We start from the raw sequence: 121,896 nt of genomic DNA, 5'->3' as shown, positions 1-121,896 counted from the left end.
GCGAGTTTCGCCAACTCATTTTTATTTGGCAGATCTGGGGCTTTCGCTTCCTACGGGGGCACTGCGAAACTATGTAATATTATATTCCGAGGGATTGGGCCATTTGCTTGACATTTGACTTCAGCTCTGGATAATCGATGCGAATGTGTTTAACGTAATTGATCCGAATACTTGACTATAAATAGTCGTAATTTGTGCAAACTCTTAAAGATGCAGAGAGATTAAAGAATATTAAATTTGGGGTAGATTAAGCGACCAGATATCCCGCGGAGTATAAAATACTTGGAATGTTTGCATATTGAGAATATGTAATGCATATTTCTTTAAATATAAATTATTCTCCATTCAATATTAGCCATTGGTCCTTGCCATTTGCTTAACTCATAACTAATAATTATCAATAATTTAAAAATTTGATATATTAATTTTTTTACTTGGAATTTGATAAAGCAAAAAAATTGTTCATCAAAGACTTTTTTAGCTTTAGTGCCTGAGTTTTATATTAAAAAGTGAATATGTATTGTAAATTTATAATTATTAACATATTCTCAGTTCTATTTTAAGTGAACTTTATTCAATTCCTAAAATATTAATCGTTAAGGAAAATTCTCTCTTAATTTACTCAAGCTAATAAATGTCTCAATCTTAATTCTTACACTATTAACAATTAAGAATAATTTGCACTAAATTTACTCAAGCTCATAAATTCTTAATTATTTCGTAATTTAAGTTCTACACTGTTACGCTACCATAAGACTCTAAGCAACGTAATATTCAATTCTTAGTTACTGCACTTTTTACATTTTTAATTTATATAAATTGGGTTGATCATCGACAGTAGTCGGCATAAGTATTTTGATCAAGCAAAATGTGTGTATTTTTCTTCTTTATAATTAGTTCTTCCTATATTTTTAATTTTGTATTATATGTATAAAAAGTAGTAAGTACTTTATTTTGTATATATTTTTAATATATATAATATATAATATCATATAATGCAAATTTATAAATATATAAACAATATATTTTGTAAAAACTCAAATAGATATAAATTAATAAATGTTGTTAATAATGTGTCCCAGTATTCCAACTGTCGTTTAGTCAGCCGCTGATAACGACTTTGACTGTGCAAATAGTGGGCGCAGAGCTGTGCCCAGTATTTGTCTCTATTGCACAGACTTGGCAATACGCTTGCGCAGTACTAAATGTGCTGTTATGCCACTTGCCATTTGATAATAATATACTGGCATTGGTCTTATCAGCAGAAGGCAGCGGGCTGACTGCCTCCTGCTAACTGTAACTGTGCTACGCGCCGCTCTCTTTGGGGCACCGTTCGATTTGCAAGTTTTCGAAGTACGCTCTTCTGCTCTTAGTAGGACACGAATCGCATGGCTCGTATCGCAGATTCGTTGTTCAGCTGCGGACGAGCGTGTGGCAGACGAGCCGAATGCGACTTCGGGTGCGGCGAAGCACGAGGCCATCTGAATGCGTGCAGCCTCCTCGCCTATCTGACGCGTAGCACGCAAATCAGTTGGTAGATGCGTGGCGAACGTTGAATTTAACGGTCGGTTTGGCAGTGAAAGTGGCAGAAACGCTGAAGTCTATTGTCTCGATGCCGAGCAGCCTCCAGTACGTTGTCGCAGACTCCATAATAAAATCAAGCATAATGTGTACTCATATATAGCAAGTGAATAACATTCGATTGTTAAAGTGCTACCAACTGAGCAAGTGAATGAGCAAATGCATTAAGTGAAAACTTACAAATAAAAGTAAATAAATAAAAAGAAAAGAAAATCAAAAAAAAAACTTCAGATTATTATCTACCGAATACAACTTATGTGCTGGAAAGACAGTTGCCACGGAGTTCTTGAGTCTGCAAGCAGCTGGTAAATATATTCGCTTTAAGTTTTGTGCACTATAAAGTGGCATAAATTATGGCCTTTTGCGGCAATTTAAACATTTCGCACACACAGCTCACGCATTAAATTATGTATTTTGTGTTGTGGGCCATGCTACAGCCGGTCTACGCGTCGTATACGCAATTCCAGTTTGTTTGTGACTAACTGACTGTGCGCCAGCTGGCGAGTTGATTTTATTGGTTTGTTGTTTGTTTGTGTGTTTGTTTGTTCGCCTGTTGGCTGGCTGGTGAGTTGCTTAGCCATCGCCTTGTTAGTTTATTTGTTTGTTTACTCGGCGTAAATGCTAAAAGCTAAAGCGCTACAAGTATACGGCTGAAAGCACAACAATTTTTATTAATTTTTATTATGCCCGAAATAGTTTGAGCAGTCCAAGTTGAAACTTGGCCGTTGGCCGTTGGCCGTTGTCCGTTGGCCGTTTCGTGTCCATTTGGCATCATCAATTTGCCAACTTTTTCAGAATGATTGCTGAGTTTGTTTGATCTGTCTTGCGATGTTGTTGTTTACAGCTGTTGCTGTTGCCGTTGCCGTTGCCATGACTTTGCTATTGGTTTGCTATTCCCGTTGCTCTGGCTGTTGGTGTTGTTTTTATTTGATTTTAGTGCTTTGGGAAAGTCAACATTCGTTAGCTAAAATTTTGCTCACGTTCCATTCGACCGACTTCTCAATTTCATGAGTTTTGGCGCTGTTCGCTTTTATTTGTTTAGCTGCTAAGTCCTCGATGTCTACGTCACTCGCTCTCTCACACACCCACTCTCACTGTCTCCTTCACTCTAATAGCAACAACAGTTCTAATAGCTATCTTAGTTCCAATTCCATTTTCATTTCCATTCCAGCTTCAACTCATTGTCCCTGTATTTGTTTTTCTCAACTGCATGGTGTTATTTACTCACTGCACATACATACAAACTACTTCATGTATGAGCACACTTAGTCCATATGTATACGTATATATGTTCTCATTCACTTGTGCATTGATATTTGTAGCTTCTGCTGTGTGGTGGCTCTGTCCTTAAGATTATTTATGTGGTGATTAGCTCTGCTGAATTATTGCGTAAATTATCAAGTGTGCTATAAAATTTCACTGCTATTTATTTGCACAACTTTTAGCGTGGATCACGTACCACGCCAACCAGCTAACATTAGCCTCGCACCACTCACCAGTCACCACCCAAACCCTACCCAATCCCCACCCCACGCCAACTCTTGCTTTTGGCCTCCACGCTCGTGCCTCATGTGTCTCATTCGGCTTTGGGCTTAGTTCGTGTGAGCGTAATAAATTGCTTAAGTTTCATTTAAAGTTGCGCAGAATTGAGAAATGAAGTGAACAGTATTAATTATGCGCGATATTGCCTGGCTTATAGCTGGCGTAAAGCGGTTATACGAACATATTGAACATTCAGCTTTGGATGAGTACTTTCTAAGAATTTTTTGCTATCGTTTATTGACTGACTGATGGACTAGAAAACTAAAATATTAACGAGCTTCTCTTGCTTGCCTTCACAATTGACGCTAGTTCAAGAAATTTTCAGCCAAAATCAAATGGTAAATTACTTAAAGATTATAAACATAAAATATTAATTTTAAAAATAATATTGTAGATTGAAAATCAATAAAATATTAATTCGTTAAAAATCTCAATAATAAATAATATTTGTAGGATTTTTTTTCTTTAATAATTCATTCAAAACTGAAAATAATAAAAAATATTATATGCATATTATAAAATAAATAAATAAATAAAAAATAAAAAAATTATATACTAATAATAATAATTAAAAAAAAATGATAATAATAATATATTATATATCAGAATTATTTGTATATTGAAAAGAATAATAACCTTAAACATTAATTTATATATTATAAATTCCTTTTTTTTAATATTCCTCTTTAAATATTTCTCATTTAATATCGAACTGGCTCGCATTGAAATTAATTTCATTGTAATTTCCCATCAATTATATAATCACAGCAAAGAGAAATATGTAGTTTTCAAATTTCCAATAATTTCCAGGCATCAAAATATCTCTAATATCCATGCATAAATCTTATTCAATGATAAATTATGATAGCTGGCTGTTCACATTATCCTGCAAATGTATAGAATTCCTGATTAATTTAATACGTTTCACTTGCAGAATTTGAGTTGTGCAGACATTCAATATAGCTGTTATTGAGGCTGGCTTGCTCTGCTTAATTAGCATACATTCTTGGCTCTCTTCCGCCTAATTTTGCTATCATTTGCCCATTTTTGGTTCGTCTGGTGGAATTGTGTACCACAAGTTTTGGTTAAGCTCGACTTGGCTTGACAACTAATTGCCTGAGCTCCGAACAAATTAATTACATTGAAATAAACACGAATGGAAGGCAGGAAACAAACCTGACCATGCCGCAACCAGCACTAGCAGCAGCAGCAGGAGCATGAGCAGGAGTAGCGGGAGCTGCCATTGACAACAGACAATGCCAGAAACAAAGCAACTTAATTCAATATTACTTACGAGTTGATGGCTACTTTAAGCTGCTTACGATAATGCTCAGGCACACGCACGCAAGCCCAATGCTGAACATGGGTTATAAATTTCAATGAATTTGCCACCAAAACAAAATCATTAACTTTGCAGCAAAACCAATGAATGTACATGAACAGCAAATTTCACTCAGCTGTGGTAGCAAGCAAGCGGCGTCCCCCCTCAAGTGGACAGCGGGGAAATGCGCCAGTGGGGCAGTGTAACAGTGGAGCTGTAGAGCTGTGGGTCTGTGGGTCTGTGAAGCTGTGGGTCTGTGGGCCAGTGTGTGGCATAGTGGGCGATTACAGCTCAATTTCGGTAGCACATTTAGGCTTGGCCACAAATTGGTATGATATCACAGTGTAATGAAAGTTAAAGCCAAATTTAATGCTGGGATTAGCGATAACAGCGATGGCCACGAAGTTGATGTCTGGCGGCTCGTCCAGCCGTTTGCATATGCCAAATGCCTAATGATTTATGGTTGCGACCAAGCAGTAAGTTACTGCCCCACCGCGCACCACTCACACAGCCGTCTGCCGACTGCTGACTGCTGACTGCCAAAATGCGCTAAAAAAAAGCAGAAGTGCCACAAGAGTCGGGTCAGTTGTTGTTGTGGGAGGGGTTGAGTGAAAAGGGTGAGCGTCGCTCAACAAAGTAAATTCAATTTTACGTTTCACAACTCAGCATGATTCCTATCAAAGTTGAGGTTGGCTTCGTAGCCGGCTGGAGCCACCCGTTGGCTGCCCACATCATGCACCGCAGCCTGATTACCTCGGTTCTGACAGTGTCCCTCATGACACACTGTGTGTGTGTGTGTGTGTGTGTTTGTTGTATCTACTTAGGTCTAAGCGTTATTGTGGGCTGCCCAAAAGCAAGCAAAAATGCAGAAATAACAAAATTGAAAAAATAATAAAAACAATCACTGAAAAACTTGTTAAGCATCAAAGAGCACTTTCCCAGTGCTCCACGAAAGTTCAACTGACTTTTTGTGTGTATGTTATTTGAATACCCTGTAATTGCATACAATTCGGGGTAGTTAACGAGAACGAGTTCATAAGAAAAGATTTGTCTGTATAGTTATAAATAATTATTATTTTTTTTTTTTTTGTAATTGAAAAGAAAATTCAATGAAATATAAAAGCGATTAAAAATAATTATTTTGATGTTGAAGCCAAGTGAACAGAAAAAATGCATAGCATACTTTTAAGAGCACATGGACTCCAAATATGAGCAGCTGCTCAAATTTCATTCGCTTTGTTATCTGTGCTCAAAGAACATTTTGAATGTCCGAATCTATATACAATTTTATTTGCTAGCAAATGTTAGCTGCTTCAATATACTTATATATATATATATATAAATGTTTGTTTCTTTTCTTTATTTTTTGTAATTTTGTAAACTTTCACGAGGGCATTGTGGCGCTCTCGTTTTGAAGGGAGTTTTGGACTTTCAGCAAATTACTTGCTAATAGCTTTCACTCAGAAAAGTTGATGCAACTTTAATGAGCGGCGCTTGTAAATTGTTGTTAATACGGGAAATTAATAAGTCAAGCAGCCATCAGTTGGCAAAGTGAAAAGTTGAATCAATTGAAAAAGTTGCCAAGTTTTAGAGCGTATTATTATTAAGTATGTAATAGCCAAAGAGCCTTTTAGCGTTAGAGAGATGAGCTGTGAGGGCGAACTACCCGATTCAGCTGGATGCTGAGATGGGTGAGAGGCGGCTGCGATTGCAGTCGCGCCAAGAGCAGTCAACTGTAAAAATATTGGCAGATGTCAGAAAACTCAAACACTGCTAGCATTTGACATAAATCCTTATCATCCTTTGTGCACAAATTGACATTGCACTTGTAAGGCGATTGGCGAGACTTGCTCAAGCAATCGAGAGTGCGCTCCACCAGCACCCACATTCAGCATTTCAACTGAAAATCTGAGGCATTGTTTTTTCGAACAATATTCGAGCACGCTGCTGCTCCATGCTGACTTATTGGTAGCTCAATGTGTGCAGCAGCTGCTGGCTGCTGGGGCTTTGCCCTCCATTCGACAGTTTGGCACGTCTTATGTCGCAGGCAGAGAATTAAAATTCATAATGTTGATTTTAGCAGAGTTAATGTTGAAATATTCAAGCTGGCGGCTTAGTTGTCGCACATCGCATAGATTAGCTGTCTCGAACGTAATGCTAGTCAAAATCTGAGCCATGGCAATTGCCGGGCTGACATTTTATTATGCGACACGCAAACACTTCGGATACCTATAGAGAGATGCCATTCGTGGGCCTCCCACGCTCAACATGGCGTTATTAAATTATGCGGAGATTTGTGCGCTTTTTTTGGTCTCTTGACGTTTTAATGATGAGCCAGCATAGCATCCTAAGAGCGCTGTCTGCTGACTGCTGCTTGACTAGGCCAAAATTAAATTATTTTATTGCCGGAAATTCATTAAATCATGCTTTCACGCAACTTTCGGCACACATTTTCAGCATGCCCAAGTAGGAATGAAAATTGAAGCTCTTTCCGTACATCCGTCAATTTGGCGCCCTGTTGGGCTTGTTTACGGCTGACAGACGGGCTGTGGCATTGATTGAACCAGAGATTCGCCGGCTTTTATTAGTACGTGCCGCTGTGGCCAACTCGATGCTAAATGGCTTGTTGCTTTAAATACGCCCAGAGATGGATATATTTTTCGGCGGCGCTTTAAGGCGATAATCCCGGACAGACACAATACGTAAAAGCTGAAGCCGGCGGTCACAGACAGAGCGGTTTTATTTATGCTTTTGACATGGTGCGCCTTTAAAGTGGGTGACCAGCCAGAAGCTAAGCCTTCAAACCAAAACAATCATCAAATAGAATCATAAAAACAGTTAGCAACGATAATAAATTTGAAACAGAAACATAAAAGCGCTTCCACGTGGCAGCCGAGCGCGACATAAAATACCATCGATTCGCTTACCTCTATATACAAATATACAAACATACACACATACACAAATAGATGTATGTTTGTATGTGTGTGTGTACAGCAAATTTATGCGACATAAGAACCGTCGCAGCTATTTGCTAGGTGGTAGCCTCTCTGCACCGAAATAATCCCTGCAAATCAGCAGTTTTGCTTTTGGGACACACCAAAAATGTCGAATAATAAATCTTGAAACAATAAAAAAGAAAAAGACAAATTTACATTTTTATTAAGGCAAAAACGAAAGTGGAATGCAATCAATGCTGCCGTCCAATAATTTAATGCTCGCCCTCTAAGCGTATACCTTGCGTATACGTAATCTGGCTCACTGTCCATCCAATTGAAATTGCAACGCATAAAGTCCGCGTGGCGAACAGCCATAAGTGCCATAAGTGCATGTTAATAAATCATCTGAATGCTAATAGATTTTATTTATCCATTTTATGTGCGTTATTTATAACTAATACGCTCGACACTGGACGCCAGAAATGCGGAGATAAGCACTGTGTATTTGGCAGACTCTGAAAAAATATGAAGACAAATCGATGGGCGACAGAGCACATGTTTTATGATGCTCTCACTACTCGATAGACTCAAGGAAATAACATATTAAAGACTTTTGATTGCTATTTCAATGTTGAGCTGGCATTAGCCCAAATGTATTATATAATATAATCATACATATACATATACATATGTATATCAGCTTATGAACTGTGTTTTATCTCTCAGAAAATACTTATCAAATCAGACTTTATTAGTATTCCCGCACTAATTGCGTTTGCATAATCAAAACACTTGTTTACTTCAATCTTTTTAATTAAATATCCCACATTAACTTACCGCCCTGCCACAACAATATAATTTATATAATTTTCATTAGGTTACGAAGGCCAATTTTGCCGCCCGCTCAGAGAGCCCAGCCCAAACATTCTGAGACATACAAATTGCGTTAATTTTTTACCATGAAGCATGGAAAAAATTGCTCAACATTTAATATATATACAAACATATATATTTATATGTATACAGTCTCTTTTACATTGCGCTGTGGCTCCCTTATGATTTCGACAACAACTACAACAACAACGCCAGTTTTAAGTACTTGACATCAAAATTTCAGCAACACGCTCAATGAAATCCTACTCCAGCTCGAGCGGCAACAAAATAAAATACGACAAGGCAATGCCCAACTGAAAAATTAAACTTATGGCGCAACGCACGCGAAAATTTGTGCTCCAGTGACCAAGAAGGCCGCATTGTTGTTGTCGTCCTTGTTGTTGTTGCTGTTATTTTCGTTAGTATTTGCTGGTGCAGCAGTGCCGTCCACTGATGTTTATCATAACCGCCTACAAGAAGAACAACAACATCAATGGCGGCCATAGCAGAGGCTTCATGGCGAAAGCCACAGCAACAATATGGTTACTGCTGCTGCTGTTGGTGGTGCTGGTGCTGGTGGTGCTGCTGCCGCGCCCTGCCAAATAATTTGCTGCCAGGCGCAGCTAATGACCAGCTTGTGTAAGTGCGACGAAAACCATAATAGCAACGACAACGACAACGACAACGGGAACGACAACGGGAACGGGAACGACGATGACGACGCCAGTGAAAAATCAGGACAGCAACTGGCAACTGGCAACTGGCAAGCAGAAGTCCCCCACTCTAGCCACGTCCACAGCCAGCAACAACCACAACAACAATCACAAGTTTTGTTACAAGCAAAATGATGGGCATGAATTCATCATGGGAGGGCGCTCTAGCTGGCTGCGTGTCCTGCTGCCCATCCTGCTGCCCATCCTGCTGCCGTGTAGCCTTTGTGGAGCAAATTTAAAATAAAGTAACGACACAAAGTCGACTGTGAGAGAGAGAGAGTGGGAGAGAGAGGGGGAACAGTGAGTGGTCAGATAGCTAGAGGAGCTGAGACGGCATCGTTCGCTAATTTTATGCTCTTTTGTGATTTTTGTGCTCGCCTGCCAGCTGCTGGACACACCCCGTGGTGATGTTTAGTGCCAGCCTTTGGAGCCAGGGCTCGTCCGAATGCAAACTTTGCGCGCTTTTGTCATTAGCGTTGATGGCTCTGACGTGGGCTGAGGCATCCGGAGCGTTGCCTTTTTGTCCGCTTTTCATGTGTTGCGGTCGCCGTTTTGTTGTTGTGTTTTGGTTTGTGGTCCCGCCAGCTTGGTTACTTTTAATGAGCGAGGCGTGGGTGGGTGGGTCGTAGGGTGGTTGGCTGGGTCGGGGTGTGAATTGTGAGCCGTGAGGGCGTGGCATGGCCACGTTTTGGGCGCTCATTAAGTCGCGGTTATGCAGCATTATTTTTGTTCACTTTCAACTTACTTTTAATGTAATGAAAGTGAATTATTTGCAAGAGAACCACATTTTATGTTGTTATATTTTTTGTTTTATTCTTTATTTTTATTTTATTTTATTTTTTGCTTTCATTCTCTGTTTTGACCCTCGCTCTTAATGTGGCATTAAAACATTGTGCAAGTAATACAACCAGCGAATAATCATGCTCATTGAATATAATCGGAATTTGGTTGCAGCTCATAAAAATGCATTTAAGCTGCTTTGCTGCACTCCAACTTTGTTTGAACATTTTCCAAAGAATTAATTAACATTTTTCGCTTAAAGTGAAACTTTTGAATATACATTTCATATATAATTATGAGCGTGCGCTTTAGGAAATTTGCTAGACAGAAAAAAAATGCACAAAAAAAGGACAAAAATGAAATTTACGTTTGATCTTTAATGCGCAATGAGAAAAATGGAAATGCAAATGCAAATGGAAATGCGAATGCGAATGCGAATGCAAATGAAGTGAAGTGTGCATAGATAATTAGTTGCACATGACGTAGAGGACTTAAATATCATTTTCTTTTAAATTGCACTCAATTTAAATCATCTGCGCAAATATTTTTGCTGGCTCAGGGCGTTGCACTGCCTGGCAAAGCATTTGAAGTCTTTTCTTAAATTGTTTGCAATGCAATTTATGCAAATTTTCGTGCAAGGTAAATGTAAATAAACAAATTGCAAAGTTGCTTCTGCTATTGCTATCTCTCTCACTCTGTTTCGTTTACGTTCTCGTGCTGGTGCTGTTGCTGTTGCCTGTTTGTTTGTTAAGCAAATTTTCTTTAATTAGTGCGCCAAAGTGTATGCAACAAGCTCGCAAAGCGCCAAAGCACAGATGCTCTTCAGAGCGGCTGCGGTAAAGCGACTGTGTGGTAAGGGGGGAGGGGTGGGGCTTGTGCAGAGCGTATGGCAGAAGAGTTGGGGCTAACACTGCACTGTTACAAGTTACAACTAAGTGTAGTTCTAACTGAACAACACGCTCGCCCCCTCTCTCTCTCTCTCTCTCACTCTCTGTGTGCACTGATGTGTGTGTATGTAGCTGGATATGTTGTTTTCAGCATAATTTCAATGGCAGGCGGCCTAGTTGAAACTTTTAGTTGGAGCCCAGAGCAACGCTAATGCCGCAGCAATTACTAAGTACACACACACATGCGCTCACACACACACACACACACACATAGCCAGATGACTATAAAACATTGTTGGCACTCGCGCTGAATTGAGCTAATATTATAGTTGCGGCAGACAAAGTCATGATACAGTTATTGCCGCAGCATGCGGTCGCCAGATGCTCCGCTAATTAGCATTCTCTGCTGTGGCTACAAATATTATTACCTCCGAGCAGTTGAATGTTACGCTGATTTTAAGACACACTACTTAAATGGCCGTCAAATTTGCATCAATTGGTGGGCTCGTAAAACTCAACTCGAACAGTGCATAAAAATTCCTCCGCCAGAAATTTGTCGCCCCAAACTTCGGACAGTTGGCCAACTGGTCTTGGCCAAGTATTTTGCAAAACAATACGCTCTCCTAACAGCTTCTATTTTAGACTGGTTGTAAAAGTTTCGCTCCAACTCAATGTTTTGTTTTGCGCACTCTTTTTGCTTCCTAACTTTATTGGCAACCTTCGTCGCACTTGTGAAATAAAAAAATAGATAATAAAAAATAAAAAAATAAATAAAAATGTTAAACAGAAGCAAGTGATAGTTGGGAATGCTTAACGGGCAGATACTCTGCATATGCTGGGTTAGATATAAAATATATTAATACAAATTTTGATTTTATGTCAGAATATTTAACTTAAGTTAATAATGAGTTGCATTCAGACTAGATCTTTAGCTATTGCATTACAAATACAAATAGATAGACTGAAACACTTGACTTACTTCTAAACTGAGAAACTTCTATGAATATACTTTGATATAGTCTAGACTTCTCGCTCTCTTCTCGAGTTGCTGAAAACACTTTTCACTATAAGCAACTATCAGTAGTAGAGGCAAGGCTTTCGAATGTCCACCAACTCACTCGCCTTTTATACAATTGCAGGGTATTAAAAAAAAGATAAAATAGTTGGCAAGTTTATTAAAAGTTGCGGCGAGCTGTGGTCTGAGCGTCCTCTAGAATGGCTCCTATATATGTATATGTATATATATGTATGCGATTATATATCGTATAAAAATATCTTTCATATACATTCAGTAAGTGGAGGAAGTACACGCTGACAGGCAGCAACTGACAAATGCCAACGCTAACTCACTCAACTCCACGCAACATGAAATAAAATTGACAAAAAACGAAAAATACAAAAATACAAAAATAAAAAATAAATAAAAATAAGGAAAAAAGCTGAGGAAAAAGACTTTAAATTTTGTTTTGCAACTTCTTTTGTTTTTCTTTTCGTTTTATTTTTTTCCCTTTGCTGTCGGCAGCATCTTTGAGCGGTTTTTTATTATTATTGTCTTTGACCTGGGGCAAGGAGATGCTGCTGCCGCCGTCGCCGTCTCTTTTATTTATGCGTAAAGTTTTTGCCCTTTTGTTGTGCATTTCGGTATTTTGTTTTCTTATTTTGCATTTTAAGGTCACTGGGTTATACACAAACACGTTTGCAAATATGTGTGTGCGTGTGTGTGAGGCGCCTATGCTAGTTGGGCCAGCAATTACAATGGAACCTCAACTAAAAGTTTGCTTGAGCATCCAAGAAACTTTTCTACTTAAGTGAGTCGCTCGATTAACTGATTTCCATGTGCGATTCAATCATAGAGTAGACATAGCTCTCATTTCCTTAAAGACTCTGCACAAGGACATATGTCCTGTAGAGTTCTGAAAAGGTCAACGGGATATACAGACGTCGTTGTGCGTCGCTTAACATAAACATAGCCGGCGATTATTTATACTTCCTCTCCCACTCAAGCACACACCTTGGCAAACAGAAGGAGAAGTTGAATTCAAGCACTTGAAGACGATAAACACGATGACGATGATGATGATGATGATTTGATTTTGCTGTTGGTGTCCCTGATGCTCTGGCCATGTTTGCCTGGGCGTTCGCAGAACGATTCTGATTGAACACAACAATTTTCAAATTGCCAAACACACACACACACACACAGAGAGACTCACACATTCGCATTTATCAATACATACTTACATGCAGCAAGAGTCACACGTACATATTACGTGCCATGCGACATTGCTGCTGACAGCGAGCAAGTAAAAATTTAAACAGTTCTGGGTCCCGGCGCCGACTCAATCAATTGACTGAATTTCGCATGTGCTGCTCTCTCTTTCGCTCTTTCTGTCTCACACTCACTCACTCAGTCTGTCTCTCTTGTTGTTTGTGTGTATTGGAGAGTGTCTCACATTTCTAGCACATTGCCGTTAAATGATTTTAGCAAAAATCGAGCGGACATGACACACTGAAGTGGCTCCATTGCCTTCCTCATGGCCCCTGGTTGACGTTGCCTCGGCCCTGGGCTTGAACAGCCTCCCTCCAGCTGGGTACGTGATTGCTCAGCTCCTGGTCGTGCCTATCCGTTGGCCGTGTACGAGTGGCTTGTCGAGTACGACTCTCAAGTAATTTCCATTAAGTAAGTGTTTTGGCCCTTTAACTTAACTTCAGATGCATTGGCAGTGCCATTGACAGTGATTGCATTAGGCCTCTCTTAAAGCCGCTTACGCATCAGTGTAACAATTTCCGCTTGGCTTAAAGACTTCTCTGATTCTGTTTTGCTACTTGTTCATTGCTCTTGTAGATCTAGTTGTTGTTGCTGTGTTCTCTGCGTACTCCTGTTATTGTCGCCACCTGCTACCTGAGCTCAAAATTACACAAACAACAGCTGGGCCTGAGCTGAGCTGAGTCTGGACTGGGCCTGGGAAGGCATTGGCATCTGCCTGCCATCAACATAATAACATAAATGTAGGCATTGTCAACACTACGCGAGCTCGCAGCGTAGCCAGCAAAATTTTTCATCTTCAAAACGCCATTTCCGACAATTTCCAGGAAGCACAACATCCGCCCAAAGGAAGCTTTTGGCTTTCTGCTCTGCCTTGGGTTTTTGGATTTGACAACGCCGACGATGCTAATGGAGTCATTGTTGTGTGGGCATTTTCATAAAGCTTCGGCGGCATGTGATTTGCGGCTTTCTGGTCATTAAGCAAGACTCGACGATATGGTCCATAAGTATTTAAGTCGACAACTCAAAAAGTTTTATTTAAATCACAAATATTGCAATGGTTTATAATTCCAGACAAAACTTCTCAGTTAGTTAACTATGAAATACAATTATAATAAGCACTTTGCTATTGGGGAGGGAGAGAAAGAGAGAGAGAGAGAGGGAGAGAAAGAGAAATAGAGAGATAGAGAGAGATGGAGAGAGAGAGATATATATATATATATAGAGAAAGAGTTAGAGGGAGAGAGCAAAAGAAAGAGTGAGAGAGAGGGAGAGAGATAGTGTGTATGATGGAGTGGGTGAATGAGAGTATAAGAGAGCGAGAGAGAGATACAGAGAGATAATGATATACATAGACGCTATACGCGGTGTCGTTATAATCAGGTTCTACTGTATATATGTACATATGTCAATATATACGAGTCAATGCTCATGTAGTCGATAAGATTTCTATATATATTTTAAAACAGTTACCTTTTTTTCTTTTTTATTTATTTATTTATTTATTTTTTTTTGTATTTATAAGTAGGTATTTATAAATATATGTATGAAACGCTTTACCAGAAGTCTTTGAAAATAGCATAAGTATAAGCAGAATCGATTAAAATCAATTTCACAGTCATTTATTTTTTTTTTTTTAACTATACAATTTATTTACAATTTTAAATTTATAACTTAACTTAATCTAATATTTTTTTAGGCATACAGTCAGGTATGCGTATGTGCGCTCTCCTAAATGTAATAATAGTTAGTTTAGTTTCTAAGGAAACATTTCTCTCTCTCTCTCTATATATATAAATAGGTGTACCTTGATGCACCTGTAGACTATTAATACTGGAATCTTGTTAAAAGTGCTTAGAGTCGACTCTCATTTTGGTGCACTTCAATAAGAGTTGCCTTCAATAACTTTTATCAAAGTGCACAACATCTCGGGCTACTTATGAAAACATGGCTGCCAATTCACAACTGTGAACAAAGTTGTAGCCAAAGAAAAAAGGTGTGAAATTATTTGCATAAGTTTTACAGTTATATTACGTTTAAATAATTTATAAGCTGCATAAATTTGCAGAGTTTCATTTCGACAGTGCTCGGAAAATAAAATTTTGAAGGGGCAGCCTTCTTTCGGTTTTGCGCATATTTATTTTATTTTGTTTTATATTTATTTGTGACCCTAGGCAAAAAGCAAATAGTTGAGTGAAGTAAATAAGTTTGGTAACAGTGTTTGCAACAGGAAAAGGTTCAATTTGATTTTTTTTAAGTGAAGAGATTCTTAAGCTGAGTAGATTGTTAAATTACATTTATAAGTTTTTGTAAAGTTTTGATATGTTAGAAAAAAGTACCTTCAATTTTAATTCTATATTTTCATATTTTTCTTGCTTTAAAAATATGAATAAATATTTTTGATTTTAAAATAAATAGAATGGAACCTAAACCAACATGCATATGATTCAAAATAAGTTAGTTGAGTTTCGGGGAGTGTGTAGCTAATTAGACTGCCAAATATTGACCTGGAACTTTTATCATATTTAGTATAAGCTCTACTATAACTTCAATTTTTTATTTCAATTTCAAAGCCGAGGAACGGCACAAAAAAATTCAAATTATCAATCAAAGTAACAAAGCAAAGGACATCTGCTAGTCGGCTATGAGATTCACATTCCTTGTATGATTTGGTTTTTCTTTGGCTCACCGATTGTTTGGCTTCTTCTTTGCGTGGTGCCGCCTGATTGCTGTTTTGTTGTTGTGCATGAAGTGGCTTGTTTTACGCTCTTTCTCCACCTGTTCTGCTCTTCCGCCTTCTGGTCGACCGCATGCTGCAATTTGCAGACGGCCGTAGTTCATTGCTTATTGGGTCAAGCCTCAGTGCAGAGAAGTGTAACAAACGACAACAATTGCTTTAGGCGGCTGCCACGCCCCCTGCTCGCTGTAAGCTACACAAAGAGCGATACATTTTCAGCATTCACTCTGCCACTCTGGCTCTATGGCGATTCCAATTTCGGCTCCTGCAACTGCAAACCTGTGGCCAAAAATCAAGTTCAGTTTTGTGCAGTCTGCCGTGAGACTCTCATAGTCCAAACCAACTGATAGGCTGACTGACTGACAGACTGACAGACTGACTGGCTGGTTGGCTGGCTGGCTGCATTGTTTGCCAGAAGTGAATGAGAACTAGAACGTGTTGAGAAGCAGTTGATATGCCTGGCCACCAGGGGCAGTGGGTCAGCGAAGCCGGCCAGGCGGGATCACGACACTTATTTGTAGTTACTGAATTTTTGGTCAACAAGCAACGACCTTGTCCCGCTTTCAGCCTTGTCACGCTTGCTTGCTGTAGCTGTTGTTGTTTTTTTTTTCTTTCCAGTTTTTCTGTTTGCCCCAACTGGGTAAATTTGCTCTTATATTACTTGAAGCCCTGCACGTTGCGTTGCTTATTGTTATGATGTGGCATACACATTGTTGCAGCAGCGCCTGCTGTGTCTTACACTTCCGCTAACGCAGCTGCTGACACGCCTGCGTCGCCCAACCGCCCAACCCCCCTCCCACCCGTACTCGGCCCGCAGCCAGCCGTTCGGCCCTGCCTTTTGATGAATCACTTTTTGGGGTCAGCTTCATGTTGTATTTTGTACGCAGCAGAGCCGCTGCTGTTGTTTTCTTACGCAGCGAGGCTCACTTTGGTTCTTGTCTTGTCATTGTTTGTTTAATTTTGTGTGCGCCGGATACCCCAGCGTGCTCTGCCATTGTCCTGCTGTCAACAAAATGCCAGCAGCAATCGTAGCTGTAAAGCACTTGGCCAAACGGTGGGGCCGCCCGCCTGGGCCAACAGTATGGGGGGCGTGCCAGCACTTTCTTTATGATTATGCCGCTGACAACAAAAGAAATTAAATTGCCAACACTGAAATTGAATTGTATCTCTCCTTTGGACTCTCCACTCAAAAATTGTCAAACGACAAGCCAGACGTTGCCAAAAAAAAAAAAAGAGAGGAGGAAGAAGAGGAGCAAGAGGATGAAGGAAACAGCATAAAAACTGGCCAAATTGTGACGATATTTTCAATGGTTATTGCAGCAATTTATTGGGGCATTGATTTTGCCATCGGTGCGGCCTGTCGGTCCACGAGGCTAGGAAGTAAACAATTTATTAAAAAGCGCGTACCGGAGCCATAAAAAGGTCAATGATTATTATGCTACGAACGCAAATTTTAGACAGCCGACACCGCCCATCACACCCCCTGCCACCCGCCCCCTGCCAATGGCCAGAGTAAATATAGAACACAGTCGAGCTGCAGATCTCCAGCGCAGACATTCAAAAAATTTGTTTGGATTTCTCTAAGACTCTTTTTATTTCCTCATTTTTTTTTTTTTTCATCTGGTTCTTGTTCTTGTTTTGAAGTGGTTGCCTTCGCGCTTGTTTTCGCCGCGAACGGGTCCCGTGTTATTTGACGGCGTTTTTGTGGTGCTTCTTGGGAATTTTGGTGCCAATGCGAGACAAAGAAGAAATCAGAATAGCAAGAAAAGTCTAAGCCTCGGCATGCCTAGATGGGAAAATATTTGGCAATTTCCTTTCATTTTATTTCTAATTTATTTGTATTTTTGTAGTCTTCATTTAATACAATCTACTCTTAATTTATGTAGAGTGTAAATGTGGATAGAAAATTAAATTCGCTCTCAATTCAAATAGAGTTTTTATTTAATTTTTCTGACAGATGTCAAATGTATTTTTCGCCACTTCTTGTTCAGTTATTTTTTTTTACATCAATTGTAGTCCTCTCATAATTAAAAGTTGAGCATATTGAAATATATGCATGTGTACTTGTGTACATATTTATACAATTATTAGCCCATGCTCTGCATTTACCTATATAAGCGAAAATAAATAGTTTCATGCACTGCAAACACAACAAACCGACTTTTTTTTTCTTTTTTCTTTTTTTGATGTGTTGTTTACACTGGCTATACGATCTGCGTGCGACTACACAAACAAGGCAAACATTTGTGCATTTCACCACTTGCTGCAGGCAATCGCTGCCTGGCGTCGCCTTCATGCATCCCCCCGCTCGCCGCTTCGTGGCATTTGAGTGTGTGCGTGGCTGTGTCTGTGTGAATGGCTGTGCGCGGTGCACAAAGCTGTATTATGGTTGCCGCATGATTTATCATTTGCGATACATATCCATGGTGCAGCAGTGAACATTAATTAGTGCATATAATGTTCGCCGCTAATCAAAAGAGCCGTTTGAGTTTACACTTGACTTCATGTCAGAGCATTTCGAGCAAATCGCAAGAATCGTTTTGGTATTTTGTGGAGAACAATGGCTTAGTTGCTTGAGGGGGCAAGAGGTGGGCATTATTGCAACGGCTTTGTTTCATTATCTGCTATCGAGGATACAATGCGTTTTGCGTCGCAGCCTCGAGCCAACAAATCAAATTAGAAAATTCGGAGACAAATTCCAATGAATAAACAACAAGATGCTAGCCTCATTAATATGTGCATTTCAAAAAAGGACTCTGAGCAGACAGAGCGAACAGAAAGAACCGAAAAACACATTTCAATTTTGGCAAAGCAACAATGTAAATTTGTTGATATGCAGCCGAGCGTACGACAACTGAAGTCCAAGTGCGACAGCTCTCAGGCGGGCTAAGCAATACCCTATGAATACATTTACCTGTAGACGTAATTAGAAAAGAAATTTTATTATTACTGCCAAAATAAATTTGCAGTTCTCAGAATCTTTCAATAAATATTAAATATACATATTTATATTTTCATGGGAACTAAAATGAATTTAAATTAGCAATTGGCACGAATATTTTCCCACAGTTCCAAAAAGCTTCTAGCTCGATTAGTTTTACTATTTATTAAATCAAAAAAGTGATATGCATAAAACAATATTTGTCGCCTTGCATAAAGGTCTCAGAGAATGTATACAATTAGGTGATGGCAATAAATATTTACAATATGTATACAGAGTAGAGTAAAAACCCGATTGAACATCTTGGTTGAATAAAAACAAGGTGTAATTGCCTTCGGTATAGGCAAAATAAAGCATCATACAATGTCACAAAGAGCTGAAGTTTTGATACAGCTAGAGAAAGACACAATTGACAGGCAACTAGACAAACACGCCGACCGATAGACCGACAGACAGGCAGATAGACGGACGGACTTGTAACCGGAAATTGTCAGCAGCAGCCTTGAAGGGTGGCGATGCGTATGTGTGTGTGTGAGTGTGTTTGTGTGCATGCAGGAGAGAAATATTATCTTGTACTTGCCCATGTCAAAGACAATTTGCATCTCTTGGCATGACAATGGGCGCTGTATGCTCGATAGCAGCCGACGTGGCTCTCTGTGGGGCGTTGTCATTGCATGTGTGTGTGGGTGTGTGTGTGGGTGTGTGTGGCAGAATAAAGTATCAAGGTGCTGGCATATGTGTCTCCGATTCACTATTTTAATGAAGCAACAATGTGCAGAGCTGACATTCCTCATGTGCGCTTGTAATTGTAAAGGTTCGGGCCATATACATATACATATACATATGCATATGTATACTTCTGCTTGCTCAAATAAATGCAACCAAAGGAAATTCTAAATTGTACTGCTAAAAGGCTTCAATGTGGTCAGCCAGGCATTTAGCATTGTGAAATCAAGCTGTATTTGCAGGCCAGTGAGTAGATGTTGTTTTTTAGCTCAAGCCAATATCTGTCGATGTTGTTCAAAAATCATTATCATGAATATTTAATAACAATTAGAATAGCTAACACGTCTTTATGAGTTTTATTGTTGAATTAGCTTAGCTATATTTTGTATTGCTATTTATAGCTCAGCAAATTCAGATTTTACGCTCCTGCTAGCAATAATTACGCTTCATAATACTTAAATAATGGAAAGCCATTGTCTAGGAATTAATAATGAGGGATTAGAATATGGTTTTCTGAGAATTTTTTATAAGTCTGCGCTAAAAGCAAATACAAATCCTCATCTCATCTTATTTTTGTAATATTTATTGATTTTTATTTCATATTGACTTTGAATTCAGTAAAATCTATTTTTGACATAAAAACTCAGCAAATTAATTACTCTGTACTCTCAAAAGTAATCAATAAACCAATTTATTTTAAGTCAGCAGCAGCTATTAAAAAAAAAATAAATAAAATAAAATAAATAAATAAATGCATAAAAAAATAGAATAAAAAATTTTTTTCTAAATGTTCTAATTAATCTTGATTAATTTTCTTATTATTTTATTAATTTTATAATATTTATTTATTTATAACAATTAATAATATTATTATAATTATAATTTTTATTTTTATTATCACTATTACTATTTATTTATTAATATCATTATTATTATTATTAATGTTAAATTACATCAAAATTTCTGAAATTTGAGGCTTTAATTTATTTCTAGTCACATTTCAATAATGGAAGCATTTAAGATTACAATGATACGAATTCACAGGAACCATATAGAGAGGGCTTGGACAATTTGGCCTTGAAAGCGGAAACATATAACAAAGTTGTAATTAAAGATCCCAACAGGCGACACATTATTATACATACATATAGTCGAGGAGGGGCTGCCTGTGGCATATGCCACACCCTACACGCACTTAATTGTGTGTGTGTGTTTTTCACGCATTTTTATGTGTTTCAATTTTCATTGAAGCACTAAAATTTGTCGTTCACAGCGTCGCAGGCGTCGTCAATGTCAGCGCCATGACGTGCACACAGAGAGCACGGCAGAGCTGGGGTAAAACTGGGGTAAAACTGGGGTAGAGCTGGAGTAGAGCTGAGGTAGGGTGGAGGTGCCCCTGGCTGTCGTTTTCGTATGTCTGTCTTCTGGCTAAATAATAACATAATAACAACAACGGCGAGCACAACGACAGTTGAGCGGGCCAATAAACACTTTTATAAAATTCTCAAATCGCACGTGTTGCGCTTGTCAAGGGGTTCCGCGTAGCCCAATAAAATAGCTAAGTGCATGGGCATGTTCTGCCATATATGGTACATATTGGTGTGTGTTCCTGTATGTGTGTGTGTGTGTGTTAGGTGTATATAAATATGTATAATGCTATTTATGTTTTCGTTTTTATCTGTTTATGCCGTGTATTAAGGTGTGCAGGCAGCCATAAAAGCTGAATGAAGCAACTGCTGCAGTCGATAAGCTGCTATAGCTAGTGCCAGTGCCAGTGCCAGTGCCAGTGGCATTGCCATTGGCCACATTCATTGCCACAATAAGTGGAGAGTGTGTGTGTGTGCGCTTCATAAAGAAGGCTATTTGACGTAGCCAGCAAGACGCTGGAGTGTTGGCTGTTGGGTGTGGTAGCAGCTGAGCTCTGGTTCCTAATGAGCGTTATGAATGCTCGGCAAAATGTTTTTTGCCAATTGAAGTCAGTGCACTTGAGCGCCAAGCAGCACTGGCACGGGCCGACGTGCACCAAAGTGGCATTTTATTAATGATGTGCGACCGCCAGTGCAGCGAGCACCCCAGCCAGAGAGCACATTAAAGGCACTTGTGCGGCGGCGATTATGCTTTCTGATGTGTGTGTGTGTGTGTGGGGGGCAAGCACAAAAGCGTGCATTCAGCGAAGGGCAACAAAGGCTGCAAATTTCTGGCTTGAATGCATGTCAATCTGAGGGCAGCTGAGTAATTGAAACTTAAATAAACAAACTGCCGCAGAGACTTCAGCAGCAGCAGCAGCAGCATCTACATTGAGTGGCAGCTAAAATAGCGCTTGATGTACATGTGTGTGCGTGTGTGTGCGAGCCTGAAAGGCGTCGCACACTTATCCTTGCAGCAGCTGGGGTTCAAGTGCCATGCAGAGCCACTTGTGCACAGTCTCATTATTATAAACAAAAACAACGAATTCGCTGATGCTTAAAGCGACGCATGCTGCGCCTGTTGTTGCCACTGCGCAAATTCAAGCGAATCCCGTTTATGCTTTCTATTATTATTTTTTGAGCCGCTTATTCCGCTTTGTTTTGCTCTCTGTTTTATTTATTTATTTTTATTTTTTTTTTTTTTTTTTGATGTTGCAACATAATATTTATGATCGCTTGTCATGTTTGCTTAGCGCTGTTTCCTGTCTGCCGCTGCTGCCGCTGCTCGACGGACAGCTAGAGGCGCTCTCTGCTCGGGTTGCTTGGCAACATGCTTAGCAACACTGCTCAGCAGCATTGTTGCCATGCCTGGCAACATTTTCCAACAGTTCTTATTTTGGGATTGCGCGGCCCGCCTACGTCACGCAATTATTTTTGGGGTGTGTTTCGGAGCCGGGTGAGCTACGAGCTACGAGCTGCGAGCAGAGGCGACAACAAACAGTTTTCAGTCGCTTGTCAACTTGTCCTAGGCACGCTTCAGACCGGCAAATTGCGTGTGTGCGGCCAGTCATTGGGCTGTTCGGTTCTGTCTGTTCTCTCGCTCGCTGGCCATCGAATTGGTTTTATGTCTATCACAATATCAACAACAACAACAACAACAATAGCTAAACAACAGTGTTTATTCTTGCACTTGCAGCGCACTTCCGGCAACAACAGCTGGATGCACACCGACAATTAGTGGAGAGCCACCGCAAGAGCGAATATTATTGTTGCCACATTAAAGTCAATTCAATTCCGTGGATTATAATCAGTGTACAGTGAGGAACTGCGGCCAAATGGACGGCGCGCCGTCCAAACAAACGAAAAACAATTAAAAGCCGGAAATTGAGTTGTAAACTGAAAGCGAACGAAAGCAAACGGAGCAAAAAATGTGAAAATCCGAAAAGTGCAAATCAAAAGCAAATTTTCAGTGCAGCCCAACGCTCGACGCTCGAGTCAGAGTCGCGAGAGGCAAATAACAATTTTGAAATTATCTGGCCGCTTATTGGGGGCCAACAACTCGAGTGGCGGCTGCCGCTGTGGCTGACGGACGGACGAGCTAACCCGCCGAACATTCAAAGCGATTTGCTCCCTCAACGCGCATTAATAATTCGCATATTCCCCAATCGCTAACTGTAAACAGTCTCTGTGCGCAGCGTGTGAAGTTGAAGTGTTTATTGAATGCGCGGCAAATGTTGCCTGTCTGCGAGTGAAAGATACGGCCCGACCCCGATCATGTTGCTGCGCCAAATGCCCAACGGCCTGTCAGCCACTGCAAGCCAAATGACAGAGCAGCCCATGGATGCAATCATGGGACACGGACTTAGACAGTCGCGACAGCGACGCCACAGCGTGTGGACCGCCCAGGCTAGAAGCGGCTTGATCTGGCATGCCGTTGTTTTGATCCTCGCCCTCTCCACAATGGGTAAGTTGGCAATTTGTTTAATCTACTTATACTATTTGATAAAGAGAATAGAAAGAATTCCATGGCAGAGCTAAAAATAAATGTTGAAAAAAGAAAATTCAACTAGGAATATTTTTTCGGTTTACTCTTCAGATTTATGAGATCTATTTATATAAGACATAAATATTTATTTTGTATATTTCTGTATATTAATATTTAATACAGCAATAGTCAAGAGCGTTTGCCATAATCTAAGGTTATCTCTATATAAGCTAAAAATATATATAAATATGATTATCAGAGAAAAGCAGACACAAAAACACATTCACTTAAAAAAACCAATCTGAGTTATAAGCAAAACACAAAAATTGCGAGAAGAACCCTTAGATTATATAGAATTGGCTGATAATTCGGATTCATTAAAAATAAATAAACTATAAATAAATAATAAATATTTGGTAAGCTCAGCCACGCATTCATCTGTTGCATGTATTTTAATTTATTATCCAGAATATCCATTTTGATTACTTATTCAATACTTTATTAGGACTCACAAATATATACAAACATATATATATATATATATATATATATATATATATATATATATATATATATATATATATATATATATATATATATATATATATATATAATAGCAATGGATCACATAATATTAACATTTTCCATACAAGTCAATTATAATTCTTTTACAAACGAAACTATTTCAAATCTGATTTATTAAATGCATCATTAAATGCTCATTTCGTATACTATACTGTATGCATACAGTCTGCCAAGAGAGAGAGGGAAAGAGAGAGAGAGCGCTGCATCATAAATTATTGTTTGTCTACAGCTGATAGGGCTAAGATAATTGCATCCATTTTCCAGCTATAAGCAGCCATAGCAATCTAGGAAACTTCTAAAGCTTCACAGTTAAATGGCTGTCGGGCAATACAATTGGACAATAGCTAGCGGACAGAATGACAGACAGACAGAGAGTCATGGTGATGGGATAAAATTAAAGAGTGTCACACTCTTCAAATGCAGATATAAGAGCCACTCTAATAGCAGTGAAGTGGCTGAGATGCAGCAAATGACATTTGAAACAAATACTTTGCTTTAATAAAATACAAATAAAGCAACGACAACAACGAAGAAGAAGAAGCGTGGCCACTTGATAACGGCAAATGGGCCACACGATTGACGAAGTATTCGAAATCCACTTGAGAGCGGGTGACATTAAAAGCGGCAAACCATTAAAAGGATTGACAGCCAAGCAGCCAAGCCAGTCAGGCAGTCAAGCAGTCAGGCAGCCAGTCAAAGGGGGCGGCATTGCTGCTGATTCTGCTGCTGCTGCTGCTGCTGCTGCTGCCTAGTGGAGGAGGTGACAATGCCATAGTGACAGGCGGCGATGTGCTTGGCATGGCCTGGCAGGCAATCAGACAAACCGACCAAGCGCCTGATCGACTGATAGACAGCTAGATGTATATAGACGGGCTATAGACTGCAGCCAACTGACTGTCGATGACATTCCGTAAACGCAACGCAATCGAAATGGAAGTCGAAATCAGAGCCCCATCCAGAGTGCTGCTCAATGGCAATCGTTGTCGTCGCTCTTGTTGATGCTTAATGCTTGTAAAAAGTTTTTAATGGTATCGCCAACCTAGGAGCTGCTCATTTGCCACTCAAAGCATCGCCAATGCCACTGCCTCTGCCGCCGCCGCTGCCACAGTCACAGTCACTGGGCAGAGCATCATCACCAACCTCAATTCGTCACGTGGTCGCTAATGAAGAGTGAATCGCTTAAGGACTCAGCAGGGCGGCAACTGTGCAGTTGATTTCAATAGGATTATTGTTTTCGGTTGTTCATGGGGAGAGAGAAGGAGAGACAGAGAGAGAGAGGGAGTGAGATAGAGAGAGTAGAGGTTTGTAGCTCTACATTCCAGAGAGTGTTTAGCAGCAGGAATTCGGTGGGATAGTTTATAAATTAAATCACTTAATGCAGGCAGCTAATGGGGCATCTAGTTAAATGGAATTTGATGGCTAAGAATAAAGTGAAGCACAAAGTTGAATTTAATGTGTTCAGCTCTTCCGCAACGGCGGATTTCCGACATCAATTCAATATCGATGACATATTGCACTAGCAAAAACAAGCGATAATAATAAAACTGATTTGATTTGCCACTAGAAATTCGAGCAATGGAAATTGTATGCGAAATTTTGCATGCACAAGCCGCATGCTAAGCGATTTATACATACATATACATATATATATATTATTTTTAATCCACACGGACCATCAGCCATAATTTGGTCAGTGGAACTCTGACTGACACTGTCGGCCGTATTGTGTGAAATAAATTTGCTGCAATAGGCAGGTGGTAGGTGGCAGGTGGCTGGTGGGTGGGAGGGTTAGATGGGCTGGGGGAAAGCAATCAGCAAAATGCAAATAATAAAATGACGCATTTGGGGAAAATATAATTAAATTTTAATTGCAAAATAATATTGACAAGCTAACAAATTACAAATAAAATATGCAAATTTCACGGTTTGTGCACATGAATATTTTTGCTGCATAAATTTCGAATTGTGCGTCGCGTGCGTTGATAAACATGATGAATATGTTTTAGCGATTTTTGGCCAAAATCGATTCGCAGCTCGTAAAAATGGTCTAAGCCGTGAGTTGCGATAGCCGAAAAGGTGGACAGGTGGACAGGTAGACAGGTGGTCAGGTGGTCAGGTGGGCTTTATTTGGTCTGCCATCGTTGTGTCTGCGTCTATATTTGTTTATTATTAATGCAATTTGTAATCTGTAATGTTTGTTGTTGTGGCTGTTGGCCGTGTGCCGAGCTGACCTCAACAATGAATTGGGTTTTGCCATGCTAGCAATGCTAGCTGGATCTATTTTTGTTTGTTTGTCCGTCTGTTGCTCGGCGGTTGTTTGCTGCCATAAAATACAATTATCGTGCACAAACAAGCAAAGCGCATCACAAGCACATTAATGCCAGTGCCACTGCAATAACAACTGAGCATATGCACATTAATACACACACACACACACACTCTCTCGCTCTCTCGCACTCACGCATATGTATGTAGCCAAAATGGCAGCTTGAATTTCAAAAGCTGCAAAAGTTGTCACCATCAGCGCATTTCGCTTTTCCATAATTAAGTTATTTTGTACATTAGCAACAGATTTTGTTTATTAACGCAAGTGCGTTTGCTTTCAGTAATGCCCCGCTCATGCCCTACTCCTCCCCGTCCTCCTCCTCCTACCATTACCCAGGAGCTGATCCAAGTGCCTTAATGTGTGCAGGGGCCACGGGGCGCATACTTATCTTTTGGCATTGCCAACGAGTTTATTTATTTTCTGTTTGCGGTTTCTAGCTGCTATGGAGCGATACAGCGAGGGCATGGCTAAGGGCGTGAATGGGATGGGTGGTGGGGTGTGGTGGGAAGTGGGGATGATTCGTTTGTGTGTTGCTGGCATCGCATAATTTATTTATCATTAGCGTAATTCGGCAAAGCCGGAATGCTGTGTCTATGTGTGAGTGTGCCACACAAGATGCTGGCTGAAATAGCTGCGAGTTCTCCCACTCCCAAATAGCTGAAATAATTTGCCCAATTAGTGCAATTGTGGGCTGCCAAAAAACAGTAGACGACTATGCACAACTGCTGCAGACGGAGTGAATTGAAATGCGAATACATTCGTACTTTCTAATTTAATTTAACAAATAAGAGTTGATTAATCACACTGATTACAGCCAAATACCTGCTTCAGAATGCTTAAGCTGATTATGTAATAGCTTGTGCTGACCGCGTGATTCAATGAAGATGCTGAGCATAGTCCTCGAGAGATAAGAGCTGGATATATATGGTTGGCATATGTGTAAGACATTGTTGTGACCTGAAAGGGTTCTAGAGAGTAGAGTATGGAAAGCTGTATGTAAAGTGTTTTAACTAAGATATGATGTGACCCATTCTTATATAGGTCGAGTGAGCAATCTGAGAGGAGGTAATGAGCCTTCGACTAGCAATGAGCGGCTATTCTGCTGGACAAGGATTTATCCCCTTAATCTTCTTATGGTGCCGTCGCTTGAGATACAGAGAGAGAGAGAGAGAGAAACAGTCAAGGCTCTGTGCCCAGAATACACTGATTAACCAAGATTGTATCCAAATACAAAACAAATATGTTTTTTCACAAATTATTTGCCATGCCAAACAAATAACAGATGTTTGTTGCCACAGCTGTATGAAGTTGGAGTCAATTTTAATTGCAAATACTTCTTAGCCATATTTGATATGCTCACATTTCGACTTGTCATTCATATGCATACATGCATATACATATATACACTTGTATATATCAGGCTGAATGTCTTCTAATATTTACGATGATTTACTGTATCTCATCCGATATTTATTCGTAGTCGCAATTCCATACACGCAACCATCTGGAAATTCAATATTTCACGTTTAATTAAGCTGCAACTGTAATAAAACGAAAAAAATAAAAAAAAAATATATATATATACAGAAAACAGCAAAAAAAAAAAGGAACAAGAGCAAAAGAGTAAAATCACAACGACAAAATCGCAAACTGCCACACAAAAATGTTTTGGCTGCCACTCGCAACGCGCCAACCAAATAAATATGCAACAAAAATACTTGCGGGACGGCGTTCGTGGTGCAAACAGTGTGCGAAATGGTGCAGCCGCAGCAAAAACGCCGTAAACTCTTAACAATTGCAAAAACACACTGCAAAATAAAGCGAAACAAAGGCAAAGCACTAAAAACTACTGCGGGCAATAAATCTGCTGCAAGGGGCAAGGGGCAAGGGCGAGGTAGCAGCAGCAGCAGCAGTAGGAGCAGCAGCAACAGCAACAACAGTCGCAGCTGCACAAATGTTGCCAGGGCGTTTGCATAAACACATTTACACACACACACACACACACACGCAAACACACACACACACACACACACACACGCACACACACACACACTCACTCACACACAGATGGGTGTATGCCTGCTGCGTAAATAACTAATAAGGCTCTAGGATACATTTCCAGTGTAATTTAGGCAATGCTGCAACAGCAACAACAACAAAAAAGAGAGAAAATACAATTAAGAATGAGCTTCGAATTGAAAGCAATATAAAACCGAGTCCAGCAAATACAATCATTGATCATGGCTCGCAAGGGTCTCAGAGTGCCTGTGTGCTTCTATAACTTAATTAAAATTATGAATGTTTTTTGTTGCCAGCGCAAGGATTACGAGCGTTACAGGACGTTAGCAAAAAGTGTGCCACAGCAAATGTGCTTTTTGCAATATTGTTGAATCAACATGCAAACAAAGAGCAACATCAATTTATACATAAATCAACATGCACAAAAACGCAGCCAAATTTCATGCTAGCAGGAAATGGATGCCTCCACACGCACACACAGACAGCGCGCACACACACACAGCGATTCACCCAAACACCCTACGGCCAACTGTCTAATGCATTTTGTGTCATGCTCATGTAAATTTCCGAAATTTCCAAAGGCCGTGGTCGCTTATCTAAATGCAGTATTTTAGTTTCGCCCAGCGCAGAGATGCTGCTCCGCTGCTGGCTATGTTTTAAATTAAAACACACTCCACATTAATTTGTCCAAGCTGGCTAAATTTGTTGCTTCGTCGAATTTTGTCAACTTTGTTTGGTCAGCGTTCCATTTGATAATTTACTTTGTTTCTGTTTGTTGCTAAACAAATTTCATGATTAGCAATTATTCAGAGTGAAATTTTGTTTTCGCATTGTTTATATAACAGAAGCTCCAGTGCCGTAAAACAACGGAGTTGTAATGGATCATTTTATCTTAGCTTAATATAAATGGAAATTGCATTTAAAGACTTGTTGAGTTTTTCTGGTTTGGCCCGTTCGCCATCAAAATCAAGTGCAAAAATTAACTGGCGTTAGTAACTGCACTCGAACTGCCCGAACAAAGGCAGATGCGAAAAAAATAGATGCTGCCAGACCCCAACATGAATGTGATGATGTGGCAGCGACCTGGTTCGATTCAGCTCACACTGGCTGCCCAATTGATGTTGCAGCGATGGGGCAGCAGCAACGAGTTAACGGACATCGAGCAACATGCCAGCCAGCGTCACAAATGGTCAAAAGTTCCATTAGGGTCAGGCCATGAATGCTATTTACAAGCAGCTCGCGATGGAGCATACGAGATAAGAGACACGCCGGGGCCAAATGCTAAAATAAATGGCAAAAAGTCGACTAACTGTAAACACTACTGGGCGCTGCCAGTGTGCAGAACAAGAAGTGAAAACTGAATATCGCTATCGATGCTAACGTCGAGATAACAAAATGTTTTGCTCTCCAGCTTCAATTGAGTCGTCGTCGTCGTCGTAGTCGTCGTCATGCATTCGTTTCTAACGTTGCGTATACGCCGTGTCGACACGCGGCAGCAGTTAAAGAGAAAAACAAGCTAAACAAATACGCAGCGTGTATACAGGCTTTTACACACACAAGTAGATGATACACACACCCTCACACACACGCACACTTACAAATAAATAGAAAGCTTAAGCACATAAGTATAAAGGTTTAAATGAGAAAACACACAGCGCACCAAATGAAAACTCGCAAATAGAAAAAGAATTACACACACACACACCCACATATATGTCTGCATATGTATATATATATAAATACAGATTTGTACATATACATAAAAATAAGCCCGAGAGTTGTATGCTATGCAGTGCAATGTCACCCGCAGACTACAAATACACTTGCACAGACACACATGCACACACACACATGTATAGCAGTCATGCATACATGTTTTTATGTATTCACTTGGGTGTGTGTGTATCTGTGTGCAGATTCTTGCCTGCTTCACAATATTTACGCTGTTATCCTTTTTGTTTTATTTGCTTAGCGCTTCTGTGCAAAGAAGGACTATCGTGAGACAAACGACAAACGAGCAACACGAGCATTGCAGGCAGAGTCCCTTTCTCTCTGCCTGCAATGCTCTCTCTCTCTCGAGAGAGAGAGAGGGAGAGAAAGAGAGAGAGAGTGTGTGTGTGTTGTGTATGGGAGCGGCGTTATGGCACATCATCATCATCATCATCATCTTCATCGTTATGATTATCATCATCCACTTGCCAGCCACTCCTTGAGCGAAAAACACTCAGATTAAATTTAGTTACATATTATTTTTTCATTTAGCGCATTTATTTTCGTTGTTGTGTTTACTTTGTGCGGGTGTCGCTTTGGAGAGTTCGGCGTGAAGTTTATTTGCGGAGACTCGAGTCTGCCAGGCTTTGATTTACCCCCGCCCTCCCGATTGCGTGGTCAACGTGTTTGGCTATGCAAACAGTGAGCATATAGGAAAACTAATTGAAGTCCTAAGAACATATTTGTTTTTTATTAAACATATATCAGCACATATTTTATTTTTATTCTACTATTTCCCGTTTTATGTAATTTAATTAAATCATTTTTTTCCTCAATAATGTTGCAATAGAAGGGGCAACTCGACCAATCCTAGCCCTTACCTTTTACAATTTATTTGACATTCACACACACACACACACACATACATACATACACAGACTCAGCATAACTAATTATTAATTGCCATTTCATAACTGACAGTTTGGGGTGTGTGTGGTTGAGTCGCCCAAGCCAAGCCCATAAAAAACTACAACTGAAAGTCAGATAGAACAACAGAATTATGTTGGCGTGAGCTGCGGCTGTGTCTATGCTGATGTTATTTAGACATGGAATACGAGGTGTGGGCTTGGCCAGCCCAGGCAATGGATTAAATTGCGCTCGCCGCCAGTTGAGCCACGCAAAAGACACGCTCAGCAAACCACTATAAAACCTCCACTGGAGTAAGGTTTTTCATTATGAATTCCTTTCCATTCCTCTTTTTTATGCTCCAGCCCTGTTGCTTAAAGTGTTCTATTTTGCTTAGCATTTCATTTGAATGCTATTAGAACAATTTATATTATTTATGTTTATTAATAATTTGCATAGCTTGTAAAGAGAGCTTCAATATTCAATATTTACTTTAAAAGGGATGTCTCCTTAGTCTGGAAAAGAATTTAAAAAATCGTTTTTTTCTTCTTTCTATAAGTTGGAGCACAGTTTATATTAAAGTAAAATATAATTTAATAAATAATACAATAAAATACAAATAAATGCTCGTTTTTCGAGGAAAATTACAGCTGAAAACTCAAATGTTGTTGGACTAATATTTATATTTCTCTGAGCCTATTTGTGATATAATTGTAATTAATTACTAATGTTGTCTGTCATCATAATTAAGTTTGCATATGTATTGTCTAAGACCAGGGCTGCAAAATCCTATGTATGACAAGGACTGAGCAGTGTTTCAGCATCTGATGTGTGACATAGTACTTTATGGAATTATTTGTATCATTCACTAAAAATCAATGCTTGCAAATTATAATCGATCCTCTCTTTTGTGAAATCAATAAGTCATAATCTCTCTCTCTCTCGCTCTCAAGAGGGCTCGATTCAGTTCGTTTTTTGTTTGCTGCTGAGCGCCTTGAGCTGAACTGTTCGTGTGACGCTCTCTTAACGAACTTCGTTTATGATTGACGATCGCCCAATGAGATTCAGTAGGTGAGCGAAAGCTCAAAAAGACTTCACATTTACATTGACATGCGTACTGTGTATGCACGAACTGATATGCTTAGCGAGCACAGTAATCTCAGACATACTAATACATACACACGACTAGAGCGAATCAAGAAAACAATTTCTGGCCGATCGCAAACGATCTCTGGTGAATAACCGATGTAATCATTTGTTCTCTGAGGCTCTTTTCAGAATTTGAATAGAATACATCGAACGTATAACGAGCAAGGCCCCACAGATATTTGCGAGAAATGCTAGAAAGCTATAAAAAGACTCCATGCCTAAGAAAGGCGCCTTTACTCGACGAGATATTCTTTAAAAGTAAACTTTTCACATATAAGTGATACTGACTTAACTCAATAACTTTTATCACATCAGCTTATATCAAAACCTACAATGCCACACATATTATTCCCATTTGTCAAATTATCTATTTTATTATTTATTTGCTGGATTTAATATACGTTTATCCCAATTTTTTATTCATTCAGATTAGATTATATTCGGTATATCACATGCATGTTTAATGAATGTAAAATTGATTTCTATAAACTTGGCACGCACAAAGCTGGATAATAAGTCAGTCCTCATATTTTTTGTTTTCATTCGACTTTCCAACTCGACCACAGTTTCGCGTTTTTCTACCCTTTTTTTTTTTGTCTCCATGTCATGGATTTCTACACGCACACAAACGAAACCACAGTGGCAATTTTTTCATTTTTTTTTTTTTTTTGCTTGCTTGCAGCCAAGTTTAGTGCTGGGCGTGTGCAGGGCTTTTGATTTATGGTTTCGTATGTTGTGCGCTGGGTTTTTTATGTTAATTAAATTGCGTTGGCTGGCCAAATGGAGTGCCGGTTACCGTACACTGCACTCGAGTCTCCAAATGGGTGTACATACACATCTGTAGGTAGGAGAATCAACCGGATGGGTATGTAGGGACGGAGGGATGGAGGACGTATATGGTATGCTTCGGCCACGTAGTGCAAACAAATGAACTGCACCGGCATTTACAGTGATTACTGCTGCCTGGTCTGGACCTACTCCTTAAATGCTGTTGACCCAGCCGAGCAGCAGCAGGCAGCAGGAGTAGGCAGTACGTAGTAGGCAGCAGGAGAAGGCAGTAGGCAGCAGGAGCAGGCAGTAGGCAGCTTGCAATGCTTATTAGAAATTCCATTATGTGTAGCATACTTATATGCGTCCATGTGCTCCTTCTGTCAACATAAGCCCGCAACGAGTCAGGTGTTGTCTTTGTGCACGCCTCAATGGCTGGTGGGACGACACATACGCTCTCCCCCTGGTTCATTTAGAACGGCATATGCACGCCTCCCGTTTCGGTGTTGCGGCTGCCGTTTTGCACTGTTGTGCATGATAAATCTTTCAATATGCTGCCTAGGCAGCAGCAGCAGCAGCAGCAGGAGTAGCAGCAGTGTCGACGATGCCGGGTAAACATGTCAAGTAGCAGCAGCAACAATATTCATTTGAATTTGCAACAAAAGCCTATTAAATACCAAAACAATACTCCATCCAACACACCCCCACACACACCCACACACACGCACACACCCTCCCACACACGCCTGTACATATATAGATACGTTCCGTGTCATGCTTGGGCCTTGTCGTCTGTTTGCTTTTGACTCTCGCACGCGAGTGAGTCCACAAATTATTATGCAGTGATAAATATGCCCACATTTCATTTGTTTCAGCCGATCACCCGCCCAGCCCTCGCCTTTGCCTGTGCACCATCTGTTTCAATTTATTTATGGCAGGACCCGGTACAGTGAACACTGCCTGTTGCTCTAACGCACAGCAATCTGTATGGTTTTTAAAAAGAAATGCCAGCTTTTTCTGCTATCATGCATGCTATTTATTGCCCAAAGCTCTTCTCGTCAGAGCTTCGGTAAAACCCTTGATAGAGTGTTGTGTAACACCAAACCTATGCAAACTCAGCTGACAGCCCCATTCGTTGCTGTTTGCTATATTTAAGTTTGTAAACAAAGCAATCTTACGAACAACAATTGATAGGTTTTGTGTTTATTGTGGTTAATCTTGCGATGTTCGCCTGAAACTTTAAGTGAATTGAGCAGGAGTATGTATGCTGTGTTTAGGTCAATCGATCATTTGAGACTGCATTCACTTCAATCTTTTACTTTTTATGTACTCCGCACAACAAGCAAAGCAAAGTCCACAAAAGGCAGTCACAGTTTTTTTGTTTTTGCTTGCCAGCAATGCAAACAAATTCGAAAACTTTTCCACGAGCAACTACTAGCAACAGTAAAGCTAGCAGTCGAATCCCAAAAAAGTAGAATGAAAGCACAAAATATTGGCATCTAACTTTTCAATTCAGTATCACTTGCGGTTTTAACGAACCTGACGTTTTGCACCGTTGCGGCCAGACGAATCCCGCAAAGACGCACTCTAGCATGATTGAAAAACAATAAAGGGAGCAAAAAGCGGTCAGCACTCCCTCCCATTCTCCTGCCGAAATAGTAGATGCTAGATGCCAAGAAACTGTGCTGAAAACGGCGTGAAAACTGTTTACCTTTGGACAAACGCTGACTGAGTCCAGGGAATATTGTTGGGCCAGCGGGCAATGCAAGTATAACAAAAACAAGCAGCGCGCTGCATTGATACTGGCAACAGTAGCTGAATGGACGAGTAGACGAAGAGGCATGGCTGGCGGCGGCAAGGGGCCCAGGGAGTTGTATGTTGTTCGGCTTGTAAACAAATCGCAAAAGGATAAGGCCAATGCACTTGTAAGCAAGCACTTAGTCGAATCGAGTAAATATGTAAGTTTTGCACAAACTTTCTACCTGATGTGCACACACCAGCACACACACACACACACACATAAATGCGTGCTTGTGTGTGTGCAGATTTAGAGAAATTGTTTGAGTTTTTGTAGAGCGCGCCCTGCTGTGTCCTATGATTTCTAGCTGCTCGAGCAAACCACATACTAACAAGCAAAACTTTTGCGAGCAATAAGCAAGAATTTGCGGTTGCTTTCACAGCTCCCAGTTGAAGTTGCTGCACTCCACTTTGCAGTTTCAATTATGGGGAGAACAAGGTTTTCATTTTCGATTTCAATTTCCGTGTGCAAATGCTGATGGGAACTGCTTTAAAGCAGCGCTGCAGGAGACACGCATAAGGCTCTGCTTGGTCAGCGGCTCATTAAGGCCAAAGTGTAATAATATATTTTGCAGGTTGCCAGCGCAGAAATTGCTAAAAGAAGAGCTGAGCAAAGAAATAATGAAACTCATACATCGGCCGCATACCATACATAATAAGCAGATGCAGACCCTGTTGCCCTTGCCCCAAATATGCAAACAACTCCCAAAGGTAATTTATAACTTGCAGCTGCTATATCAAACAGCAACAACAAGAGCAGCAGCAGCAGCGGCAGCAGAAACAACGCAAACAACTGCTGAAAAAGAAAAAAATGAAAACAATTTTATTTTATTTACCTCGCGAGAGATTCACACACCGTCCCAGATGAAAGGCGAGTTCCTGGTTCTCAGCTTTCGGCACTGGGCGCTCGGCGCTCGGCTCTCGGAGGGACTACGGCAAAGCCGCAAATGATGTGCCATTATTCTTAAGGGTACAGCCGCACGAAGTGTGACCCAAATAAGATATAAAAATTTTGAGTGGCTTGTTAGGCAATGTCCCGCTGCTTGTAAACAGCCAAATGGCTTGCCTTGGCGCCCTGAATTATGCTACGCATTTGTTGACAAACGACTTTCGAATGGCGGCCATAAAGTTGCCGGAAATTGGCGCTGATTGCTCCGCAATTAATAAAAGTTTCAGTTCAAGCAAACAGGCAAAGCCTTGCTCTAAGTTTTACAATTGTATTAATTAGGATCGCGTCGTGTACTAGGCCCACCTAGAAAATAATGCAAACAAAGCGGAATAAACTTAGTCATGCATTAAATGTCTTTTAATATTCTTGATTCATTATGTTGTATTATTATTCAAATTAATGAATTATCTATTTTAATTATTTTTTGGTCTGCTAAGTTGTCTCATGTAAGCGACACGTGAGATGTGAGAAACTTAGACTTGGAGCAGGCGCTGAAAGTATTACAAACATTTTATATATTTGAAATATTTACTTAAGTCGTAAATATACTTTTCTGAAGTGTGGTACATACGCACCATAAAAACACCATATAAGGTATCTTGGGTCTTAGACCTAATAAACAATCAGCCCCATAGCTTAACATATCTGCCAGGAGACTTTGCCACAAGCAAAGGGCTCAAAAGACTCAAGAGGATATACCGCACAAACTAACCGTATTTCTTCATTTCTATTCAGTATAGTATATGTAATCCCACAGATAAAAGCCTTAACTACGAAAAAAAAAAAAAAAAAAAAAAAAAAAAAAAAATTAATTAAATGATGAAAAAAAAAAAAAAATAAATAAAATAAAAATAAAAAAATAAACAATCATGCTTTGACATATTTTAGATCAGATTGTAGTATAGCGGCAGTAAGTTAGAAAATGATTTACAAAAGTAAATTAAAAATAAAGTCTAGTTTTAAATATAAATCAAATAAAAATATTTAATTTGAAATATTAAAAATGAAGTCTAGTTTAAAATATAAATTTAATAATGTTTAATTTATAGTATAAAGTATATGAAAAATATTTTCATACCAATTATATAACATAGATAAATACATAAAACAAAATCACTTGAGCTCTATTTTATAAATTCAACCTTTTAACTTTTTCAATTTACTTTAAATATTTCGCTCCTTGTGTAGCTATTCAAACAAAAAGACTTTTCATTGTACTGATGTGGATTTTTCGCTTGTTTCGTTTCAGAGCTGGTCGAGTGTGCGCTGCGAAATGTCAATTTAATCATTGAACCACCGGCGGTGCGGCAGGGCCAGCATGTGGTGCTGCGCTGCATGTACGATCTGGAGGGGGCGCCGCTCTACTCGGCCAAGTTTTATCGCGGTCAATTGGAGTTCTATCGCTATACGCCCGGCGAGTTTCCCAATACAAAAGTGTTTCCATTTCCGGGCATACACGTCGATGTAAGTAAAACAAATATCGGAGCGTAAAAGGCTTTACAACGTCAAATTGTTCCACTTCCACTTTTTAAGCGCCCTCAACTCAACTCTGGCAGCTTGTTAACGTTGCATGCAAATGCAGCTGCCGATCTGTCCAGCTGTCTAGGCTGGCCGTCACCTGGCCACCTGGCCACCTGGCCACGCCCACAGCTGCCACGACTCCTGCGGCACTGGAGCTGACGCCCTTAATTGCGCTCACACTGCATTTATTTATATTGTATATTTTATAACTTTTGGCTCATGCATATTCAGTGTGGCAGTTTTATTGTTATTGGCAGGTATTCAAAAAAGCCAGTTCCTGCCAAGACACCTGCGACTGCTGCAGCTGCTGGCCTGAATGCCACCAAGCTATCGGCAGCGACTATCTACGAAATATTTTCATTTAAATTTTTGTGTGGCAGCGTCTGAAATTTTGGTCGTTTCACGTGAAAGTGGCAATGGCGTCCCTTATCCCGCAGCCCGCAACCCTCACCCCCGCCTCGCTGCCATCGACCGATAATATTGCTTTGGCCATATTATTGAAAAAGTTTCAGCCAGCCAGAGGCTGGTCAGGGGCCCGTCGCTGAAATTTCGTTCGCCCGATAAAGTTGCGCTGAATCTGTCCAAATATTTCATCAGGCTATTGAGTTTGTGCCAACGGGTTTATCTTTAGTTTTCGTCCAGCACAACTTTTGCTCACTGTGTACATATACAAGTATATACATACATATATTTAAGTATATATGCTTGTTATGTTATTCTTTTTATTTATTTTTAATGAAGCAATATTGCCAGAGTATATACCCTGGCTCGGCGCTGTCCTAATATATTTAAGTGCACTTGATGCTCGAGCTTATGTCAGATAACATAAGGGAGAAAGTGCCTCGTCGCTGCTTGTACGGTTCAATCGAAGCACATAAACCTGATTTATTATAACAAAAATCCGCTATTTATACATTTCGCTTATGTTCTCTCCACTTCTGTCTCTTTTAGGTAACAAGCTCAAATGCCACTCAAGTACTCATACGCAACGTGGGCTTCGGTCTTTCCGGCAACTTCTCCTGCGAGGTGACCGCCGATGCGCCGCTCTTCTCCACAGCCACTGCACTGGCCGTCCTGCAGGTTGTAGGTAAGTTAAAAACAAAATCTCAACTACGAGAAGCGATTGGAAATCATCAGCTAGTCAGCCGCTAAAAGCGATAGCTTAATCGAGCTCAGCGGCATTTCGTTTGACATTTGCGCCATCTAGGATTACTTGCCCCAAGTTTGAATTAAGTACCTGTAGCGACGACGCCTTCAACGAAGAGGAAGAAAAATAAAAATAAATAGGTTTTTGTTTGTGGCAAAGGTAATTTGGGGTTGCCCGGGCCACGCCAGCTGCCGACGCTTTAAAAGTTTTGCGAGCCGAGCAACTTGTGCTGGCAATTGCGTCATTAACAGGCTATTCCGCTTGGCAGATAAATGCCGTGCGGAGGTGGCGCTGGCTGCCAGCTCACCTGGCGAGGTCATTTGGTAGTCCTGACGGTGCGTCAAGCATTTGACGGCCTCATGCGTTTTAAATGAGCGTGCGATGGCGCGCTCGGAATTAGGAATTTAATCAGTACAGCAGTGTCAGGCCAAAGACAATGGGAGCAAGTCAAACAATTATTTAGTTTTTCATTGGAACTCGCTCGAGGGCAGCAGCTGTGCTAGCAACAGCAATCATGTCGGATAGAGGGAGAGAGAGAGAGAGAGAGAGAGAGAGAGAGAGAGAGAGAGAGAGAGAGAGAGAGAGAGAGAGAGAGAGGGAGAGAGTGGGAGGGAGAGAGCTATTGGCAATAAATGCCAGCAACAATTGCCAATCCATTCGTTAACTAGGCAACTGGGTCAATAGCTCATAAATGGCATGCCGTGCGTATGCGTAATCTCGGCTGTGTTCTGGGCGTGGCCCATGCCAGCAGCTAGCAAACATCGCTCAGCAGTTAATCTCTATATTCGTTTCGCATTAAATATTCGAGAAATTCGCACTGACAGCTCAATGCTGCTGCAAACGCTGATTTTTATACCACTTGCCGCGCAATTTTCTTTCTGCTCCACTTGCCCTTCCCCTCCCCCCATTCCCTTACCACTCCCAGCCACGTCGCATCGCTCTTGAGCTGATGTGTTTGTATGATTGAGCACTTGCCACTGCGCGAGCTGGGTATCTGGGTGGCTCTGTGGCTCTGAGGCTGTGTGGCTCTGTGGCTGCTTGCTTATTGCCCGCCATTAAACATTTAGATGTGCGCGTCTGGCGCTTAACTGGCTGCCTTTATTAGATTGCCATTACCTCAACATCTAACCAGTCCGTCTGCCCGGTCGCTTGGCCGCCCTGGTCTTCAGATCGCCTGACTGGTTGCTTGGTTGCCTTCGCCGGCTTCGCTGCCTTGGCTGCTGCTGGGTTAGCTCAATATATTTAACGCCGCATTTAGCTCGCTTAATTGGCCGCTTTTGCTTAACTGGCATCAAGGGATTAAAGCTTTGATCAAGCATTTGCTTTAAATTCATGAGGTTACCACTCGCAGCAGCTACGCCCGAGGCGGTTCAAGGACGCCCGGCGCGGTCTATTGCTTTAGTTATTCAAGTTTCATTTAATGTTGAGGCTTTTAATTGCCTGCACGTGTTTGTTGTTGTTGTTTCTGTTGCTGTTGCTATTATTCCTGCACATACATCAATATGAGATAAGCCAGCGCGCCTGACACTCTGACAGCCTGATATCGCAGTCTGAAAAGTCAGACGCGTGCTAGCTCCTCTTTGTGTACTTATGAGTGTCCCTCGCTCTGCGTATGTGTGTGTGTGTGTGTGTGTGCGTGTATTTGCCGCTGTATCTTTGTCTTATACCAACTAAGCATTTAAGGCTTAATGTCGTCGACACTAAGACCCCAATAACTTGCGGGCTAGACAATAAATTACTGCAAAACCCAACCGGAGCAGGCACGAAGCATATTGAGTATACGCCCATCATAACAAAGCCAACCGAACGCCAAGGTGCGAGCATGACTGTTGCTTTAAGCAAACACATTACAGCCAATTACGTGTTTTATGAAGCTTATGAAATCATTTTAAGCATAACCAATTAATTCATAATTAAGGCCAATTAAGTATACATAATATGAAATACATAATTAAATACATAACTATTATTAAATACATAACTATTAAAATTAAAATAAATATTGCTAACATTCTTTGAGTAAATATTTTAAAGAGCTTTGCATGCAATGCAAATTGAAAACAGCTTAATTAACATGGAATTTAGTTTTACATTTTTTTTTTTTTTTTTTTTTTTTTTTTTTTTTTTTTTTTTTGTAGGTAATAATTTGTATTGGACTTTCAGTGGCTCACAGCTTATTTAACTCAACGTGAAATAAAAATTTCATCTGCTCATTACTTTTTTACCCAATACAAATTTTTGAAAAATTCAAACGTAGAATTGTTATTTCAATATTAAATTAATTAAATTAATTAAATTAAATTTTTTTATTGATATTTAACAAAAATACAGTAAGAAAATAACAAAAAACAAAAAAAAAAAAGTCATAAATTCAATGAAAATTTGACCCTTTAGTTAATTTTAACAGTAATTTCAAAATGATGGCTAGTTTTTTTACACTTACTATTTATAGTTGATGTGGAGAGAATAATTCTATGATAGTACGGTCTTTCAGAAGGTAATGATATGTTCGAGTCTCAGTTAGTTTTATATACTATATAAAATCGATTTTGCATGTAAAATAATCTTGTAACAATATTTAATGTGAATATTTGAAATCTCTATATAAAATTTGTATGCCCAGGGCATGTAGCTTCCTCTTGAGGCAGCCGGCAATGTTCCATATGCACTATATTCCATACAATGACAGCTTTAAGTTTATTGATAAGTAGACTAGAGTTCATTTATGAGAGACTAAAAAGATTTTAAAGATATTTGATATGAATATTTGAAATATGCGTCTCTGGGGCCCAACTCGGTTTGCAATTTATCTCCTTAGAGGATATAAATAGCATGCTCTTGAGGCAGCCAACAACATGCGATATGAATATTTGGAATGTGTGGCTTTAACTTTATTGATTTGGTTGCTGTGAGTGTTATCTTTCCTGTTTTTCGGCGCTGCGTCCTTCGCTCGCTGTGGCTCGCTTATGTTTTATGCATTTCCGTTGGCTCATTGCGGCATCCGTTTAGTGCCACTCACTCACTCACTCACTCACTCATTCGTTCACTTATGCAGCAGCTCGTTTATTCATGCGCCGCTGTCCTTGAAGGAAATGGTCCTGAGGTTTAATCGTGTGTTAATGAGCTCAAGTGGCAATCAGATTGCGGCCCAAGATGCCGAAACAAAGGCGAGGCCAGAAGCGAATGCGACTGCGTCGCGCTGCCTTACACATAAAATAAACACTTTGTCCTTGCGCTTTGTGGAGAGCGGCGGCATCGAGTGGGCGTGGGAGTGGGAGTGGTAAGGGGAGTGGAATTGGCAGCGGCAGCGGCTGGTGAGGCCTAAACAAAATGACGCTGACGCTGGCGTCGCCAGAAGCCCCAACATAGTCGCTGGCATTTGAATGCCAAGGCGAGTCGAGCGAAGTTATGCTAATTCACGCTTTCATTAAGTCACAATGGCACACGGCTTCACGGCGCAGCAGGCGACCCAGATGCCATGGCACATGGCTGTGCAAGTTTGTAGATAGTTGGCAAACATTTGAAGGGCTTAAACTTTAATAACTTAATGACATAAGTCAAGCGGGGATCCGCTCAGCGAGGTGCCGACCAAAAGTAAAGTAGGCTGGTCAGCTGCTAAATTGAACTCGAGGCAGCTCCTCTCAACTGACCCTCATTAGGAGCCCTTTGACGCTCTCCACAGCCACAGCACAACGGCAAAGCCAACGGAAAAGGTCGGTCAGAAAGAGGAGCAAGAACCGCAACAGAACAAGAGAATAGTTGGGCTGAGTTGGTCAGAGACCCGGTCGCTGTGTGTCTATATGTGGGTGAACGGATTAGAAAGCGAGTCGCCTTAAGCCATGTCGAGAGCCGGGACACAGACGAGCAGCATGAACTCAAAGTTCCCGTTGCCTCTGCCGTGGCTGTTGTCCGTTTTGCCATGGAAATTACTTTCTTCATTAGTTACTTTTGTTGCTGTTGCTTTTGGCTGTCTGTGACTTTGACTTTGCTTTCGGCTGACTTAATTAAAAAGTTGAGTGCGGCTCCGTCTGATGTTGCGGTTGCTGCTGAAGGTTTCGACTTATGGCCAGCGCTGCGGCGCCGCTTATAGGCCTAATAATATTTTTTGTAAAACGAGCCCGTGGCAATAGCCTGGCTGGGTCCTCTACCATTTAAACAGATATCTATATATTATATATCACATCTTTATCCCATTGCAGAACTGCCCGACAAACGTCCTCAACTGTATACGGAACACACACGATATGAGCCCGGCGACGTGCTACGCGCCAACTGCAGCACGCCGCCATCTCGTCCACGTGCGGAGCTAAAGTTCACAATTAACAATATGGTGGTAAGTATAGCTACGCAGAAGTGCTGAGAAGCAGAGTTTTTCAATCTAGTTTTCTAGCTAAAAAGATATGCAAAGAGTTTGCTTTAAAAGTTCTCTTGCGCTGGGAGAGAAATACAAAAAAATGAATGAGAAAAATCTGACAGCGGGTCAGAGATTATTAATGTTCAAAGCTGTTGAATCCTTTGAAGTTGTGGTCTATTCCGATGAGAAATGAAAATGAAAACGAAAACGAAAATGAAAATGAAAATATGCCAGCACTGACGGGCTGAGGCACTCCAGCTGCCCACCACTCCAGCTGGCTTTTGTCCGCCTGCAAACATGGCGTATGCGCAATTTTACACTTTGCCAGCTAACGTACACATTGTCATGTGTATTAACAATGCATGCAGCACAGCTGTGGCCTCCTTCTTGTCGTTTGGTTACTGTAAAAACGGATTTCTATGCGGTCCTAGCAAACATTACAAACACCACATCCTTTGTGAGGCGACCAGCCTCCAGTTCTCGGCACCCAGCTGCTAGTCCTTCATTGCATTTCGGTCGGCATGTGCCGCACGTCACAGCTGTGCGCCTGTGGAAGGCTGTCACTTTGGGTGAATTCTCACTTTTGGCTGCTGGTATCCCTTGTCGGCGCTGCCTAGCTGTCGGAGCGAAGAATTTTGCTTCACAATTTTATGAATATGCATGCCTTGGCGTCATGGCAGGAGCGACTCCTGCTCCTGCTCCTGCTGCAGCCGCAGCGGCTCACCTTCAATTTCTATATAAATTGGTGGCTGACGGGCTACAGCTCTCGTAAAATGTCAAGAGCAGCTAAATGGTCAAGTTTAAGATTCTCTCATCCGGTCGGACAGCCAGCAGTCCCTTCTCTGGCAAGGGCAGGGTGAAAGGCGAGGCTGCAACGAGAGTGCTTACCCGACGGCACACAGACACATATATTCAGGAATCAACTGATTGCTGATGGATCGAGGGTGCATAATTTTACATCTCTTATCGAGTGCTTATGGCATTCTCTTATGGCTCGCACAAAGAGCTGCGAATGGAGCTGCAGTCGATAAACTTGAGTTCAAGCTGAGCAGAGCTTAGAGATGATTGATTGGTTGAAGTCACAAGCAGCCGGCATATCCAAGCAGCTGTCATGCGTTGTCCAAGTGACCCAGATATGGGATCCTTGTTGATGTCCCTGCTGTTGGATAAGAATTGTATATGTCAAGGAAATATTTATCCATAATTAAATATTTCATTGACATTGGTTATAGATGCTTTAGTATTTTTTTTATGAAATGCAATTAAAATGTTGAATTAGCTTGCAGTTCTTATTGAAGTATTGAGGTTTTATTACCAACCCGCTTTCTGCATGACTTCATATTATCTATCTAGCTGCTTGGCTTCGGACAGTCTCGAAGTGTTGTCATGCCATTGAAAAATGGTTGCCACATTCGTGCAGTTTGGTAGCTAGCATGCGCATATTAAACATGATAAATGAATTCAAATCATTTGCACCGCAATAACTCGAACGCAGCGTGAGGCAAGTGGCAAGCGGCAAGCGGCAAGTGGCAAACGGCAAGCGGCTTCGCTTCTTGCTACCAACAACAACAACAGCAGCAACTCGGAACCAAAACTACAACAACAATGTGCAAGCAGCTTCGCTGTTGCTAGAAAATGAAATGATAGCTTATCGGGAATGGCAAGCCGGGGAGCGAGAGTTGGCAGTTTTGGCAAGTGCCACTGCCATTGCCATTACCATTGCCATTGCCAGTGCCAGTGCCGGTGCGAAGGAAGGCAACAAACCGTAAGCAAACGTGGCAGACGTTGACTAAAATTGAGTAGAAAACGATACCGCAGGAGAAGGAAGATATATTGCAATTGCCGATCACAGGAAACAAATGAATATTTCATGCTGTGCAAATCAACATGAGGCCGGGGGAACACAAGCGGTGCACAGACACGCACACACACACACACATACACAGCATACACATTGTAGCATATTTGGCATGCCATTCAGCAGCAGGAGCAGCAGCAGCAGCAACTTTAGCAGGCGGCAACAAAGTTTACGTTCGAAGGTAACCTGCCCAGGAGCTACGCAAGCGGCATCTGGAGCCGGAGCTGAACTTTATGTTGACAAAGTTTTTTGTGGTAAAAAGCCACATCAGTAATTTGCAGAGCATACACAAATACCAACACACATACACACATACACTAACACACGTAGCTGTGACATATGTGGCCTGGTTTAGGGATGCTGTGGCTTCGTTTTCGGCTGGCTGCTTCCGCCGGGCGAGGCATTAATCATTTGGCATGTAAATTGCCAATTAATAACTGCTGCATGTCATTTGGCATTCGGCTTCAAAATGTTACGCAAATTTCCAGGCAGGCAGGCAGGCGGGCAGGCAGTCAGGCAGGCGAAACGGATTGGAGTTAGAGACGCCACGACTGGGGCCAACGAACCTATATATAAACAGTGCCAACTCTTAGGCGCATTCGCATGGAGCCCTTAATGAAGACAAATAGCACTTGGGCCCTGCCAAATTTAGCGGAAAATTGAAAAAAGCTTCTCCCATGGCAGGTCGTGTAGTATTCTCATCCAGCCAGCCAGAGAGTCAGCCCACAAACCCCTTGCGCCAAAGTTCTTGGCAACAGCCCCAAGATATTGCAGTGCCATTCACAATTTATACGTTATCGATACGTTTGCAGTGCATTGCATACAAACAAAGGACAAATGGTACACAGCTCGGGCAGGACATGTTATAAAATATAGTAATTGTATTTATATATTTATTGTATGACAGCAGTTGGGTGTCCTTTTAAGAGTCCCCCTTGCGAGCTTAGATATTGGCAATAATTGCTGTCCATATTGCCTTTTAAATATTGCAACAGGAGATAGAAAGCCAGAAGACTAGGATAGTTATCTAAAAATAGTCGTTATACATGGGTAGACAGCCTCAAGAATACAGTAAAGCGAAGAGGTGTAATAGGAATTATTTCTTATATTCCTGATATAGAATTTCCAAGTACTTTTAAAGAATTTTCTCTTAGGTGGAGCCTTTGGCTTCTTTCTACTACTATTGTACTCTGACCCTTGCAAGTTTGATTTCGTAGTAATTACTTGGAGAGCCTTTATTCTCAGTTCACATATGTATATAGGCTTTTGACTGAGGAGACATTTGTATTTTTTTTTCTAGAATTATCGAAGCTTTACGAAATGCAAACAAAAATAAAACACTTGGCTACAAAATAATTCAAACACTTTCAGAGCATTGCCATTCCGAGTGGCACGTCTTTTTATCAACATTTGTAAGAGACGCAAAGGAGCAGAGGCTTCTGGCAAATGCACAAAACTATTAAGAATATATAATTTCTCTTGTTTGCAAAACATAAGTAGAATGCGAAAGCTTTGTGTGTGTGTGAGTGTGTGTGTGTGTGTGTTGCTAAAATGCATGCGCATAAATAAAAATTATTTATATAAGCGAAAATCCTTTTCCACACACGAATGCGCCCACACTGACACACACGCACACACACATATAGAGACCGACTCACATATGCAGAGCAAAGAGCAGATCAGAACAGGAACCAGCCAGACCAGAGCGGAGCGAGCCAACAGCAAAATTTAGCCCTGGCTACAATTTTACAGTGAATTGCACTAAATAACTGCCATTAAGCATAAAAGCTGTTCTCGCATGAAGGAGCTGCTGGCAGCATTTAAGCTAAATGCAAGTTTAAGCATCTTGAAGCTGGCGCAAATAAAGTGGACTTACGCAGTGAGGATTCACACATACACACACACACACACTCACACTCACAGAGAGATAGAGTGCATGTGGACATGATGTTGGACATGCACAGAAAACGGACATGTCCCAATACAAACGCAATTCGTATAAATGGCAAAGTGGCGCTTATATGTAAAGAGGAAGGAGAAGGAAAGAGCGAGCGAGCCAAAAGAAGTGAGAGAGGGAGCTAAAAAACTGGCTAAAACTTTCATCAATGCGTCGTCTGGCGCATTTGAGCTGCATGTCCTGCCAGCATATGCCTCGGCCCTCTCCACATCCGCCTCCATATGCGCAGCCACAGCCAGTGCCACTAATGTGCGCAATTGTAAGACGCTTCCTTCTTGGGATTTTGTTTGTGCTGTACTCCAGACGCCGCCTCCCGTCGGCTGCCGTCTCCTGCCGCTGCCTGCCGCTGCTTTTTGCTGCATTACATTAACACAGATAAAGTTCCTTGATACATAATTTCCATGCATACGCAAAGAGCCGCCAGCCCGAGCTGTCTGGATTGCCGACACATGTGGCCAACATCCCATGGCCAGCCAGCCAGCCTCCCCAGGCTCTTTGGGAGCGCGCTGTGCCAACTTGCAAATGGCGACAAGATGCTAGCTGGCAAAACTTTTTGCTTGTCCGAAAACAAACAAAAGTATAACGAGTACCGGGGCTAAACGTTGCCAAATGTTGTCGTTGTCGTTGTCGTAGTCGTTGTTTTTCCCGCTGCCTTCATAGTTCTTCTGGCTCTCGTTGATGTTGTTGTTGTTGCCTTAAAAATATGCAAATGCATTTGGAAGCGCTGAATAAACAGGCAGAGTGTTCAAATTATATGTCTCCGCCTCTAGCCTATGCACTCCATTTCATTTACCATTGCTTTATCTGTCTGTCTCTCTCTCACACACACACACTCTATCCCTCTCTTTCGTTCTGTCTCTTCCGCACAGATAACAAATGCCGAGACCCAGTTTATTCGCACAATTGATAATCTGATTGCATCACGCATCTCGCTCAAGCTGCAGCTGCAGGGCGTGCACTTCTCGAGCGTTAATCCGGCGATTTATAGCAGCTCATACGGCGTGAACTCTGTGTACGGCCATGGCGGATCCATGTATATGCCCAATCCGGGCGGCTTGGTGCTGCGCTGCACCGCACAGATTGGCGACCTGTATCAGGAGTATAAGGAAATTGAATTGGGCACCCCACAGAAGGATCCGGTCCCGGCACGTGGTAAGTTTACATATTCGAGCACAATTCGAACGTGTGTTTGTGCTCTGGCATTCGGAGCATTCTAAGCTAATTACGCCATAATATATGTGCCTTCCGTTTCCGTTTTTGTCAACTCTTCGTGAATGCCCTCTGCTCGCTGGCTTCCGGCTGCAGTTACGCTCTCATCCGGCTCGAGCGTGAAAAACTTCTTCTCCACGTATTTCTCGACATCGGCGGCATCCCGACGCGTCGGCGGCATCCAGTTGGCGCCCATTACAATGACGATGATAGCGCTGCTTGTCAGTGGCGGCGCCCTGGTCGGCCACATGATCCGCGAGCTGGTGGCCCAGCTCATGCCAGTGGACGCCCGGCCCGCCATCATGCATTCCAGCTCCAGTGAGGGTCGTCTGTCCACGCTGCCCCGCCTCCAAGGCGCCACTGCAGCGGCTGGCCTGGCCAGCTCGGGGCTAATTAACCTGGGGGCTAGCCGCGGGCAGCAGCTGGAGCTATTTGTGTGTGTTACAAATTAGTTGAATTGTTAAGTAATTAAATTATAAATTATATTTTATATGCGGTTGAATTAAATAAGTATGTGCAGTCGACGTTCAGTTGGTTTAATTAGGGCTTCGTTTGATTTTAACCATTTATTTTCAATTATCAATTTTCAATTTTCCATTTTCCATTTTCCATTTTCCATTTTCAATTTGATATTTATCGATTTGATAGCTTTTAATGAACTCTACATTTTTGAATGTGGTGTCTACACTAGCGAGCTAAAAACCAAACTACTTTTAAGCAAAACCATTCAAAGTTAGCCTAGTTAAGCAGAAGAAACATCAGATAATTCCATGCATCCATTAAATCAATGTTCACAACTGAATTCAAAGTAAAAGTCAAACTATTTATTAAATGTGCTAACTAACAAAACAGAAAATCGAATATATGTGTTGAAACCAAGCGAAACGAAGAAAACCTAAAATTAAAATGGAAATGCAAATGCAGAAGCAAATCAAAGCCGAGAGAACATAATGTGTGTAAAATATATTTAAATGATTATAAATGAAATCTACATGTAAAACGATCGCCTTGTGAGGGCATATTGTAAATGGTGGTGAAATTGCATAAAAATAAACAAAAACAGTGTTAATTTTAAAAACAAGCCATGAATCTGTGTATCTATTTGCTCTTCTTCTTCTTCTTCTTCATCTGGGCAGTTTGAGTTTTGATGCATTCATGCGAATAGCATGCACTTTTCATTCGATTCAATAAATTTTGTGCAAGTATTTGTATGATTTTTGGCGTTGGGAAATCTTGCACAACATTCCTGCAACAAAGGCAAAGGCAACTTCACAGTGACTGCCTCTGCTCATTGTCTGTGCTCGGTTTGCCTGGAAAGTGTAGAAAAATCACGAAAAAAAAAAAAAAAATAGAACTAGAAGTTGCCTTTACGCAGCGGAAGTGCCAAAAGGAGTACAATATAAGGAATCTAGTCCATTGCATTGTGTGTGGCATGCTTTTTAGTTGCCGTTTCCGTTCCATTCTGCATGCGCATTTTGTACTTATTATGTTCTCTTCTATTATTTTTTATTTTTATTTCTATTTTTTCTGCTGCAGTTCGCCTGGAAAATTATTGAAGCGCGCTCTGCTGCTGTGCTTTCTTTTCAAAGAATTCCTGGAGTTCCCTTAGTTCAAACTTTTGGCCTGACACAGAATATTTCAAAGGGGCCGCTCGCTCACTCGATCCATTTGGCAAGTAAAATAATTACACTGCTCTACACAACAATACTTTCCCCTCAGTATGTATGTGTGTTTTGTATACAACATTGTAGCATTTCCCGTTGCGCACGGAAATAGTGCAAAAGAAAACAAAAATAACAGACTCGTTGCTGAAATGATTTCTGTCTGTTTTGAATTTACATTATTTGAATAAAAAATAGTGCACAGCTCGAACAATAAACAAATGCGAAAGGTCTAACAAAAATATTACTTCAATTTAATTGCATGCTCCAGAACTGCTATTGATTTTGCTACAGCATATTGTCGTCTCTCAACAATTCAAGAGTTGTTTTCTATTATGAAACGCACTTCAGGTATATATTTGTATATTTTTTATTTGAATAATTTGATGAGGTTGTAGAAGAGACCTACGAACACGAAAATCAATCAACTTTGAACGTTATACTTGAGCTGAGTAGTATGACTGTTGTATTTATTTAAAATTATATACTATCAATTTTAAGTAAATATTAAATATATATATAATCATAATTAAAATTATATAAAATAAATTTAAAATAAATACAAATTTATTTCATATGTTTAAAAATTTTATTTTCTATATTTTAGATAAACACCAAAAAAACAAAAAAACAAAAAATTAAATAAATATTTAGAATAAATTTAAAGAATAAAAAAAAAAAAAAAAAAAAATTGGAAAGGCATTTATACATTTTTCCATTTATTTCAATTTTTTTTTAAATTTGTGTTGTGTTTTTTCTTGGTTTTATATACACTCTATTTCGTAGCCAACAATCGATAGGGATTAAAAGAGAGAAACAATAAAGTTTACAGTAAGTCGAGGCCAATAGGGCAAACACACAAACTCGACGAGTTCAGAGTGATTCACGTGCAAATTATATTCTCAGGTATGTATAAAAAATAATTCACTTGAAACTGGGTATTCACAAAACTTACGGAACTCAGCAAGTTCTTCGTTCAGCTGGCAAGTCGACGAGTCGAATGCCAATTAAATGAAATAGTTTGAAATGTTGCACCAAATATTGAGGTAAACACAGAACGAAGGAGGGTAAGATTGAGACCTCTGATTGACTAAAACATATGCTGTACTCAAATGGAAGCTTTGGTTTCTAATTAATTTGATGTTTCAATATATGCAAAATATGCAAACAGGATAGAGTATTTCAGTTATTAGTCAGATATATGCATACAAAATGACTGGCAAACTAATAAAGCCATTAATTTTTTGCAGTGTCTGACTGTTATTTATGTTGTGAATGCGTATAATTGGAGTCTTCAAATATTTACTGTCAGTTCGAGTTCGCTCGCACAGTCGAATCAATCATTTGGGTACATGTTGCCGCTGAAAATGTTAGCTGCTAATACTTGCATTCCAAACACCAATCAAATCTTTCACTAATTCTTTCGCACATTTGGTTGTTCGAACTCTGCAATACCTAAACAACATGTAGCCCATGACAGCTATCCATGACGAGGCTGTGTGTGCTACGTACATTGAAATTTCATTATCCCTAATTAGTTTCCAACTTCGTGTGCATGTGTCCAGTGTGTTGTCACTCCGTTGTCCACAGTCCGTTGTCCGCAACCGGCTTACGTGCAGCAGGGCCGGCAGCCAGCATTAAAATGGCGCTGACAGAGGTGCACTCTCCCTTCAGCGTTGGCACTGGCATTGGGACTGGACAGCAGAATGATGCAGTGCTTCTAATTGGAGTCAGCTTATTTGCATTTACATTTCGTTTGGCATTCGTCTGTTGACAGTTATCCGCTGGCAGCGCACGGGACATGCAAAAGCCATGTCGCCCATGTCGGACATGTGGAATGGTCCTGTGGGGCCCGAGCTTATTTATGTACGACGAATTAGCACGGCGAACGTGTTGTTTACGCTTCAACTGAATAATAATTTCGTTAGCTGATATTGCAATTATTTTTTACTGACTGCAGCTCAAATCAATTAGCTACGCGCATCGAATGACAAAATATTTGCCCCATCATGTTTTCACATCCCACACGCTGTGGTCTACTCCATTCAGCGCGTTGCACGGATTGTTGGAAAACCCTCTCTCCCTTACCCTCCCTCATCAACACCCTCACACACTCACGCACACTTAGAAGCACTAAAGCTCTGTTGTTACTGCCAGCAGGGCTTGTAGGGGAGTCAATTGATTCTATTGATTCATATCGGTTTTATGGCGCGCCCTGACAGCCCTCGAGGCGTCATCCTCGACCAGAGCTAAACTCTGCTGACTTAACCGCGGCTCGCCTGCTGCAGCCGGCGTTATTGTTGGATTATTGCTTGCATCTGCACTCACTCTTCACTGCCTGTCACTCTTCCCACTCTCCGCATAAATAAAGCTAGTTAATTTTTGCAGTTTTTATGTTTGGCGTAGAGACAGCGTTGCGTTAGAAGTCCTTAAAGAGGATACTAGTTTTTGCTCGTGTAATTACTTTGCTCAATAGTGTGAATACAATGTTGTGTCCTGAGGTGACTAATTGATTCCTGAGATTGCCAAGATTACCTTGCCTTACCTTGCTTCAAATAGCGTGGAAAGAAAGCTAAAAATGAAAGCTTAAACTTGGTGAGTGATAAATGGACAGTTAAGATTAAAAGCCAATGCTGAGAGCTGTATAGGTATAACGGAGCTCAAGGACCGTTGGTATAACCGGAAGACGATTATTCGCAATAGTTTGTCTGTGGACCAGAATTTACATTGCAATAACCATACTGACGCTATAAGCGGAGTCGTTGTAGCTGGACGCTACTGTATATATTTTCGCATAAGCGGATGTATGGGCAACGACTATTCATTGATCATTAAAATTCACTTTAATCTGATCAGATTGTTATTTGTGCGTTATATCAACAGCTTCTAGAATGCATCGATAATTACTGCTTGCACTGCACAAGTATCGCGATTATCATATACATGTATAACTATATACATATGTGTATGTAAACGTCTGACAAACAGCTGAAGCGTTATTAACGGAAATGTGCATTAATTGTGCATGAGTGGATCGATTAATGATGCAAGAGATGACGGACCAATAGAGGCGCTGCATTAAGAGTTTTGCAAAATCCATTTTCAGTGGCTTAAAGCGAGGCCAAAGCCAATGGCAGCTGCGCCCAGTGCCTTATAAATAATCACAATGAAATGCTACTTTCAGTTGTCAGTCGAGCAATGCAGCTGGAGCTGGACTCAGTGCAGCTGTCCAGCAAGGAACGCATCCCAATTGACACCATGTGGCTACTTGGGCGCTCATATCGCTCATATTTTCATTTAAGTAAAGTGCACAATGCGAATAAATAAAAGTATATTGCGAGCGGAAATAAAGTGGGTGACTGTGGATGACTGTGGGTTGGCTTGGCCGAAACTTTGGCCAAGCTGTTGCCCCGCCAAATTGCTGGACATCTGTGACTTACGACATGAGACAAGATGTGTCATAACTGGTCATGCTTGTGGGTGTGGTCGTGGGCTGGCCAGTCCCCAATGGAGCCGCACACAAATGGACCGCTGGGTTGGCCGCGGATATACGCACTTATTAAAAGGTAAAAAAAAGAGAGCAATTGATAAAAAAAAAAAGGATAAAATAAAAAGCAAGCATATCTGGCCATGCACCAAATGTGCACTGAGAGGAAGATGTTGTTATTGTGCACCGTTTGGGAATCGAATCGAATCGAATCGCATCGCATCGAATCGAATCGACGTAAAGCACTGAAATCTCAGTTGTCAGCTGCCACTAGTGAAACGCAGCGTCAGTCATTTGTTTAATATGCGTGCACTTTGTAAATAGCATGAAGATATGAGCTCCACATTTGTGCGGGATCATTTCATATTTATTTGCAATGCATCCCTGGCTGCAGTAGGCAAACATGAGTCAAATATCCTTTGATGAATGCGCACCTTAATTGAAGATTTCGCAATCAGGGCGGCAATAAAATGAAGGGTTAATTAAATAAAAGCCTGAATTCTCAATTATGCAACTCTTTGGACCGTGTTACTCAATTCAATTGAATCTTAAGAATGTCTCTCATGTCCTCACATGTCCGAGTGCAGGACAAACACCTTAAATGGTACGATGACGTAATTTGAAGCTGCAGCAAAGTTAGGCGAGCTTTGAGCCTGGTCAGTGATCCGTGTGTGTTGGCTTGGCGTCCGAGAGGTCCTTAACATATCCTGGCCCATGCGCCCATACGCACGCCCCTCTCTAATAAACTTCAAAAATAATTTCACCCTCGCCAACAACAACAAAAAACTTGACACTTTGCAAAGAAACTTTCTGTGGCCTGGGTCTGATGTACTTTTGAGTTGTGCTCCGAATGGGACTGTGGCCAGGGCGATGCGTCGTGAGGGAGCATTGAGGACGGACTGAGGTCCAGTGACAGCTTAATTTAATTTCAGCTCAAATTTTGCAACTTGTGAGCTATCGAAATGCTGTTGTTGTTGTTGCTGTTGTTGCTGTTGTTGCTCTGCTCGAAAGACATAATGAATTATGCAGCAAAAAGCAGAGAATCTAAAACTCAAACTGTAGTAAAGTTTTCGCATAATTTAATTTGACTGCAAATGAACATGTGTAGGCGACGAGTGAAAATATTCATAAGATTTCGCCAAGTGAATTCAAGCTGAGCTCCGGCTTATCGACTTGTTTGGCAACTTTGAATTTGCCTATTTTAAATTCTAATTGCTTCACCACGCCCTGCCAATCAATGTAAGATCCTCTGGAGCGCATTCCAATTTGCTCACATGCAGGGCAAGGCATCAATTTAAATCGAATTAAGCCATGCTCTCTCTCTCTCTCTCTCTCTCGCTCTCTCGGGAGAGAGATAGACAGCGCTGCACGACTCGCCAGCATAAAACTTTTAATCCATATTAAATGAACTTTTCCACACAATTTTTGTCAAAATTTATTTTGCACTTATTTACACTTGAGTTTGGTTTTTCATTTGCCTTCTGCAGCAACAACAATAATACAAACAACAAGCAACACCACCAGCAATGACAACAACAACAACAACTACAACAACAACAATAGAAAAGTTTTGTCATAAAATTTGTTTTTATGTGCCAGCATCCCTCCCCATTGGCAGTCCCATTCCCCACTCCCACATCCCAATTCGCATGCCCATCCGCAGTCATCAGAGGCATTTTTCTTATATACAAAGTATGCGAACTATGCAAACAACAGACCCCAGAAATGTCTCACGTTCTTCATTATTTTCATTAAATGGCTACAACATTGTTTAGTCATTTTATGAGCCAAAGTTTCGTGTTGCTCTTCTATATTTAATAAGTAAATGTTTGCGTGCTGTTTATTTGAATGTGGGCATGGCTGCCTCGACGGGCTGACATGCAACAACTAAACAAGAAATATTGAATATTTCTAGAAAATAAATTCACTTCTAACTGTTGACAAACAGCAATCAATAAAATCGCTTAAAGAAATTCAATGGACGTGTATTAAAATCCAAATAGACATTCAAAGAGCTATAAAACAGACCTTTTACTGTTTGCCATGTCCAATAAATATATTAATGGAACATCTAGTTTCCAAAAAGTGCTAACTCAATCCATTGAATTTTGACATAAGGACGAATAACTGAAAGATGAGTCAATCCCTCATTAGTGTCAAAAGCCTAGATCATTCGATCTATTATTATCGATCGATTAGGTGTAGATTGATATGAAACTTCAATTTAAATTGGGAAATAAATGACAATAGCATAAAAGCAAGTAAATTTCCATCAAGCAACGCTTTTTAATTTAGTAGTTATTATTTTAATCATGGATAGAGTCAGAGCAGCCTAAACAAGAATTTTATTTCGGCCTCTTTTAATTTGATCAAGTTTCACTTCTACATCAGAGCACAAGATAATACTTTCTCTCTCTCTCTCTCTCTCTCTCTCGCTCTCTTTATTCGTTCTAGTCATATTAGCATCTTTTTAAAAGGAATCTTTTTCATACTTCATCTACATATTTTTCACAATTTATTACTTGATACTCTTTTATTTTTATTTATTTATTTATCAAAAATATTTTATTTATTCATTTTCATCTTACAAACTTTAACCCAAACATGCCTTTTATTTGCAATGTGAGATCAAACTATTGAGTCGTGAAAGCAAACACTTTTTTGATCCACTTAATAATGTTGCCGTTGTTACTATAGCTACAGTAACTAAAGTTAAAGTTAAAGTTAATTGAATGAAAGCTAAGTGGACATTTAAGGCAATTTCCGGGCAAAATGAAATCGCTGTAAAAACTTGAAACTTTAATTTTGTTGCAAACTTTGTCGTCAGCAGCCTTGAAGCATGCTGAAGTGTTCGTTGTTTGCTAAAATATACACAAAAATGAAATGTATGCATATAGTTGAAGATTGTATATATGTATATAAATATAAATATATATATATATATTATTTTTGTGTACACGAATATATTGACTGTGTGCAGTCAAAGCAACAGCAGCAGTGTTATATTATTTTTGGACACCATGAAGTATATGCCCTGAGTGTGAAAAGTAAGAATAACACATGGCTATGAATGAATGTGCGAGAGAAAGAGAGAGAGGGAGAGAGGGAGATAACAACACATTGCTGCAATCAGAGCGAGAGCCATGCTTAGCTTCGGTTCGCTTTGTTTTATGGCATTTGCCGGCCGGACATAAATTGATAGAATATTTAATAAGCATGTTTGGAGATACATGATTTATGTTTTCGTACTTAGCTGCGTGCGCTTTAATGGGTTATTGTGTAGACATATGCTTATTTGCCCATAATATTGTTGCTGTTTTTGTTGCTGCTGCTGTGTGGCCTTTGGGCCGCATTGCTCCGTTTCTGTATTTCTCTCGGCTGCAATTTGGCTCGCACAATTCACAGTGTGTTTACACAATGAAGCTGCTTTGTGTATACTCAGCCATAATTTATGGCGCCCGTCACCAATCGTAGCGACACCTGCAACAATAACAAAAGCAGCAAACGACAGCCATCGTCATGTGGCTGGAGCAATCCTTAAGTAGCTGATTCGTCACACTCCAGAGTGTGAGCAGAGCTACGACAGCAGAGGACTTGGCCAAGCTGCGAGCTCCAATCACCCGGACGAGCAGCAGCAAGTTGTAAAAAGTTTACTCAAAGTAATTTGTATGCACTGCAATTGAAATTCTTTTGTGCTACGAAATGAATTCCATTGTTTGCATTTTGGCCTTGAACCGGCCAACCCTTGCTCCCTCTCTCTCTCTCTCTCTCCCTCTCTCACTCTTTCTGGAACATTGGCCAAGTTAAGCAAAGATAGTAAAAACTGTTGGAAAAATTTGCCTTTGAACAAAACTTTAAGCTAATGAAGTGGATGCTGAGTGCGAGTAAATTTAACTTGAATTAAGTCATTGAAAATTACAAATTAATATCAAATTTCGTTTTTTTTTTTTTTTTTTTTTTTTTTTTGTGTTAATTGAACTCATCTCAGCTACTGCAATTAAATCATATATTAGAATTTTTGTCAAGTTACCTTCGACTATTTGAATTTTCTCAGCAAATTAATTTTTCTTTTCGACCACGCAATGAAATTCTTTAAATCTCCTTCCATTTCCTATATTGAGCGCATTAGCTTCACTTTGTATAATTAAAACGCAAATTGCTGTAAAGGAAATGGACACTGCTCGGCAGATTTGAAGAGGGCGACTCAAATTAAATTTATGAATATCATCAAGGAGATTCTGCCAAGCCCTCGCCCGCTCCTCTCCCACATATTTTTCACCCTCCGCCATCGACTTTCCATTGTCCGACGGACAAGACGCGCCGCATTAAAGCGCGACACATTGCCCAGACCCACAGTGGCAGTTGATGACGAGTCTGTCAGTGTCCTGGGTGATGGTTTTTGGCTTTGGATTTGACAGTTGGCGTCGCCCTTTGGTGGTTCCGCCTCTGGTTCCACCGGCCAGTTGCCCTACTGCTCGCCAGCTCGCCTGTGGTCTGGCTGCGTTTAGCAGCTGCTGCGTGTTTTCGTTTAATTTAGCATACATATTATGCTTGGCTTGGTGTATTGTTCGACGCTTACAAGGTCCTGTGGCGGCATCCAGCTCACAGTCCGCTCACTTATTTGTGACGTGGCTTGACGGAAAGCTTTTAACATAATTAGTTTGAACTTTCTGACCACGTTTCGTTTTTGTTCGTTGGGCTGGTTAGTGTTGCGTTAAAGCGCATTATTTTAACAAATTCGTACTCTTCCATGCGGCTTGCTGCTCGATGCGTCTCTGATCTTCAGCTGCTCAACATGGAAATATTTAATTTGAACATGGATTCTGGCTTATGAAAAATTCACAGAGTTCTCAAACATTTTAGCATTGCGGAGCCAATTTAGTTATGTATGAGCAAAAGGCAACAAACGGAAGCGGAAGTTCAAATTGCGTTCATTAATCGCATTTTATGGCAAGCGATGCGAGCACGGAATTCAAAAGCAGCTGGGCAACTGCGCCGTGCAGCTGTGGAGCCATGAAGCCATGGAGCTGTGGAGTCGCGGAGTCGCGGAGCAGCAATCAAAGCCACCGAACAATCAGCTCTATTATCAAGAAATATCACATTAGTTTGCCGAGTTTGGCAAATGTTGAACCCAAACTTCTGTGATTGCTAAACTTTGTATGTTTTTTAAATTGCACCAAATGAGGCATGCCGGCAGATTCATGATGCCTTGGGTCTGTGTGTGTATGTGTGTGTTGATTTTAATTCGGCAAATATCGTAAATTCGACACATAAATTAAATTTCAAGCAAATATCAAAAGGGTTAATATCTCTGGGTCAGTCTCGGACTTAAGACCTCGGTGCGTGCTGCTGAAATTTTATTGGTTTGCAATCCTTTTTCTCTTTGGGACGGGCACATAAACATTTTATTAGTTGGCACGTGTTAACGTGCCCGAGTCCGTAAATCCTCGGCCATGTGCGGAACTCTACTATACATTGATTTGGGTAAATATACGAGCCAACAAGTTGATGACTCTGAATGGCATCATAAGTATTAATAAACCCAAAGACATTTGTTATCAGAGCTCATTCAATGTACATTTCTTTGCTGTTATCGTATGTTGTATGTCGTATGTCGTATGTCGTATGTCGTATGTCGTATGTCGTATGTCGTATGTCGTATGTCGTATGTCGTATGTCGTATGTCGTATGTCGTATGTCGTATGTCGTATGTCGTATGTCGTATGTCGTATGTCGTATGTCGTATGTCGTATGTCGTATGTCGTATGTCGTATGTCGTATGTCGTATGTCTATGTTATGTCGTATGTCGTATGTCGTATGTCGGATGTCGTATGTCGTATGTCGTATGTCGTTATGTCGTATGTCGTATGTCGTAGTCGTAGTCGTATGTCGTATGTCGTATGTCGTATGTCGTATGTCGTAGTCGTATGTCGTAGTCGTATGTCGTATGTCGTATGTCGTATGTCTGTGTATTGTCGTTAGGTCGTCTGTGTCGTATGTCGTATGTCGATGTGTATTGTCGTATGTCGTATGTTATGTCGTATGTCGTATGTCGCATGTCGTATGTCGTATGTAGAAGCTGCAATTATCGTATGTTTTATATATCGTAGATCGTGTATCATTTCGTGGTATTACATATGTATATGGTATATCCTGTACCGTATCTTATATATCGTATGCTGTATGTCGTATATATTGCAAATATATACAATATATAGTCATTTATATGTATGTTATGTATCGTAATTCGTATATATTACGTCGAATATCGCTTTTCTTATAATTTTTATATGTATGTTGTATATCGAATGTTGCACATTGTATATCGGATATATACTTATACGAGGTGATAGGCATTTCATAAGTAGATCGTAGTCTGTTGCTTTTACATGCAAGTGTGCGAGTATGCAATAAAACGAAAATTCTCTACGTGAAGTTTCTGTTGACAGTTGAAGCTGGCAACGCACCTTTTCAGTGTTTACCTGTCGACTGTTTGCTCAACTGCAGTCAACCAAAACCATGACAGGCATAAGGCTGAACAAGCTATCAAAGCCTTGGTAAATATTAATAACAGTCGCCTGATAAACAACAACAACAACAGCAGCAACAACAACAAGCTCTTTGGCTTGGCTTGGCTTCGCACGTGGCCACCCACTGCTTGTGGTTTAATTACAAATGGCTTCAGCAGCATCAAATGAGCAAACAAATGCAAATCTGCTGTCAGCATTGCATTCCACTAACGGTTGCAGCGCGACTAAATTAACTGGCAGGCTTTAAGAATAAGCTAAAACCGAGACAGACTTTTCATCCAACAGCTGCAACAGCTGCCACAAGCACTTGGCCTTTTAAACATCGGAATCTCTTGGCTGACGCTGACGCTGACTGACGAACAGGCAGGACAGTGTAGTACACACACACACAGAAGACGGGCTTGACGAGCTGCAAGGATGCAAGCATCAGGCAGCGATGCAGCCTAGCTGGCCGTCGCGTCGGCCGTCGGCCGCCCACTCGCCTTGACAGTTGCCCGTTGACTAAATGACCTTTGTGAGCTCTAGACTGCAGCACCTGACCCAGCTGCGCCTTCGGACTGCGGCTACGTGGAGAGTGGATCTCGTGTCGCCTGTCACCTTTAAATAATGTCCCAGGGCGCCTTTCAACACAAATCGCATGTGAAAAGTGCTTCACACATGAGCTGTTTTTGGAATTTTTACAACGTTTTTCGGATTATGATCGCACACACACAAGCCACACTCACTCACACACACACACATCACATATTCTCACTGTCAGTGGCACGTCAGTCGCTGCATGCCACTTTGAGCCGTATTCTCGACTGCCTGCCGGCAAGCCCCGCCCTACACCTGCACCTGCCCCCACATTGTATTGTTGGAGCACGTTATAAACATTTTTAGTCATAAATGTGGATTTCGTATTTCGCAGGCGGCCTTGAGTGCTGCTCTCTCACCGAGCAGCTACCTGTCTGGGAGCCGTTGCTGCATCTGTGGGCATAGAGTGTATATTTTAAATGAAGACGCCCTCTTAAAGTAACGTGCCTTGGCTTGCTGTCCACTAAAATATGAGACTCTCCTTCATTCACACTGAATTCGCCTCGAATATAGTACAAAATTGCAATTCAGACAGTTCAATGGCAAAGTTTGATTACTTTCTTTGCGCGGCTCTGATTAAGCTCTTCCTAGGGAGGAGGCGGGGTTTATTTATTTTGCATATTCAAACCATCAAGAGTTATCAACAAGTTCGTTTATTTCTAGTCGCGGCTGCAGGAAATTCGATTTTCATCGTCAATCTGTTGGCCATAATTCGTTTTCGCTTCCCTCCCTTGGCCGCGCTGCCGCTGGTGGCTTAGACTTTCCTTTGAGATTAGATTAATCTACTTTTCAGCAGTTTTTTTTACGCTTTTGCTTTGCTCGCTGCTCACTCAGCACTGTCAACACGCTCATCATCAGCTGCAGCAGTTCAAGTATAATTCATGCATAACACTTCGCCCTCAAAGGGTGACACGTCTCTGCTGATTTGACAGCAGCTGGTCGCAGTCCAGGTGATGTTTGGTATTCCATTTGATATTTGCATAAATAATTTGCGATTTTCATTTCCAATAGTTGGGTTAGTTATTAGTGCTGATGCAGTTATGTAGCTGCCAGTGGCCAGCTGACAAATGAGTTCTTATACAGCAGAATATGTATGGGACTCTCGCTGTAAATTCTAGCAGTGCATGGCGAGGATGGCATGCGGCGTGGCAAAAAGTGCAGCACTTAGCGTGAGCAGTCAAAGGTGGGGAGTGAAATCAATTTGAGTGCACGCAGCGAGTCCATTTAGCCTAAATGGTCACACTATGCGTATGCGTAATCGCATTGAACGCAGCTCAAAGCGAGACATTGTTGAGTGCGGAAGTTTCAGATGACCCGTGGACATCGCCCCGGGTCCACTGTGAGCGTGCTCTTGTGGACTGCGTGAAAATCCCGTGAATATGCGAGTCGTCAACGCAGGCCATAAGTCAAGTGTAGCGCTGCAGTTGTGACTTTGTAAGCGCTCTGGGCACCCTTGAGACTCCACATGCCACGACTCCACTGTCGCACACTTTTTTCTGGCCCAGTGTAGAGCACACAGGTCGTGTTCATCTTTTTGGTTTCCTTAGAAACTTGGTTTCTTTTTTTTTTTTGGTCCCCATCTGCTTGTTTGCTCAGTGTCTACTGCACGTATTCTTCGTTTTCTTTGGCATCGTCTTTGCATCTCTCACCCTGCCAGGTGGTGGCTGAATGTTAAATTATAAATGTAAATTTGTATGCTCGAGCTGAAAATAGCTTCGGGCCGTATTTAAGGTGTTTGAGTGCAGTTGGCAGTGCAGCAATGTAGCTAGGATAAACATACAGAGAAAACATGTGCTGAGCCACGTTTGGGCCTGTGACGAAAGTCTCTTAACTTAGGGCTCATTAACCCTAAATAAGGTGGAATCTGTGCAATATGTAGGAGAAGCCCGCTCGAACTATGGAGGAAGTCTGTTAGCTGAGCTTAGCGACAAAGTGGTTGACGATTTAGACGTCTCGTGGCTCGTGGCTCGTGGCCCGTGGACTAGTTCGAGCAGCAGCATAGAGCAGATGCTGTCGCTGTTGTACCGATAGCGCACGACGCCACTCGGTGGAGATTGACGCTATTGACACTTTCACTTCCGCCTGGGACGAGGTTGGCATTCCACAAAAGGCGGATGCTAGAAATGTTGCGCAAATATTGTAGCAATCACTCGCAAATTGTATTTGCCACAATAAAATATTATAATATTATGATAAATGCACGGAGTTGACCAACTCCACGGATACGGCACCCACCACAGCCTCTCCACTCGAATACCCCCCAATGGCAGTGCTGAGCATTCTGAATACCACTTATTGAGTAAGTGCATGAATTGAATTTTCAGTACTCGTGCCGTGCATGGAAATCAGGCGACGGGAAAGGAAACTGGAGACCGTGCGTTTTCCGCCAGAATCTGCCTCATTTTTCCATTCATCTGTTTTGCTTATGAAATGCTTTGATTTGCATAAAAAAGTAGCGCTCGTTATACGCATATTTCCCGCTACTTGCAGCAATGATTTTCATTACTGCAAACATTTTATTTATAAGATACTCGTAAACTATTCATTATTTGCATATTTCAATGAGAGCTTACCCTGCGAATGCGAGGCAAACCGAATTGAATTGGCTTCCCCATATAAGCTACACATGCATCATGCTAATGTCGAAAGGATCTGTTTGTCTAATGAGTCTAAGATATTCGGCATAAGCAACTGAATAACATTTATGTAAGTTGATTTTTAATTAAATAAAATTGACTTGTCAAGAGTTAAACTGCGGCCATTAAATAACGTCTTTATATATAGAGCTGAGCAGAAATATTTAAGCAAATTAAATGTCATGTAATAAATGTTTAGATTTAATGAAGATAGCTCTAATTAATATTTGTATCTCGATTTGCATACCGAGTCACCAATTAAATAAATGCATAAATAAATTTAAATAAATTTACAGTTTTAGCCTAATTAGAAACGTAGAGATTAGAGCATTAGAGAACATTAAAAACAAGAGTTTATCAACTAACGAGCTAATGTCTAGATATTCAGGTAAATAAGTTGCTTTGTGATCTCTTTGACAGGATTTCTTTAGATACCAATGCATACACCCACACACACACACACATGAATGACATCAATATGTGTCGACAGTTTGTTTACTTTGTCATGCGATATGTTTATTTATGATATGGCCTGGCTAGACAAGCATAACGACATTGATGCCCACAAAGTAAATCGCAAAAATCGATAGATTATAGCTAAAAGTGTAGTTAAATGAATGTGCACATGTGTATGTTATTCCACCAAAGCTGACATCACTTTAGCTGTACATTGTCTCAAAAACTCACTAAATTTACATTTAAATGAACCGAACTTTACCCTAGAACGCAGCTCGAGTGGGGGTCGAACGGAGTCCAAATGTGTTAAGACCACAAGTGGGCACTTGGCGGCAATGGAACTATTCATTCATAACTGCTCGGAAAGTGAACCACAAAAGAAAGATATAAGCACCTTCAATTGTTTTCCAGGCTTGGCTACTCGTCCGGGTAGGTGGCAATTGGCAGGCTGTTCGCTGCTTACAGGAATCGAGCTGACTGAGCACGGAATGGAGTAAATTGCTCTTGTTGCGTTTAACCGAGCGAACAGAAGAAGAAGAAGTGACGGCCTTTCCTTGGCATCTATCAATACGGTGCCGGGGGCAAAAGGATGCGTTAATTGAATGCAATTGCAGCTGCAGTTGAAGCTACAGCTGCAGCTGTTGTCAATTTGACTGTGGCGCCGGCACCACCCACTGCAATACATATTTGAGTGGCTTTTAAAAGCACCGCAGCCGATGGAGAATCGCTGCCCCGACTAACCCTGTAATTGATTGTCACACGCCGCACCAATTAAAATGTCAGCTCAGCCGACAGGCGTTTCAATTTCCTTTAGTCTTCTCCTTTTTTAGGCGATCGCTCGATGCCGCTTTTTCTGCTATAAATTGAAAATTAACTGTGCATATTTCATGTCCCAGCCCTATTGGCCTTTATTTGCTGCCATAAGATACAAAAAAAAAAAAGAAGGAGCAAATAAAAATAAAATGAGAAAAAAATATACAAAAGAAAAAAAAAGAAAAACATGCAAATGTCAACTTGAAGCAGCGGGTCCGGAGCCCTTGCCGTTGGTCACTTGTCACTGCACAGGCAGAGCCCTCGAACCGAGCCACAATGAGAGCAGGAGCCGGAGAGCCAACGCAGCAATGGCTAAGTAAACGCTATTACCATTTAAATTTCTGTGTCTAACCAGGCGCACAAAAAGGACACTTGAGCGTTCGTTGGTGTTGCGCGCAGCTTAGCAGCTGCCGGCAGGACACCATCGCATCCTTCACCACTTTGCCAGCCTCTGAGGTTAACAGGTATAACAGGTTGTCAAGGTAAAGCGAACACACAATTACGTACCGTATTATATATGTATGTATGTATGTATATAAATAAAATAATTGCCAAGATATTATACTTTTTCTTTCATATTATATTTTTATTTTCATTTTCATATTTAAGTTAGATTGTAATATCCTCTGAGCTGACTTTAATAAGCTGAGCTGGTCTCAGGGTAAATACACAGGGCTTAACATCATGCAAGAGTCTTCCACACGGGGCCTGAAAAGTTCATTGAAATAATCAGCTCTAGCTGAAATTCAATGTGAATGATATTCCAGCGCCTTTGGCCAGATTCACTGTTCACTGTTGGCCAACATTGTCAGGTGCTGGCGCCCCCGCTTATTTTTGTTGCAATTGTTGAAAAGCTAGTTTTAAGTAGCATCAGCAAAGAGCGAAACTGTGCCAAACTCTGCCCTGGACCGGGTCCATGGTTTTGTTTTTGTTTTTGCAACTGCAACTACAACTACAACTACAACTACAACTACAACTACAACTACAGCTGGCTGCTCATTTGCTTTGTGCTTTTTGTGGCGTTTGGCATGTAAATTGAATTGAAAGTGGATATTGTAGCGTTTGTGTTTGGATTTTATTTGGTTTTGTTTTATTTAGTTTGAGCTCTGTTTCACTTTGCCCGCTTTGTTTTGTTCTTTTCATGCTAAACTCAAATGTGAAATAAAATGAAATGAAGCGTTTTAAGCTCTACATTGAAAATGTCGAAGAAAAACAAAAGGCAAACAGGACAATGCTGATTACCGACATACCCTGTGTATTACAGTTGACTGCACCAATGCAATTGTTGTTGATGTACCGTTTTAATATTTAATTTTAATATCTTAATACATCTTCGATTGCCATGGTCGGCTCATCGTCATCTGTGCATAGGGTATTCACTCGCAGAAGGTATTGGCTGCACTTAATGCTGGACCAGTTGTTGTTGTTGTTGCTGCTGTTGCTGGACAGTTTCAAGTTTCACTTGCTGCCTGCAGCAAAGTGCCAGATCATTCATCAAAGCGTTCGCAGCAGCGCCAGCAGACCCACTGTCAGCTCCCAAATGCCATCAAACATAATAATCAAACATCAGCAACATAACAAACGATCCTGGCTGCCCCAAATGTGGGTGCCCGGCAGCCACTCACTCAGCGAAACCGAATCAGAGCCAACTACCAACTGCGTCTCCCCTCTCTCTCCCATTAGCTGCCATACTTTGCACTTTATTCACATGGCTCTGTGTGTGTGTGTGTGTGTGTGTGTGTGTGTGTGTGTGTGTGTGCCGTGTCTGTGGAACTGTCTGGTTTTGGCCTTTTTCTTGCGCACTGCCATATTTCTTGGGCAAGACCGTTGACCTGCCCAGCGCCGGCAAGAAAATGTTTTCACTCAAAAGCAAATGCAATAAAAAAGGCAATTTATCAGCATAAAATATTATATGGCATGCCATTGAGTTGCCTCATATTTTCCCACCCGCCCCACGCCAATCTTTTACCCTCTAACACTTTAACCAATTTGCGCCTTGCGCTTGCACATTTAAAATTTAAGCCGCAAATGTTATTGGCCATGGTTTACTGCTGCTGTTGTTGTTGTTGCTGTAAGCTTGGCAATTGTTGTAGCTGTCACTCGAATTAGCGCCGCTTACAAAGGCAACGTCACTGGCTTTTAGTCACTCAACCAGGATGACGTTATTCGTTCGACAGTGTCGTTATTTACGTGTACGAGCAGGAATACGAATGCGAATACGAATGCGAATGCGAATGTGAATGCGAGTGCGAGTATTTGCCAATGGTTGGGCCACTTGGGCTTTCGCAGCTGCTGTTGCTGCTGCTGCTGCTGCTGCTGCTGCTGCCATTTCCCATTCTCGTGGGGCATTCTTCTTCTTTCTGTGGCATGCATGCTCGTTGACATCATTTGCCAGTTGCTGCTCGTTGAGTTTAACGCACAAAAAGCAGCTCACTCGTTAGGCCTCACTTGTTTGGCTGGCGCCCTGCTCCTGCTGCTGTTGTTGCTGCTCCTGCTGCTGCTGCTGCTGCTGCTGCTGCTGCTGCTGCTGCTGCTGTTGCTGCTTATGTGAAAGTCAAGGGTTATCATTATGCGCCTTAAGTGCGCAACGCGTTGCTGTGTTGCCGTGCTGCCAGAGAGCTTAAAGCCGCACTGTAGGCTGCCAGCTGTAGACTACGGCATTTGTAGTTTTGCCATTTTCCAAGCAGTTGCAACCAAATTGTGCAATATGCCACCTAAGGGACACAAGGGCCAATCCCTGGGCGAGCCAAGAAGTCAGGGCCAAGTCCGACACAAAGCCAGGCCATGTGACAACACAATATGGCCTAGCGAAATGTTGTGTGCAGCCAATGCGATAAGATCACCACAAAGCAGGACACTTTCGGTTTGGCTCGCTGCCAACAAGTATCCTTCGCATCTACACCAAAAATGCGCACAGCTGCTGCTGCTGCTCCTCCTGCTACTGCTGCTGCTTAAAGTTCTGCAGCTTAATGTCCTGGACTAGTCCAAAATTAATTAGCTATTCAATTTGGTCAAACTTTTTATGCTCAGCTCAATTCCAATGCTGTTGATAATTTGGTATTCCTGCCGTCTTAACTTTGCGTGTGCTCAAAATCGTGTGGAGTAAACTTTTCAGAATTCAGATGGCGTCCTCCTGGCAGCTGGCTGCCATAGTTGCCAGTCCGCTTCTCCTCGGCTAAGAGGCTGCCCTTTGATTGGAACGCCGGCTTCCTTATGAACTGTGAGTCAAAGAGAAACTTACAGCAGCATTCGTGGACTTTTTGTGGTGCTTGCGTCTCAACTGAAAAAAGTAGCTAATTTAATAAGAAATTTTCGCAAAACTACACGAAAAAGGCTTAAGTTCTACATGAATAAAGTTATAGAAAAGTTCAAGTTGTGAAATCTAATTTTGTGAGAAATTCCCCACAACAAAAACAACATCCATGACGGCGGCTGTAGCCGTAGACCCACCCGGTTTGGCCTCTGGTCAGAAGATACAACAAGAGAGCAACAACAACAACAACAACAACAACAACAACTCGGCAACTATAACTATTTGTTTGTGCATGTTACATGGCCCGAAGTGGAGAAATCCTTCGTTAGGCTGCTTCACTGTACATGCTCTTCCATACCGACTCAACTGTACATATGAAACTTAATTATATTTTAAACAAATAATGCGAAAAGTTAAGGCAATTTACGGTTCTGTTCGCTTAAGACCCCAAAGCAACAAAACTTGTAGACAAGGTGCAAAATTCTAAACCAGAAAAAAGCAAATTGTCAGACTTGGCACCAACCTCTGGCCCGAGGGCTCAATTCATGACCCTTATTTGCATGCATGGTCAATTATGAATAAAGAGTTGAAGTTCTAATTCATATGCGCATAGCTTGATCAATGAAATAAATGAAAGCGATAAAGGTATAAAGTATTTGCATGGACAATTTTAGCAGAAGCCATAGAATATAGAATATATATATATTCAACTGAAATCGTGTCGCGCCTCTATTGATTTTGCAATCGCGTTTGCTGTGCATGTCACATCCTGACGTGCTACGCCACGATGTGATTTATTTTGGGCTTAAATTTAAAACGTCAATGGAAAACATTTCACTTGTAATCAATCACAATGACTCAGATGTTAAGCAGATGAAGAAAAAAGAAAAAATCGAATCATTTCGTTGAGAGAGGTTTCTGCTTCATATAGATAATTTGTGCTCTCTCCAATTTGGAGCTTGTTCTCGTTGTAAATAATTTATTCCCAGTTGCTGCAACACAGATTAGTCTAAACTTTCATGAGCTCAAAAGTTTTTCTGAAATTGAAAGATTTCTTATTATTAAAAAGTTTACCTCTCTATATCAAGTTGCATATGCTAAAACGCATGTTTTAAGTTATTTGATTCAATTAAAACATTCACTTTGCCTGTTGTGCAGTTTCAGTTTTTAAATTCCATCTGGCATGGGAATTAGAGATCCGCAAGTTCAACAAGCCAGCCCAATTAGAATCGAGCGAGAGCGCAGAGACCCAAATGATTCTGAACAAATTGCCAGGTGCAGAAAGAGAGCTGCGGAAAAAAATCGAAGTGAAAATATTTGCCAGCCGACTCCCAGGTGGACCTGGGTCAATGCATGCTGCAGACTGTGCATTCAGCAAGCATCAATTCATGAAGACAAAACAAAATAGAGCACAATAATGACCAGCTCACGATAATCGGCATCAGGGAAAACAATGCAATTTTTACTGTTTTAGTGAAAATTCCGCACAAGAAATCCACTCAGCTCGGGCATGTGGCCGTTGTCTGCTTTCTCCCGAAAAAAAAGGAGAAAAGAAATGAAAAGTATTCCCGGCCAAAGCAGACAATCAGCCGACAGTCGACAGCCGGATGAACATAATGAAGTCCAGTCGAGAAGTTCGGTCCTGGACCTCAGTTTAGCTGGCGCTTCAGCTGAAGAGAAATGCACAGAGTCAAGTTGAAAGCGCGCTTACAGAATGCCTGAAATTGAGTTTGAAAATAAATTAAATTATCGCGGCGCGCCATGTAAGTAGTTCAGATTGAGACTCGAGCGTGGCATGGGCGTGGCAACTCGAGCTGCCCACTGGGCTGGGCTCTGCTGAGAGTCGCTGAGGGTCGGATGTCCCAATGAATCAATTTCAGCTTAAATGCCAATTTAAAAAGGCAGCAACTTTCGACACGCCATGCGAACTGTCCGCCAGTTGCCAGTTGCCAGTTGCTAGTTGCTGTGTCTATCTATCGAAAAGTCCTCGGCAATTTTGCATATTGCCTTTCCAACTTGCCACCCCTGCCGACCCGCCCGGAATCGCTGGGGAGTAGTCAGAAAAAAGGCAACTGTCGAAATACTTGCGACTTCCATTTAACTTTTAAATTAGTTTGCCACGCGACGAACACGGCGGAGCCTTCGCCTTAAAGCCGAATGCCTTCTGCAATCACGAGTGCAATTAACGATTAAATGGCCCCGTATGCAAGTAGGCGTATCTAATTTATATCGGCATCAATTACTGGCATTATATTTAATGCACGAATTCAATAATATATGATTATGCTGAGGCTATTAAATAATTACTCGCTGCACATTTGCGAGTCGACAGACGGACAGACGCGGATTGTCGCTGGCCGGACGGGGATGAGCAGCCGTTTCCGAGTCGTTTTATTTATTGTGCAGCGTAAACGTGACTTGCAAAACGAATGCTGGAAAGATGATAACGAATATCTAGCTGGCCTGCTGATACCGGGCCCAGCAAGACGAATTATCAGTGCTCTCAACGGGAAAGCGAGAGCGAAAGTGTTGATGCGAACGTGCCAAAATCGATGGCTACGCCCACAAATAACTGCCTCACCGCCCACTGCCTCACTGTGCACAATTTCCTGACGAGAGCCGTAGCCGGTAGCCGTCCGGACGGAGTGCTGCTCGTAAGTAAGCAACACTTTTCACTTGCTTCACACTCTGATGCAGATGATGGCCTTAAGCCCGGTCGGTCGGTCGGTCGGGCGGCGACTGCCTTGGCCATTTGGCAGCGCATTGTGTGAATGTCTTCACACAATTCGTGCGAAATAAATTTCATAAAATTGCAACTCATGTTCGTTGCTTCGTGTTTCTTGTGTTTCCAGGGCCATGTATATTGTGTCTTGTGTCTTGTGTGTCTTGCGTCGAGTTTCTGCTGTGCTGGGCTGGGCTTGTGCCTAACCTTGAACGCTTCGTTAACTGCATTTACGGCTGCCTGACGTGGCCACGTCCCTACCACGGCGCCCGCTGCAAAGGCTCTTTATCACAGATATTCGACATAGGTATACCGTTATTCCTGTAGCTACATACGTGTCTATGTGTGTGTGTGTGTGTGTGTGTGTTAGGTCGGCATGTATACCGTTCGCATTTCAAAGCGAATTTCCGAAAAGGAAATCAAAACTGCAAATGGCAATAAAACTTTTTGTGTGGCAAATATGAAATTGGCGAGGACTACATGCAGCTGGAAATGTGGAAAATTAATTAAAACTTTTGCAATTTGAAGCTGCAGTCGTTAAACCGTTAATTAATTTCGCTTTGCCGCTCCCCAAGTTAATGCCAAGTTGCTCCGCCAACTTGACTGCAAAAATCACGCTCTCTGCCTGCAACATGATTTCCCATCTGAGTTAACCCAATTGCCATGGCTATTAAACGACAGTCGGCAGTCATGTGAGGGACTCATCAATATGCGCAATTAGTGATTGCCGATTGGCCTTTTCGAGAGATAATCGATTAGCATAATTGTCGACAATGAACTCGTTATGGCTCAGTCCACACGCCCACTCGCCCACACGTCCACACGTCCACACGCCCACAACACCAAGTCCCTGCTGAGGCGCTGCCCTGATTCCAGTGTCATCGGCTTCCGCACGAACTGATCCATAAATATGCAATGCAAAAGCCAAATCAAAGACAAACTCAATTTGTTATCATTAAATTAATGAAGACTGTCGCCTGTTAGCCGGGGCTGTCTTTAAATTTATTGAAAGCCTTAAGTCCGGCCAGCCTTTCGCCTGGGCTGTGCTGTTGTGCTGATTGAATTTCCATGGGATGGATAATCGGATGCCAGCAATAATACCAGCACAGCCCAGCCCAGCACACGCACATGAGTGAAAGCAAAATCGTAAATTAGTCTCGGCAATTATGTTTACCTACATCTAATTAGTTTAATTGAAACAGAACAAAGGCCAACAGCACCAATGGCAACAGCCAACGTATAAGTAAGGATGCCAACAGCCACGAGCCAATGGCCAACGGCTCAGGAGCCGTAGTCAGTCCACTGGTCCATTAATCGAGCTGCTTGTGCGAATGTGTGCCTCATGTTGTTACATCGTCGCTTCGTATGCTCCTCACGCAACACGAGTCGCACAAGCTGTTGATCTGAGCACACTCCGCTGATCAAGCTGTGCAAGTTGACATACCAAATACCTAGGTATATGTGTGTGCAGCGGTGGTTAGCATTAAGCATAAATAAACTTGAATTCGCTACATCGAGCTGCAACACCCGAGCCCCTTTGCCTTTGCCGCACCACAGGTAGCACTTTAAAACTCAGTTCTCTTGTGGTTAACTGCTGGCACAGTCAAAGGCGGCAGCAAAACGCATAAGAATGCTGGCCAAGCCGACATAGCATGTTCTCACATCCGCATCCGCATACGCATCCGCATCCGTGTTCGCATTCTCATACTCGTCGAGTCGAGTCGAAGTTGAGCGCCATTTTGAAACCGCAACACTTAGCACTGACGCGCCGCATTAAACACAAGCGAATGCATTTTGACTGCACACACATACACACTCACTCTCTCTCTCACACACACACACTTGCACGTGTATTCACTTTAGATTTAGCGCATTAGCTGCTGCTGCTAATTTTGGTCGCAGCAGCAACTTTCGTGCGCATAATCAACACAAAACGAATGCGAAAAGTTTGCAGAATTTTTACTTTTAATTGCTTGAGTGTTTGTACGCCAAGCGTTAGCCGCAACGCACACACACACACATAGACTCTCAGACACACACACACACACATACACACACACTCACACAGAAGAGTAGCAGGCAGGCAGACGCCCCGTCAACGCTGGCCACAAGCGCCGCAATTTAGTTAAAGCATAACGGCATCCAAACCGCAGCCGATGCTGCTGTCGACAGCTGCGTCGACTGAGACAGCGCTCAAATGCTTTGGCGGCTCTCTCTTCCATTACGCCAAAAACGCCCACCCACAACTCACCACCCACAACTCACCACCCACAACTCACCACCCACAACTCACGCCATGTGTCGGTGTCTCGCCAACTGAATTCGGTGTTTGTTTCCATTTAATAGTTTTTTCATTCAACTCTCTACCTCTATCTCTTTGTCTCTTCTCTCTCTCTCTCTCTCTCTATTTCGCTCCCTCGCTTTTTGCCTTTCTGAGCCATTTTAGCTTAATTATTTCGTTTTGTTGCCCAAGCAAAATTTAAGACAACGAGGCCTGTCAGTCTGCAATTGTTTTCGCTGCTGATGTTTCAATTGTTGTAGTTGTTCAGTTGTTGTGAGAGACTTAATAGTTAACAATTGGATATAGCAAAGATCTGTTTGAAACAGTGTCTGGCTCGTTAGAAAATCTAGAGAAAAAGGTAAATTTCATTGAAAGAAATTGAATACAGGAGAAAAGTCAGTTTTATGTTTTCACCATAGTCAAGTCTGTTTAACTATTATATATATATATACTATATATATACTATATATATAATAGTTAAACAGACTTGATTATGATGAAAACATAAAACTGACTTTTCTCCTGTATTCAATTTATATTATTATATATTGTTTGTAATACTATATATATCAACATTTAAAAAAATATAAAAACTATATTAATTATAATAATAAGGAATTTTGAGAGATTATTATATTTAAAATATTTTAATATCTATATACATTTTTATATTAAATGTGTTAAGATGTATTTTAATTTATATATTTTTGTATTTATATTTCCAGTCAGTCAAATCGTATTGGGTTATTTATATGCCATGACAACATAGATACATAAAATGTTCAGCTCTTAACACGGGACAGGCAGTGATAAGCTCAGCCCTCTAGCAGTGCTGACGAAGCTTTAATTTGTCATCAGCATACTTCAAGTAGCTTTTCGTAGAAAATGTAAAATCAAAGAAAGTCCAACTCCTGAAGGGCAATTTAAATAATCCTCTTCTTGAGTCTGAATATATCTGAATGAATACACAGTTTAACTTAGTTAAGAGCTGTGATCTGCTAATAGTACATGCCCTTAGCTTATTCAAGCCTCACAGTTAACATAAACTACGGCTATCTACAGTGGCGGAACTGCACTTGCTGAACAGTTTCATAGCCAGCTTTCGAAGAATTTCATTTGGCAAATGGTGCGAGTGTTGAGCATAGGAACTTGCCGCACAGAGCCAGAGCCGGCAACCGCAGACGAATCCACATTCGCACACGGCACCTCCACACCACTTCACCACCACACCGCCGCACCGCACAGAGAACAAGCACTCCAGACATGTTGGCCATGGCATTAGCTGCAGTTGCGTTTTATGTTATTGTTAAACATTTTGTTTGCCGTTGACCACTCGAGGAAATTGTGAGAGTAAACTCGTTGTACCGTCCTTGGTGTTTCTCTTATTTAAACAATTGATTCAACTTTAAGCTAAAGTGGAATTCATTTCGCAGCTGGCCATTGGCCATTTGCCATTGGCCAATTGCTGCAGCTCTTCATTATGAATAAACTAGCTGATGGGAAAGCGAGCTACTTAGAGCTCAAGCGAGGACATGGGCTAAGTAGTTCCTTGACTTTGTGCAACGATCTAATTTCCGGCCGTTTCAGTGATATTAAATGCAAAAATCATTTACCCAAGATTTCCGACAGTCAGTCAAACTACAAAGATTTCTGAAATATAAAATAGATACTAAATACAAATAAAAGATATATAAATATAATTTTGAAAGAGTTAATGAGCAGTAAAGCGAGGAACTGCATTAGCTTTGCTTGACTTTTGAGTGCAAGCTAATTTCCGGCAATCTGAGCGTTGCCGAATATAAAAGTCCTTGTAAATACTACGTCACTGGAGCTAAATAGAAAAAATTTCTGAAATATTAAATAGCTATTATATGGAAGGGTATCGTGTTTTTGATAGGGTTTTTGAGCCAAGGAGGAAAAAGTTATATGGAATATGATGAGTTGAGTTGAGATGAATGTAAATGAGCTATCCATACAACACTATCAGTGTATAACTGTGCAACGGTTTAATTTGCGGCCATCTAAGTGTTATAGAATGCTAAAATCATTTGTCAAAAAAAAAAAAAAAAAAAAAAAAAAATTACGTTAGCTATAAAAGCTAAATATGGGAGATATTTTGTTTTTGTAATGCTGTACGTAGGTCTAGGAGGAAATTAATTGAATGGGTTAATGCAGATTATAGTAATGATGGAATACCTTGTACTCAAACTGAGATGCAATGAATGTATTATAAATAAATAAATATCAATTAATAAGTACTTGAACAATGTGAAGAATATTTACATAAATGTTAGGTATTTGTTTATTTATTAAAAATAATGATATACGTATATAAAATTATAATTCCATCAACTCATTTTTAAAACTCATTCAACTTCTCAGTTCAGTTTGATGAGAACAGGGTAAAATTAATTGCTTTGTGGATAATATCAACTTTGTTTGCTTAGTTTCTTAAGCGACACACAAATCTATGGGGTCGAATTATGTACCCCAAGGACGTCAGCAACGACATCGACAGCAGCAGCAGCAGCAACAGCAACAGCAACAACGACAACAACATCATCAGAATTTGTGATAATAACAACGACAACAACAACAACAACAACAACAACAACAGCAACAGCAACAACATCACAAATAACATGGGACAGAGAGTGAGTGACATTACAAACATTACAAACAATGTAAAATGCACCAAATTGTTGCAACTGACAAAGCATGTTTCCATGCGATGGGGATAGAGAAATGTTTGCAATCAAATCAAATTCGAATTGAGTTGAGCACAACTAGAAATGAAAATCTCAACGAAGACGAAACTGAAAATGAAAACATCACAAAAAGTGCCCGTCTCCTGCTGAAAGAACTAGGCAGCTCTTCAACTGATTGCAAATCGAAATTAAATTGAGTCCAAATACGCAAACAGTCCATATACACGCTTAAGTACTCGCAACGATTATTGTACAAAGTATATGAATGAGCTTGAGTACTCGATTGTGCATATATATATGTGTGTGTGTGTGCTATATATTGTGTGTATGTAAAGGCTTCCTATTGAGCACAGTAATTAACTCGATACTCAACCCAATGCCGTCCAGTTTTAATGCTTCTCGCAATTATAAATCAAACGGGCAGCATCAAGAGCAAAAAATTTATATCTGTCCAGTGAAGGATTGCCGGGCAACGATGATGCCGATGATGGCGATGATGTTGATGGTGATGATGGCGATGGTGATGGTGGGCAGCTATAAAAATCAGAGCATTGTGGATTTCAATTATGTGCATCGTTATCTGGATGGAGAGAGTGCGGCAATTACTGCGCTCGGCCATCACATAATTTTATTTGATTATTATTTAATCGAAGTTTCTCACAACAATAAGAAAGTGAGGAAACACAATGAGAGGCGGGAGCCGCGTGTCAGACTTCCTTATTATACGAGATGTTTGCCTGTAATGCGGCACGAGAATGTGAAATTAAATGAAGAATGATGAGATTTACAGCCTTTGTTGTTGGCCATGGCCAACAGTTGTTGATTTTCACATCTCTTCTTCTTATTCTTCTTCATTTTATTTTTGATTTTTAATTTTCAGTTTCATGCATTCGATTACTTTGGCCTGTCTTAATCACAATTCTTTTGACAGCATCCATATTTATCGAGCTGTTGTTGAAAGCCCGAGTGTTGATTGACTCTCTCGGCTGATTGAGGTCCTCTGGCGAAAGGACTGTGCAATGCCAAGGCTCAACTTGATAAATTCAAATAATTGGCTTTGCGGTTTCGACCAACCCACACTGAGAAATGGTCATGTGTTGGCTCTGCCCTCATTTCAGCAAAGCAGCCCCATGTAAATTGACACTGAAACAAAATCAAAAGCCAATGGCGACATTTGACGTGCAAGTATCCTGTGGTTTATGTGGTCAGAGCACATTTTCTGATTAAAGCATTTAAGTTTTCAAATTGGATTAACGTCTGCGAATTAGAGAGCCTGTCTTGCCTCATATCTCTTCTGTGTTTGCCTCTTTTTGTTGCCTGCCCTCAACTTCATGTATGTAGATTAGTTAATTAAACACGAGCAATGGCTGGGGCTCGCTCGATTTGGCAGTTGTTTTATGCCCTGACCACTAATTGAAGAATACTTGGGATTTCAAATTGCGGGTTTTGGACTTTAGGCACTTTGAGGTTTTGCGTAGCTCAAATTGTATATTGTCTTAGAGTGGGATGAGTGAGCTTAAGTATTAAATATGTGATATGTGATACATAGAGCAGATTGTAAAAATACCCTGCACAAATATGTGTAGGAGAAATTCCTCTGTCTTGGCCCTAGGCTCGCCGCTAGACGCACAAAGGGCACAAGTCAGACCGTGGAGCCATTTGGCTAATTGCACGAACGTGTTGACATCGACGGCACGCCGACGATGTTGGGGCATGACCCAGCGCCTAGCAGCCGGCATCCAGCGCAGCGCCAGGTCGAGTCTCTGTCAGGACGGTAAAGGACTAGCAGCTGGCGGTTGATAAGTAGCTCTGGTCTCGCGACGCAGTCACGTTCAGTTAACAAAACTGATATAAATTATGAGAGCGCGTATATTTTACACAACTGTCAGCACAGTTGCGCCACTAAAACATATTCGACTCTCAGTTTTCTTCTTCTTCTTGCTTTGCTTTTTTTGTGTTTTTTGTGTTTTGTCTTGCTGTTAGCCAAGTTACGAGAGTCTATTCCCGCTGCAGCGGCAGCTGAGCCGCCCACGCTTCGACAACTTTGCGACATGTTGCAGCGCTGGTGGTGGTGGCAGCGCAAAAAGCGGCGCACAGCTAAGGATATGCTTCCCTGGGCAATAAATTCGCAGACTGCCACACACATACACACACACATGCACAGACACACGGACACAGACACAGACACGGACACAGATACACCTCAACGCTTGGCCCTTGGCAGGCTCTTCGCATACACATGAACATAAACATTCTCATGCTCAGTCCCATTCTCATCTTATTCCTGCCGCCTTTTGGCTAGTGCTGCTTCATCTTAGTCGCACATACAAGTTTGTTGCCAAAAATTTGCCGCCATTGGGTGTGAAGTTGGCAACACACACGAGCCCGAAGATCTCCCTAACGCCCCGCGCCCATCTAACCACCTCGCATATTTTGCTGGCGTGAAATACCTAAAGGCTTTTGGCGAAAATTGTATTTCAGGCTCTGTTGCTGCTGTTGCGGCTGCTTCTTCTTCAGCTGTCTCTGTTGTGGCCATAAACATGCACACCGATACACACACCAATACACGCTCAGGGGCACTCTGAAACACCTTCCACTGCAAGGAGCAGTCAACTTTGCGGAAAATCGTTTGAAGCGCTTTGCACTTCGTCGACATCTTTCCTCTGGCTTTCTGTGGTGCCTTCAAGTGCTCGCTACGACGAGTATCCAGTCCTTGCATATATATGCCTGCATGTGTGTGTGTGTGCGTTAAAAATAGTTGGTATCTGTGTGTGGGTGTGTGTGTGCACTTGTATCTTGCATTGTTTTGCACTATTGCCGAAATGTCACTTTGAACTTTACGTTCTCAGTGTTTTATATCATTCAGGCCTACGCTTCAGGAACGTTTGTGAGGAGCTAAGTGATAAACGACTTCTTGAAAACTAAGACATATATATTGATACTATAATTTAATATTCACTGATAGCTGCAACTTTTCAACAAAACAATTTCAAATATATTTATTTTATATGTATTTTATGTATTTTATTATATATTATATATTATATTTATTTATATTTATATTTATTTTATTTTCATACGCAATATGCAAAAATCTCTTTTAGCTTACAACATGTTATATACATAAGCATTTGAAAAATGTAATTTCAAATATATATGTAATTTTATTGTGATATTATTAATAAAGCAATATTAAATAAAAAAAAAAAAAAAAATTTAAAATTTTTTTTATTTAAAAAAAAAATTTAATTTTTTGTAATATTATTTTTATTTTTTTTAAGCTATATTTATTTTATTATAATTTTTTATTAGTTGATATTTGCTTCATTTCAACAAAACAGTCTCAAATAAAATCTCTGATATTTGATATTATTAATCAAGCAATTTTAAATAAAAGTGTATAAAAATTGTTATTTGTATTTTATATAGCTATTTTATATTTATTTATATTATATTATATCTATTTCATTTCTATATGCAATAAACAAAACTCTATATTATATTATATCATCAATGCAATTTCACATAAAATACATACAAATCCATCTCTGTTGCTTGATATTCTTTGCAAAGCAATATTAAATAACAATTCATATGAAATAAAAATAAAAAAAAATTGGTTTATGTTATTATATGATACAATTATTTTAAATTCATTCATTCAATTGATACTTGCATCATTTAAACAAAAATATTTCAAATAAAAATTTACATTCATTATATTTTTATATTCAATAAATATGTATAAATCCAGTTCTTTTCATGCATTGTTTATTAGATCAATATTATTATTTCCGACCATATAGATGAGGCTTTTAAGGTGCAAATATATGCTGGCTTTTTCCAGTAAATTATAATCAGTTTATCACATTTGGTGGCTTTAGCTTTCTTAAACCCATGAAAATCCAATATTGGGTATGAAGTTTTATGCTTTGATTTATTAATAATTTTGGTGCACGTCCCACTTGGTCCCGTCGATAAGACAACAGCTTCGCATTTCATAACTCATTTACGTCTCTGCACGTGCCGACAATCCAAGTGTGACAACGAAAGCATATGTGGGCTTCGCCTGTCCGCCGCTGCCACTTTTCAATGGGCACAGCGCGGGCCAGGCGAAGAGCGGCCAAGGAGCAGGCATCCTACCGACAGTTACAAACAAACAAAGACGCATCATGGCCTAGCTTTTCGGGCTGGGCAATCAATCCAAATGATATACACATTTCAGACTGCGGCTCAGCTCTCGACGGAGTTGGGCCGATGTTTGCTTAGCTGCCAGGGCAAACAGCTACCCAAGTTTGATGTAGTTGACATATAGACTATACATCAGTCCTTTGCCAGGCCAGGCCTCGTTTTTTATATGGCCAGGCCAGCGTGCTTGTGGCCTAACGCAATATGTCTCAGTCGGCCGCAGGTTACGTGGCGTATGAGCTGAGTGGGAGTGCGTGTTTATCTGGCACATGGCTTCCCAGTGGATTAGACATAGCTATTGATATTTGATCGGCCTGCTGGGCCCAGTCGCATAATGGCAACGTCATGTTGTGTTTCTCTGATCTAAATTATGTCCCAGCACATTATGAATTTATATATGAAATATGCTAATATCAGCTCACAGCCCCAGCCCAGTTCCTCTCGCAATCTCTGCCTGCAAACACAAATATTTAAAATGCATTAAAATGTTCACAAAAACAATAATGACACCATGACATTTACTTAATTTAATTAAATGCTACACAGCTGCCACATTTGTGACCATTTAGCTAACTGGCAAATTGGCACGAAGTCATGATTATTAGACTCCTGGCTCGCATCTAATTAAAATAATGAGCTCATGTTGTTGCTGTTGCTTTGGCTGTTGCCTTGGCTGCTGCTGCTGCTGCTGTTGCCATTACATTTGGCGTCATTATTTTGGGGGGCGTGGCACTGTCCGGCCGCCGCTCAAGCAGTGCGTAACAAAAAGCGCATAAAACAGCAGAATTTACAGCCAGAAAGAGTCCTTCTTAATGTGCCATGGCGACCGCTGCATACGCCGCCAAGCAGGACGACACCAGACACCGAGAGTGCCCCGTCAGTGCCTCGACTATGAATATTTTGATGTCTCTTTCGGGTTGAGGGCAAGCTGAGTCCGGCGGCTTTTGGCTTCAGTTCAAGCGTTTAGTTATTGTGGCTTTTAAGAGCTTCCGTTTCGTCACGCATAACGCTTTCAAATGACACGAACATCAAAATCATCAACATTCCCCGGCGCAAGGACACGATCCAGGATATGCTCAGTATGTGTCTGCATCTATTAAGTGACGGCCCCGTATTTGTATGTCTACCAGCACAAGCTGGACAATATACGCGTGTGTGTGTCTGTGTGTGTGTGGATCCATGTATGACTAAGCACTTCAGTCTGTGGGGCCAATGAGTAAGGTATTTCATGTGCCACGTTTGCCCAACATCTGAATGATGCCATCCCAACCGGACGACGGCGCGACGTGCTCTCATAGGGCTTACATGGCGTATGCGTAACGTTTATGAGCTTGTTCTTATGGCAATTGACATCAGCGCCTACTGTGTAGCTGCGACACGGCATTTAATTTAATGTAGAGCACAGCGAGCGCGAGTCGAGTAAAATAATTTTGGACTGGCCAGCGAATCGTCGCGACACAGAATAAATAAACCATTTATGTAATTACCCGAACAGCCGCAGCGCTTAATTGAATGTTTTATTATTGTTTGAGTGTCTGGTGTTGTATTTTTTTCATTTGTATTTTTTTGGTTTTTTTTAATTTTATTCATTTATTTGCACAACGCAAATCGCCACAAATCTCCACGCAGAGTCCGACGCGCGAATCACAGTTGTAATAATATTAGCAGGACTCCAGCAATAATAACACCGACAACAACAGCAACAATAACAGCAACAGCTTGGCTTAAACGCTCGCAAATATTATGGTAAATAAATTGTTGTGTAAACATCATAAACACGCTTAATAAGTTGGTAACTTAATTACCAAAGCAAACAACAATATGCAAATACGCAGCCAGAGCCACTTCAATTGACGACTGCCAGTCCGCAGTCCGACTCAAAAGCTCACACAGTTGATGGGGATTTCGAGTAAGTTTTGGGTTGTTTAAACGACATTCCTCTGCTGCGTAGAGCCCTTATCTAATTGATACTTTCCGCTTCGATCGGTAAACAACAAACATAGGTCCAACTTGTTTTGTTATCTTGCGAGTTCTTGCTTTTGTTTTCGTATAATGGGAAAATAAATAAGCAAGGCTAACTCAATACTCGAGCACTTTTGCACACAGCATATTAAGCATGACTGACTATATGATATGGCATATAGCAGAGCTGCTCCATGGCATCTGAGGAGTCCGAGTGAAAGTGGCGTCGATTCATGCTTATGCCAATAAGCTGCTACACACTCTGCCATATTCCATTTCAGTATGTTTCACTGCGAGTTTAGCTTAATAGAACATTTGATATTTCAGACAACGCTGCAAAGAAAACGTTCCTTACACACACACACACACACATATACATATATCTAAAACTCTTACTCGCTGATGTCAGTTACTGGTGTTGCTTTGTGTGTGTGCGAGCCAGAGGGAAATATAGTGAAAATATAGCAAGCTGAGGAGAAACGTTTTCGTACAATTCACTGACAGCCAGGCTCGCCAGCTGCTGACGAGCGGACAGACAGGAATTTTTGACATTCGATTTAAATATTTCAATATTCGATATTTCATGAATTTCAATTTCACGCTGACAACTTGCGAGGCGATGCGATTTATAGTTGGAGCGCTGACAAATGCAATATTGCAGCCAGATTGCTGGCTTAGCGACTCGAGAGCAACCGATTTTAAATATTTCACTAAAATCATAATCCTAGGATAGATCAACTCAGTGCAGGCTGCAAAGCGGATTAAAGCACGGTCTGCCTTGAGCCGCATTTGTGCATGTTTAACAGCAGATTTTGGAAAACAAAGCGAAATGCAAATGCAATCGAATAATGCGTCCAATTACGTGCGATTTAAAGAGTCACTAATATCTTATCAGCTTCTGGATTGGCATGGCTGTCAGGCGTTAGGCAGATGGATGGACAAAAGTCTCGGCCATAATTTATGAGGCAGGAGTCGCAGCCGAGCACTGACTAAGCACAAGGCGACAAATTTACAGTTTCAAGAACATAATTAATTGATTAATTAACACGGAATATGATTAATGTTCCGCAAGCAGCTGCTCATATTGATGGCCCACTATTTGCACAGCAAATCGCATACACAACGATAATACACAACACACAATACACAACACAATAATAATGGCTAGTTACAGTCGTGTACATCTGTATATGGCCACAGGCGCAGCCACGTGTGACTTTCTTTCGACAGGAGTGAACATGAAACTGCCAAGTAATGTAATTATTGCAGAACTATTCATCATGTTTGGTGTCGGGTGGCTGGCACTTAAACGCTTCGCATCCTCTGAGGTCTGTCAAACGCGGCGTATGGTTAACGCCGTCGCAGACCCTTTGCAGCCGAACGCAGGAGACGTAGACATTTGTGCGCTTTTGTTGTACATAAAAGACGTTACGGTTACGGTTACGGCTGGCAGCCAACTATGCGAGAGGTTAACTAATTAGCATGTCAAAGCCATCCATTTGGTCCATTTCCCATTTTGCAGCTGCCCAGTAATCCGTTGCGCAATCATACATACGCAGCCCCCCTTCTCAGGCGGCTGCCCAGGGCGGCGCTGAGTTCAGTAACCCAAGGCGCAAATCCCATTTAATTATGCTCTTACATTTATAAGCCTTGCACATATTATAAAATAACCGAGCCCATTTACAAGCACATCACTCGAAGCCTAAGCACCCGCCGCACGTATCTATTTGAATTTGTTGTGCCGTGGCTCAAGGCTAAAATCCAATTTGCTGTCAATGCCATTAAAGGGACCTATGAAATTGGTAGTCGTTAAACGGAATGGCCGGGCTTAAAACAAAATTTAAAATTGCTTGGAGTAAATTACTTACTCGGAGTCACTAACAGAAAACTCTCACTGTGTGTGTGTGTGTGTGTAAGTTCTTCAAAGGAAATGTCTGTATGTCCGGATTCTGATATAGCTGAAGTAATTTATTGTTGTGTTATTTATGGTTCACTGCGACAGTTCGCATGATACTACAGATAGTCAGATATACTTGGAGCAGAGCCTTAGCTCTTGCTGTTCTTGCTCTTGTAGATCGCCGGATGACGATGCCGCTTCTGTATTCCGTACACGTGGCTCCGATGCGTGTAGAAGCCAACCTTGCCCTTCTTCCGAATGCAACGTCGACCCTTTCCCAGTACCTCATAGGGGCGGCACTTGCGGTAGGTATTAAGCAGCCTGCCTGGCAGGAACGAATATTTTCTCTTCCGATTGTGGCCGATCACTTTCTGCAGAATTTCATTGACTTCATCAGGTGTGGCCGTGGCATTGGTGCTGCCCCCTTGGGTAGCATTCCCTGCACCAGCTGCTCCGGCAGTACTTTCCGGCTTATCTAAGGGTAAGTTTCTTCCCAATACTTTCTCTGAAGGAGGACGGGCACGAGATGGATTCGTCCCCGTATTGCCATTCGAAATGGGCTCGCTGTCATCTGTTTGGGGAATGGCTTCTTTGCTATTATAAATCTTGCTTCCATAGAGATAGTTCGGCAATACAGCCGCGCGAGGAGCGGCGCTGTCGCGCAGCTTCTTTCCCATTGGCTCACAGCCAAATATGGTGTGTAGCTCATTGATTGCGCACTGGACTTCCCCCGAATCATTGCCAAGCATGACCCTTTCCACACTTTTACTACTCCAGGTTTTGAAGATTATATCCTTCATGTAAGGCTTGCGATTGACACAGCCCTTGGTGAGGGAAAATACCTCATAGGGCTTGCACTCCGTGAAGGGCACATTCACGAGCCTCGGGTCTTCTTTCTTTGTGGTGTTCTCTGCCTTACCTAGACTTGCAGTGGCTTTCGTTGGTTGAAGCGGGGGCTCCGGATGCTTTGGATCCGGCAGTTCCTCTATCGCCAGAGCTGAGCCCACCGTTAGGAGGAAGGCCAGAAGATATTGCATGATTTACGCTTCAAGGTTTGGAAATGACTAAACTGATCTCAGACAAACTCTTGCCACTTAGCGGCGTTGCGAATCCCTCGGCCATGCCATATAATTAGCGTCGCCATGAAATGTCGTCCCAGATGCCAAGGCGAATCAATTACGTTCGGCTTCGACTTATTTACCATGGAGCACGCCCGCAGCAGCAGCTAGTTGTTATTGTTCGCTCTGCAATCTCAATTTCTCTCACAATAAATTGAATGCTTTACGTTGCCAATTCCGAAACGTTTATATCACATAAAAAAGCGATAAATAAGCGTCGCATCCTGTGCGACGACGTCCAGAAAAGGAGAACAACAACGGCGGCAGGATAAGTCCCGCTACAACTGCTGCTGCTGCTGCTGTGGTTGCTGTTTATATGATTGTAGTAGAGTAGTAGCAGTTGTTGTTGTTGTAGTTTTTGTATTGTGCAGTTACAGCTTTGAGTACTTATAGCGCAAAGGTAAGACCTGTGCGCTGGCTTAAAGCGGGCGAAGTGAGCTAGAAAGCGCTAGAAGAGCACGAGAAACGAAGGGCGCCGAGCTTAAAAACAAAATGCCGCAGTCCGAAAACAACAATGAATAAAAACACAGCAGGGCCGCGGTCTGAAAGCGAAGTCGCAGATCCATTGAAAGCAATGACAAAAGCAGCTCCTGTTGCAGCACCTCGACGCTGCTTATGTCGTTTGCAATCACCCACCTGCCGCAATCGCAGCTGCAACGGCAACGGCAACACGACAAACAAAAATGCTAACAAGAATGCCGTCCAGGTGAACCGCGGAGCTTCTTGCTTGGCTGTTGTTAAAAATTTCATGTTAATGGCCACACGAAGCTTCGCTCTTAACCCTTTGCTGTGGGGTCGCACACATGTGGGGCTGTCTGTCGGTTGGCGTGTCTGTGTGTGTGTGTGTGTGTGCTTAACGGGGTCATTGTGCTGCCATATTTCGGTCGCACCTTTATGTTACGCAGCTTATTTCCTTTTACTCTCCCTTGCAAATTTAATTTCAGCATGTGCACACGAGGCGAGTGCGGCTAAGCTAAACCGAAGCCGCAGTAAATCTGACCCAGCCATAGCAGAGAGGAAATTACTTTAATTAAGGATATCTTATGAAATGCTTGCTCATATTTATAGCCCCCTCGATAGGACAGCAGCTGAGGTCGCAGCTGGAAAAAAAAAGAGAGAGAAAAAGGTGCACAATCAAAGACGTAGCATCGTTAGAAAAGAATAAAATCAAACCAACAAAGCGGCCATAGCGAAAAGATAGCGCAGCGAGAGCAGAGAGAGCTCCGCAGAGAAACGACAAAATATAATAGGGAGCAAGTGCTGAGCGAGTTAGGGACATAATGCGATTTCCTTGCTGAACTCTCGGCTGGCTCCTGCTCCTGCTCCTGCTGCTGCTGGTCCTGCTGCTGTCACCTAGCGACCGAGTCCATAAAGGTGACCAACTGGTCGGGCATTGTTTCAGCGGCCTTTGCTGGGCTTTTAGCCTTGCTTTTGCCTTTGCCTTTGCCTTTGGCTTTGGCTTTGCCTTTGGCTTTTTCTACTTTTTTGTTCACATTGTTGTCGCTAGTGGTTAATGCTAAAGCACTCCACTCGCCGTTGCTGTTGTTGTTGATATCTGTTTTTGTTTTGCTTTGAATGTTTGCAATCTGTCGAGCTTCGGTTGCTAGTTTGTTTGCCCGTCAAGGCCCCCAGCCCTTTGCTAGGATAATCAGATAAAAGCTTTAGTGCCACATGGCCATGTGCGAAGTTAGCTGATGGCGGGAATAGAAGTTGCAGCAACCTCTGCTGCAGCGCAGGTGATTGAATTAGGCACAGTTTCAGTGCAACTCAATTGCCAACTAAGGCATTCAAAGGCATTTCTTACCGGGGCCAACTGAGGCTAAGCAATTCATTTTCAAGCACGTACGGCCAAGTCATATGATGCAAACAACCAATAAAAACATGCAGCAGCACACAGATGCAGGCAACACAGGAGGACGGTAAAAATAACACAAACAACATCTGTTTTTGTTTTTGTTTTCGCAATGCTTGCTTTGAGTGCTGCATAAATGTTCATGAGTGCTCATGAAATATAGAAATGTTTATGAATACCAAACGCTACTAACTTCATTTGCATAATCCCAGTGTTTGTCAAACAACTAGCAAGTGTCACCTATCATACACGTGCATGACATTTGACGTATAGAGGATGCGACGCACAACAGCAACAACAACAACAACAGCAACAACAACAACAACAGCAACAGTGACAGTAACAGCAACATCGAATTTTTAAGGCGACTCTTCTGCAAATGTATCGCAAAAGGAGCCTCGCTCAGATGAACCATGAATGGCTCGTCCCAGCATGTGGGGCCACGAGAGCGCTGGCATAGGAAACTTGTGAATGTTGCATAATTTATGCAAGACATTTGACAGCTGCTAAGATACATGACATTTTCTTAGTGTACATTTAGATAAGTTTGGAGCTTTAGCTGTTTCGATAATTATTATTCATAAGACTATATATTCATTAGCTTGTATTTATTATTTGGCTTGTAGTAATTTATTCCATTACTTTGAAATTTGTATTCCAAATTTATTTAATTTAAAAAGTATTCTGCTCTCATAAGCTTTTAATTTATTTATTTTAAAATTTTTTTTTCTATTTTTTTATTTTTTTTTTTATTTATTTATTTATTTATTTATTTATTTTTTTTTTTTTTGAGAGATTCTGTACATTATCTTTATACTTTAACAACATATTTATTTAAACTAATTTTATGCTAGTACCCTGAGTCATCTTAAACTCGTTTTACATTTAAGGCAAAGAGCAAACGAGCACAGGTAAGAATTATATACAAAAATGTTTTATATATTTCAAAAATACATTAGCTTAGTGTTTTAGACTATTCACGTCTTTACTACATATACCAGCTATGCCACTATATATAAAAAGTATAATAAAATTGAAAGAATGCAACTTGATTACCAAAAGCTGATTGGGTTTAGAGATCGCAAGATTCTATAAAATATATATATCATAAAATATAAAATATACATATAGAAACATAAACTAAACTGCTATCTTTTGTGTGTTTCTTCCAAGAATTCTTAAGTGGCATAGAAAAATATCCCTGAGTGCTGTGCATGGTGAAATGGGGAGTGGCATTGCTAAGCTCTTAATGCCAACGCACGCAGTGCATTCGGGCGAGCTGGTGCTTGGGGTGTTTGCTTCTTCAATGTGCACGTGCACACGCTGAACCCAGTTTATTGTTATCGTTATCGTTATCGTTATCGTCTTGCCCCGACTCTCTGCACGTCGCAGCCAACTGGCAGTTTGTGCATATTTTATTGCGTCCGCTTCCTGTTGCCGTTTCTGCTGCATACTTTCTGGCTAATTCGTGCTTCATATTATATATAGTATATATATATATATATGTATATATATATAATTTCCATTTTCCATTTTTTTGTTGCCCATTGTTATTGCTGCAGCGTCAGCAGTTGGCCTGCATTTTTATTGCAAATTGTTTATGGAACAGCGAGAACTGTAGCAGCAACAGAGAAGAGTCAACGACTGGCCGTCTTATCGAGCGGCGACTGTTTCCTTGGCTGCTTTGCATTAATTGCTACTCTACGCAGGCTCTGGGTGATTTATGAGCGCAGCTTAGCACTGGCCACTTTGGCAAATATAAATACCAATACAATTACCACACACACACACAGACACACACAAGCACACTCGACTGGTGTGCTTGGTCAAGTGCTGGAAATTTATAACATGAATCCGCTTGCCAAACAAGAAATTAAAACTTTTTGACCCGCACACACAAACTTTCTGCACACGCATGTGGCGCACTGTCAAATTTATTAAACTAACTGCAAATTAGTGCAGAATTACACACACATGCACACACACACAGGCGACGGCACATGTGTGTGCCAAAATTTAGTACAGATGGAAAAAAGGCAACTGCAACATAAATCAAGGCGCCTGCAGCAGGCCAATTCTTAAATAATGTTGCCAATTGGCTAAATACTTTCGTCAGTCTGCAACGCACACCGCCCCCACCCCCCTGGGGATCCCTGTGCCAATGTGAAAACAAAAGTAACGCAGTGACAATGCTTCTACTAAGCGGGCGCCGCATTTTCTTTCGACGTTTTCCATTTAAGTTTTATTTTATTCCAATTTTTTTCTGTTTTTTTTTTTTTTTTTCGTCGGCAATTGTAAAACAATTGTTATAAATTTAATGCGCATTTTTTTGGTGGCAGTTTCTGCGCTTGACAAATGCAGACAATTAGCTAAATGCTTCACTGGCGCCAACAGACGCCAACTGCCAGACGAGCAAGCGAACAGCTTCAGTTGCAGCGCCTGCTCATCCGTCCCTCCGCCTGTCCAAAGTGACTCGAGTCAGTCGCTGCTCTCTTTTTGACACGCGTCCAAATTAGGTGCTGCCAGCAGGGATTGCAAACAGCGAGCAGCAGTTGCAGCCTTCCGCTGGAATAGACGTATTCTATTAATTGCACCCAGCTGCACTGCAGAGCGATAATCAAAGTTGCAAGGTGCTGCCTGGCTCAAATAATTAATGCGATCTGCGCGGGCCTCGGGCCCTGGGCAGATAGCTCTTAACCTTGGCAGTGGCCTGGCAAAGGTGACGAAAGTATTGTAGAATAAGCCGCAACGCACGAAAGCATTTTTCGACAAATTCAAGCCAAGATATCACAAATATTTCTCAATGCGTCGCTCTTCACAAGTATTTTGGCAAAGCCACATTGTTATGAACATGTTTTGGATTTGGTATGCTTATGTGTGCGTGTATGTGTGTGTGTGCTGCACTTGCAAATCCCCTTGGCGCATTGTTATTTCCGCATTACACAAAGAGGGCATTGAGCAACAAGCGGAAATGGCTTAAAGGATATTGCAATTTTATTTATTTTTTTTTTTTTTTCTTTTTTGGCAAAAAGTAGCTAAACGAAAGAACCAGAGAAACCTAAAATATGCAAAAGTAAACAGCACATGTAAAGGGGTATGCAAAAGGCGAAAAAGCAACATACACATATATACCTGACACACATACATACACACACACACATGCATATATAATGTTACATGGCTTAAATCCTGAATATTTCAGGATTTCATGCATCGACATTTTAATGAGCCGACTTTTAGCTAGACTTGTGCTGTGCTTAGTTCCACTGAGGAATTTGCGAAACTCTCATTAATTAGTTACTTGCGAAATTAGTAATTTATACGATCTTCTTATACGCCACAGCAAAGACGCCGAAAGTTTCGCTGGCAAAGTAATTTCCCCTTTACGCTGCTTATTTATATTCGATTGCAGCACGCAAATGCCAAAAAGTTCAAAAGTGTTTTTGTCAAATACGTGAGAGTGTGTCAGTGTGCGAGTGTGTATGTGTGGGTATTGCTTATAAAGTCTCGTTGGTAAAACACACTCGCTTTACTATCAGGCACTGTTTGTGCGCTTCCAACCGCGAGTGGCTAACGAAGATAAATAGTCAAAAGTTTTGCAGTTGCCTAATTGACAAGAAAATCGAAAATTTCGTTAATGAAATGCAGCAAATGCTTAAAGAAATTCTATCTATGGCTCAGGCAGCTATAGCTGCTCATACCTGCTCTCCCTCCCTCTCCCTCCTCTCTCACTCTCTCTCTCTAATTGTGAAATATAATATTTGTAACACCTTCACTCTTCTTCATCTTCTATTTTTTTATTATTATGTATTTCAATTGCACAGCTTAGAAATGCTGACAGCGCAAAGAAGAAATTGTAATTTTATGCTCTTTTACACCTTGAAAACCTTTCAATCTCACTGTAGATGCGTAATCACATTCGAAGTGCTCAGCCCCGGTACACACGCCCCCACACGCCCCCGCTTACCATGGCCAAATCACCAACACTTGATGAAATGTTGCAATTTATGAGACAAACCGACAGCAGCAGCAGCAGCAGCAGCAGCAGGAGTAGCAACAGCAGCAGGAGCAGCTAAAAAGAAATCTCCTTTTGCCATAAGCTTTGGCTTTGGATGTGCTCTCGTTGCAGTGGCAGCTTGCCGGTTGCACAGTTGCCATTTGTACATTATTTCGAGCTGTGCTCAGTGCTCGTTGAGCTTTTACTGCAATTTTGACACACCTGATGAGTTTCATGCACTTAGCGACGCCCTGCCCACCCCGCGCCACGCCCTCTTTGATAAAAGAATAACATCGCATGCTGCGACTGCTCACCCACGAAGCAGTTGACAAATTGCTTAAATCATTTGATTGAAATTGCAATCTAAGGATTGCAGCACAACCTCCTGCCCCCACCCCTTGACAGTTATTGAATGCGGCTTAAATAAGGCGCAAAGCGCATCTATTTATACATTAGAAATTACTCTGTGGGCGACTAGCAGCAGCTGCTGCCAATTAGTAAAGGCCAAATAGCTAAGCGCTAAACTAAACTCGTTCGTCTTTGCCTTGGCGGCCAATTAACAGTTTTAGAATTTTTCACACAGAGCGCTTGGGGGGCGTGGCTGGGCCAGGGGCGTGCTTGGGTTGGCCGAACCCCAAACTAATTTCGGCGCAGTGGAGCATGTGGCAAACTTTTTTGGCATATGTCGCCCATTATTTGCCATAAAATTTAACATGAGGCAGTTGGCGTACCTACGAAACTCACACACACACACACATATACACAGTGCCTGATTTCTATCATGTGTGTGTGTGTGTGTGGGTGTATGGGTTTGTTATTGTGCTGCTGTTGCTGCTGCTGCCTACGTGCACCGCGTGCGGTTGGTTAGCTAAAACGGACCAGGCACTTAAGTTGTTCTGCCAAAAGTTTTTGTCATGCCTGGGACTAATTATAAAATAGCTCAAAGGCAACTCAAAGGCTGCCCAGAAACTAAGCGAGTGCGGAAGCAGCAGAAGGAGATAGCTGGAGTGAGAGAGAGAGACAGAAAGACAGAGAGAGAGAGAGAGAGAGTGAAGGGCGTAGATTCAAATTTAAAGCTGCTGCTGCTGCTGCTGCAGGGATTGGGCGAAGGAGACGCTTGCCAATTTGTTGTTATTTATTTTTATGTTTGCTTTCGCTTGCCTCGCCTGCCCGCCTCCTCACAGTCCGCTGTTGCCCTAGAAGCTTGTAATGTTTGGCCATTAAAAATAATAGTGTGGTTGTTGTATATATACCATTTTTTTTTTCTTTTCTTTTTTTATTCTGTTGACTTTGTCGTTGCTGTTGTTTTACAAAGCCAGTGAGTTTTAGGCTACATAAATGATACCTTTTTTTATGTATTGTATACCCTATGCGAGCAGCGTATGAAGAGGCATTTATATCTGATACTCTGCGATTTATCAGCGGATTTAGGCTGAGAGGCTCAATAAACTTTATAACATGAAGTGCACAAACAATCGAATGCCCGAATATAAAAAGAAATGCCTTTAAAAATTTCCAGTCCACCAGAATAGGAAGAGCAGTGGAGCAACCCAAGAGCCTGGTTACACGCTGAAGAGTTTGACAAGCGCCGCGTAATTGGCAAACAACGTGATTTGACTTAGCCGGAGGCCAATGCCGATGCCGGCGCATGTGTGTGGGTGAGTAGTCGATGATGCTGATGACGGCGTGTGTCTGCCGCTCCTGCTGCTGCTGCTGCTGATGATGATGATGATTTAAATTGCCAGAAACCCTTTGGCAGCATTCGGGAATACCACAAAAATTAGCACTTTAATCTTTGCATAATTTGTGTCATTTGTGGCCAACATTCGGCTGTTTTTTTTTTTTTTTTACTTTTTGAGTAAATTTGTAGCGATTAATTTGGAACAGGCGGTCATGTATGGGATATAAGAGCTCTACCTCGCTTTGGCTATAACTCAGTGGCTTTATCAAAAAACCACTTACACACACAATCAACTTAATGAAGCCATAATTATTTGGGTTAACAGCTTGCGGCGGACAGTCGGACCAACTACTACTGGCCCAGCTTCGTTTCATTGCGGCCAATTCATTTCTAGGCCCAACAAATCAAAGCGAGCAGCAGATAAGTAGCCCAGCCACTTTCCTCTGCGGGTGCCTTACAGAAAAAAAATAAATAAATAAATAAATAACTAAAAGAAGCAGACAGAAGTAAACGCACATTTGCAAGCCTATTTAACAAATAGACGGGCATTATTTTTCCCTTTCTGAGAGCAAAGCATCAACGAAACATATGTGTTTGTGTGTGTGTGTGTGTAAGGGGTGCATGCTGAGCACGTCGAAGACAAATGGACGAGGCGAGGGTCGACCTTGCTGAATCTATCTGAAGATGTTAAAGCAAATAAATTGCTCAAATCCATAATTTGCTGTCGGAAACACTGTCCAACAAATTTATGCAGAGTAGTTTAAAGAAGGACAGCTGCTGCTGCTGCTCACTGGATTAACACCTATTTGAGTATAAATAATGGATTCACTCAAATGTCAAAAATCAAATGTTTGTCAATTGTTTAATAATAAACTAATCATTTGACATGTGCTTGTAAGTGTGATTTATTAATGGCAGAAGAAGAGGAAGAAACTAAGCACTAAATAAGTATTCTGGCACTGGCTTCTAATATATTTATTAAGCTAATCAGTGCAACGACTGCTGCGAATGCGAGTCTAGACATCGCTTCAACAAAGGAAACCCAAATCGACTATTGACATCGGCTCTGCTAAAAGTGACAGTTGAGACATTGAAACATTGAGGCATTGACAAGCATATATTTGCCCCATTTGAATGCTCGTAAACTTGCAAATCCTTTCAGTTCGATGCCCATTGCACACCTCCATTAAACTCGACTAAGCTGCGATTATGTCGTCGATTGGCCCAGCAATATTTGTCTGTTTTATATTACATTTAAATGCACATAAATTGGATGTCGCCTTGCCACATTTGCAATTGCTTATTAACAGTTTGATGGGCAATCAATTATTAATGCTGCAATTAAACACGATTCTTCGCTGTCAAACTGCTTGCCATCAAAAGCTATTAGGGCAACGGATTAAATTCCACTGCAAACATTGGTGTTTAGTTTGTCGTTTTTTATGGCTGCACCCCGAAACTATGAATATAATTTAATGCAATCGGGAATACACATAAATATATATGTACGACTATACGAGGAGCTGCTAGTTTGTTTGCCTTTGCCACGGACGCCCTGTCCCTGCCTGGGACTTGTTTGACTTTCCCATGGGCCTGGCTGTTTGGTTAGGCCAGACTCAGCCTTTGTCAATAGTTGCCAAGATCAAAGAGAGACCAAAAACTACTTGATTACCCTGGGAGCAGGTGTCGCGTGCCAAAGCAACCGTTGCCCGAACTTGATGAAGCGGCAAAACGTTCATTCCTAATGCATGAGCCGAGCCGAGCCGAGCCGAGCCGAGCCGAGACGAGACGAGGCAACGCACACGCCATCAAACCGAATCAGCACATCAAATGTGAAGCATACTGCGCGCCAGGATACTCGTTTGATTTGATATGCAATGCTTGAGGCTCAGCAGCAGGAAACCGACGACAGGCAGGGGAAGTATGCGATGAAATGCTTAATTAATCAAACAGCATATTCAAATGCGGTACTTTTGGATAGAATTATGTAGAAAATTATGCTTCGAATCGAATTCCCAATTGCCGCATGCAATATTAGGATCATTAGGTTTGGCCAATTTACCAAATCTATCAATTTAAATGTTGAGCTGAGCCCGGGAATGCAATTACGGCCACTATTCACTCATTATGCAGTCGTTTTCTATTGCATTATGAAATCAGCTGGGGGCCGAAAAATATCATCTAGCCGGCGGAATGGGCGCCTTGGGGAGGGTTATTAAAAATGATAGACACGTTTCCGTTGTTAATTATTAATTTTCGTCGACTTCACAGGGCTGCTAGGCAGAAACGTGTCGCAAATAACTTGAATTGCATAATAAAACGCTTCTCCGGTGTGCACATGACGTTCAGGTTTTTATAAGCTGTCAATTTGTTTATACGTCAGCATTGCTGTTGCTGTTGCTGTTGCTGTTGCTGTTGCTGATGTTGTTGTAGTTGTTGGTGTGGGCGGGGCGCGGCGGGGCGGGGCTGTTGTCGCTGGAGGAGCTGCCATTGACTTTGTCGCCGCAGCAGCTGAAATATTAACGGTTCATATGATGCGCCATGTCTTGGCTCACAAGCATAACTCCCGGCAACGCCCTGCGCCGCCTCTACCGCTGCTGCTGCCACTGCCACTGCCATTGCTTGTCGCACTTGTGGCAAACACTTTGTGTGCCGCATTTAATATTTGCGCCCGTCCCACGCCACGCACAGATAATGCTCCTGGGAACTGAGCTTACAGTGCGGCCTTGTGGCAGGAGTTTGGGCAAGGGGGCAAGGGCGGTGCTGTGACGGGGGCAGCCGCGCATGCTGAACCCCAGCTAGGCCACAAAAACAAGAAGCTCAGGTCGACTTTGACTGTGCCACGAGGCGCTGTCTTGCCGGTGTCTCTCATGCGTGCGTTTATCTTGATGTTGTCTCAGCCGACTCCCTAGTCTAGATATACGCATATGCCTCTGCGAGTGTATGTGTGCACGCGTGTGTGTGTGTGTGTGACGAAAACGCATAAAACAGCATAATTTGTCAGCATAAGCACAGTAGCACAGCCAGCGTACCCCAGCTGAATATCAATGACTCCAACAATACGTCATACGTCTCCTGCTCGCCATCTGGCGAGCGATATAGGCCAGTGCACATAACGTGCGAGTTCTCGCTGGCCAACTGCGAGGCCCTTGGACGCTTTCCACTTGTTCACGACGCAAGCAATTTCAATTAGCAAACTTAAATTTGACCAGGAATATGCGCTCATTACTGCAGTCAAAGGCTGCCGACTCGCCGCGCGGTTTAACCTGGCTCAAACCCATTGACATAAGAGCAGCGCGGGCATTTTTAATTAGCCAGCTCCGCACTCAGCTCAGTCGCCCTTTGTCTGCCGTCCCACGCCAAGCGAAATGAACTTTCGGCAATGAATTCGCGAGCAATTGTTGGAGAGTGGGCGCGGTTAATTTATGCGTAACATCTACAGATTGCCTATCTGAGCTTTCGCAATTTCAACTCGAAGAAAATTAAGCCCAGGAAACAAAGGATTCCTGAAAGGATTCTTAAAGTTAATTTTTCTAGAAATCGTAGAAATTGTTTGCTATTGTAAATACATATTATTATAATAAAATAATATATATATAAATATAAAAATAATATATATAAAGTACTCATCATTATACTAAGCCAACAGACTTGATATGAAGCAGCTGCATTGCTCTCAGCCCAAGCTGAAAAGTCAAATTGTTGGCCAGTCAATTCGTCCAAAGTCCGCCAGTCTGGCTTAAGCCGGGCTTTCTCAGCCTTTCATTGTGAATGGCAAATTATTGGCCTGTTTTATTTTGATTATTTCATTTATTTATTTATTTATTTATTTTTTTTTTGGACCAAACATGCAGTTGAAAAGTTGTTTCTGCTGTGTTTGCTGCACGCTTAAGTTGGCTTCAATTTTTGAGCGGTGCCAATTAAAAAAGTTTTCCTCCGGCCGTAATTGGCGCTGCAACTGAAGCTGGGAAGTAGACTTTGCTTTTATTGGGCTGCACGGCTTAATCGATTCGGGCCACGCATCATTGCCTCGTCGATTATTTGCCATGCATACCTGCCTGCATGTGTATATGTACATGTATGTATATGTTGTATACCAAATAAAAAGCATAAAAATATACATATATTCAATAAATATAAATGCTCAAATTTATTTGCAAGCGACTGGCGAAATATAATGAATTTCTAGTTTGCCTTACATATGTATATATGTATGCGAGCTTGGCATTTGAAGCTGTTTCTATATACTTATCCAGTACTCAGCTGCTTCCAGTGGAAACGCAGTCTGGTGGAAACACTTCAAAGATATTTTCCACAGGCTGTACAGTCAGTGCGTAGACTAATGTTGTGGCTTACTTTCAGCTGACATAATTAGCATGCTGATACCCCTTACCTCGGCCTGAACAGGTATGCACAGCTAAGGCCATTCGATTTGCCACTCAACAATCAGCCTGACTTGCAGCTCAATGATTATATGAAATATCTGTGCATGGAATTGACATAAAAAGTATTAAAATTATATAATGAAATTTTATGCTAAATATTTGGATTTATTGGAGTGGAACACAGGGTATTCTGTCATCTCCGAAGCTTTCGAGTGTTGATGTAACCAGAGCAGAAACAAAACGACAGCAGCCGCAACCTCGACTGAGAAATGGGAGTCTTACGCAGCGCATGCCGCTTTGGCAGCAACAATTTTGATTTAATTGTTGGCATGGCGACATGTTCTTTTAATTTATGCCAATTTATTTAATCATGTACTCGCGCTGCCTTTGTGGCGAAGACAGAACAACTGCGACTTGTATTAGATTATGAGCACGGCGCTAGGTCGTGCTGCTGCTGCTGCTTCTGCATGGCATTTGTAATTAAAAAGCACTCATGTTGCCTGGATAATTTGGAGGGCAAGTAAGTTAGTGTAATACAGCGCTTTCACGCTTTCAGTGCTGCCAATGCTGGCAACGCCGCCCAAGCTGGCAACGCTGCTCACGTTCCAGGCACGTCATAAAAAAGCCAAAAGCGAGCGCGATAAAAATACATTTATCAATCAAAACTTCAATAGGGGAACTTTTGCGTAAGTTGCAGCATAAAAATATTCGCTTTAGACGGCCACTGGGAATGGGGGCAGATGCTGCTGCTGTGGGGGGTGCGGGGGTGCAGATGCTGCAGTAGCAAGCATTTAATAGCTTTCATTTTGGCAAAGCAATTCACAAAATCTCGCGGACATAGGACCACGACGACAGGACGTGCATGAAATGCGCAAGTTTACGCACGTCACTTGAATTTGCTCCCGGATCCGGCGCGACTGCTGAGAGCACGGGTCAGCAAGTGGGAGGCTGCCCGACTGCCTGCCTGGGACTGGGATTGGGATGCGTGCTAAGGCTAATTTGCGAAATGTATTTTCTTCTCCTTGTTGCTGTTGCTGCTGCTGTTGCATCATTCATTTCATTAACAAGCCATCAGCACAGCCCGCAAGCCGGATAGCAAGCGCCTTAAATTCTTATAAGAAGCCCAAACACAAAGCGTGCCGATGAAAACTTTTTCAATATACAATTTAAGCGCATTTTATGTTTTCGCTCGACGTTTTTCATGTTCACTCGCTGTATTTTCATTTTCATTGTGATTTCTGCTCTGCTGTGAGCTGGCGTTACAAATCGCTTGAGCTGCGTTTCTTTTCTCTTTTTTTCAAATTTTTCTATTTGCTGCTGGGGCACTTAGTCATCAGGCATTTAGTATTTACGTACACATGTATATATGGTGTGTAATAAATTGTGAGTGGCTCTTTAGAAGAAAATCAGGTCATGTAGTATATGCTATAAGAATTGACTAAATAGGGAACTGCCCAATCCAAATTGTCGTCTCCTTGAGTTCAGCTTCCTTTTATATAAATTGAAAAAATATTGTTATATACTAAATAAGCGCATCATTCATTTCATCTTTAAGGAGTATATATATTTAAGTCATAACAATGTATATAAAACAGAATACAAAATTATCTGACTAAAATATGTAAGTTAGGATCTTTGTGAGATGGCCTAATATGAAAACGGTTTGTTGAGATCAAAGATTATTGCAGAATATGCTCTTAAAGGATTCCTTATTTACAATTATCTATATGTTTTCTACGTTTTCTGAATATTGATATATTCAGAACATACATACAAATAATTGTCAGCCAAGCCAATTAAAGATGCCATCCTCAATTTGGGCAAATTGAATAAAGTAAATGCATACAGTGACGAGCAAAACTGTAACACGAATTCAATGTTGCAACTTCAAGGCTCTGTATTTTTGCTTCTACCCTATGGATGTTTAAGATCTTAATTTTATTTTGTTAGTACGATATTTAGCAGTCTTATCTGAAAATTTGAAATCATTCGGTTATCTGGAATAATTATAAGAAATAAAAATGTAAAGAAAGTCAAATGTTACAGTTTGGCTCTTCTAAACCACAAGATAGCAGCCACCGCGCTTGAGAGTTTACTGTACTGTTACAGTCAACAGACTGGGCTGTGAGATCTCTATGCCAATGCCAGGATTGTCCATATTCGTTGCCTGTTGGGTACAAAAAATATGTAATATACATATGTATTTTTTATATCGATTTATATTTCTATTAAACCCAATCGTATTCAGACTGGGTCAAACACTTTTCCCTCAACTATCACATTTCTGAAAATTCCCATGTACCTCTATTAATATCATATATTCACATATACCGTTTGAATTAATACGCCTTCACGAGGTTAATAAAGTTTATCATCATGTTTTCTTTTGAATACACTCACCGTGAAAAGTAAATTTTAAAGCGAATATCAAATACAGCAATGAATTAAAGGTAAATAAAATATAAGTATGTAAAAAAACTCGCTGTTGTGTAAGCTGAAATTTTTAAAATTAGTATATGTAATAAGAGAATATTGCAAAATTTGAAGATCAATTTCAAGCAATAAACAGTAAAGGCTCGGCACATCCTTTCATTAAGTAATTAGCAGGGCAGAGTATTTCGTGGTCATATGAACCCGTCTTCAACTTACTTCTTAAATCTTTTATTATTGATTGCCAGTGCAGCTATAAGGCATTTTTTTTTACTACCAAACGAATTATAATCTTTTAATGTAAAAAGTATGATTTCTTGTTAAGCTTATATACTCATTAAATTCAAGAGAAACAAGCAAATAAAGCCCATCAAGTGAGATTTATATATATTGACTGTTTATATATAATGTAATTGTATATCAAAAACTTTTCTTGGATAGACCTTTCTACAATAACTTTTTCGCTTAGAGTTTTGGGTCAGCAATTATAGCGAAATATATCAACTTTTGATTAAATGTGAATTTGCTAAAGATCTAAAATAAATTGGATTGCCCAAAAATGCAAAAGTATGCCATATTCAGTAATGCCTGATCAAAGAATATATAGCCGTTAGTTGGATTATCTTTTATATTCATCAAGGAGTATCTGCAAGTCGCGCTCTGATTGGTTCAACATCAGCCGAATATAAAAAACTATTCGGATATATCGTATGAGTATTTATGGAATTTCATTGGAAGGGCTTATACTTTTTAAGCATTCAGTTCTCCGTCAGCGTGTGTGCAAATATTTGCGCTGCTATTGAGCTGGCATTGAGCAGCTGTCGGTCTGTCGTCCGGCCTGTCCAGCGAGTGGGCGTGACCGGCGTCCGCGTTAATTTAATGCGTTTCTCTGGCCTTTTTTCTGCGACTTTGTGTAACTTTGTAATTAAATGCAAATTAAGTGAACCGTATTTTGCGCCTTGATTTTTTAACCCTTTTCTTTTTTTTTGTTTTTTTTTTTGGTTCTGTTTCGTTTTTTGCTGACAATTTTAAATTTGCCTGCAAACTCGTTGGCAAAACTCTCAATAATGCTGGGACTCTATTAACGCGTTAATAGAAGCTTCGCTGCGCCAAGCGCCAAGATGAGAGGGAGCCAATGGTACGGCTCACGCGCGTGCCGCAGGAAAGGGGCAACTTTTCTAATTAGGATCCGCCAAGAAGAAGCCAACAACAGCATTTGCTGGGAATTCATTTTGGTGCCTGTTGCTGTTCTTATGTATACGCATAACAAGCGTGGCAGTCGCATAATGAGCTGCTAAGACAAGGAGCGCCGTTGCCAAGGAACGCAAATCAGCACAAATCAAATATGCAATCTTTTCGCAATTGCTATTGCAATTGCAATTGCGATTTCAGTTGCAATTGCAACGCAATCAGAAACTACCAAGAACTTCTTCCAAAGCATTAGAAACGCCAACAAAACAAAACTAACTCAAACTTGTGCTGCAAAAACCCAAAAAACACGCCGAAATCGACAACGAAAATTATATATAGTATATAGGGTATGTGTGTGTGCGTGTGCGTGTGAGTGTGTGTATGCACGCGTATGACTAAGTTTTCTCTGTTTGGCTGGGGCGGGGGCGGGGGCTGCAACTTGGGCAAGTGCAGCTGAATGGGAAAAGTGGGAGTTGCAGCTGTTGAAAGTTAAACCGTGAGCATGAAAACCGCCAGCTCGTAATTACAGGTTTCAAAACGAAACGAATCGAAAAGTAAACGACGCGACTTCCAATAGAAATGGAAATCTCAAATGAATGTGCGAAAGGGGCAAACTGAGGGGGAGCCAAATCACATTGAGAACACGCAAACCTGGCAAAACTTCAAGCCGGCTGAGGCGTCTGAGCCACAGCGAACTAATGTAGGCGGCAGCTGAAACCCGTTGCTCAGCAAAAATGAAGAATAAGAGGAAGAAGTAATCGAGTAAGGGGGAGAAAAAAAAAACTAAAAATAAAATAAGCAAACTTTGCGAAGCCGTGAAGAGGCATCTTAAGCGATTTTCTGCAACGCTGCGTCGCACAACAATATGGCGGCGATGTCCTATAATACGCGTCGTATGAGCGATCTGCTGGCATGGGTGCTAAGTAAATTTACGACGTAACGAAAATTAAGAAACTTTGCTCCACCTGGCCACAGCCACTTGCGATACCTGGCCTAGGCTTATTTATGATGCACGGCTAAGCGGCGTGTGCATCGCCCATGGCATGATGAATGGGCCGCGCAGCAGCGCGGCGCAGAGCAGGAAATGGGCTTTGAGTTGTGTCCTGAGTTATGCGAGCTGGCTTAATCGAGCCCTGTTGCGTGCCTCTATGCCGAAACAACATCAACTGCAATTGCAACTGCAACTGAGACAGCAGCAAGAGGCATGCCTTCAATTAGGGTTTCAAGTTGCTCTCGAGCGATTGCTAGCTCAAGCTGGTCAGCCAAGTGGCAGTCAAGAGAGAGAGAGAGAGCGAGAGAGAGAGAGAGAGAGAGAGAGAAAGAGGGAGAGAGAGAGCGTGCAGCGTCAAGCACGGGCCACGGCTGCAACGACCTGCTCAACGCCATGGGGCAAGACAAATGCTTACAACTGTTGCAGGAGCTGCGCTGCGCTCGGCCAACTATTTACTGGCTGTACGCTCCTGTCTGGCAGCTAGGAAATAAATGAGTCAGCATTTGTTAGCCGGACGGCTGCGTTGATTGAATTGTTATTGTTATTGCCCAGGAGGCGTCTTAAAGTTGGCTCAAGCAGCTAAAGAAAATTCGCCACCTGCACATGCAGCAAACCTACAGCAGACCCATACATAAATCTAGATATAGAAATGTGTGTGTATACGTGTGAATGTGTGTATGTATGTGTATATACGAGCACCGGGACTTTTCAATTAAACAATTGTCAACGACAATAAGTTATACAAGTTAACAGCTAGTCGCTCCGGCCCCCTCCCCGCCCCTAGCAATCTATCGCCGCCCTCGCCTTCATTTCCGTCTCTGCCTTAGCCTCGGCTTGACTAGTGGCTCGTGATGTCGCTGACAGCCGCACGTACGCTTAATTAGAAAAAGTTGCAGCGTCCACCTCGACGCTTTGGGGCACGCCCACACCCAGATCCACGCCCAAGCCAGCAGCTGTCAGCGCTCTGCCACATTTTTGCAGCGGAAGTAAATTTACACTTGAGTTTTTATTATTTTCCGACGAGCGCGCAAAAGCGAGACTAATTTTCTTCAGCGCCCATTCCCATTCCCATTCCCAGGGCCAGGCCCAGGCTCAGGCTCAGACTCAGACTCAGACCGAGTCCGGCCTTCATTTCCACTTCCTTCCTTGGCGCCAGCAAAAGTGATCTGTGATGGCAGAAAAAATAGCAGAATTATGCAAAACTTTCTATACCCTGTATACCCCTTGCCTGAGCCAGAGCTCGTCTTTCCCATTCCCATTCCCATTTCCATCCGCATTTCCACCTGCTTGTACCTTGGCTGTCGTACAACTGGCGCATAATTTTCTAACACAAAAAAAAAAAGGAAAAAAAAGGGAAAAAGAAAGGAAAAAGAAATTGCGGCGTGCTGCGCCTCAGCAGAAGGCGGACTCGGATGCACTGCAGTGCAGTTGGTTACTTGGCTTTTGTTTGCCTTTGGATCGTGTATCTCGTTTGCTGGCCTTTGTTCTAGCAGCTGCCTCTGTGTTGATCCGACTGCTGTCAGTTGGTTGGCTTGGCTAATTTTTTTGCACTTTGCGCCCAGCCACGCCCCGCTTCAGGCTCAATCCTTGGCCGGCCATCCACCTGTCCGTCGCGTCACCGGATGTCACGTGCGCATCATTTTCCAGCACTTTTACTGCCGCCTCCCCCTCCCCCACCGTCGCACGGGATGTAATTATAACGGGCGTTGCTTAAATTAGTTGCCTCTGGCGTGGCGTGGCGTAGCGTGGCCCCAGCCACGAGTCATGCAATCCGGCTCTGACCTGCGGACCTGGCCTTTGCCAAGAGCATTGGCCAACCTGCACACAATCTGTATGCCAGCGCCCGTTAAGGTGGCCTGAGCTGCCATTAAAGAGGCTCGCATGTGATTTTTATGGTCGGGGTCCACATTGTTGACGCTGTTTGTTGTGGCTGCTCCGGTTATGCCTCGCCCTCTTTTAGTTTTTGTTTTTGTATTGGGCTTGCTTTTCGCCTCGTCCTTTCAGTTTTTGGCTTGGGCTTCGTTACTTTTCTGTCAACGTCAGCGTGATTAGTTGTGCCATTTTGTGGCCGCTTTGTTTCATCCGCTGTATCTGCTGCCGTCTGTCACTTTTTTTTTGGGTTTCGAGCACACGATCTAAACGATAAATATAGATATAGACATGCTTACATATGCATTTTATTTATTTATTTGCGCACATATGCATATGTGTGCGCCCAAAGGGGCAACTGCAGCTAATACCAATTAACAAACCCATAAACCTGACACACAAACTCGACCTCAAAACAAGGTGCTTGGCTCGCTAGTACTTACATCATTAACGGCATCATTTACACAGAGCTGCCTCCTGCTGGCCCCACAGTTGACGCTTTGGAAGACTTTAAGTTGCAACTAATGAGACTCCGAAACATAATTGTTGGCATTTACTTATATGGGCATGAGAGCATACAGACACACACACACACACACACACACACACACACACACACACAGACACACATAAATAAAGTTTAGCTAAAAGTGACACGGCATGAAAAAGAAGCATCACAAACAACAACAGCAACGACAACACGAGTGACGGCTGATGCGACAGGTGCGGCAGTTGCGAGGAAGCACAACGAAAACAAATGCACCTAATGACACAATTTCACACACTCACACAATCACACACACACATGCACATTCACACATACAGCACAGCTGGCAAATGGAGCATTGCAAGTGACGAAACTGTTATACGAGACTTAAGAGCGCCCCACACGGCGTATGCGTGCTCTCTGCTCGCACTCGGCTCTCTTTGGCATCCCACTGGGCTGCCTCTCGCATTCGAAGTCGGCCGGCGACGGCGAATTGAGAGCAGCAAGTCAGTCAGCCGTTCGGCTGTCCTTTCGCCGCATCGGCTGTGCAACGACTGCGAGCTGCCAGCTGCCAGTTGCCAGCAGCCAACAAAGTGAAGCAGTTCGGGCCAGTTTCTGGTGTGCATCCAGCCGGCTCAGCAAGCGGAGTCCGAGTCCGAGCACGAGTCCGAGTCTGATTCTGGTTCTGAGTGCCAAATGACGCGATACGGCGCTAAGTGATAGCCGGCATTGTGGCATGCCACGTACCATCCGCATTGTTGTGTGTTTGTGAAGCGGCAGCACTTGATGAACTAAGCGCAAGTTCCGCCCACCAGCGCATCGGGTATGTTGCACATTTATCTTATTTTCTTGCACTGCAACTTGCTGCAGTTTCGGGTTGCAGTTGCTGCCGTTGCTGCCAAAAATAAAGTAACGGCGTCAAGTTTCAAGTTGCAACTTGTAACCTAGTTTGGGTACTCGTGCCTTACCACAGCGTGCATGAATCAGGTTGTGCGAGCGAGACTGGGTGTGTGTTTGTGTGTGTTCAATTTGGGTGTGTGTGTGTGTGTGTTTGTGTGGATGGCTTGACGCGCATTGCTTGCACTTTACGCTCGCTGCCTTTTCCCTTTTTCACTTGCATTTTATGGAATTTCTCCGTGTACATATTATTCATGCCACTACCCAAAAAAAGAAAAGGGAAACAGTAGAAGCAGCAGCAGCAGCAGCAGCAGGAGCAGTGAAAAGTGCAATGGCAGCCGGGATCCGGCACAGGCAGCCGTGATTTGTATGAATGCTGCCATTAAGCTGACGACGACAGAACAGCGGCACATAAAGGCGCCAGGTGGGGCATTCAGCCAGGCTGGGTGTGGGCTAAGAAATGCTTGCCTAACTTAGCGTACGTTGCTTTCATTACGTGCCTGTTGCCCATTTTCCACGCATTTTAAATGGCAACAGGGCGTATGCGTAACAGAGTGAGAGAGAGAGTGAGAGAGAGAGGGAGAGAGAGAGAGCGCTAGCAGATTGGGGCCAACAAAAATGACGCGATAAAAGTTAGCCAAAAATACGAGAAGATGCAAACTTTGCGCTTACGAATTCAATTGCCTTAAGTTTTATTTAAAAACAAATGGTGGCAGATTTTTTAAATGACAAGAATTAAGATAACAAATTCACAGAGCGACGCAGCAGCAGCAGCAGCAGCAGAAATATGTTCAAATGCTGGAAACAGAAATGTAGAAGCGTCAAGAGAGATCGTTGGGAAAAACTTTTGTACCGGCAAATAAAACAAAAGCCCGTCAAAGCCCTGGCACGAAATTGTTACAGCGTACAAATAGAAAAGCCCAGTAATTCAACAACAACAACAACAACAATAACAACAGCAGCAGCAGCAACAGAAATAACAACAACAACAACAACAAGAGGCAATGAAATACTTAAGCCAAAGTCGCGACACAGTCAAAGTCAGGAAGCCGCATGGCTCAGCCGGATGTGCGAGGCAACCATTTGGGTAGAGGGGCGGGCGGGCAGGCAGGACGCCCTCTTGCTCGTCCGCTTCGGCAAAAAGTCTAATAAATTAAGCAATTTACATGAATTGTCGTTTGCTGCGCGCCCCCAGACAACTCATTTGTATATGGCAACAAGCAGTGGGCGTGGCAGTCTTGGGATTTGTTAAAAGTAAAAAATAAAAGCAGAGCGAGAAAAAAATACACGCACACACACACACACAAACTTTGTCGCTCGTTGACAATAATTCAAAGACTCGGCAAGAGCTCTTTGCGCCACATCAGCAACACCAACAGCAACACCAACAGCAACAGCAACACCAACAGCAGCAACAGCAGCAGCAGGCCGCAAGGTAACGGGCTCTGCAATTTGTTTAATTTTATTAAATGTATCTCCTGCTACTGCCTCTGCATCTGCTGCTGATGAGCTTGTTTTTTGCTACAACTGTTTCTTGTTGTTGTTGTTATTGTTGTTGTTGTCAATGTTTTGCTTTGTTATCGTGTTTTTTTTTGTTGTGCTCTCTGCCTCAGTTGTATGCGCTTATCTGTGCGCATTTGCAAGTTTTTATTTTTTGCAGTTGTTTGCCATTTAAAGCTATGAAATTTATGCGCATATTTTGTCCATTTGACTTTCCGTTGTTTTCCCTCATACACACATTAAACGCTCTAGTACTAGCACTATGTGTATCTGCTCAAATGAATGCCAGCTAAATAGCCGCGGGCAACAGCTCTTGTGGTAGGCGTTGCTGCCTCTGCTCCTGCTCCTGCTCCTGCTGCTGCTCCTGCTGCTGCTGCAAGTTTGGCTCGCTCACAGATAAGCAACAGTTAAAAGTTTTTTGCTGTCAAAACTTTTTGGCTCAGAGCTGATTCCCTTCTATAGTTCTGGTTGCTATTTTGAGTGTTGTTGTTGTTGCTGCTGTTGCTGCTGTTGTTGTTGTGTCAGCGTCAACACGTAGTAGTCAGAGCTAATCAAACTATTGATTGTTTGGCTGATTGCGGCAACGGATTTGACTTTGACTGCGATGTTTTTTATTGCCGACGCAGCCGACGCCAGGTGAAAGTTGTAAGTAACTTTGAAGTTTTTGGCTTTGTTTTTTTTTTTTTTTTTTTTTTTTTTGCCGGCCCAGCTTGACTTTCACTTTGGCAAACTAATACCAAAAGTTTTCGCTTTTCATTTGGTCTAGCTGGCAGGAAATTGATTTTTGATACCTTGCTGTGGCCCCACGCACGCACACCTCAACGCCTCTACGCTCCCTGAGTGAGCTTTGAACCCTTTAACGCTAAACTTTGGCAATACTTTGCTGTTGCTCCTGGCTGCTCCGACTGTTGCTCTTGGCCTTGTTGACAGCGCCTCATCATCTTGTTGCCTGGTGCTAACCTCTTTGACATGTAAAAACGAATTTGCCATGCGTTCGCTTTTGACACTTTCCCGAGCTGTTTATTGATTTTGCATAAACAGGCAAACTGAAAGAAAATGTCTGTCTGCCTGTCTGCCTGTCGCTGAGTGTGTGTGGGTGTGTCTGAAAATGGAAACTCTGATATAGAATTGCTTGCGATTGCTTTTCCATATGCTGTATACAATATAGAGTATAAGCACCTTTGCCCGAAACACTTTAAGCACATTCTGCTGCAGAGGTTCAGCTCTGCTCGAACACTTGATCAACAAACTAAATGTGGTCCACACATTCTGTCCCACCTTGCAGAGCCCGGCCAGAATCGGTGCCAACAAGAACTCAATTTAAACATGCATGTAAACACACACCACCTGCTGCAACCGAGGGCCATCTGCAAATGTTTAGAAAAGCTCTTTGCGGCGCACAAAGTTTCACTTGACACGAAATACTTAAAGTGCTGGACCAACCCACCTCTGCCAGCCCTTCCAATCTACTCAGTCACTCTTCCAACAACAATAAAAAAAAAATGAGGAAAAAAAATATCAACAGAATTTTTTGTGTTGCATAATTATTTTTCCTAAGCGCACACATTTTTGTCACTTGCCAGGGGTAAAATGGCATTTTTGCGGTTATTTAAGCCATTGCATAAATTTCAGCACAAAATGAATACCAACTCACACGCACACACACACACATATGCAAATTTACCGACAAGCGGGTGCTAAAGGCCAAGGCATGCAATTGCAGGAGCCAGCAGCAGGTCCAGCTTCGTGGCATAATGTTGCTGATCCCTTTGCAAAGAGGCAGACGTGCACACACACACACACACGCACGCACGCAAACCCTCGCACACATACGTGCGCTCACATTGAAACTCGCTTCAATGTCAAAGTTACGCCAGGAATGTGTGGAAAATTATTTTGCGATATAAAGCGCGAATGAAAAATGTATAAAATATTCAAAGAAGCATTTCAGTCAGCATCAGCATCAGCATCAGGGCGAGGCGAGCTGCTCGCCTGCAATTTCATGTGGCACATAAGCAGCGTCTGAGCAAATTAAAATGTACAAAATTTTGAAACAATTCACGCGAATGCAAACGCGTTTTGCAATTTATGATACGAAGTAGACCCAAGATGGAGATGAGTGTGGCTGGTGTTGGAGAAATGGAGAACTTTCAGCTGCTAAACTTGAGCGATAATTCGAAAAACAAAAGCAAATAAGAAAGCAAAAAACACGAAAAGAAAAGGGAAAACAAAAAACTGATTTAAGTTTTAAGCGTTTAACGCTTTACAACCACAAAATGTCGACTCAAAGTTTCTCACACGCGTCGTACTTCCCTTCCCCCGCAGAGGGAGCAGCAGGGAAGCGCAATTTCATTGTCATGTTAGCCCAAGTCATAAAGTCAACGATGGAATGCAAAGTGCCGAAGTTTTAATTTAAATTTGCCAAGCTTCGCACTAAGGGCAACAACAACATCCGCAAAAATAAAGAGAAACGTGTAAAAATCAAAAAAAGAAACCTAACCAAAGAAAAGCCAGGCGCTTCCATAACCAGGAAAAAAGCTGAAACGAAAAGTGTGAGGAGCTGAACGCAAGCTGAGAGGCTGCATAAAGGTAGTTTCGATTGCCAAATACCCTGCACGGTCAGCAATGCTTATATGCATATGTGGTAAGCCAATAGCCAATTACCTCTAGTATACTAACAAATTGGGAATGAGATGGATGATAAATTTGGTTGCAAAGTTAATAGAGTGGAATAGAGCAAAAGTGAATAGAGCAGACCTATTTAGTATATGTATAATTAAAAGTTATATTTTATATTTAGCTCATAAATAAATTAGAAACTATATAGCTCACTCTTGACTAGAAACCCGCAAAAGATAGTCTACATACCCTGGACACCTCAATGGCTTTACCCACTCATGCATAAATTTGAGAAGCCATCAAAGCTCCGCTACATGTAGGTTCTCTGCATATATTTTAGTTTTCATTTTTATTTTAGTTTTTCAAGTGTAAAAAATTATTTTTATAAACTGAGCTCAAAAATCAAGTTGTAATATCTAATAATTTAAAAATAATTTAATATAATAATAATAATAATAATTCTACTTTTCTATATTTTCAAGAGAATTTATTTTATTTGTTAAATATATACTTATTTAATTATACATATATTATTTTATTTTATTTTTTATTTTAATAACCATTTTATATCATATCATAGTTATATTCATTTTGATACAGATATTTTCGATAGACGTTAAAATCAACAGTAAATTCAAAAACCCATATTGTATTTCCCAAATCCGAAACCCAAGTTTAGGCAACGGGAAAATATAAACATATTTCTGGGATTTACAGCTGCAGCCAAAAGACACCAACAAAAATATGCAGTGAAAGGCTTGGAAGGCTTGAAAAGTCCGAAAAATCTGGCAAAGACGCTTTCACTTGCAACTTTAACGGGTAGCGGATGAAAAAGAAAAATAAAATGCAGACAGAAAATACGATGCCTTTGAGTAACACAGCTTCTGAGTAACACTCGCTGAGTAACCACGGCGTTATCTGCATAACTCATACGCACTGTATGTCCGCGCTGGTGGCCGCAAAGCGGAATGTGCGATCCCTCGACAGCCGCCGCCATACACTTTATCCGTTGTGGGAACGCATAAAGTGGAAAGGAATCTTCGTTCCTACCAGATGGCGTATGGTACAACCAGAGGGGGAAAGAGAAAAAGAGAGAGAGAGGGAGGGACTCCATGGAAACTCAGCCATGCATACGAGTTTTTACGTTAATACACCGACAGCCCCCTCTCTTTCTCTCTTTCTTTCTCTCTCTCTCTCTCTCTCCCTCTCTCTCTCTCTCTTGCTGCATTTGAACCTACAATATGAGCAGGAACTTCACATGGTATAAATATTCATGATATAGATGCCATATCGATTGAAATCAGTTGGAAAATAGCAGTAGCCAAAATGCAGTTTTAAATTCTTGAAAATCTGTAGAATTGTCACCAAGTTTGTCTTTTCCTCTTCGCAATTGTCGCGTGCTTGGCTTGAAACAATGACTGACTGACTGCTGACAGGATGCCTAGCTGATGGGCAGCAGCGGCAAGCGAACGTTCACAGAGTCTGCAGGAGCCAGACTAATGAGGGCGTATTCTGTGTACGTGCCACTCGAGTGTCTTTGAAAACTTTGTGCTAGCTTGTGATACCCTACAAAACAATGTAAAGGGTATACAAGCAACACAACTGCCAAACAAAGTTTGCAGCACAAAAGAAACAGGCACAAGAAAGCTGCTGTGTGCGTGTGTGCGTGTCTGTGTGCGTGTGTGCGTGTGACAATAGGCGGGTCCCTAATAAAACAGGAAAATCCTACCTGATGGCAGGTAAAACCAATCTGGAATACTTTGGGGCGTGGTGACATATTGAGCACGCTGCGCTGCGTCTGCCTGCCGTGGCAACAAAAGGCTCAAGGGAGTCGCAAGGCAGTTGCTAGACTGGAGCAACTTAGGAAGTAGGCAAAGAAGTTGCCAAAGTCACAAATCATTCAATTTGCCCATTCAGGCTGGCCGAAAAATGTTGCATGAAGCTAAAGTTGGCTTGCTTCAAGAATTGCAGAACTTAACTATGCTAAGCCACACACACACACACACACACATATATATATATATATATATATATATATATATATATATATATATATATATATATATATATATATATATATATATATATATATGCATAGAATCCAAATGTCATCCAATTTGCATTCATATAATTTGCGACAATAGAATGGCAAATGCTTCGCTGCTAATTACCATCGATTCACTGTATTTTCCGCATTGAATGGGAAACACAAGAGAACGAATAAAAAAGCAGAGAATGTGTGGCAAATGGAAGTTTCGCAACTGATTGAGTCAATGATGATGCCATTAAAAGTCGCAAATTGATGTTTTTGTTTCAATAACATGTGTATGTGTGTTAGTGTGTGTGTGTTAGTGTGTGTGTGTGTGTGTGTGTGTGTGAGCTGGTGTGCGCCAATTATAATTGTTAGTGTGTGTATTTGGTATTCTAGGAACGGAAACATACCAAGAGATTTATTTTTGATATTTCCGCTCAAGCAGAGCAACAATATGAGAGACTATGAGAATACAGCGAATGCTTCGAAACTTTTTCGATAAAAATGTAAATTTATTAGATATGTGTAACAAACAATCTGAAGCTTAGCCTGTGTATGTATGCTGTCCTACATATGTCGGTGTATGTGTGTGTGTGTGTGAAAACTATGAACAAACGAATGACAATAACGTTGATGACACTGACATTTGTCTGTGTGTATGTGTGTGTGTATGGGGAACATTGGGGGCTGTCGATGGCTGCTAGACGCTGTTAGCGAGTGGGTGATGATCTCTGGCCATCACGCACGAGTGGCTGAATCATATTTCTATGATTTTTTATTGACGCATTCTGATATGCCAGTTAACAATTCATTCATTGACTTCGGCGCAATTTGTATATGATTATTGTATATACAAATTTTATTTATTTTGTTAGTTGAGCTTAGCACGCGTGCTGACTTTTTAGTAGTTGACTCTGGTTCCTCCTTTTTCTCTCTCTATCTCTCTCCCTCTCTCTCTGTCTCTCGTAACTCATCTGTTTTATGTTGCGCAACAAATTATTCATGAAAACTTTGCGTATAACATAAAAAATTTATCACATAAAACTGCGCTGTGTGACAAGGCGTAAATATTGCGAGTCCAGGAGAGGCAAATAGAAGTAACCGTAGGCGCAAGTGAAAATAAAAAGTTTCTTTTACAACGGAACCAAGTCAGGATTCAGATTCAGGTCTATGAAATCATATTATCGCTCATATGAGTTGGACTCAGAGTTCGACAGGCTACACATTTTATTGGTCGGATTATGTTATAGCCCCGTTAATGCTTAGCCACTCAGAAGTCTATGTATTTTTCGAAATAAATAGATTCATACGTATGCCCGCATTGAAATGGAGAATTCACTTCATATGTATATGCACAAAATGATATAATTAAGGCTTAAATTGATTACACAGACAGTTAAACAAACAGCGAAAGAGAGAGACAGAGAGACAGAGAGAGAGAGAAAGAGAGGGTGAGAGAAGGCAGAGACAGCTGGGGCTATCGGTAAATAAAGTAGTATTTATCAATATTTCAATGAGCCCATGTCGGATCAAGTGCCGTTGGTTTATAAATTAATCAATGAATTGCATTTAACGGTAATAAATTTTTAAAGCACGCACTTTAACCGATAAACACACACAAAATTGAAAATTCACACAATCAGCAGTAATCGCAGTGCAATGCACACAACAAACGGGGAATATTAAAAACGAGAAGAAGCAGCTGCGGATGCGGATGCGGATGCAAAGGGAGGAATGAAAAGGAGAATTAAGGTTCTTGCCAAATTTCACAAACATCTCGATTCGCACAGAGAGCAGGCGAGGAGGGACAATGGTACACTGGGACAATGGACAGTGGACACAATGGAATGGATGACAGGACGATAGAGGGCTATTATGTTCAAATTATGCGTTACAAAGTCAGAAGCAAACAGTTGAACAATGAGAGGACGGCTCACATCCCTTACGCCAATATCTATTTAAGATGCAGCCAAAGGAGTCCGTTAAGTGTGGAGCGGGGGCAAAACATATTTTTAAATCAAAGTGAAAGAAAGCAAACCGCTATTAGGCCACATCGTGGGGGGGTGGTAGATGGTTAAATCCGAAAAAGGTTACAAATAGCCAACATAAAAAAGTTTATTGGCGCAAAAGGATTGAAAGCAACGCTCGGTCCATCGGCCGGACATCAGCCGGACATCGGCGACAGGATCAGAGCGGCCGGAACGTAGCCTGCATGCCAAATCGATGCCTTCGCCCGATGCCTGGCCCCAATAATATGCTCAATGGTGGGCACGGCCCAGCCGTATTTATTGTTGTTTATGTGCTCGGGATCTGAATGCCAGGCCAATGGTCCACGCTGTCATTGTCCAAAGTGAAACCCACAAACGCCTTTGATTTTCATTTTACGCTTCAGTCTCGGGGCTTTTCGCTTGTCGCCTTTTGCCTTTCGATTTTCGTTTTTTTTTTTCTTTCGTTTTTTCGTTTTTGGTCTTTCGATTGCTTTTGTTTGCCGTTGTTAAAAAACATTTATGCACCATAATCAAAAGCAATGCGACACCCACACATGTTGCTATTGTTATAGCCACAATTGTTGTTGTTGTTGTGGCTGTTGTTGCTATTGTTGTTGCTGTTGCTATAGTTGCGAGATCACACAGTTCAGCTGAGTCCTGGGCAAGGTTATGGCATTTGATTATTGCCTAGGATTAGGCTATAATTGCGTATCGCATTTCGTTATTTGTTTTCATCCCACAATGTCTCCTCGTCGCTTCGAGCCGAGAGACGCTGCCATTAGCTGCTCGTATAATGTGCTCGGTGCCGTTTCATTGCCAAAGGGGAATTGGGAGTCGGTATAAATGCGGCAATATGTTGTGATGAGCTTCAAAGCCGATAATTCCAGCAAATTGATGCGTTTTATAATTCGCCCCATTTTAATATACGCTGCGTATGAGTTATATTTTGCCGAGAGCACCGTGAGCTGCGCACCAACCAAGCAGAGGACAACAGAAATGTCGGTATGAAATTGTCCGCTTGCTCTCGAGCTGAATTCTGGAATTGGCTTAAAAATTTCGGGCATATTTGGTAACGGGTCATTAAATACGGAAATTGAGTCAACAAAGCCAAAACGCCAAACAGGAAGGAAATACACACAGCCCACGAGTACACACATAACAGCACACATTCCCTCACACACACACACACACGCACACACATACAGGCACTGGCTTACATTCAGTTACAGTTGGAAAACAACTCGACAGCGTTTTTGTGGCTACGCAAAGTTAAGGTTACCGAAAAGATTCCTTGAATTCAGTTGCTTGGCTATTTTTGTTGTAGCTATTCCCCTGGTTTTGATTATGTAACATTTGGCTGGGGCCAGCACTGGCCCCCTTGCTCCCTTGCCCACTTGCCCCCTTAACCCCCCTTTCACGCACACAGACACACTCTCACACATATGCAAACTCGGTAATTGCTGTGCAAAGAAAAGAGCAACAGCGGCAGTTTTCTTGCTCCCTCTTTCTCTCTCTCTCTCTCTCTTTCTCTCTCTCACCCCCTCGATTGGCTGCCAATAACAGTGAAGGGAACGCGCTCCCATGCACACAACACAACAATATGTTTGCGTGTGTCTCTGCCTGTGGCTGCTGACTGAGTCAGAGGTTGTCCAATTGGACATGGGCGAGCATCCGTCTGTGGGGGCTGCCGGTCAAGCGTAAAATGCAAAGCATATTCCCATTCACATATTTGAATTTCTTTATTTCGCTCGCTCTATACAATTTTTGATGTAGATTTGTTTGGAGCTGCCGTTGGCGACCGCCGCGCCCTGACAAAGTTGGAGCTGCTCGACCAGAAGATACCCAGGGTTTGCAGCGAAAACTTTGCTAGGAAACTCTGTGCGGATAATTAGTGTAGACAAAGCCAACTTGGACTCGCCTATTCGAGCTGTAAATGAGCTGAGATATTTAAGCTTTGCTTAACAAACTTCCTACTTTACTTAAGTTAACAGTTCGAACTTCTTTCTGCTCCTAATTTATTTATGATAACAACGATTATGCAAAGAGTTTGCTTAGTTCGAAACTCCGAAGAAATAATTGTGCAGATTACACTTACAGAGAGAGGGGAAGAGAGGGAGGGGGGGAGAGATTGATGCGTATATCCGGAGGAATGCAGGTTGTCGCTTCAATTTGTATAGAGCACAGCAAAGGCAGCGCCCTGAAGTATGCCATAAACATAATTAAAATGTTTTTAATTTACATTTGCCAAGTGGCAAGAAAATTAACTTTTCAGCATTGTTGGCGACAATCTCATGCAGGGGCTGGCTGCCGTTCGAGCCGTGATCACGAAATGGCTCTGGGCCAGGGTCGTCATGGGCTATGCAACAGCAACAAGCGCAATTAACATATTTTATCAATCTTTTCACATTGCCCCCATGTTGCCCCCCTGCCTATGCCCCTGCCCCAGTCACAGCCCCATCTTGTTCATGCGCTATCGCCATTGCCCCGTCCGCACTTACGCAATTTAAATAACTCAAGTGGCAAACGGCACATCGCAAGGACACTCGACAGAGGCGCAGACATACGAGCATCAGGAGGCGGGCAGACAGCCATGCCTACTGGAGGCAAGAAGGCAGCCAGCGTCATCCACATAAACACATTAACACTTTGTGCGTGTGCGCGCCTGTATATGTGTGTGTGTGTTTGTGTGTGGCGCAGGTGCTGAGAGGGTAGCGGGGCCAAAGTTGGCCAGGCCACATTAAGCTCAGCGAGTTTTTTTGCCCGGGTCACTGGGCCGCAAGGTCGCCCCGCATTACGCACTTGGCCAACTGAGACATCAGGCGGATAAGCAGGACTCGCAATTCAGCGGCAAACACGCGGCAAAACCAAGCACATAAATTACACTTTAATTTTGCAGCATTTTTGGCCACGGCTTATAAATCAACAGAACCGGACGGGGCGGGGCGGGGCGGGGCTGGATTGGGCTGAGCTGGTCTGTTATGGGCGGAGCGAAAACGAAAATGAAAATGAAAATAAAAATATGAGCAAGTGCCACCATGAAGCGACAGCTGCTGCCTGGGTCTCTGCTCTCTGCTCTCTGCTCTCTGCCATCCGCTGGGCCATGTCCATGGGCAATATTGAAATTTCAATTTAATTACATGCATTGAGCGGAGCAAAGGAACTCCATGCTGCCCACCACTTGCCAACAAAACGAACAGTCGAGCAACAACAACAGCAACAACAACAACAACAGCAACAATATTAGCAGCAACAAGCCAAAGCGCAAAAAATTTGAAGTGCACTGTGGTCACAGCGAAATTTGTTGAGATAATTGTGCGCAAATTGTATTATTATGAAATGGGCATCCGTTTTTGGGTGCTTTGCTACTCTCGCACTTATTATCAAAATTGGATTTCGAGTGCGGCTCGACCACGGCCTGGCTTAACTTTGACCTTAACAACACTAACTCAGTTCGGCTCTTTGCGTAATTGGATAATGGTCGAGATTTGGCTGAGACGAGAAAGAAAGCCAAGCAAATCCAATTAGCTGCAACCAGAAAAGGAACTGCGTCCAGAGCGAGGAGCTGCTGCCATTGAAACTTTCACACTGTGCTGTCCGGAAAATAGCTCAGCCAGCGGGCACAAATGTGTCAAAGATCTATTACGCTCGCACGAATCTCTTAAAGTCAACTAAATACCTTGAATGGCCAGAGTGAAATATGGGGCGAAGATACATATGTTTGTAGTGAAATCATTGTATATAAGTATTTATGCCAGAATATTGTGCTTATCATATAATTGACTAATATGCTTTAACATGTTTCCTTGAGGCCAAACTTTATTCTTCCCAATCAAGTGCAATGCTGCTTAGATTAAGTTTAATATTAAACTCACAAATCTCACAGCTTTAATATGAATACAATATTTGTAATAAATTGTTCAGCATACCCGAATAACAATTTGTAATTTGATAAACATACTTATTGGAATATATTCCATTCCATTGGTACAGAGTCAGCCAGTTACTATCAACTAGTTTTTATATAAATATGCATATATGGTTTACTCGCATATTTATCGCTTTAAATATATTTGCTAAAAATGCAGCTATCCATCGATGCGTAATGCTATCCAACTAGAACTCTAATAAATATTAAATTGTTTTAAAAATGCTGAACAAACGAAGTTGATTTAACTTTTGAGAGCTATGCTCCGAAAGCTAGCTCGACTACATATACCCTGAACTGATGAAAACTAATTGATTAAACTTGTGCTAGCTGAGCTTTTTGAGGTGTTCCAATCTCATATATACCCATTGAAAATTGAGAGTAAATATAAACAGCAGCAGATGTGCTTATAAATTCCTCTTAAGGCGAAGGCGACTTTAGAATTTAAGCGGAGTCGTTATAGCCGAACTGTTTAGTCAATAATCGGAGCTATAGGAGCATAGAATGATAAACTAACAGTTCTTCGCAGCTCTTAGTTGTATGGGTATCTCACAGTCGGTCAGTCCCGACTGGAGAACTCTCACTTGTTACATTTTTAAATTTTTTATTTCTTAAATGGGCGACTAACGAGGCGTGCTGGGAGCAACAATGCAAGCCATTCTGTCGAATTCTGGGTAATGTTTTTAATTAATTCTTAGCAGCGTGGCAAATGGAAGCAAATGGAAATACAAGACACGCGAGTCGGGCGAAACACAGATTCAAAGTCAAAGTTGCCAGCAGCGTCGAATGCATAAAATGAAAATATTATGAATAAATTTCATTCATGCAAAAGTCGCCTGAAGTCCGACCGCAAGTGCGGCACTTTGGCATGTTTATATGTGGATATGTATGTGTGTGTGTGTGAGAGAGTGTGTGTGTGTGTGTGTGTATGTGAATGCGGTGACTGTGGCTCGTTAGGGTAACCACATGCCGCGGGCGCCAGGATGGGTGAAATCAATTTTAAAGGGAATTTAATAAAAATGCATTTTTGCACATTTTGTGGCAATTAAATGCTGGCCAAACGGAGTTTCCACTGCCACATTTAAGCACACATGTTGCCTTCCTTACCCGCCACCCCGACCCCCGCACCCAGCCCGGGCGAGCACGTGTAGTAATTAAGCTGATGTGCAAGATTTTGACGTGGTGCGAACATTGCCAGCAGCGGCAGGCAATTAAATTGATGCTCGAACGGACAACTTAACCCACAATTTCGGGCGCGATCTGGTGCGACAGATTTATGACAATCTTTGTATCTGGGCACTAGGCAACGCAGAGGGGATCTCGCAGTGGCTCACCTGGCTGCAGCGGCTGCTGGCGAGGGACGCGAGCCAAACACTTTTGAAATAAACATTTCAATTTGCTGCCAACACTGCGCTGTGGCAATTTGGTGTGAAAAACTTGTGGATATATTTAGATGTCGCCTGCTGTTGCCTGGGCTGCTCGCCGGCTGGCTGGGCGCGGATTTTATGGGCATGTGACGGGAACATCTTCGTGCCAATTGCATGGCAGGCGAAATGTGTCAAGTGAGCGGTGACTGATGTGGCGAGTAACTAGCAGACGCACCACCTCCCCCACCAACATCGCCTCTGGCACAATGAAGCTCAGCGAGGCAAAGCGGAGCGTAATAAGCTGCACTTGTACATAAAAAGTCTCTTTTATTGTGGAGCACAACACATGACTAGAGAGCTGGAGAGTGTAGTGGGGATATAGGGCTGGAGGGAGAAGGAGGCGGAGGCGGAGGCTCACTTAAAAAGACGTTGGCTTCATTGCGGCAATTGTCTGAGCCAGTTAGACGCAGCCGCGCCCCTTTGCTGCGACTGTCACTGTCAATGTCTCCATGACACAGCTCGGCAATAATTTGTTTATGGACCTGGCTTTCGAGCCGGGGCCCAAATACATTACACGCGCAATGTTAATCTGCTTTTAATTAAAAGCAACGAACAAAGCTCTAAGCAGCTTTCACTTCTGCCTTGCTTCCTCGCAGAAGTCAGACACAATTGAAGTCAACTCGACCCGAGCCGAGCGGTGCCGCGCCGCGCCGCGCCGAGCCAACTAATTGCCATTTGTTTTGGCTGCCTTGACTTGGCCTGCTTTTTATTGTTTGTGGCATTGCAGCCACATAAGAGCCATTTGTTCCCTGCCAAAAATGTTGCCGGCATCGTTCAGGAGTCGAGCTCTGGCCCTGGCTGTGATGCCAATTACAATACAAATGTTATCACTGACAATGACACGAAATGAATGACAATGAGCGTATATATATATATGTGTATGTGTGATGTGCTATGTGGACGACGGCCGGGAGAATGAATAAACTATGTATGGGAGCAGCCCATTAAGCTCACTAACGCAAACATACCCAAGGGACGATTGCGGAAACAAATAAACTTGGCCAAATAACACGGCCCATTGCAGGCCAGAAACAATGAAATCGCATTCTCTACAGATATCAGCATTCACCTTTATAGTGCTGCCTTACCAAGCTCTGAAGAATCTAAAAAATAATATATTCTGTTTCGCAAACTTTCTCTCTCTCTCTCTCTCTCTCTCGCTCCCTCTCTTAATTAAAGTATTGTATATATAATTTTAATTGATAAAGCCAGATTTCTGATATACTGCACAGATATATCAACTGATTACGAACACATTTCTCATGAATGTACAACAATTCCATTAACCTGAATTCTCGCCAAGCGATAATGATTGATGGCAAAATATTAAGAAAATCAATCAAGCTATGAAACAAGCTTGCCTTTGACCACAACAAAAAAATACAAATATCAACAGTGTAAAATATGTCAAAGACAATTAATTATAAAATCTAGAAAGCCCAACAAACGAACGCCCAGAGCACAACAAACAAAAACAAAAACAAAAAATATTAATAATAATAAAAACAGGACGAACAAAATTGTGTGAAAAATGCGCCTGACAAAATTCTCTTTCATAATAATTTGTTCAAACACGCTGGAAAGGTAGATCGGCAGGGGTTGACCGCCTGTTTATATAATACAAAGGTAGAGATAAATCAGATTTAATGGGTGGGGCGGACGCAGGGGGAGTTTTAAAAACGATGTTTTAATAATAATAGCAGACAAACACAGTATCAATATAATATAGAAATATGTACATGTGTGTGTGTGTGTGTGTGTGTGTCCCTCGCACAGACAGTAAAAATAATGTTTGCGAGGGAAAGCAATAATAATGTTGCTGCAAACACATGTTTACAGTAGCAATGCGATGTGACCGCACAACAACAACAACAACAACAACGAGAGCAGAAACAACAATAACAACAAGAAGAGCAACAGCTGCTGGAAACAGACAATGCAAGCGATCCGAAGCTGTGTACTTTCCCCCTGCAGATACGTCTGTGTGCACATTTTAATCAATAAACAAACGTAAAAATATGACAAACAAATTAATAAAATGCCACAAACACACAAAAGATTGAAACAAAGTTCGAGGGTGGAGCACACCGCATGACAAAATGTGATAAATGAAGCTGCACCGAAGGCCTGCCAATGACAATGGAACATCAGCGAGAACAGAGGCAGCCTTTGACTAAATATAGATGTGAAGCACTCACTCTCTCTCATTCCCCCTCTCTCTCTCTATCTCTGACTGTTGCTCTTTTGGGAGAGCCGATGCATTGTCGAGTAATTGTGACAATTTGGTCCCACACAAATGGCATAATAAATGTTGAGCCTACGATGAGATGTGTGAAGTGCAGCAGCCGATTCACGATTCACGACCCCCGCCCCCTGCCACTGCCCCCAGTCTCTGTCCTCTGCCCTTTGATGGCCGTTGCCGGAAGTGATTTCTGACTCAGCTGCAGCAAAGCGCGGAGCTAAACTCGACGTCAGCCACATCAAGAGCCATAATGCGAAATTCTGCTGCATCGGCAATGCGCAAGTTGCTGCAATAACTATGCCAATAAGCCAGTCACAGAATCCACAACTAAGCGATGCTCTAACTAGAAAAGAAGATTATGAATTGGAAGTAGTTTGTAGACTATTTCTATTTACTGAATATTAAACAGATAATATTGATTAAAATAATATATTAAATTCAGTTCATATCTAATATTACTATTTTATAATAATAATATTACTATTTAATGCTCTAGGCATTGAAATATTTACTGAATGCGAAATTAAATTTATGCTGAATTTATTAAGATATAATATAATTCAATATAAAATTTTAAAATGTATAAATTTATTAATATTTTTATATTCTATTTAAATCAAATTTATATTATTTATTTATAGTTATAGTTAACAGATTTGCTAATTGTTTTGCACAAGACAGATTGTAAATAAAAAAATAAATAAATAAATAAAAAAAAAATATTATAATGATAATCATAAAATAATTCAATATACATGTAATAATAATTAGATTTCAAAATATTTTTTTATTTTTAATTACTAGGTTATTTGAAATATCAGCTGAAAGCAAAAATTAATATATATTGAATTTAATATTATATTATATAGTTCAATACAAATTTTAAAAAATACATAAAAATAAAAATTTTGTAAATAATACTCAGATTATTTGACATCAATAAATACGAAACTCATAATATTATTGTTGTACTTACTTGAAATAAATATTATAATAAATCATAATATTATTGTTGTATTTAGTTAAAATAAATATTGAATTTAATGATATTATTATTTGTAATGCTCAACTAATTTGAAATGACAAGAAATTCTATAAATATTTTATAGAATTATTAAAATTTTAAATGAAAAACATTAAACCAATTAAAAAGCGTTATAAATGTATTATATGATTTATATTTATATGATGATTTACATTTCAAATATTAAATCTTAAATCCCAAATGGTCTTTCAATTCTGAAATATGTATTTAAAGCATCCCAATTAATCATTTAGTATTATATATACTATCTATACGTTTAAAATTTTGATTTGATTAGCGAATAAAGAGGAAAATGGACGAGTAATAGTAGTAGTTTATGTACAAAGGGCAAAACAATTCTTGATTCGATTAATTTCTTCAGCTTAACCCTAAAAGCAATTCATTTTACTTAAAATTATAAAAATAAATATTATGACACAGCGACCCTCTAAAGCTAGATCAATGTTGATAAATTAGAAGTAAATAAATAATAAATACACTTACAACAGACAAAGCCACATAATACCTATAGCTATGCAGTGCACTATATACATAGTCGAAACATCAAATCTCTATTGGAAATTGATGAAAACGCCCTTTAGGCTCCTTTGATGCATTCTGCAGCGAAATGCACACACTTACGATATGCAATCGCTATACCCTTTCTCCACATGATTAACAGTTATCCCAATGTTGAGCTATTGTCTATCCAACTTGTGCGCCCATAATAGCAATTTAGATGGGCGCACAGTCACGCCTTTGCGCTGCATTAAGCGCCCATTAGAATACCAAATGGAGTACAACGGGCCGTGGGGCCAGCAGCATCGGCGGGTGGGGGGATACAGGGGATAAAGACAACAACAATTTGTGATGCTGCGAGGCCGGCGGGCAGATGAGGAAGATGCGGAGATTAAAGGATTTCAAAATGTGCATTTCCGGAACTGCAGCGCATAATTAAGCAGCCGCGGGATACAATAAATAATGAAAGCGACTAAATTCCAAAATCCATTGGCAGCATCAATTAAAGGCTTTGCTATTGGGCTCAAGCCAAGAGTGTGTGATTGCTGGTCAATTAGCCAGCAGAATAGAGAATAGGGCATGTCGCCATATAGAATATACGCATATACAAATTTCGGCGTTTGAATGGAATGCGTGGACCCGCTAAGGTCAACTCAAATGCTTATCGGAGTGGCCCATGGAGTACCATAAATCAAACAGGAAATGGTGGCACGTGATCGCTGCTGAAATGCAATTGTTTTGCGGGACTGTTTATGGGGCGGGGTCTCCACTTGGCCGACCATAAATTATTTATTTAGAACTTGGCTGCGTTTAACGGCATGCAATAAAATTAATATATACATATATGTATGTACATATTCTGCACTGCGCTGCTTTGTCAACAACTAATTGAAACATTATTTGTCTATCTCTTTCCAGCTAATTGCAGTGCGGACTATTAGAAAACTTTGTACGAAGTGCGCCTGTATGTGTGTGGACAAGTACGTCTGCCACATGAAGCAATTAGACGCAACACTAAAATCGCCTATAAATGTCAACTAACAAATATTTTCGCGGAAGAGAAACCGAAACATAACAAAATCTAACGAGCAGCAGAGGG

At 41.5% G+C, this 121,896-nt stretch overlaps 3 protein-coding genes across 3 annotated transcripts in view; 2 read left to right on the top strand and 1 right to left on the bottom strand.

Annotated features, from left to right (window-relative positions):
- The first annotated feature begins 1,515 nt into the window (after window positions 1-1,515).
- Window positions 1,516-48,533, top strand: beat-IIa (beaten path IIa). Its single transcript, XM_018018378.2, has 7 exons — window positions 1,516-1,886; window positions 22,409-23,176; window positions 36,656-36,870; window positions 37,879-38,014; window positions 42,274-42,407; window positions 47,113-47,395; window positions 47,549-48,533. Exons 2-7 carry the CDS (start codon window positions 22,933-22,935, stop codon window positions 47,902-47,904), a joined length of 1,368 nt encoding a protein of 455 aa, XP_017873867.1. The 5' UTR covers window positions 1,516-1,886; window positions 22,409-22,932; the 3' UTR covers window positions 47,905-48,533.
- A 34,134-nt stretch (window positions 48,534-82,667) lies between these two features.
- Window positions 82,668-83,703, bottom strand: LOC108609824 (uncharacterized). Its single transcript, XM_018001590.2, has one exon. The coding sequence runs from the start codon at window positions 83,658-83,660 to the stop codon at window positions 82,773-82,775; it is 888 nt and encodes a 295-aa protein (XP_017857079.1). The 5' UTR covers window positions 83,661-83,703; the 3' UTR covers window positions 82,668-82,772.
- A 19,483-nt stretch (window positions 83,704-103,186) lies between these two features.
- beat-IIb (beaten path IIb) overlaps window positions 103,187-121,896 on the top strand; it is a 36,148-nt gene continuing 17,438 nt past the window's right edge. The window contains exons 1-2 of the mRNA XM_018000790.2: window positions 103,187-103,447; window positions 121,716-121,896. The exon at window positions 121,716-121,896 is cut by the window's right edge and continues 1,405 nt beyond it. The gene's annotated coding sequence lies outside the window, so the exon portion shown is untranslated. The remainder of the gene's footprint in view (window positions 103,448-121,715) is intronic.

This window comes from Drosophila arizonae, chromosome 2, assembly GCF_054131065.1.
Source record: "Drosophila arizonae isolate 15081-1271.41 chromosome 2, UAZ_ARI_1.0, whole genome shotgun sequence".
Classification (NCBI taxonomy): domain Eukaryota; kingdom Metazoa; phylum Arthropoda; class Insecta; order Diptera; family Drosophilidae; genus Drosophila; species Drosophila arizonae.
This window is presented reverse-complemented; position numbering and strand designations above follow the sequence as displayed.

Coding starts and splice junctions, on each gene's coding strand:
- beat-IIa (XM_018018378.2), top strand. CDS start 22,933: ATGCGCGGCAAATGTTGCCTGTCTGCGAGTGAAAGATACGGCCCGACC. Junction 23,177..36,655: donor CCTCGCCCTCTCCACAATGG/GTAAGTTGGCAA, acceptor GTTTCGTTTCAG/AGCTGGTCGAGTGTGCGCTG. Junction 36,871..37,878: donor TTCCGGGCATACACGTCGAT/GTAAGTAAAACA, acceptor TGTCTCTTTTAG/GTAACAAGCTCAAATGCCAC.
- LOC108609824 (XM_018001590.2), bottom strand. CDS start 83,660: ATGCAATATCTTCTGGCCTTCCTCCTAACGGTGGGCTCAGCTCTGGCG.